Here is a 144,179-nt window from a genome sequence, read left to right as displayed (position 1 = left end):
GCGCTGCGGGCCTGGGTGCAGCAGCTGCGCTGGGTGGCCTCTGTGGCGGACGGCTCACAGGGGCAGGAGGGTCTGCCGAGGTATTGGGCTGACCTCCTCTCCAGCTGGATGGGACAGTTCTGCGTGTATCAGCCACCCGGGTAGTTGCAAAAGTCTCAGCAAGGTCTGCAGCGACAGTTGCTGAAGCCGGCTTGCGTTCTAGCACAAATTGTCGTACATCAGCAGGGCAAATGTTCAGAAATTGTTCCAGGACTATCAAGTCCTCCAGGACGCCATAAGACCCTTTGGTGAGGCCGAGTGTCCACTGGCGGAGTGTGGTGAGCAAGCTGCTGACCACATCTCGGTACGAATCAGAAGACTTTTTCTGCCAGGCCCTGAACTTTTTGCGATAGGCTTCTGGCGTCAGCTGGTACTTAGTAATGATAGCGTCTTTTATAGCATCATAATCATTATCCTTTTCCGCAGGCAATTCTGCGAAAGCATCAAGCGCTTTGTAGCGCAGCAAAGGTGTCAGATGTCTGGCCCACTGGTCTTGGGACAGACGATACTGACGGCATGCTTTTTCAAAAGACCGCAAAAACAAGTCAATGTCAGTGTCTTTTTCAATATTAGCAAATTTAAATTTTGCACTTACGGGTGCTGCAGCTCCTTCAGCAGGGAGGCTGGGCGGTGAACTCCGGCTGGCCTGTTGCACCTTTGCCATGTTGAGCTCATGCTGTCGTCTCTCCCGCGCCTCTGCGGCATCCCTCTCCGCGTGGCGTTCAGAAGCAGCAGCAGCAGCTTTGCGTTCTGCAGATTGGCGCTCCCGTTCCTCTCGTGCTTCCATGTACTGCATGTACTTGTCCAGGTCAGTCTCCATCAGCTTTTGTAATGCCTGCTGCATTACCGGGTCAGCACCCATGGACAGTCCAGTACTGGCCGGTTCCAGGTGAGTACTTTCAGAAACTCTGGGGTTGGGGTCCATACTGACAGTCTCTGGCGTAACTGTTGCAACAGGGCCCGCAGGATGCTCAACCTCTGTACGCCTAAGATCTTCAGCCTCTGGTTCCCCTTGATTGTCAGATGGGCTGGTATCCACCTCAGCGGACACTCCCGGCTCCCGCAGTTGCTGGGCATCCCATCTGGACAAGTCTGCTATCAGGTCCCGTTTTGTCTTGCGGAGGATGCCAATGCCCCTCTCTTCGCAAAGATTTTCCAGGTCTGCTAGGCACATGTTCTGGTAGTTCCCGGACATTTCCATGCCAAATAAAATAAAACTTTTGGGGAGGGGTACTGGCTACACAGTCTCTCTGTATATATAAAAAATATATTGCCTTCCAGCTACACCAACGAATTAGTTCGTTTCTCGATAGCGCTAGCGCTATCGTAGATACTTTCAGCACAACACAGGTCCCAACCGCTGCCTAACACTGTCACAGGAGCCCTTGTGGCTGACCGCACTTAGCCTTCTAAACGGTGCCAGCGCACAGATCGCGCGAACTCTGGTCGCAGTCAATGCGCAGGAACCGTTAAGAATTAGCCGCAGACAACTCAGAAGGGAGCCTGTGAGACACGGGTGATTACAACGTCACCTACTGGTTCAGAGTAAACTGCCACCACCGCGGTTACTATGGGACCGTGGGGCCCACTAACTGACTAACTAATCCTGCGAATAAAACGGTTAAACACACGATATTCTGTCTAGCCAACAACAAACAAACAGTAGCGTATCTTCAGAGACCCGGGATCATTTCTGTGTGTGCTGATAAGCAGGGTAGCGGAAAGTGAATGACTTGGAGAAAGTCGTTTATTCACGCAATATAAATAATTAATATATACAGACAATTATGACAATCAACAATTATGAAAACAGTAATAGCCAGTATGAAAAATAAAAGAAGGGAGAAAAAATACTTAGTTGCTGGAAAGATGTCCTTATTGTGGGAAGAATCATAAAGTCCTTGGTTTCAAAGTCCAGAGTTCAGAGTTCAGACCAGGTGGATGCCAGCATATCCTCAAGCTGGCATCTGATGAGTGCAAGATGTTTCAGTGTGGAGGACACAGCCCGCCTGCTGGCTCTGTGCTTTTGATGAAGCTGGTTTGGGGGTGTGGCAATGCCAGCCCCCTCTGAGCTACCAGCAAATGACAGTTCATTCCCTCTGAGAGATTTTAGAGCTAAACTTATGAATTGCTGTAACTCCTGAACCATACACGTTACATTTAGGGGGGTAACAGCTTCATACTTGGAGGAAAATACAGATTAATATGATACCTGACATGGCTAGTGCATCAGATCAGGGTCCTGAGTAGATTCATACCTGGGTGGTAGGGGCCCCGGGCCCCTCTCGACTGGTATCAAGAGATCCAGCATGACCCTACGGATCCAATGATACCGCTCTCATAACCACCCTATTTATTGTATTCTGTAAATGGGCAAAAGATTATATTGTACATTCATTTCTTCCTGCTAAGGCCGGAGTCAGCCTGACTGGAGTCCAGCTGTGTCTGCTTCTTGGCTATGAAAGGCCCTGTTGGCTCCTTCAATTAACATCTGAATGTGAAATCTGCTTAGACAACTGAGTTTACACCTCTGGCTTGATCAGCAGTCACAGGGCCAGTCTTCCTGCCAGCTGCTTGTCACCTTATACCTGATGGATGGGCCATCAGCACAGCTTGAAGCCAGGGACTCTCTGGGCCCAGGCTCATTAGCATATCAAAAGGGCCAACCAGCATTTGGAATGGTGCTCTCTTTGCTAAGAAAAGGACTGCAGACCTCCTACACAATAAATCCAGATTGTACCGATTTGAAGCGCAATCGACGCAGGAATCAAGTGCGATCGTTCTTTTCTTCACGGGCGATTCCAGGACGCGCCTGCGTCCCCGCAATCGTCCGTGACATCATCCTTAGCAACATAAGACACAAAACATTTGTATTAGGCGCCAGAGCTGCAGCCACTTAGGACATACTTCACAGGCAGCTAGGATCATTCCATCAATCCATCCAGGACTCGAACCCTGGTAAAAGGCTGAAATCGCACATCAAAGTCAAGAGCCTTAACCACTATCCGGCTGACCAATACTACATAATAAGTAGTATCTCATACGTTTACAGCATCAGGACTTACAGTACTAGAGGGACAAGTTCATAGGCTATAAAAAACACCACAGTTAAGTTCCTATAAATTGTACACTGACAACACAAAAACACAAAAAAATTATACTCACTGACAAGATTCAATAGCTTCACTAAAACAAGTTTTCCGTAGCCTTTACTTTCTGGTACTAAAGGAATGAACAGAATAAATTTACAGCAAATTTAATAAAAAGGGTAAAAAAAATAACATATCCCACATATACTTCTTGTACAAGCTGTAAACTAGACATGAACTCTATATTTTCTAAGCACTTAGAAGTTCCTCCCTTTTCCTATACAGTATGTTTTCTGCTTGTCTGCCACAAGTCACGTGCCTCTGAGTCATTCCACTGTTCAAACACACACACAACACGTAGCAGAATTGCACTTATTGGGAAATCCCACGTTTGCTCAAAAAAAAAAAAGGAAAAAAATGCTGTCCTTTAGTTCACTTTAGTTCAGTTCTGCAAAGATAACTGGGAGACACTGACAGAGGCATTATATTGAGGGGTCACTGACAGAAGTCACAAACTGGGGCACTGACAGGAGGCACCAAAATAAGGGTTAATGGTTAACCACTTCACCACTAAGCGGTTTCCCTTATTGACCAGAACAATTTTCACATTTCAGCACTCCTTCCATTAATTTGCCAATAACTTTATCACTACTTGTCACAACAAAATGATCTATATCTTGTTTTTTTCACCACCAATTAGGCTTTCTTTGGGTGGTACATTTTGCTAAGAATTATTTTATTCTAAATGCGTTTTAATGGGAATAATAAGTAAACAATCGAAAAAAAATATTATTTCTCAGTTTTCAGCAATCATAGTTTTAAAATAAAATGTGCTACTGAAACCCACACATTTTATTTGCTCATTTGTCCCGGATGTTACAGCGTTTCAAATATGTCCTTAGTACAATGTATGGCGATAATATTTAATTTGGAAATAAAGGTGTATTTTTTTCAGTGTTGCGTCCGTCACTTATTACAAGCCCTTGTTTGCAAAAATAACAGTAATATACCCTCTTGACATACAAATTAAAAAAAGTTGAGTCCCTAAGGTAACTATTTGTAAAAAAAATTTTTAATAAATACAAATTTTGGGGGGGTAACTATGGGAGAGTAATGGCAGATCACAGGCACTTTGGTCGGTCAATGGGAACTGTTTTCCCATTCACTGATCAGTGTACTTATGGGCAGTGGCGAGAATGCGAGTGAGAGCACGCGTGGCGGGAGATTGTGGCAAGGTACGTATCTCTACTCCCCTGGTGCCATTAATAACAACCAGTGAGGCATAGATATACTGCCTCCACTGCAGTAAATGGTTAATTGTGACCATAATCTGTGCATAGACACTTATGGGCATATAATAAGAAAGCACTGAAGGAAACAATGGGCCTGATGCAGAAAACTATGGTAATATTGCTGTGCAAAGACAGAGCATGACAAAAGTTGGGTAGCACTCCAGAAAAAGGACCATGGGATAATGATCACAGAGGACACCCTTGGGAGGGAGGGGGAACTGTACACAAAATGGGAAGAGGCACCCCAATGTAGTATGGAATTGGTAAAGGTGGGTAATGAAACAGTCTTCACTTAGGTAGGAGGTTGAAAGAGAATAATTTTATTGGACACAGGAAAAGATGGTGTGTTTCGCGGGACATGCCCGCTTCCTCAGGTAGGAGTCCCGATTCCAGTCCATGAGTGCAGCTACATATGACACTGTACTGTAAACCTGAGGAAGCAGGCAGCTCCCGCAAAATGTATCATTTTTCCTGTGTCCAATAAAATCATTATCTTTAAACCTCCTACCTGAGGTCACCATCATTGCGGGCAGCCAGTGGGTACATGGAGGAGGACATGGGAACGGCGAGGGACTGAGACGGCTGCGAGTGGCTGGAGGAAGCCTCAGGTGAGTAAAAATAGATTTCCTACTTGGCCTTGGAAGTCCTGTAAAGAAACACATTTCTTTGTTACAGCTGATACATATCCTGCAATAAGTCTGCAGTGGGTCCACTTACTGCTTTCATGGAAGCAGACATATTGTTAACATCCTGTGTTTACCAATTAGCTCTCTGCCATAGCAGTCAGCTAACACAGCTGAGGGATCAAATTACAACTTGTGCTTAGTCACAGATGAGGGGGAATTAGACAGACTAAACTTTCTAAATGGTGGATTTCTATATGTTTTCCTTCAGCCCTGTGCAATAGTCCAAGTCCACTTCAAGTTTCCTGTTAACTAGTTTGGTTAGGTGGTTTTTTGAAGGTCAAGCTGAGAAACCTTCTTTCTTTCTTCTAAGTATTTTTTTTGATTAAAGAGTGACCTCCTAATCGCCGCTCCCTGTCATACTATCTCTGTTACCTGTCGCACCTTTGCCGGGCACCCCAGCGCCGCTCCTCACTGCGGCTCTGCGAACACCCTCTGAACCATTGCAACTCACCACTGCAGCGCCAACACCATCAGGATCACCACTGTTCCCCGCCGAGACCTCCACTGCACTACTATATAGGGACCAGAGATGGATTAAGAAAGAAGGTGACAGGTGGGCCCCTTAACACCCACTAGGCCCCAAGCACCTGCCTAGGTTGCCTGGTGGGCGAATGTGTTCTGATAGAGACCCCAGGTAAAGCATCTTTGAATCTCCTTCCTGTGCTCCCCATTGGTCCTTTTCTATGATTTTGAGGATTATTCTAATTGGTCCACTTTGTAAACCAATGAGGAGCTTTTGAATAATTTTTTTTTTTGCCAGCACTCCTATTTTACATAATACTGAATTGCATCGGAGAGTGGCAGCTGCATTGGTGGTCCTGGTGGGTCAGCACAGCTGCAGCAGGGTGCGACGGTGCCAGGGGAGCCTGGCATAGGAGCACAGATATCAGGAGATTGTCGGGGTGTCCAGCATAGAGCAGTGGATTCTGGGAATATCTTGGGGAGCCCAACACTGTAGCAGCAGTTAGTGTGGGTCTGGAAGGGGTGTGGTAAATGCCCGGAGACTGTCGGGGTGCCTGGTACTGTAGCAGCGGATAGCGGTGCAAACCGCATCACAGCATGTACAGTGGAAAATGTCCCTAGCTGCATATTTTCTCAATTTTATTTCAATTTAGTTTTTTATTCTTCCAAATGGCTATAAGTACTGTTTTTTTGGACTATAAGACACACTTTTTCTCCCCCAAAAGTTGGGGGGGAAAGTCACTGCGTCTTATAGTCCAAATGCAGGCAGTTCCTGTCTTGTGAACTCCTGCCAATACGAAGCTCCAACCCACCACAATGTTGTGGACTCACTGTACTCTGCCCATGCAGTGGAGGACACAGGGGACAAACGGAGGGCACAGGGAGACACAAAGGGGAATAGAGGTGGGCACAAGGGGACACAAAGAGGCATAGAGGTGGACACATGGGGGACACAGGAGGACACAAAGGGCACAGAGAAGGACACAGGGAGGAGACACAAGAGGTACAAGAGGGCATGAGGTACAAAAGGGGCATAATCTACAAGATTCCCCTTCACCATGTATGCACCAGGTTTAGAGTATATGTTTTTTCCCTGGTTTTGACCTCTAAACCTAGGTGCGTCTTATGGTCAGCAGCATCTTATATTATACGGTAATAACGAATACCAAAATCAGCACCCAGAATAATTTAGTCCATTTCTACAAATGGACTGCCCTTTGAAAACCACTGCTCTACAAGGTTCACTGCTTTGTATTTTGGCGTATGTGTTAGTACGCCGCTGGTCATCTGGGGGCAGAGAGAGCCAAATCACGGCTCACCCTGCTGCCGCTGTAATTTCCGGCGGTGTAAAACACTATTGCCTCTCCAGGTTGCAGCAAAATGGAGGGGGGGGGGGGGGGGGGAGGCAGACATAATTCTGGGTCACTAATTACAGCTACATGAACTATAGCATTGCAGCTATAGCCAGGGCAACATCAGGTGCTACGCGGTGCTGTCTCGGCTCCAAAGTCACCTACCATACTTAGTCTCATGGTAGGGTTTGTTTTGCCATTCTAAGACTAATATAACCCCACTAGTCTGCAGGCTCCAAAGGATTAGCAGTAAAAAGAGGAAGAGAACAAAGAAAATGAAGAAGAAAAGCTTTACTTGTTCATAATATTTAATTAATGTCCAAAATATTATTTTTATTTTCAAGAGAGGCATATGCAAGCCAGACATTGACAGGATTACATTACACATTGCAGGGATGAGTCAGTTGTAAGTACACTTCAGCAACAGTATTCAGAAGAATCACAATGGTATTTTCAGTACTCTGAATGTCGATGGTCCATGGGCAGTGGTGTATCAATAGTGGAAGCAGAGGTTGCAACCGTGCCGGGTGCAGGGCCAGATTTAGGCCGTGGCCACCTAGGCCATGGCCTAGGGCACCACAGGAGCAAGGGCAACAAAGCAGCAGGCTGAGCTTGCAAATGCTGCCATGCAGGGAGATCAGGTGAGCGCCTGACAGCGGTACTCTGCTGCTAGCTCTCTGTGCAGCAGCCACCTTGCTCTCTGTGCGCGCGTGTGTGTGTGTGTGTGTGGGGGGGGGGGGGGGGGGGGGGAGGGGGGGTTATTACTCTACATGATTTGAGCACCAATCTATAAAGCACACTACTTTCCACTAGTTGCACTTTTATGTCACATAAATGATGAGCATTGCCTTTTCCTTGTTTTTCTAGCAATGTCCGATTCTCATGTATATAGCAAGCTTCATGGCAGTTGGTAGAAGATGTTATATCCCACTCTGAAACAGAAGAGCAGAGAGTAAAACACATGCACAGAGTAGTGATGTATTTTGACACAGCTCAAAGAACAGTGATATTCACAGGCCAGCAAATCAGTAAAACAAGATGCTTTAGCCTGCTTGAGAGAAGTACAATTGGTTGCATTTTAAACTCATTTTCTCATTACATTAAAAAGTGTAAATATCTCATGTAAATTTAGTGCATACATCTCATCTGTGAATTTAGAAAATACAACTAGCAATAATAGCAAACACATGCAGTATATACAGTTCTACTAACCCTACTAAGAAATTGCATACTTTCCCTTTTTATTGCATAAATAATAGTGATAGTATTAATAACTACTACACTATAAATCTTCAGTCATTTGCCAGTCATACTGCAGTAAGCTCTTCTAACAGCAGATAAAAGTGCGAGAAGCACAGTTCAGTAGGCTGTTACTCATTTTTTTAGGAACTCCGCAAACATAATAAGCAGGAGTGGATGCCAGGAAGAGGGTCTGCAAATCTCTATTATGAACCCTTAACCAGTTCTGGATCCCTGGATACATATATATGTATGTATGCCCCTGAAAAAAAAATAAAAAAATAAATATATATATATATATATATATATATATATATATATATATATACAGTATATACAGTATACACACAGTATATAAATTACACACACACACACACACACACACACACACACACACACACACAGTGTATGTATATACAGTGGCTTGCAACAGTATTTGGCCCCCTTGAAGTTTTCCACATTTTGTCACATTACTGCCACAAAAATGACTCAATTTTATTGGAATCCACGTGATAGACCAATACAAAGTGGTGTACACGTGAGAAGTGGAACGAAAATCATACATGATTCCAAACATTTTTTACAAATCAATAACTGCAAAGTGGGGTGTGCGTAATTATTCAGCCCCTTTGGTCTGAGTGCAGTCAGTTGCCCATAGACATTGCCTGATGGGTGCTAATGACTAAATAGAGTGCACCTGTGTGTAATCTAATATCAGTACAAATACAGCTGTTCTGTGGCGGCCTCAGAGGTTGTCTAAGAGAATATTGGGAGCAACAACACCGTGAAGTCCAAAGAACACACCAGACAGGTCAGGAATAAAGTTATTGAGAAATTTAAAGCAGGCTTAGGCTACAAAAAGATTTCCAAAGCCTTGAACATCCCACGGAGCACTGTTCAAGCAATCATTCAGAAATGAAGGGGTATGGCACAACTGTAAACCTACAAAGACAAGGCCATCCACCTAAACTCACAGGCCGAACAAGGAGAGCGCTAATCAGGAATGCAGTCAAGAGGCCCATGGTGACTCTGGACGAGCTGCAGAGATCTACAGCTAAGGTGGGGGAATCTGTCCATAGGACAACTATTAGTTGTGCACTGCACAAAGTTGGCTCTTATGGAAGAGTGACAAGAAGAAAGCCATTGTTAACAGAAAGCGTAAGAAGTCCCATTCGCAGTTTGCCACAAGCCATGTGGGGGACACAGCAAACATGTGGAAGAAGGTGCTCTGGTCAGATGAGACCAAAATGGAACTTTCTGGCCAAAATGCAAAACGCTATGTATGGCAGAAAACTAACACTGCACATCACTCTGAACACACCATCCCCACTGTCAAATATGGAGGTGGCAGCATCATGCTCTGGGGTTGCTTCACTTCAGCAGGGACAGGGAAGCTGGTCAAAGTTGATGGGAAGATGGATGGAGCCAAACATAGGGCAATCTTGGAAGAAAACCTCTTGGAGTCTGCAAAATACTTGAGACTGGGGCGGAGGTTCAACCTCCATCAGGACAACAACCCTAAACATAAAGCCAGGGCAACAATGGAATGGTTTAAAACAAAACATATCCATGTGTTAAAATGGCCCAGTCAAAGTCCAGATCTAAATCCAATCGAGAATCTGTGGCAAGATCTGAAAACTGCTGTTCACAAACACTGCCCATCTAATCTGACTGAGATGGAGCTGTTTTGGAAAGAAGAATGGGCAAGGATTTCAGTCTCTAGATGTGCAAAGCTGGTAGAGACATATCCTAAAAGACTGGCAGCTGTAATTGCAGCAAAAGGTGGTTCTACAAAGTATTGACTCAGGGGGCTGAATAATTACGCACACACCACTTTGCAGTTATTGATTTGTAAAAAATGTTTGGAATCATGTATGATTTTCGTTCCACTTGTCACGTGTACACCACTTTGTGTTGGTCTTTCATATGGAATTCCAATAAAATTGATGCATGTTTGTGGCAGTAATATGACAAGATGTGGAAAACTTCAAGGGGGCCGAATACTTTTGCAAGCCACTGTAAGGGCCCGTTTCCACTAGAGCGAATCCGCATGCGTTGTCTGCATGCGGATTCGCATAACTAATACAAGTGGATGAGACTGTTTCCACTTGTCAGTTTTTTGGTGCGTTTTTCTGTGCAGGATTTTTCTGCACGGTAGGGCCTGCAGAATTCGCCTGCGTGTGGAATGCAGGCGATTCGCAGGCAATGTATTTAATAGGGGAAATCGCACATGCGTAAAACTAATGTACATTGAGCCAGGCATTGACATGGTTAAAATCGCTGATAGCCTGCCTATGCGAAATCGCATGCGAAATCGCGGCAAAAATCGCATGCGTAATCGCATCCGCATGCGATTTTGTCAGCGGTGGAATCCCAGCGATTCGCACCGCACTAGTGGAAACGGGCCCTTATACTAACTTCTACTGCACAGCTGCGGATTTCTCTTGTGCAGTTATTGTAATTTGGAATGGTTTCTACGCCTTCACCTTTTTTTAAACAAATTTAAACAGGCCATCAAAAAACCTAAGCATATAAAACATCCCAGATGGAAATAAACTTATGAGATAAACAATTGTATTTGTCCTCCTCCTCCTAAAATATTTTTTTTAGATATCCCACAGTTTTATTTTATATTTAAATCTAGTTTTTACTGTTTCATTGTCTCTGCTCAATCACACATTTATTGAAGTATGCATGAGCTCAAGTCTATGAACTATTGACCCTTTTTTATCTCTTTCCTGCTTTCAGAAGCCAGTTACTGCCAGGAAAGAATTTTATGGCTGTAATACTTTAGCAGTGGGGGTTACGCTGTAGTCTGACCCAGTCAGAAACTGTCACTTGGATACCTGATGTTTAACTGTTTCAGGCAGAGAATGGAAAAAAGTAACACACCACAGTCATTTATGTGCTTGGCACTGCACATACACATGTCTATCTCATCATGTCACATGCCACCTCAGATGTCCTTTAAATATCTTCTCAGTTTATTGAGCATTGCTTAATTTGAAGTTAATGCAATATAATAATATCATTGTTTTCTGAAAGCGAGCGTATTTGTAAGAACAGCGGACATTTACTGTAGATTAAACTTAGCATTTTATGGTTAAATGTGTCCACATACTGCATCTTACCTTTGCATCAATAGATAGGTACATGCCTAAAAATACCAGCCCTAGTAATGAAAACAGGTGTAGCTCCATGATGCTGCAGAAGATGCGAGGAATGTCTTCAGAGATGCTAGGTTCTGTTACCTTGTCAATGACAGTATGCAACATTTCTTACTTTCCATCCACTATATAGTGTGTGGGAATGGGGTGGACTTCATGTTGCCTTCTCAGGCTAGATTCACAGTGGGACGTTGCATTTTGATGCCACGTTAAAGTCGCACTGCAAGCTTACAACGCAACGCGCCCAAAAAGTGGCAACGCAGCGTTACCGTTGCATACAGCAGATACAGTAAAAAAATACAGGCAATGAAAAGTATGCTTCCAAGTCATTACTGAGCATGTGCAAACAGTCCAATGCAGCTAATAACGTGTATAACGCACTGCATGCAGTACATTTACTTAACGTGCAGCGTTAGACACCAATGCAACGTGTGCACTGTGAACAGGGCATTGATTTTTCATTGCAGTGAGTTATTCTGCGTTAAATGTTGTTTTAACGCGCGACTTTAACGTCCCACTGTGAACTTAGCCTCAGAATCCAACTCTTGAAATAGCTTACAAGTCAACAGTCAGCATTTTCCAACTGAAAGTGATATTTGATTACTTCTCTTTTTTGTGGAATGAAATATAGAATACTGAGTTGGAATTTGAGCTGGACAAATACTGGAAATGTCCTTTTGAAGCTCATAAAAGCCACCGAGCAACAGGTCAACTATCATGTGCATGCATTCAGGGGTGTCATTTCAGGGGAGGGGCCACTGCACCTGCGGGGGATGGTGGGGCAGAGCTGTGAGGAGACCCCAACAACTACTAACCTTATTTTCCTCCAATACAGGGGACTATACTTCAGATCAGGTATTTGTGTAGCTACACATTATGGGTGTGAAGATCATGATGGCCACACATGATGGCTACGAGGTCATAAACCTTGTAAGACTGCCCCCAAGCCCAAGAAAGGCACCAAGGGGAGGCAAGGGAAGGGGTGTGAACATATTGCAAGGATTAAACACCTAATTCCTTCAGAGAATCTTCCAACCCTAGTTCATGCCTTTGTCACATCAAGGTTAGACTACTGCAACGTCCTCTACACAGGCCTGCATAAGAAAGACTTACGCCGCCTGCAATTAGTACAGAATGCCGCCGCAAAGCTGTTAACGAGCCAACCCCGCCATTGCCACATAACACCAACCCTGTGCTCACTCCACTGGCTACCGATAAAATGGAGAATTCTGTTTAAGATTGGCTGACATTCAAATCCTTGCACAATCTGGGCCCTGGATACCTGAAGGACTTGTTGCAACTGCATCACCCCCCCCCCCCCCACAATCTTAGATCAAAAGGACGTAACACCTTGGTCACCCCCAGAGTCCACCTCAAAACCTTTGGAGACAGAGCCTTTTGTCATGCTGCCCCTACACTTTGGAACTCCCTGCCACACCCAATCAGGACAGCTCCATCCCTGGAAGCACTTAAAGAGAATCTGTATTGTTAAAATCGCACTAAAGTAAACATACCAGTGCGTTAGGGGACATCTCCTATTACCCTCTGACACAATTTCGCCGATCCTCGCCGCATTAAAAGTGGTTAAAAACAGTTTTAAAAAGTTTGTTTATAAACAAACAAAATGGCCACCAAAACAGGAAGTAGGTTGATGTACAGTATGTCCACACATAGAAAATACATCCATACACAAGCAGGCTGTATACAGCCTTCCTTTTGAATCTCAAGAGATCATTTGTGTGTTTCTTTCCCCCTGTTCTCATGCACTGAAGTTTCAGGCTGCTTGTTTCTTTCTGCAAACAGCTTTGCCCTTGTCTGTAATTCCTCACTATGTGAAAGCCCAGCCAGCTCAGAGGACGATTTATCCAGCTTGTAAAAGATAACAGAGAAGCTGCTCTAATCCTAAATAACACACAGGCAGTGTGCTTACAGGGGCCTGGAAGGGGGAGTTCATAGCAGAACCACAACACTGAAGAACTTGGCAGCCTTCCAGACACAGGGCGACAAGTCTGACAGGGGAAAGATACATTGATTTATTACAGAGACAGTGATGGTATAAAGTGCTGCAGTAAGCTAGAACACATTAGAATAGCTTTTTGAACTTGTAGGATGATAAAAAACAGGATGCAATTTTTGTTACGGAGTCTCTAAGTCTAAACTGAAAACCTACCTCTTCAGTCTGGCATTCATGAACATCTGACTATCTCCTCTGTAACACAACCAAGCTTGCAACCCTGTATTAATCTGAGACACAACTATGCGCTTTGAGTCCTATGGGAGAAAAGGGCTTTACAAATGTTATTGTATTGTATTGTAGGACCCCAGTAAGTCTTGCTGGGGTAATTGCTTTGAATTGTAGCTACGCCACTGAATGCACTCATTTATGAATATACGCTGCTTCACCAGGATTGCACTTTTATTTGGGATCACTGTGTGCTACATCAGGCTCAGCCAGGGCCGGTTCTAGTAACAGTGGGGCCCTAGGGAAAAATTAGCCTGGGGGCCCCTCAACAGACACCCCCCTCTCGACCAAAAAGCATCATTAGGGGCCATTTGTTGCAGCCAAATTTCCCTCCTGGGCCCCTGAGCCGGCTGCTGACCCTCACTTCCAATCACCTCACCTCTTAACTATGCTGCCTGGGGCCTCTGCAGAGTCTTTGGCATTGTAGGGCCTCACCTGCCCGCCAGCACAGCTACTCTGCCAAAGAGGCCCCGGGAGCAACAGCTAAGAAGGGGTGGGGGAGACACCTTGGCGCCCCCTACCGGCTCTGGGACCCTGGGGCAATTGCCCCGTTTGCCTCTATGGTAGCACCAGCCCTGGGCTCAGCTCAGAGCTGAAATGTTACTGAGCTTTAAAGTGAATCAGAGACAGTGCACCCTCATGTATTTTACCATATATGTCAGTGGGAACATTAAGAGAAAACACCTACCCTGCTCTCTGTTGCATCCTTCACTGCTCAGCCTGGTTGTTATCAGCCCTGATAAAATCCCCCGACTGAGCATTCAGTCTGGCTTTGCTATAATGATTCCTGAGCATAGCCAGAAGGGGGCAGGCTTGGGCTTGAAAAGACATCAGAGAAGACCGACTCAGCTATAATGATTCCTTTGCAAAGCCAGACTGAATGTTCAGTCAGGGATTTTATCAGGGCTGATAACAAGCAGGCTGAGCAGTGAAAGATGAAACAGAGAGCAGGGTAGGTGTTTTCTGTAATGTTCCCACTGATATATATGGTAAAATACATAAGGGTGCTTCGTCTCTGGTTCACTTTAAGGACCACTTTTGCTAAAAATTGTAAAATACATGTGCATGCATACATAGAAGAGGTGCATTTATTACAGAGTAAGATGCACTATAAATTACTTTTTTCCTATACAAGTCACTTACAGTAGGTGTCAGTTCTATATGTGCAGACGTATTTTATTTCGTACATTTTTTTTTTTGGACAGTGGTTCTTAAACAAACTCAAAGTTAGTATATAGAGGAATAGTCTCAACCAGAGGCAATTGTGTAAAAGCCAAAATGCTATGTTGTAACAATTCATGTGAAGGTTGCATGACTTTGCAGACTAATCATTTTAAAATGTATAATCCAAGTTTGCGGTACTATCTGTATTTTTCACTGTTCTCCAGGCCTAGTAAATAAACACAATGGGCTTTATCAGATCAACCTACTATAAAGCCATCTACACAATTGTAATGTCTACCGTCTGGAGGGACCCTGATCCCTCCAGATTGGCCAAATGGTACAAGTGATGTAAATGTGAGACTCAAACACTGAAGTTTTTTTTTTAAATTTGCTGCAATAAGACTTACGGTATTTGTGCAGCCTGGGTTTTTTTCTCTACCTTTTTACACTGTACATGTGCTATTTTTAGTCATTTCTCAAACACAGGAATTAACCATACAACCATGGGCTATACCTTCAAGGTGTCATTTCTGATGCTTAAAATACAAGCACTGCAGCTATGTAGAGTTATAGAGAGTAGTAAAAATAACATTGCAAATAGACAATGCAAACAAGCCTGGTACAGACCTTCAATTTTGATTGGTCAGTTTTATCAGTTTTACCATGTAGTATGAGGGCCAACAGGTTTGTACCAGGCTTAACCTCTTCCCTACCGCCCATTGGCAGCGGAAAACATGCGCATGGGTGTACATACATACTCTGCGGTACCCACGGGTGTATTCCGATCTTTTCTGCAGCAAAACTTATCACTTTAAAACATCCGTTTTGCATTAACTAGTTAAGCAGTTGGCTTGGAAGACCAGAACATACGGTAACTAGTGTGTACTGCTAAAGGATGAATAAGAATCAATTCTATTTGTCCAAATGAGTTTACACTTAGCAATTTGACTTCGATTTGAAATAGACAATACGATATAAAAACAGACAGCATAGATATTACGTCAGGGGCAGTATATGAGTAAAGGCAGCATATACACATATCAAAGGATGCTTGAAATAATGGGAACCACATGTGTACATTACAAAAGTAAAATAAAAAAGTAGCTCAGCATAAATCAAAATCACAACAGTAAAATGGATGTAGATCTATCTTCTAAAATGATGATATACAGTTAGGGCTCGTTCACAGGGAGGGCGTTTTTGCCCTTTTTTCAAGCGCAGACGATTTTCAAAACCGCCCTAAAAACGCTCATGCAATGATTCCCTATGAGAGAGTTCACATCTGAGCGGTTCGTTTCCGATCCGCTCACCAAAGTGGCGCCTGTACCTTTTTTGAGGCGATTCCACCTCAATAGAAGATATACGAAAAACGCAAAATGCTCACAAAATCGCTTTGTACAGCGATTGCGTTCGCGTTTTTAAGAATAAATGCATTGTTTTCCGGGACCAAGAGTTCACTTCCTGACTTGCGCCAGGGAGTGAATCAAAAAAAGTTCTGGAAAAGCGCGTAGAAAAGCGTTTTTAACAAAAACGCACAGTCCACCCAAGCGACAGGAATCGCTTAAAAAAATTGCGTCAAAAAATGCCCAACGCGAACGCTAACATGATTGGAACGCAATGTGAACAAGGCCTAACTGTCTGCAGTACTGCTGGTGGTAAGCATGCCTAACAAAGTCACACTTGTGTGCTGCTGGGATTCAATCTGCCTCTCTGGAGAGCTGCCTAAATAGGCTAATATGAGTCCTAGCGGAAACTGATACCTCAAGCCTCCTAAAGAAGTTACCCAGTGATAAGCACACGATTATCCCGTACGCTAAACAGCCCTACCCCAAAAGGCCTGTACACACGGTTGACTAAAGTCTTCTGAGGTGCCCGATAACGACTGCCTCAGCTAATAATTAAGAGCGTGTACAATGACCCCCAACTGGCGAGCGATCTGCGATGCGCATCTATTCATCTGACGGACAGCCAATTACTTTGAAGATGCCACTCCCCCGTCCGACCTGTGACATCATACACGTGCAGCTATGTCTTCCCTCTGCATAGCAACAGTATGCATCGTCAGCCACACAGCTGGCAGGTCTGTACTGGCCGGCCCAGCAGTCACCCACAGGGTTCAGGTCCCCGACAGGCGACATATGTCATAGGTGTGTACGCACTCAAAGCCAGAGATTAGAAAATGACATGCTAAATTACCAGCTGATATATCCGGGCAGCTATTGTTTATTCTGTGTATTCTGCCCTATTACTTCACCATACATAGGCTGTAAAGCTGTCCATGCAATTACAGATTGTTCCTGACGTGGTAAAAGGATTCTAGCAGGGAATCTATTGAAATCGATCTAGCTGAAGCATTGTACTGTTCAATGCAGAGCAACGCTATGGGCCTTTGATTAACTACTGCTCCTGCCCCAATCAGCCAAGATTTTGAATTGATTTTTGGTAAACAGTGCGATCGGTCAGACTGAATCTGCAAGGAAATTTGAAATGTGTATGGACACCTTAAAGAAACACTTAAGCCAAATTAAAAAAATGAGTTGTACTCACCTGGGGCTTCTACCAGCCGCCTGCAGCTGTCCGGTGCCGACATAGACTCGCTCCGATGCGCCTGGCCCTGCCGGCAGCCACTTCCGGTTTCGGCGACAGGAGCCGACAGGCCAGGAACACGAGTGATTCTTCGCGTTCCTGGCCGTAATAGAGCCCTCTATGCTGCTATAGCATATAGCTTATATCATATAGCAGCATAGAGGGCGCTATTACGGACAGGAACGCGAAGAATCACTCGCGTTCCAGCCTGTCGGCTCCTGTCGCCGAAACCGGAAACTGGCTGCCGGTTGTGCCAGGAGCATCGGAGCGAACCCGTCGGCACCGGACAGCTGCAGGGAGCTGGTAGAAACCCCAGGTGAGTACAACTCATTTTTTTTTATTTGGCTTAAGTGTCCCTTTAAAGGACATCCGAGGTGAAAATAAGTTGATGAGAAAAACAATTATATCTATCATCCTTCTCCTAGAAATTTCTGTTTTAGATATCCCACAATTTTATTTTATATTTAAATCTAGTTTTTGAGTTTTTACTGTTGCATTGTCTCTGCTCAATGACATCTTCAATGAGTATGCTAGAGCTTAAAGAGACACTGAAGCGAGAATAAATCTCGCTTCAGTGCTTATATTCGGCTAAACGGGGGTCCCTTACCTCCCCAATCCCCTCGTGGAGTCCCGGCCATTGCTTCCGCATTGAGGCATGGCTAATGGCCGCAGCCCTGCCTCACGCGCGTCTGTCAGCGCGTATCTCCGCCTCTCCCCCGCCCCTCTCAGTCTTCCTTCGCTGAGAGGGGCGGGGGAGAGGCGGCGATGCGCCGCTGATAGACGGCGCTGAGAGGCAGGGCTGCAGCCGTTAGCCCTGCCTCAAGAGCAGCAAAATCTACAACCAAGTTGGTCGTAGATTTTGCAGGGGGGGATTTGGGGGGTAAGGGACCCCCGTTTAGCCGCGGGATAGCTGCGTTTTAGCAGGGGCACACATGCCCCTGCTGAATATAAGCACTGAAGCAAGATTTATTCTCGCTTCCGTGTCTCTTTAAATCTATGAATTATTGATCCTTTTTATCTCTTTCCTGCTCCAGGAAGCCATTTACTGACAGGAAATGTTATCGCTGTAATTACTTAGTGAGGGTTATGCTACAGTCTGACCCAGTCCCGACCCGGGCAGAAGCTGTCACTTGCATAGCTGATGTTTAACTCTTTCAGGCAGAGAAAGAAAAAAAGGAACACACACTCGTAATTTGTGTGCTTGGCACTGTACATAGAAATGTCTATCTCATCTTGTCATATGTCACCTCGGTTGCCCTTTAAAGCAATCATTTGAAGAGATTTACTGCAAGAAAACGTGCAGCTCCATTTTTTGTTGTTGTTGTTCTGAGCACCAGTGGTAGCAAATAGTTTAAGAAAGTTTTGTTCCATTTTCCTAAGTGCCTGTTTCAGTTAAGGGGAGTGCTGAAAATAAAATATTCACTTCTCCTTTCCGATATTTTCAGTCCTGCTTCTTCCAAACACCCTTGGTGGTGTTTTGTTTTTTTTTGACAATAGGTTTACTGAATTTCAATCAACCTGAACGATAAACTAGTAAGTAAAATTTAGATATGGTCCTAAAAGATGAGATTATAACACCAAAAGGTAACATTTAAGTTCTCATTTGTAGTGATGACTCCTTCATCCCAAAATGTTGCTATTGCCGGACAATCTCAGAACATATCCTTGTGAGTGCGCACACGCCGCCGGGAGCGTCCTGCTTATGTGCAGTATGCTGAAATCAGCTGGAAACGGGAGCGTGATCGAGGATGCGCGCAGCCAGGGTCACACAGGTGCAGTGGCCATTGACTGGCCAGTCAGTGGAAAACAAAACTTATCTGCTGGGGGGACGTAGGAGCATTGGGTGGCGGCGCAGGCACAGGGCGGCTGCAGGGGGCTGGTAGTAAGTGAAGCTATTTTTTACGTTTAGGTTTCCTTTAAGGTGGAAACAACCCACGGACTGAAATAGTTAAATAGTTCAGGTCATGAGTTTAAAATAGCATTTAAAACTTCTATGATGATGATGCAGAATTCACACATCTGTGATTTTCAGCGACATGGGATAAAAAGGCATTGTGACCTTGCCACATTCATAATTTACTGAAAAAATATCTTCTCTCGAAGACAAAGCACAACCCCTTCTAATTCAAACTTCCCTGCTACTCTTCATGTTTTAAAAAACCTTTAAAAATATCCAGATTTTATTTTGCTTACCTGAAGGTGTACTAGTACAATACAATAACAGGTCTATAGCGCTTTTCTCCCATAGGACTCAAAGCGCTTAGGCTCTCTCAGACTCAGTAGTTGGTAGTAGGATGTAGTATTCACACAACTAAAGTTATATTCTGCAAATGCCAAACTGAACAGGTGGGTTTTCAGTCTGGATTTAAACACGTCCAGGGATGGAGCAGTCCTGGTACTAGTCACAAGCTTCTTCCTAAGAAGGGCATCTAGTAGGTGGTTCCTTCTATTTATACCTCTCACTTTTTTTTTCAGGAACATTAATTACTGTAAAGGTTCCTTGAGAAAGACCTATAGATCCCACTGCTAAGAAAAGTGCTGTATGATGAAAAGGTGTGCTCTGACCACCATTCTTTCCAATGCCATTGGGGGAATAGTCAGTGACACCCTCAATCCAAAAACCGAAGGCAGCTGCTGCTCCTGGACAGACAATCACAATAAAGGTCTTCAAGAAAATGGTTATTGCTAGAAACAATGTTTTGTAGTTGCTTATATACACGTCTCCAATAGTTGTGCTCTGACTGCCTCTTTCCCAGAGCTGATAGATACACAATGATGTTATAGTGGAATCCTGAATCCCAGAACTGAACTCAGCTGATGCTCTTCCTGGATAGCACTCACTCACGGTTGTTTTTGCAGATCCTGTGAGTAAGTATTGGGCCAAAGGACGCATCACCAGTTCATTGTTATAATTAAAGGATAACTGAAGTATGAGGGATACGGAGGCTGCCATATTTATTTCCTTTTAAATATTGTAAATTTCCTGGCTGTCCTGCTGATCCTCTGCCACCAATACTTTTTAGCCATAGACCCTTGTTTCAGGTGGGCGATTCAAATACTACTGCAGCCACAGAAATCAGCAGGACAGCCAGGCAACTGGTATTCAATCCAAATATTGGACACGGACTCAATCTATAGAGGTAAAGATTACAGTATATCACCCAATCAGAACAGTTCAGTCTCTCAGCTTGGGCCAACAATGTAGTAGTCCTCTTCTTTACCCTCATATGACCATCATAGGACAGGTCATAAATCAGAAAGACAACATCACATAGCGTTGGAACAATATGAGGGAAGAAACCGAGAGCCCAATATAGTGCAGTAAGTATTGACAAATGGAACAAAATAGAATAACAATAAGAAATATACTCACAAGTCTGGGTTACCACATAGGCAACCACTGACGAAGCAGGTGGGGAGTATTATAACCTGACCCCACTCAGGTATAAGAAGTCGCTCTCTGTAGATAGGAGAAAATGGGGATACACCCCTCCACCAAGGGTGGACTGAATCAGCAAATAATGAGGAGTAACAGAGGCGCCAGATTAGTGTAAAAAGTTTAAAAACCGTTTAAAAAGAGGGGGGTTGGTGGTTACCACCCTCAAATAAAGAGTGACCAGCCAATGAGTCATATATAAATAAATAAATAAAATTTATTTTGTAATCTCCAAGCAAACAACGCGTTTCACGGGTCAAGCGCCCGCTTCATCAGGCAATCAATCAGGAGATACACACGACTGTGTCAGCTGCAGGAATAGCGCCTACTGTAGCATAGCGCATCACTATGGACTAGATATGCCTCCATCTACACCATGGGATAGGACTGGCGTCAATCAAACGTAACTCCTGATGGACTGAACAGTTCTTACTGAGATATGATTGGATACAAGCCAGAATGTTAAAATGTTACACCTATTTTTATGTAAAATTTTCTTCGGAATAAAATTGTTTGCCTGTCCTGTTTCTGGTAGAACTCAATATGCATTCATAGATAATGCATAATTGGTCCTGCTAGCGTAATAAACTAATAATTTGAATCTACTGTCTTATCTCTGAAGTCTGTAGGACAACTGGTATTGCGTAAAAGGAAATAAACATGGCAGCCTCCATATCCCTCTTGCTTCAGGTTCCCTTAATACGAACTTTTATGGTGGCCTGGCAAAAAGCACCCCGGCTGAGCAATACAAGGCAATCTTATTAACAACTGTGTAGTGTGAGGTTGAAACAACTGAATGTATTATTTGAGAAAGTTCACATACAACACAGATATGCAAGGTTGCCAGGGCACTTTATGGAGGGTGTTACCAGGTGTTAGTGAAGGCGGACTAAAGGGGCAACATTCTGTTAATTACCATGAGAAGCACAATATGTAAAGTATTCACAAGTCTCACTTCCAACAGAAATAAAATCAAATAACAAAAAAAATAAAATAAAAAAAACAAACATATAATACTTATCCACATCCACTGGTGCACTTCTCAGTGAGGATCTTTAACCTTTCTTCTCTACCGCTAGAGATGGCCAAAGAGATACTAATTATCCTGGTTTGCATCCAAATTTACCATATACAGTAGAATCCCTTTATAGTAAACTCCAAGGGACCGGGAAAAGTAGTTTACTAGATTAGAAGTTTAGAAGTTTACTATATCAGAATTGGGCATACATTATATATTTATACAGACACATTTTCATGGACCTCAGGACTGAGTTTACTATATCCAGAGGTTTACTATATCAGAGTTTACAATAACGAGATTGTACTGTATACTCGAGTATTTGCCCACCTGTGTGTAGGCCGACCTGGCCCCCCAATTTCCCCCACAAAAAAACCCAGATGGCCCACATATAAGCTGACCCTCCAAGCCTCCCCGTGTATAAGAAGCAGAGTGCGCATTGGATCTATACGTACCCTTCCTCGCTTATTGGAAGCCATCTTCAGTTTCCTTTACAGCTCTGCATTGGCGGCTAGAGTTCTAGGTTTCACTGTCATGTGACTGCAGTGAAGCCTGGAACTTCAGCGGTAAGTTAGAGCTGCAACCTCTGCATCCCCCTATTGCTACACCATTCTGCCCAAGTCTAAAACCTGTCCAGATTGAAAGTAAAAAAAATAAAACCTCACCTGCTAACTGGCAGGAAGGACACTTTATGCTCTGTTCCAATGGCAGAGACAGACACAAACGGCACAAAAACATTTGGACGCACCATAGGCCATAATGCGAATTACGTTTATAGAGGTGCTCAGACAGCAATTTGGGTGACATCAAAAGATAGAGCACAAACTACATAAAAACAGCGTAATTCAGCCAACGGCAATAGCGTCTTTCCGCTGCGATCATGGCAGCCTGGAAGGGGAATAGTAATGAACGCCACTGGGACTTGTGCAGGAGCAGGGTGAGCAGTTTTTCGGCTTTGCCCAAAGCCCAAATTTTTGAATGAATGGATTGCCTCAATGACCCTTGCAATACCTTGTATACAAATTATCCTTCAGTTTCCAATGACTTCTCCGCTCTGCATTAGTGTGCAGCTGTCAGGGGTCGCAGTGATGAGCCTGCTAGCAGGTGCACAAGTGAATATAGCCTCATCTCTTCTTTGTGTACCTATGAAAGCACCGCATGTAGAAATGGGAGCAAAATAACAGCAATAGAATATCAGTAATTTTACTGCTATTCTATTGGCAATTTTACAGATAGTTATATATACATACATGTAACCCTTAAGACCCTCCCCCCTCCACCAACGCCCAACCCTTAAGAGCCCCCACCTAACCCTTAAGACCCCCCCCCACAAACACCCACCCACCAAGCCCTTAAGACCCCCCCACACACACACACACACCAGACTCTTAAGACCCCCCCCCCCCCCCATCTTTCCCAGTGAGGGGTAAGCACCTGCTATTTATAGGGCGCTGTGAGCATCCACATTTTCCCTCAATGCTGATATTTTAATGGCCGCATGCCCATAACCGGTGCGCTGCCTCTACATTTGACAGTATGCGGCAGCATTGTCATTCATTGTTATTATAGCAGGTATATTACATTGGCGGCATACTGGTGCTCAAATTTCATCGCAGCTTAACTGCCGTGACTGTCTTTTCGACCCATTTCCAAAGTTCCCCAGAGATCTGCTTTATTGTACTAGTACAGCGTTAAAAACCTAAATAAATAAATCTATGCCCACGTCATGTGATAAACTTTACCTACAGTGCAAAAATCTGCACCATCATCACCACTGATGGGGAACCATTTACATGATTTTTCCTGTACATTGAAAGAGAAACTGCACATGCATGTGCCACATTATGTACATTTAAAAGTATGAGAAAAACAAAACAAAAACAGATTTACATTTCATATAAAACAGTTTACTTCCTTTTAGAAAAGAACACAAGTAGATAAGACAATTAGAGAAGACACAGCTCTAGTGTGAATGTCCTCAATGATAGCAGCACAGTCCACATATTGCTTCTCAATAAAAGCCTTCAGTCGCCGGTTGTCATACTGCATTTGGCTGTGTGTGAATGCATCCAGGACAGCAGTGCAGGGAATCATGAACGAAGAGGTCACACTCCACACAGAAGACACACTGACACACGGTGCAAATGTAAACCTGCAGCGGACATACAAGAGAGTTACTAAAAGGTGTACTTACCATGTCCTACAGCAAAACAAGCTTGATTCACTAACCGACGCTAAGTGTTAGCACCGGAGTGAAAAGCCACTTAATGTCCGAAATGTAGCTTTGCGCGCATTATTAGCAGCGCAAAGCTACATCGCGCACAGGACCACCCACATCTCGCACAGTGCGGCTGTCCGGTAATAGTGCGCGGTGCACGATAACGTCGCACCTGCTGGCCTGTAAACGGCGCATCGGGTGCCCCCGAAACGATGCATCAATGCGGCAATTCAGGGCCACCTGATGCGCCGCTTACAGGCCAGCGGGTGTGACGTTATCGCCGCACCGCGCACTTTTACCGGTCAGCTGCACTGCGTGCGATGTGGGTGGTCCTGTGGGCGCTAACCACCTAACGCTGTGGTTTGCGCCCACAAACTGTTAAGGCCTCCTAACCGGCTTGGCGCCGGTTAGTGAATCGAGGCCAATATCTTTTGGCATATAAGATGCTCCAGACTATATGACACACCTAGGTTTAGAGGGCAAAAACCAGGAAAAAATACTAAACCTGGTGCGTCCATTGTCCAGGAGCATTTTGTAGATGTTCTCCCCCAATTGTGTATTGTGTCCCCCTTGTACCTCATATGTGTCTCCCATGTATGTCCTTTTGTCCCCATGTTTGTCCTGTCTCCCTTGTGTCCCTTCTGCAGCCCCATGAGTCCCCTCCCCTCCACGTGTATAGTTACCAGCTGCAGCAGCACCAGCTCACTTGATCCATCGGCTCCAGCAGTAATCACAGAACTCTCCTCTCCCACGCTGCTCCCCTAGTGCTGGCTTCTGCTGATAACATGAGCTGGCACTAAGGGAGCAGTATGGGAGAGGAGAGGTCTGTGGGTGAGCCGGGGGTGCCGCAGCTGGTAAGTAGACACACAGAGAGGAGAGGAAAAAAGGGGCAGTGGAGGAGGACACACGGGGACAATACAGGAAGTCCCTGACATCGGCTGGTTGGCAGTTCGCATCGGCAGGCGTTCATAAGTTGGGGACTCCCTGTATTTGGCATATAAGACACAAGGGTTTTTTCGCTTCCTTTTTGGTAGAGGTGGAGGCCGTGCATCGTAGTATGAAGGATTGTAAGCTACCCTGATGGACAGTTCATGACAAGACTATACACTTTGTGAGATGCTGGGGAAGATGTCATTGCCACATAAATAGACAAAAATAATGTTCCAGTCTCCTTGTTCCAGTGACAGGGTGACCACAACAGGAAATTAGATCTCTCCAACAGGTACAAACAACAATAAAACACTACTATAGAAGTGTGAGTGGTGAGTGGTGGAAGGTCAGTGAAGTATTTTTATTGTTACTTTTGTATCTAAAATGCTTACTTGTTGATCTCTTAGTTCACCATCACAGCCTCGGCAATATCTTAAAAAAGTGATATAAAGTAAACAGCTAATTATGTCAGATAATGTAATTCTACCATAAAAACAACAGCAATTAGCAATGATAAAAACAAAAGCATACAGTAAAATTACAGAAATCTAAACCCTCTGATATTTAAAGGGAACCAGAGACGTTGGGGGAAAGCTGGTATACATACCTGGGGCTTCCTCTAGCCCCATACGCACGGATCGCTCCCACGCCGCCATTCTCAGCTGCCTGGATCCGCCGGTACCGGGTCCCGTCATTACCGCCAGTCGGCCGGCAGACGCAGCCAATTGTCCGCATCACAGGGGGCTTCCTCCATATAAGTACGCGTGAGGCTCCATACTGCGCAGCCGCATGCGTACGGGTATGGAGGGAGCCCCTGTGATGCGGACAATTGGGCGCGTCCGCCGGAAGTGACGGGACCCGGTACCGCCGATACAGGAAGCGGTGGATGGCGGCGTGGGAGCGATCCGTGCGTATGGGGCTGGAAGAAGCCCCAGGTATGTATAAAAGCTTTTTCTGTTTTTAACTAGCGTTCCTCTCTGGTTCCCTTTAAACCAGTTTCCAACTATAGTACAATATATATAAGCCCCCTAAAATGTAACTCGACCATCCAGGGCAGTAGATATACGAACTTTGATCAATGACTATACTCGAGATTGACCCAGTTTGAACACTGACTGGTGAAAGGGAACGTGTTCCCAAAGCCAATAAAAGTGCCTGATGCTTGAATCATTGAATGATCACTGCTGCAGCCAATGGCAATGTTCATTCAGTGAAAGTTTGTAACTAGATACAAGCTTTCACTTACTGTTACCTGAAAACACTGTGAATCAGGTTGTGAGGTGACAGGAGATGGTGTGTGTGGGGACATCTAGCGCATACATTTAAACTTACATAAAAAAATACATCTATACCCATAATGAGCCCATTAACCCTTTCTGTTCCTTCCCATAGTTAGTACATAGCAAGGAAATGAACAGCGCTACTTAAAAACAGGCAAGTGCCTACCTGCAAAAGAGTGCAAGCCCCACTTGTGGAGTCGAATACACACCGAGCATACACATGACCTGTCTACCACTAGAGGAGGATGTTGGTTTCCTGTAACAGCTTGCATGCAACCTATTAAGTACTCGTCCCTCCCACTGCGAAGAAGTCGATCCTCCATGGGAGGGGCCTAACACTAACTAAATCCTAACCTATGTATATGCATAGCCTGGGTGCGGCTAATCAAATAAAATCGAAAATTGAAAATTGCGCAAAAGGTGGATCATAGTTACCAAAATAAGACACTTGGAAAAAAGAACCAAAGTGACAGAATTTAAAAGACAATACATACAAGTAAATCTGTAGCGAAAATAAACTTATGAGATAATGAATTGTATGTGTAGTACGGATTATAAGTTTCATTGTTTTCCAGTACAGGAAGAGTTAAAAAAACTTGAGGAGTTCTCTATGCAAAAGAGCTAGTCTAGTAGTTTTGTTTAAAGGTTATTATGCTGTTGCATATCTTTTAACGCAGAGAGGACATTCTGAGTTCAGGTCCGCTTTAAACAGCCAAGAAGCAGTGAGAGACATAAGGTTTTACTGCAGAAAAGTTCAAAGGGTCATTAACTCTGCTTTAATTACAGTTAAAATACATCTGCATCTGTGACAGCCTGTTGCAATGTTATAAATAAAGCTATACAACTGAAAATAAAAATATTAGACTAATATCTGTGTTACTTATGTTGAATTTATTATGCGTACTACAGATACAATTCATTATCTCATAACATTCATTTTGCTACAGATGTAAGGGAGAATAAATTGTAAAGGTGAAGTGGTTAAACAGTAAAGCCTTATTCACATGCTATAGAGTCTTTTATGGGTACAGCTAACCTCATCCTTCCAACCCCCGCAACATAAACATAACACTGCTCATTGATTCATCCTGCCAAATAACTAAACAGCAAGCGACCAACAAGGGCCACTGTGTCTGTACTTACCCAAACACTGGAAGCAACTTGATTGTGTGCCACCCTGTTGTCCCACCTCCCCCTCTCCACTAACAGTATACAGGGTTCAGATTTTTGCCGCTTTCAACTCCCTGCTTAACCCCTCCCCCCCCCCCCCCCCCCCCTCCGTTTCCTCCCTCTCTGCCACAGATTTAACCACCCACTTCATCAACAAAATTGTCTCCATCTGTCAGGAAATATCCAATCTTTACCTCCCACCCCCTCCCATCCCATCCAGCTCCTCCTCCACCCTATCCTTCCCTCACCTCCTTCACTCCTACTACCACTGAGGAAGTCAACCACCTACTGCAGACTTCCCATATCACTACCTCCTCCCTTGATCCGATCCCTTCTGATTTACTCCAGCCTCACTTCATGAATTTGGCCCCAGTCCTCACAACCCTGTTTAACCTCTCCCTATCCACAGGCATCTTCCCCTCAGACTTCAAGCAGGCCACTGTACTACCCCCTGCTCAAGAAAGCCTCCCTCGACCCCTCTCTACCCTCCTACTACCGCCTTATCTCCCTCCTCCCCTTTGCCTCAAAACTCCTTAGCGCCTTTTCACTCTGGCCTACCACCCCTCACAAGTGCTCTAAACCCGCAGCCGAATTCTGGTCCCCTACCTTTCGTGTCCCTTCCCTTTGGGCAGGGTCCTCCTCCTTTTGTGTCCTATCTGATCATGCACCTCCCTTACTGTGCACCCATGCTATGGATTTGAGTGAACTCAACTTGCCTAACTTGCCATGCTCCCATCCAGTGACTGACTAAGCATTACCTTATGCTCATACTATGCTGTGTGATCTGGTTTTCTTGTATTCCTGTATTGTCCTATTGCTGAATGTCACCCCTAAATATTGTCTGTAAACTAATGTCCAGCGCTGCGTAATATGTTGGCGCTTTATAAATAAATAAATAGCCAAACAGCGTTTCTGTACAGCGCTGTCACCCTAATATCTCCCTAGCAATGCAGTAACGATCATTAAGGTTGACAAATGCAGAGAATGTGGAGGGCTTAAAGATTTGTTTACTAGAACAACAGGGATATGTGAGGGAGCGGGCTGGTGGTGTACTTTGTGTTCTGGTTGAACTCAATGGGCATATGTCTTTTTTCAACCCAACTAACTATGTAACTTTCCACAATGCAGAGCAGTGTGGCTTCCTTAAACTGCTGTAGGCAAGGCTTCTGTGTTTTCTTCAGTAGTGCTTCTACACATTAGCATGGAGTGATCAAACAGAATTTAGACTGTTGCACTTCAATGAGCAGAGACACATGAATGTGTTGAGTTATACTGAATAGGGCAGCCCTGCACTACACTGCGCCGGGCTGCACTGCAGTGTGCTGCCACTTACATTGCATAGTGTAAAAAAGCCCTAAAGTCGGCTACATACTTCAGAAGACATCTGACCAAGCACAATACAACTCTCAATAATTACTTTTATAGATGGTCAGTCGAGTCCACCTAAAACGTAAATATATTCAGTCAGATCTGGTGCAGTCACCCATTGGAAGTACAAACAACAAGAATGCCCAATAAAGATTAAGATATCTCTTCACTGCAGTGTTCAGTTATTATGTATTCCTCGTAATATTACATTTAGCAGGGAAAATAACACCATTGCTTTATGGTTTTATTTATGTAACCACCTTGTTGCTCTGGACTCTAGCCCAGCCTTTCATTTTGGAAAGGTTACATTTACTGTTGAAGCATGATATAAAAACATACTTTTCGCCTTCATATTCTTCAAGGGGAATTTCTTTGAAAGCATCCAATGGAAAAAGATGATGATATGACCTCGCCAAATGTGGAGCGGACACTAAGGTAAGGCCTAAAGGAAAAAATGAAGAACAGGGTAAAAACAATTATAAAATAGTGTGAGGCTGTACAGTAGCTCAACATAAAATGACAAATGCGGAATATTATCCCATCACAGTTGCTAGTAAATTTCACTCCTATTTCCCTGACTACAGCACAAGCAAGGCCAGTTGTTTTTACAGTCAGTTTCATTTATTTAAATTTTTTAGAGTGAATGGCTCAACAGAAGAATGATCAGGTTTTATAGCAACATTTAGCAGTGAAGTTCCATGCTTGAAAAAGGACAGTCAGTCTAAGAACTACTCTTAAAGAGTAACTGTCAGGCTGCAGAAGCTAATTTAAACCTCTATTCTCCTGTGTTAAACAGTTTAGAAGGAAGCCAAAAAGGCATTAGTGAAGATAAAAATCTCTTTTACCTTTGATGTGTGCTTATCAGAAAAGCTGTTAGACCTAATGCTGGGAATACACGTTTCGTTTTTGCCTTCGTTTTAGCCTTCGATTCGTTCAGTAAACGAATCGAGTGTTGAAAACGTATGTGAAAATAGTCATAATCTCATTATAGTTTCGATTAATAGAACCCAAAAACGAACGACTAGTGATCGAACATGTTTGATATTATCTCTCTTTATCCATCTAATCGAGCCATTGGTAGGCTTGATGGCTGTTCAGATCGATTATATGTTCGTTTATGTTAGTCCGTCCCTGTAAAAAGGGATTTTCGTTTCGTTTCTTTGCAGCCTTCGATCATTGGAAAAACAAAACCATCAGAATCGAAAAAAAAAACGAAACCGTGGGTGGTGATATTAACCGTACGTTCGATTATTTCGGGAACGAAAAGGACAAAAGGCACAATCGAAACGAAGGCTAAAACGAAGGCAAAAACGAAACGTGTATTCCCAGCATTAGAGGACGCAAGCCGCATACTATACTGCAAAGCATTCTGGGGCCCTCCCCTCGGCTGCTAATGAGACGTTACAGCAGCTTGTAATCAGTCCAGCGCGTAGCACTGATAAATCTCCGGGCAGAGTACACTGCAGGAGTCAGCTATTGTTCCTAGCCACATGGCTCATTAATATTCACTGCACACTGTGTTATTCAGTAGGAGCTTTTCTGTGATCAGGAAGCAGGCAGGACATGACGACACATTTGACAGAAAACATGGAACCTGCCATGAGCTGTCAGGAGCATCAATCTCTGCATATACTATATAAAAATTCTGTGAAGTACAAACGTGGACAGTGAAATGCATATGTAATGTAAGTACAGCCAATCTTTAGCTACTGATATATGGGTTTATTTTCTCTGAGACCTTATACCTAACAGCTCCTCTTTAAAGCTAATGGGAATCCATGATTAACCTCCTTGGCGGTTATCTCGAACTGAGTTTGAGGTAAGCCGCCGCGGAGGATTTCTCAGGCCCTGGTGCGTCGATTTGCATAATTTTTTTTTGTTACACGCAGCTAGCACTTTGCTAGCTGCGTGTACTGCCCGATCGCCGCCGATTCACCGCTACCCGCCGCACCGCCCCCAGACCCCTTGCGCAGCCTGGCCAATCACCGCCAGGCAGCGCTAAGGGGTGGATCGGGACTCCCCCAGATGCCATGACGTGGATGACGTCATCCCGATCGTTGCCAAGGCGACGGGGAAAGCCAAACAGGAAATCCAATTCTGAACGGGATTTCCTGTTTGCTCTGATCGCCGGAGGCGATCGGAAGGGGTGGGCGGATGCCGCTGCACAGTGGCTTTCATGTAGCTAGCTACATGATTTAAAAAAATAAATAAATAAATACATTTAAGTGCTGCAATCCTCCCCCTCCCCCCCAGAAGATTTTATTGTAATGCCAGGGGGGTTAAGTAAAAAAAAGTCAGATACTCACCTAAGGAGAAGGAAGGCTAGAGTCCTAATGAGCCTTCCCTCTCCTCTCCCAGTGCCCTCGGTGCTGCGCAGGATCCCACGTTAAAATCCCCTGCCGCGGGGACTTCGGAAGTCTTCGGGAGCAGAGTCCTCCCGAAGACAGGCGGCTCCATACTGCGCACGTGCGAGTGCTTCATAGAGGGCGCAGTGTAGAGCGGCCCTTCTTCGGGAGCACTCGGGCTCCCGAATCATTTCCGAAGCCTCCCTCCGGCCGGGAGTAGAGGGAAAGCTCTATGGGACCCAGAGCCTCCCTCTCCTTAGTATCTGACTTTTTTATTTATAAATGGGTTCCCATTCACTTTAACACACGGCTGATCGAGTACTAAAAACAGTACACGGTTATTTAGGCACGATTGCGGCCACAAGAAATGAGTGCTGGCATAGTCGCCCATTGAATTAGCAGCAACAGATGTAAATTGTGGAACTGAAAAGGAGAGTTCTGCAATATTGTAGCAGAACAATGTATCAACAGTGCAGAGCCTCATAGAGACTATTTTAAGCACTAAAATGTCCTGCTGATGTAGCAAAACTCTGTAGCGGATAGAAATACAGCATAGCGGTTATTTTGTCCACTCTATAGAGGCGGGGTTAGAGTTAGCTGTAGGTAGGAGGGTAGTGTTGTTCGAATCTGGGATTACTTATAAGGAAACCTGGATAACACCATCCGAAGCAGTTCAGCACCATTACAATCGGAGAGAGTCATGGAGATGTGTTCCACATCCCGCTTCATGTGACTACAATGCTATCTCTTTCCAAGCCGGCAGGAGGAAGCAACGTGGAACGCAACTCCGCAACCACCTCAGATCATAATAGTGCTGAACTGCTTAAACGGGATTATCAGAGTTTCTGAATAAGAAACCTAGATTCTAACACAACCACTATGTGGGGTTGGTGCTAGGAGTAAGTCGGGGGCAGGTTAGTGTTAGGCATAGATGAACGAAGGGGTTGAGAATAGGTTAACAAAGGGGATAGTAGAATATCAGTAAAACTTTATATATATATATCAGAAGATAGTAAAATCATGGTAATTTTAGCTATATACTTCTAACAGCAATATCTTGCACCCATTTTTAATAACGCCGTCTTTATAGCTACACCCCCCAAAAAAATGTACTCGTTAAGTTCCAAAGTGATGACCCCATGGCGACTCCCATAAAAGAAGCACTGTGTTACGTGAGTGCCATAGCTCTGTGGGTGAAGCGGGTTGTGTCTTAGACCAGCTCAACAATAGCCTGATGATGGAGGACCAGGACCAAGTGGTAAGTGTGAAAGTCATTTTGGAACCTAATTTCAAGTAGAATCAGAGACGTGTATTTTGCTAGGGTTGGAATAAATGTGAATTAATGAGTCTCCATATACTCACGACAGACTTTGCACTCCACAGGAAGTTCTGAGTATTTTGCTTTACACTGTGGACAGAAGTAACCTCCCAACGTTAGACCTGGCTCATTATTACTGTCCAGATGGCTAAGACAAAACATAAAAAAGTAAGTACATAAATAAAATAAAAAGAAACCAGTCAACAGTTATATAGCAATACACCAACGTTTTACACAAAATATTAAGAATACATTAAGGATGCCTTCAAAAAGAATGTAATGGTTAGCTTGTATCTATTAACCTCCCTGGCGGGAAGGCACCGCTCAGGCCCCCGCTGGGCCGATTTGCATAATTTTTTTTTTGCTACACGCAACTAGCACTTTGCTAGCTGCGTGTGCAATGCGATCGGCGCCGCTACCCGCCGATCCGCCGCTATTCATCGCGTCGCGGCGCCCCCCCCCAGACCCCGTGCGCTGCCTGGCCAATCAGTGCCAGGCAGCGCTGTGGGGTGGATCGGAGTCCCCTATGACGTCACGACGTACATTTTAATCCATGAGCTAGTTCACACTAGAATGCATTTTTCACATGCAGAAAAGCAATTCACAGTAATGCAAAACTGTCAGACAACTCATGAAGAAAAACTGACCCACAGAAAAACTGAGGAGTGGAGACAGGCCCTTATTTGTCTTGTCTAAGCTGATTTCAGTGACACATCTCAGTGTGTGATATGCATGGACAACAAACACTCCATAGACTGCTCTGTCTGATGGGCACACTTATTAACAGTGCAACACAGGGCTGTTCCACTCAATGTAGCTAAATGGGGTCAACTCTGGAACAAATAGCAACACAGGTGGCTGTGCGTTTCTGTAAAGTGCACGCCCACTTGCGTTACAGAGCAACATGAGTGTGCCTAGGCTTTTATAGTTATAACCAGGGCTGTGGAGTCAGAGTCGAGGAGTCGGAGCAATTTTGGGTACCCGGAGTCGGAGTTGGTGATTTCATAAAATGAGGAGTCGGAGTCAGATGATTTTGGACAAAATCCACACCCCTGGTAAGTAATAGACTAAGGAGTCGGAGTCGAAGCAATTTTGGGTACCCGGAGTCAGAGGTTTCATAAACTGAGGAGTCTGAGTTGGAAGTTTTTTGTACTGACTTCACAACCCTAGATATAACAGTAAATCTCCTGGGAAAATTGCATAGTGTTTGGGCACCTTAACAGCACGTCTGACAACAAGTGTGTGGTCTTCTCTCAAGTCTGAGCCAGATACACTGGTGAGCGTTAACTCTGTCACCACAAACGGATGTAATGGTTTCCCTTTGGAGGGCAAAGTCTCTAAAAAAGAAATTCCCATTGAAAATCTAACATGGTCAATATCTTTTGTGTCGACACATGGCCACCCTTAACAATAACAATAGCATTTCTATAGCGCTTTTCTCACATAGGACTCAAAGTGCTTAGGCTCTCTCAGATTCAGTCGTTGGTAGTAGGGTCAAGTATTCACACAACAAAAATTATATTTCTGCAAATGACAAACTGAACAGGTGGGTTTTCAGTCTCGATTTAAACACGTCCAGAGATGGAGCTGTCTTGATCTGCTGAGGTAAGGAGTTCCATAATGTGGGAGCAGCATGTCAGAGGCTGTGGGACCAAAAGTTTCCAGATGGACTCTGGGTATGACAAGATTAGTAGAACCTGTGGATCTGAGAATGCGGGGATTGCTGCGCAGCTGAAACATTTCTTTCATGTATCCTGGGCCCAGATTATGTAGTGATTTAAATGTCAGTAGGCCGATCTTGAATAGAATCCGTCATTTTATAGGTTGCCAGTGAAGCGAGTGCAGGACCAGTGTTATGTGGCAGTGACGGGGTTGGTTGGTTAAAAGTTTGGCAGCAGTATTCTGTATTAGCTGTAGGCATTACAAGTCCTTTTTGTAAGGCCGGTGTAGAAAGCAAAAACATCTTACTTGATAGGGAATCGGCCTGTGGTATACAAGCAGCCAACAGACCTTTGTCCGATCAGAGAGAGACCTATCTCTTGGTTGATCAACTGCCAAAATCGCTAGATGTAGCGGCACCTTAACCACTTCATGACCCAGCCTTTACCCCCCCTTAAGGACCAGCGCTGTTTTAGCTGATCTGTGCTGGGTGGGCTCTACAGCCCCCAGCACAGATCAAGGTGCAGGCAGAGCGACCAGATCGCCCCCCTTTTTTCCCCACTAGGGGGATGATTTGCTGGGGGGGTCTGATTGCTCCTGCCTGCCTCGGTGTTGGGGAGGGGGCACCTCAAAGCCCCCCTCCGCGGCGAGATTTTCCCCCCCTCCCTCTCCTCCCTCCCTTCCCCGGAGATCCGAGGCTGCACAGGAACGGATCTGTCCTGTGCAGCCTCTAACAGGCTCCTGCCTGTCATGTGACAGCGATCCCCGGCCGCTGATTGGCCGGGGATCGCTGATCTGGTACTACTGTTAGCAGCGTTGTACAAATGTAAACAAAGCGGATTATTTCCGCTTGTGTTTACATTTAGCCTGCGAGCCGCGATCGGCGGCCCGCAGGCTATTCACGGAGCCCCCCCGCTGTGAATTGACAGGAAGCAGCCACTCGCGCGAGCAGCTGCTTCCTGATTAATTAGCCTGCAGCCGGCGGCGCAGAACTGCGTCGCTGGTCCTGCAGCTGCCACTTTGCCAACGCGTGGTATGAGTGCGCGGTCGGCAAGTGGTTAATGGGAAAGACCAGATATCTTTTTAACAATAAACAGTGAAGCATGGGAGAGGTCTCTTCCATGTCTGGGGCAGCATTCTGCACATACAGCCTGGAATGTGGTCAGAATAAATGGTTTCCACATTGCTGGGAAAAGGAAGTAGATCAGAAGCAATACCATTCACAGAGGTATATGGAATATGAATATATTCCAAATCCATTCTGACAATAAACCCGAACATACGTGAAAGTCATATAGAACTATATTTAGTGGAAAGAAGATATAGAAGTAACAGTATGGCCCTCACAGAGCCCTGACCTCATTGGGTTCTATATAAAGAGACTGAATAAACAGACAGCCTAAATTCACAAAATACTGTTAGAGACACTGTAGTAACACATAGCAGAATGCAGAAAATTATTCAGGAGACCCAGTTTTATGGTAATTGTCCTGCTTTAGCATCAGAAACACTAGATCTATATATTGCTCTATATTGAATATAGCCCCGCCCTCCCAGTGATGTTTAGCCTAGGCTGATAACCTATGCAGAATTTTGACAGCATACAAATCCTCCCATTCCAGCACTATCCAGCTGTACCACAATTCCCTGAAAAGCTATGGTAAGGGCCTGTTTCCACTACACGTGGATTCTGGATGCAGAAAAACTCCAATGAAAGCCTATGGGCCTGTTTCCACTAAATGCGATTTTTCGGATGCAGATTTCCCATAGGCATTCATTGGATTATTATTAGATTTATATAGCGCCAACATATTACGCAGCGCTGTACAATAAATAAGGTTACAGACAATGATAACAGGGGTGACAGAACAATACAGGTAATAGACAATAGATACAATACAGGTAATAGCAAAAAGATACACAACACAATGCAGACAGTAGTACAATGCCAGATCATAAACTGGAGTGGTAGTGGTAACAAGTTCCAAATTCTGGGTAAAGTGCACACAGTCAAGTATGGAACCCCAGGGGAGAGGGCCCTGCCAAAGGCTTACAATCTAGACGGAGAGGTTGATGACACAAAAGGAGGGGGTGCAGCAAGAAGTTAGTCAGTTTTCTGTATCCAGAATCCACGTGTAGTGGAAATAGGCCCTTAGGCCCCGTTCACACTGCACGCGTTTCCAGCCGCGTTTTGGAAACGCGTGCAGGTGGCCGACACGCACGATATCAGACAGTGCATAGAGTGCACTGTCTGATGTTCACACTGCATGCGTTCCGGACCTGTGCGGTCCGGGAACGCATGCTGCACGCATTTTTTGCAAAAACGCGTGGCTGTCCCATTCACTTTTCAGTGATGGGATCAGCCACGCAACGCACACAAACGCGGATGGCGTGCGTTCGCATACGTTGCGTTCCGCATGCGTGGCCATCCGCGTTTGTGATGTGAACGGGGCCTTAAGAGTTTTTCAGGAGTTACAGAAAGCAAAACACAATTCATAAGCAAAAAGTTGTAATACATACGCCATGCTGAAAGAGGGCTTTGCGTCTTGATCAGACAGGGAGCCCACTGTATGCTGAGGGAAGCCTGGAGAGAGGATACACACAAATTGATGTTTCAAATCATTTTGGAGAATTTCCACTTTTTATAAACTTACTGCAGTGTTGCAAAAAGTTGCACTGACTTTCTATTCCAACTGACAGCTATAAATTTGCAAAACCAACAGACAAATTTCAAACCTGTAATCTGTACTCTAGAGTTCCTGAGTATTTTCCTCTCCCTGTAATTAGCTCCTCACAGCAGGAACACGTGTTACTTATTTCCACACCTGCACTAACTCATTGACCATCAGAGGCTTGTCCACTCCCATTCCAACTGTTTGCATCCTTGTGGGGTGGATGGGTAAGCAAGGTTATAACGCGTGCCATTAAAATGAACACGAGGTGAAAATAAACTGATGAGATATCAATTGACAATTGTATTTATCCTTCTACTCCTAAAACTATTTTTTTTTAGATATCCCATGGTTTTATATTTAAATATTTACAAAGTAGTTTGAATGTTTTACTGGGTAAGGTGTAGGAGGCACCCAATTGAAGAAACCAAGTAACAATGTTTATTAATTAGTAGAATAAAACATGACTCAAAAGATAAAGGGGGTTCCAATTTATTAGGTTATAGCAAGCACAGTGACAACGTGTTTCTCGGCGTAAGCTGCTTCCTTAGGTCAAATACATGCCGAAAGGGTATAGTACTGATAAGGTATTGCGAGGCGCTTCCGACTGGCACTATACCCTTTCGCCACGTATTTGACCCGATGAAGCAGCTTACGCCGAGAAACGTGTTGTCACTGTGCTTGCTATAACCTAATAAATTGGAACCCCCTTTTTATCTTAAACTCTTTTTGAGTCATGTTTTATCCTAATTATTAAACCTTGCTACTTTTTTCTTCAATTGGGCGCCTCCTGCACCTTTTCCAACTCATTTTTATGTACCCTATGGCTGTAGGACCTTCACCTCGCAGGATCTGCAGGTAAAATATTCTTTGTAACAGCGACCAAAATCCTTTCCAAAAGGCCGAGTGGGGGATGGGTTTTCCCTACATTCCCATACGAGTGGTGGCCTCAGGGAGCAACCCATCTTTAAGAGTATATTTTCACATTTACTTTATATCTGGTGATACTACACCAGATCGGGCTCCCGTGTCCGTGTGTCTTCTTTTGTCTCATCAGTACTTGAATGTTTTACGGTCTCTGCTCAAATAATCCTTATTTTACATACTGTTAAAATTAAAATAAAATATTGATATGGTGAGGTTTACAAGGAAAACGAAAAAAAAAAAGCTTTGCATAAATACACATAAAAAGAAAGTAATAGAATCGGATGAAAACTGGTGGCTCCAAAAGCATGCGCGATTGACAATGCAAACAATTTCGGGCTGAAATTGGTCGCATGTATCGATCAGGCATTTTGTAAGATGCTGGGCCGTTGTGGTCAATCGGGTACGAGGCAGTAACAGTGAGCGATATCAGGTCAAGTGACGAATGTGACTAAACCCCTGGCGCTGTTCCCCCTAGTGTATAAAATGTGCCCCCCGTGTGCATTTATACATAGCCTGTCCTATGTCGCCCACCGCACGGTGCTCATCCGGCTTCTGCTTTTTCTCTTCCAGTTGTGCTACACGCGCCGGCAGCGCGTGACACACAAATGGAGGAGCGAAAGCGGAAGATGGTTGAGCACCGCGCAGTGAGCGACATAGGACAGGTAATGTATAAATGCACACGGGCGGGGGGATTTGACACATTTATACACAGGCAGTTTTCTCGACAGGAGACCAGCTGACTTCTCTATAGGCAGTTGCCAGGACAGGAGACCAGCTGACTTCTCTATAGGCAGTTGCCTGGACAGGAGACCAGCTGACTTCTCTATAGGCAGTTGCCAGGACAGGAGACCAGCTGACTTCTCTATAGGCAGTTGCCTGGACAGGAGACCAGCTGACTTCTCTATAGGCAGTTTTCTCGACAGGAGACCAGCTGACTTCTCTATAGGCAGTTGCCTGGACAGGAGACCAGCTGACTTCTCTATAGGCAGTTGCCTCGACAGGAGACCAGCTCATTTCTCTATAGGCAGTTGCCTCGACAGGAGACCAGCTGACGTCTCTATAGGCAGTTGCCTGGACTGGAGACCAGCTGACGTCTCTATAGTCAGTTGCCTGGACAGGAGACCAGCTGACTCCTCTATAGCCAGTTGCCTGGACAGGAGACCAGCTGACTTTTCTATAGGCAGTTGCCTGGAAAGGAGACTAGCTGAATCCTCTATAGGCAGTTGCCTGCACAGGAGACCAGCTGACTCCTCTATAGGCAGTTGCCTGCACAGGAGACCAGCTGACGTCTCTATAGACAGTTGCCTGGACAGGAGACCAGCTGACTTCTCTATAGGCAGTTGCCTGCACAGGAGACCAGCTGACTTCTCTATAGGCAGTTGCCTGGACAGGTGCCAGCTGACTCCTCTATAGGCAGTTGCCTGGACAGGTGCCAGCTGACTCCTCTATAGGCAGTTGCCTGGACAGGAGACCAGCTGACTTCTCTATAGGCGGTTGCCTGGACCGGAGACCAGCTGACTCCTTTATAGGCAGTTGCCTGCACAGGAGACCAGCTGACTCCTCTATAGGCAGTTGCCTGGACAGGTGCCAGCTAACTCCTCTATAGGCAGTTGCCTGGACAGGAGACCAGCTGACTCCTCTATAGGCAGTTGCCTGGACAGGAGACCAGCTGCCTCCTCTATAGGCAGTTGCCTGGACAGGAGACCAGCTGCCTCCTCTATAGGCAGTTGCCTGGACAGGAGACCAGCCGTCTTCTCAATAGACAGTTGTCACAGGCAGATTTTTGAAGCAGATAATAGGGGTAGCTTACCCATCCGTATCAGAGAACACTCAGAGCTGTTGCTGGCTGGAGGTGGGCTGACATGGTGCATGAGAAGCTCTTTGTAGTGACTTTCATCCAAAATGACTTGATAAACACCTAAAAAAAACCCAAAAAAAACAGAACATCCTTAGATAAAGAAATAGGTAATATCGACGCAGAGGCTAAAAAGTTAGTGTGAGGGTTGGACAGAGTGTACTAAAGCTAAGTACTCATCTGGCGATGCAGGTGGAAGGGTCCAGCGCCGTCTCCCTGATGACAAGCGCTTCCCCGCTCCATCTTCCGGGCCAGCGGGTGTGCGCGACATTACACAGCAGGCGCGAATGAGACTTCAAGCAATTGTAGTACTTTGCACAGGAGTAGTCAGGAATCTTAACGATCCGATCTACCTTGACGGTCGTTATCACCGCACAACGCTAAGTGAAGTTCACATGATCATGGACCTGTACCCACGTCGCAAGATCGCGTAAACGACCACTCGTCACTCAAAAAGGTTGATAATCAGGTCAAATCTCAGTCAGAACAATCTGATCAGCATGTTTGTTCAGGATCTATGGCTAAACATATTAGAGGCAGAGGATTATCAGGACAGCCAGGCAATGTGCATTGTTTAAAAGAAAATAAATATGTCAGCCTTCATAGTTCTTTCACTTTAGGTGTGCTTTACGAGATTTCAAACTCTGAACAATCCATGACACTGCTGCCCCTGCTGGAAATGTAAGTCATTGTCCATTCCAGCAACAAAGACCCCGATACCTCATACGAAGTAGCAATTATCTGTTGGTCGTTGCCAAGATTGCAAGTGGGCAAAGGAATGGCAGCTGGCCACAAAACTACTGCTAACAAGTGGGCAAAAGAATGGAAGCTGGCCACAAAACTACTGCTAACAACTTCAACAATATGAAAGGAAACACACCAGCTCCCAGGGGCATAGCTAGAGGGGAGCAGCCCCTGCGAACGTAGGGGTGTCCACAACTGATTTGGAGCCCCAACTACTAACCTTCCATTCCACTGAGACAGGGGACTATACTTCAGATCAGGTGTTTTTGTGGCTACACTTGTTATCAGAATCATTTATTTCGCCAAGTACAACGGGGATTGTACCCAAAATTATTTTTGGCACATACAGGGTCGGTGATGGTACGGTAACAGCAGAATCATAGAAATATACAAGACAGTTGCAGAGATATATAAGCAGTCATCATATTACACGTTGCACATTACACAATACATTTGACCAGGTGGGTCTATCTGAGTGCTATGTCGAGCTGAGCTGCCACACTCTATGCGGTGCTCAACTGCTCTGCAGCAATTACAGACACCCCGCCGCATGTCTTGGAAAGTGCAGGTGGTGAAATAGAAGGAGAGAAAGAAGAAGGAGCAATAGGAGAGAGAGAAAGAGAGATAGAGAGTCCAAGGGTCCCCAGAGGTGGAGAATAACAGTCCCGGCCATGCTTGCAGAAATTTGGCCCTTAGGTTTACAGCCTGGCCCAGTGCGGATGGTGGTAAGTGACAGTCCTGGCCATGCCTCTTGCCCCGTGGCCATACATGCAAAGATTGGGCTCAGGCTTAGGCAGATGGTCAGCATTGGAGAGGCTGGCTGTAGTGCAGTGCATCCAGGGAGGGCCTCAATGGCCTTGCAGCATGCATGGGGCTTCCTTGGTGCGATCTCTGGATGTCTCCCTGCTGAGACAGCAGTGGGAGCACCTCGATTGCCCATCTGGCACAGCTGGAGCAGCAGGGGATGTGTGAAGTGTGAATGGGTGTGAAGATCATGATGGCCACACTTGTTTTATGACCCTTGTGAGATGGGCCTCAAGACTGTGAAGGGGACCATGGGAAGGCTAGGGGAGCTGTGAGAACATTGGGGGGCCTCAACAAAGTTTTGCTGAAGGGCCCCGTGAATTGCAGTTATGCCATTGCCAGCTCCTATGCCTGGATAACTAGAAAAGCAAAGCTTCTAATGGCTTCAGAAATGTTAAGATGTGTAACAGACATATCCACAAAATCCATCTCACCGCCAGTTTCCCGAGTGAGCACAGTGCAGACCCGAACCTCTGCGGACAGGCCGATGACGGACACACGGATTTTGCTTGCTTTCAGACTCTGACAAAAAAAAACAACAGAATTACAGGCTTAAAACAATTGTATGGCTAATAAAAAAACAGTTGCTCTTCATGCAGTAAGACTTTACACACATTATTGCTTACTGCAGTTTAGCGAATACACCCCATAGTAGCTGGGGTTTCACATTTAAGAGTAGATACACGGTTTCAATTTAATAATGCCAAAGCTGTTTATTGCAATAGAAGTAAGCTTGTCCATTAAAAAACAGGCTCTAGGGCTCGGCCGTGACCCCCTCTCACCCCTTTTCCCACAACCACCGCACTCCCGGGCCCACGGCTGCGACCCCCGATGCGCGCACAGCCACTGGCCACCTGCACTGGTGATCCTGCTGTCCCAGGTCGGCCTGCGTGCCGCGCATGCACGATGGCCAAAACGCACAGACACTGGGACACGGTACAGGGACTCAGGAGTTTTATTATAGTGGGTGCCAAGCTGAAATAACTCTTTTATTCAGTGTGTTACACAATTTGGGGTGATTTAGTTAAGGATATGTGAAGGCTTGTGGAATAAAGTTGTTTTCACTTAAACATCCAGTTATGTACTGTATAGGTTTTAAATAGCAATTCCCTCATATATAACTAGAGATTCAATGTATTCCCCAGATCAAAATGCTGTACATATTATTTAGTAAAGGATCCCTTCCTGTGTTGGTTGTACTTTTAGGTTTAAAGTACTTCTACTGAGCAAGACTTACACAAATTCATATTTACTACTAAAGCCTGTTTGGTTTGCACTGTACACTGCAGTTACTGCCACACAGACTTGTAAGAAATATAGTCATTTCAGTTCCTTCTTATGCAATGCATTAGGGAAAGAACTGTACACTAAACAGCATGTGATCATGCAATGCCATTACTACTATACCACTAGGGTGCTTTGTAGGTATTGGGAAAGGGCCTTGGACACCACCTTGTGGTCAGGAAACAATATGCACCTTTTCATCATGGAATTGCTGCTGCCTGCATACTGAGCAGAAAGCCCAGCCAGAGGAGGGAGCAAACAACAGCATCTCCTCCCTCTTTGCCTGTACCTGGACTGTACAAGACAACTGTGCAGAGCAGATAGCTCAGCAATCTGCCCTTGTCCTCTGACTGAAGGAGAATGACGCAGCTGATTTGAGTTAATGTGTGTATGCGCATGAGTATAAGTATGCATGCACACCAACATGTGTGTTTCTAAGTTATTTCTGAAAATGACTAACCAAAGCCCGTATATGGATTTTTTTTCTTGTAAAAGTCATGCTCCTTCTTCCCTTAATATGCCCACTAACTGCTCATCTGCTGCCACAATTCCTTGCTGAGCTACAGCAGCCAGTAGCGTTTCCTCACAAAACAGCCAGGTTTGCGTTTAACAAAAACAGACCACATATAAAAACTGAAGAGTTCCTATGAGCAATGATTTACCTTCTTATTGTGAAAATAATTCCATCAAATCATTAATTTAACAATCATTTTAGGGCCACACAGGGACTTTTGGCCAAGGCACGGTACCGAATATATACCTTGGATTTAACACTGTATGTATTCTTTTCTGCGGCTAGACAAAAATGTGGCCCCAAAGCCATCTACTACTGTGCATTGAAGATCTGTTTAATCCCCTGTGAAACATGGCTATAAAAATCAAGTAACTACATCAAGTGAATGACATCAAAAAACAGCCACAATCAGTTCTGGGTCAGTGCACAGTAGGCAAGCCAAAATTAGTCACCTTCCCTGGGATAATATTTATGTTGTAAACACCTTAAAGGGATACTGTAGGGGGGTCGGGGGAAAATGAGCTGAACTTACCCGGGGCTTCTAATGGTCCCCAGCAGACATCCTGTGCCCACGCAGCCACTCACCGATGCTCCGGCCCCGCCTCCAGTTCACTTCTGGAATTTCTGACTTTAAAGTCAGAAAACCACTGCGCCTGCGTTGCCGTGTCCTCGATCCCGCTGATGTCATCAAGAGCGCACAGCGCAGGCCCAGTATGGTCTGTGTCTGCGCAGTACACTCCTGGTGACATCAGCGGGAGCGAGGACACGGCAACGCAGGCGCAGTGGTTTTCTGACTTTAAAGTCAGAAATTCCAGAAGTGAACCGGAGGCGGAGCCGGAGCATTGGGGAGTGGCTGCGCCAACACAGGATGTCTGCGGGGGACCATTAGAAGCCCCGGGTAAGTTCAGCTCATTTTCCCCCGACCCCCCTACAGTATCCCTTTAAACCTTTGAGGACCTCGGCAATTGAAATCTACGCCGTGTTTGGGCCCTGTTAATCCTGCCATAGCAAATATTTCATTAACCGTGCTGCTCTCTCATCGCTGCAACCCACTCGCTCTTCTGAGCAGAGCTCCATAGGCCGGTCAGTAGCCGATTTAATTGGCTTCTGACCCTGCAATTACTTTGATTGGCTCACAGTGATCATAGAGTCAGGAGATAATGAAATCGGCTCCTGACCGGCTCACGGCGCTCTGCTGTCATACTGATAACGTAAGCGAAAGTGAGCGGGCTGCAGCTATAGGAGTAGTGCAAATGGCGAGAGAGACAGGGTCTATGCGGCGTGAAGTTGGTGAGCTCTGTTTTTTTTTAGCAAAAAGTCTCTGGTCCTTAAAGCACCAGAGAATACTGGTAAGGATGTGGTTAAACAAACTTAGGGAGACCCCATCTCCCTCCCCACCTTCACTCACCTTTATAATATCATATATATTGGACGGATCGCATGTTGTTAGACTGCTAAAAATCACCAGGATCTCACGACTTGTATGACCAGGCATGTGCCTATAGGAAAAATTTAGGAACATTTTTTTTTTTTGTGCCAAAAAACACATTAAAGACACACAAATACATCTTCCTGCAACTCCACTTATACTGCAAAAACATGCAGAATTATCATACCATGAAACTGACATATTTGTAGCAGAAGGACTGAAAGCCATATTAAAGTCTAAAATAAAATTAAAAAGCAGAGATAGGAGCACAGCAATGCAATCTAATTTCGGCAGTCCTAATTCCCAATCAATTCACCAAACATTACCGCATTCGGTAATGCAGAAAACAGGTGATTATACTGAACATAATGTAAAATGTCATTTCATAAAGGCTGTTACTGCATGGAAAGCTGAAATTACCGATCACTGAGGTAAATTAGCGACTTGTGCGGTAAACACCTCAACAAATGTCAGTAAATGTCAATTCGTTAAGGTGCCCATTAACGGTACAAATTTTCACTAAATGCGATATTTCAATGCGATTTGAATGATCGTAACTAATTTGAAGGCAATAATAGATTGTTCACATTTACTGAGCGATTCATTCTTCAAATTCGATTATAAAATCCAACTTTCGGATCGATTTTATCATGTTTAGCAATCGACCAAAGAATCGTTCCTTATCGTTTTTCTTCATAAACGGCAAATTTTCTATACAATACGCTCATAAAAATCATATTGAAAGATCGCATTTGGTGAAAAAATTATACCGTTAATGGGCACCTTTACAGCATGCTGAAAAACACAGTTCCATTACCGATAGTACTCTTCTGACCCGAAGGTTTCCTACCCCCCACGCAGCGAGCATTAAGATTACGGAACAAAACAGGCTTCCCCTCCGGCAGTTTCACCTCTTAAAGGGAAGGTCCAAGCAAAATAAAAAAATTAGTTTCATTTACCTGGGGCGTCTACCGGCCCCATGCAGCCATCCTGTGCCCTCGTAGTCACTCACTGCTGCTCCAGTCCCCCGCTGGCAGCTAGCCGACCTCGGGGGTCGGCGGGCTGCATTGCATACATTTTTACGCATTCCCGCCAGTGCAGGAACATTAATACATACATTTTTACGCGTTAGTGGTGCCATGCGTACATTTGTACGCGTTGCACCACTAACGTGTAAAAATGTATGTGTTAATGTTCCTGCACTAGCAGGAATGCGTAAAAATGTACGCAATGCGGCCTGCCGTCCTCCGAGGTCGGCAAGCTGCCAGCGGGGGACAGAAGCAGCAGTGAGTGACTACGAGGGCACAGGATGGCTGCATGGGGCTAGTAGAAGCCCCGGGTAAGTGAAACTCATTTTTTTATTTTGCTTGGACCTTCCCTTTAAGTTCCTGTTTGAAAATGCAGAGGAGCTAGTGGGGAAATAAGGAGCTAGTAGGGAAATAACCTAAGCAGGGCAAGTGTAAAGTCTCTTGGAGTTCATCTAAGCTGTGACAAATAAATAAAATGTTAAGAAAGACTAATGGAGCCTAGATTTAGAGCAAGCAGAGGCTTTATAACAAAAGATGTACAAAGGGATGTCAGGATGCCTCTTACTATTGTAATGCTGTCTCTGCACAGAAAACAGCATGTAACATCACAGACTCTGCTGTTACCGACAACTGGGCTTCGGTAACTTACCAAACTTCTACCACACCTGTACCGACTGTGGAGTCGGCACAAAAATCATCAGACTCCTCAGTTTATGAAACCACTGACTCAGACTGCAGGTACCCAAAATTGCTCCAACTCCGACTCCTTATTCTAATTTTTACAAAGGCTATGAATTTGGTTTAAAAATCATCCGTCTCCGACTCCTCAGTTTATTGAAACCACTGACTCCGACTCCACAGCCCTGCACAAAAGTCTAAAATACCGAATGCATAATTTTCCAACAATTTTTTTTCTTATCGAACAGCCTTTGGTGAACTAGTTGGAGTGAGAATGTGCATGCACCTGCTGGGGTCAGTGAATGGGAGCTGTAGAGCTTCATACACACGTATCAGGCATGCTGTTGGGCAGGGATCGGCACTCGATTCCTCAGATCTGTGCACGGCCCGAGGCTGCACAAGGGCATCGCTAGCCTGCAGGCGTAATGTCGTGTGGGAGCCGATCCATCAGGCGGATTGCTGGCAGAGCACCTGCTATACACACTGGTTTCTCAGCAGAGGCGGTCACTATCGGCTGCCTCGGATGAGTTTTATCTAACGTGTGTACAGGCTTAGCAGATACATCCAGCAATCTAAAAAATAAAAGTTTTACTTCCTGGGGCTTCTTTCAGCCCCTAGAAGTCTGTAAGGTCCCACGGCGCAGTTCTGCTCCGTGCCAGGCTCAGGCTCTACCCTCTTTAACATCACAACCCACGGCCAGGATCTTCTGCTCCTGTCACCGGGAGCGCTCTGCACTTGCATAGTTCAATTCTCTCTGAACAGCTCAAGAGCAGAGGGCTCCCAGCGCTGGGAGCGTGATCACGAGAGAGCCGTGCATGCGCAGAAGATCCCGACCCAGCCGTGGAGGGGAGAGGCCTGTGTCAGAGCGGAACTGCGGCGCGGGACCTAACAGACTTCTAGGGGCTGGAAGAAGCCTCAGGTGAGTGAATCTTATATTTTGTAGATTGCTGGATGTATCCTGTAACCTCTTGCCGAATCACAGGCAGTAAATCTGCACCCTGCAGGAGGACTGTTCCCGTCCCGGGCTTCCAGGCAACTAATTGCTTAAAAAGAAATAAATATGGCAGCCTCCATATCCCTCTCGTTACAGTTGTCCTTTAAAACAACACGGCCCTAATCATTAATGGAGTGTGCTTGTTTTTCTTTTAATAAACTAAAGGTGGCAATACACTGATCATTTTTGGTTTTCGATCGATCAATAATTTCTAATCATTAATTGAGTCATAAGTCAACTGAAATCTTGCAAGTCTTATTAATGCTAACAAATCAATACTTGCCATGTAAAGAAAAAAAAACATTTCATTGAGCAAGTTGGAAAAATTCCTTCATTAGTACATGAATTAGGTGCACTTCACATATATTGTGGTCAAACAAAATCTATTCAGCGCTTCTGAACACGCTTGAGAAGGGGAGGGTTGAAGTAAACCTGAGATGACTTAAAAGAAGAAATGTATTCATACCTGGGGCTTCCTCCAGCCCCGTTCAGGCTGATCTGTCTCTCACTGTCCTCCTCCGCTGCCTCAATTCTTCGCTATGGGTCCCGGTAATTGAGCCAGTCGGGGCGTGGTATGCATGCCCCCCCATGTTCCTGTCGCCGGGAGAGTTCTGCGCATGCACAATGTTCCTGGCCACAGGAGAGCAATGGGGATGGGGGGGCGTGGCCGTACTACGACGACTGATGGAATTACCAGGACCCACAGGGGAGAATCCAGGACGGCGAGGGACTGGTCAGCCTGAACGGGGCTGGAGGAAGCCCCAGGTATGTATCATTTTTTTTCTTTCAAGTCATCTCAGGGTTACTTTAACATTATGATTCACTTCCTGAATAGTTTGACAGCACATTATCAGATAGACTCTAGTGTGTGGAAGTATTTCTAAATAAAAAACAAACAAACTATGACTGGAACATCAGTCAGACATAGTTTGATCAGTGTGTGGCCGCCTTAATAGCCTTGTCAGAGCATTGAGTTGTAGCCGTTTTCCAGGGTGGGATTACTGACTTGAGTGTCTGAAGAGCGAGGCTGAGAGAATTATAGAGAGATGGCTCCCCACTGCACGTCATTTCTACAGCTTTCTTCAGGGCAGTTATGTGCTGTCTGGGATTACCTGCAGGGAAAAGACATCCAATTATCCACCATTATCCACAGAATCACATTCCTAACAAATCCATGTTTTGTTTTTTGCTATTGTAATTGTATTAAATTGTATTGTATTAAAGTGCACACATACACTCTACACTGTGCATAATTTGTATAGAGGGATGCCATAGTGTACTGATAACATATTGTGGCCTATCTGTGTTTTATAGACCGCGGTTTGGTCTGGTAGTGCTACATCAGTAATGTCCTTGTTGTGTTGTGGGGACATGCTAGAATTTCATGTGCAGAGTAATTCAACATTGGCCCATCCGGTCTAAAGTTCCATTAACCAGGTTTCAATCTATGGTACTCTGGTTAGTCCCTGAATAGTATTTCCACTAGTTTCCATTAAAGGGACCAGTTGGAAGCCCCATCTGCACATTTCAAAGACAACTGACACGACAGGGATATGGAGGCTGCCATATTTATTTCCTTTTAAGTAATACCAGTTGCCTGGCTGTCCTGCTGTTCCTCTGCCTCTAATACTTGTAGCCATAGATCAGAATCAGAATCTTTATTTTTGCCAAGCACGACTGGGTCGTGCCCAGAATTGGGCTTGGCACGTACAGGGGTACTGATACATGAAATAGTTACAGATACAGGACAGGACATGCAGTAGGAACAGAACATTATATAGCATTTATACAGAGGGAGACAATGTGGAATAAGTACCACACAAAAAAAAAAACAGCAAAATAACCAAAAAAGTACACTTGAGCTGGAGCGGAGTATATGTGCAGAGTGCCTCAGTGCGGGCATGATATTTGGGGTGGGGATGGGCATTTCCATGGAGAAAGTTCAGAAGGTTGACAGCCGAGGGAAAGAAACTGTTCTTATGTCTTGAGGTCCTGGTGACGATGGATCGGAACCGGGGCCTTCGTATCGAGGGGAGCTGACTAAAGAAGTGGTAGCCTGGGTGTGAGGGGTCGTTGGTGATCTTTAAAGCTCTGGAGTTCAGCCCAGAGTGGTGGAGGAGGTCTAGAGTGGGAAAGGATCTCCCGATGATCTTCTCCGCTGATCTAATGACCCTCTGCACTTTGAGCCTGTTGCTGGCGGAGGAGCTGGCGTACCACACCAGGATGGACGAGCATAGGACAGATTCGATTGTGGCGGAGTAGAAGTTTGTCAGAAGCTTTTGGGCCATACCGAACTTTTTCAGATGGCGGAGAAAGAAAAGCCTCTGCTGGGCTTTCCTCTGCGTTGAGGCAGTGTTGGCTTTCCACCTCAGGTCATTGGAGATAATTGTGCCCAGAAGGTGGACACTGGGGACTCTTTCTACTTCCTTGCCATCAATGCAGATTGGAGCGCGCCTCCTGAAATCAACGATCATCTCCACAGTTTTCGCTGTGTTCAGGACCAAACCGTTCTCTCTACACCAGTGGCAGATGCTATCGACCTGGTGACGGTACTCCTTCTCATCGTTTTTGGTGATGAGACAGACAATGGTCGTGTCGTCGGCAAATTTGATTACTTTTACAGAGTGACGTGGATTTGCAATGGTTCGTATACAGAGAGAATAGAAACGGCGACAGGACACAGCCTTGCGGGTCTCCTGTGTTGGTGATCCTAGGTTGTGAGGAGATAGTGCCTAACCTGACGACCTGTTGGTGATGAAGTCCGTGATCCACAGGCATTGGGTGGGATGGACTCCTAGCGCAGCGAGATTGTCTTGAAGTATTTTAGGGCTGATGGTATTGAATGCCTAGCTGAAGTCCAGTAGGACGAGCTCCAAGCAGATGTTGATGGCATCATCGGTGGACCTGTTTGCTCTGTATGCGAACTGGTGTGGGTCCAGCAGTCCCTCAGTAGAGTGCTTAAAGAGGGGAAGCACCATGCTGTCGAGAGCTTTCATGATCACGGATGTAAGTGCCACGGGCCTGAAGTAGTTGGGGACAGGGATAATGGTGGACCTCTTGAAGCACACGGGTACTTTTCCTTCCTGAAGGGACCTCGTGAAGATGGAAGAGAGGGTAGGCGCGAGCTGATGAACGCAGGTTTTTAGGCAGGCTGGTGACACTCCATCTGGACCCGGGGCTTTCCTAGCATTTAGCCTTAACAAGTGTTTCAGCATATCCGGCCTCCCTCACTGACAGTGGGTGTGAGTTAGGGTTAGGGCCCGGGGCTTCAATGGCAGATTGTGTAGGTGGCTGTGGGAGTCTTGCAGGTGCTGGCTGGTTCTCGAATCTGCAATAGAAGTCACTGAGAATCTCGGCAAGCTCAGTGCTTGGTGTGGCATGCTGGGGGGGGGCTTGTAGTTGGTGGCAGCCTTCAGCCCTTTCCACACAGCACGTGAGTCGTTTGAGGAGAGGTTCACTTGCAGCTTTACTGCGTAGCACTTCTTTGCGGACCTCAGCTCTCTCTTTAGGTCATTTCTTGCCTTCCTGCGGACTTATGTGCGGCTTCTTTGCTGCGTCGTAGTTGTCGTTGTCTTTTTGAGAACCACGGTTTATCGTTTGGATACAGCTTGAAGGTTTTTGTTGGAATACAGGAGTTTTTGCAGAAGCTAATGTACGAGGATACGTTGTCTGCCCACTCGTCCAGGTTAGGCGATTCCAGAGCCTTCCAGTCTGTGCAGTCAAAGCAGGCCTGAAGTTGTAGTTTAGTCTCACTTGACCACACTTTGGAGGACTTGGTGACTGGTTTTGAGGCTTCCAGGCGCCTTTTATAAGTAGGTATCAGGAGGATGTATCATGCTTGTTCAGGATCTGACCACAGCATCTGTGGTCAGATCCTGAACAAGCATGCAGCAGATCAGGTGTTCCTGACATTGTCAGATCTGAAAAAAATTGCGGCATGCTTGTTCCTGGTGTGATTCATACACTACTGCAGCCAAACAGAACAGCAGGGCTGCCAGGCAACTGGTATTGTTAAAAAAGGAAATAAACATGGCAGCCTCCATATTCTTCTCACTTCAGTTGTCCTTTAAAGCTACCTTGCCGGGGCTTGCTTCTTTAGTATAGCAAGCCCCCACCCGGGTACACTGCTGCCAGCACATGCTGCACCTGCCCCCCTCCCCCAGCACCCAACAACACCCACGAAACCCCCATACACATGCCAAAAACTCACAATCATGCAGTAAAACCCACCCAAACACAGGATAAATTGAGGGCTGTGACTAGAGAAAAGCACATGAACCACATGCATGAATTACTTGCAACACCGATCACAGTTTTCAGTGGGAGAGGACCCTAAGGGCAGGTTAATGAACTGTTATCATACCAGCAAGTTCTGTCAGTTTCTCAGCTCGTTTATTTCTGGTGACAATGAGGCCAATCTGTAAAAACATGACATAAAATTAAATAATGCAAAACTGTTAAAATGTATTGATAGTTTCACTGGGATTTAAGTCATTACATTTGTAAAACCAGAAGTTGGGGGGGGGGAGCTAATCGCTCCAGTGGGATCACCCCCATAGTTTACATTAGCAAAGCGTTGGTGATTCCAAAAGTGCCCAAAAGTGCTTGTACAGAGCCAAAAGGTAGCCACACACCATACAATTAAAAGATCCAATTTTTCACAAATTCGATAATTTTGATTGGTTGTCCTGAAAAATCGAGAGCTTTTCTTTGTTTTCAATCGATAAATCCGATCGAATTTCCTGTTTGGGTTTTTTTTTCAATTTTTGGATATTGGACATGTTGGAAATTTTAGACCAACTTTTCAAGAATTGTATGGTGTGTGATGGATTATCAATTGCTTAATGTACAGTTCCAATCATTTTTTTCCTGAGATTTCAATTATTTTATTCATGATTGGGGAAAAATGGAACATAGGTGTGTGGTAAAATGGTCAGATTTTTGAATTGTTACAATCAGTCACAAAAAAATAATTTCTATTTTTGAATTGCACAGATATTTTAATAAAATTGTATGGTGTGTGTGGCCACCTTTAGGGTTAGACTGTGCATTATAAGAATCCAACATATACATAATAAGGGTGATGTGGAGTTTGGCTTGTGATAAATAGTAGCACAATAATTATACGTACCTGACTTATTGGGTTTTGATCAAAGTATTCATCCACAAAATATTCCAGTAACTAAAAAAAATAAAAATAACCTAATTAAACAGTACATTAAATTAGACATGAAATATTAAGTATAGGGTATTCTCAAGTACATGCCAGGTTTGCATATATTTTACTTAAAGAGGAACTTCAGCCTAAACAAACATACTGTCATTAAGTTACATTAATTATGTTAATTAAAATAGATAGGTAATATAATCTCTTACCCACCTTGGTTTAAATGAACAGGCAAATGTTTGATTTCATGAGGGCAGCCATCTTTTTGGTTGAAAGGAGATGACAGGGAGCATGAGACACAGTTCCAACTGTCCTGTGTGCTGATCACCCCTCCCAGTTGCTAGGCAACGTGACTAACATAGGAAATCCCATCATGCTTTGCACAGCATCAGGGGAGAAAAAGCCCGGGCAGTTTTCTTTGATGGGTGGAGCTTAGCTAAAAATGCAGCTAAAAATGATACTTCAGTAAGAAGAACAAAGATCTGATGCTGTGAAACTGTTAAAGAAACACCAAGCCTTTTCAGTTCTGCTGAGTAGATTTTTACTCCGGAGGTTCACTTTAAATCCAACAGTCATTTCCAACTGCAAATAATGGTAATTATATGGTTGTGTTCCTTATGCATTTACTGACTAACAATAGTGTAAATACAAGGAGGAATGTTATGTACAGGAATCAGTATCAGCTTTAAGCCAAGGCCACATAGGCCATGGCCTAGGGCAGTGATCTGCAAACTTGGCTCTCCAGCTGTTAAGGAACTACAAGTCCCACAATGCATTTGCCTTCATGAATCACAACTGTGGCTGTCAGACTCCCGCAATGCATTGTGGGACTTGTAGTTCCTTAACAGCTGGAGAGCCAAGTTTGCAGATCACTGGCCTAGGGCACCACAGGATCAACAGCAGCAGACTATACTGGGGTGGGGGTTGTCACCTGGTTACCTATACTGGTATACAGGAGGGAGGGAGGGAGGTATCAAGGTATCTATACAGAAGGGGGATATCTGTCTTTTTATACTAGCCCATCAGGCTACCTATACTGGAGGGAGGGATCATCAGGAAAAGGAGGGTGGGAAGGGTTATCTGGCTACCTATACTAGAGATGGGGGGGGGGGGGGTCATCAGGCTGGCTATACTAGAGGGAAGTGTCAACAAGCTACCTATACTGAAGGGAGGGGGAAGGTTCATCTAGTTACCTATACTGGAGGGAGGGATCATCTGGCTACCTATACTGGAGGGAGGGATCATCTGGCTACCTATACTGAAGGGGGGCGGCTGCTGACAGTGGCAGTGTACAAATCTGGCCCTGATCAGTATAGCAAGTTCTCGCCTTAAGTGGTCTGAAACTCTGACATAACATTCAATAAAAACGTGTTTTTCTACTTTGTATTATTCATACAGTTATCATGTTTGCTTTTGTGCATAATATTGTCTGTCTACAAATTACAAGTTCCCAAAGTGTCGTTTTTCTTGCCCTGAAAGCTGCCATTGCATTTTATTCTCACTGCTTTTTATTATATATTAAAATCTTCTAATGAGTTGTTCTGGACTGTGTATGTGATCGAAGCAGAGACAGCTTCTCAGAAAGTGTTTTTTTACTTGTTACACACACCTGTATCAACATTGGAATGTAAACAAAGATACTGTTATCTCCAGTTTGGATGCGAATTTGAAGCTGAATAGCAGGACAAAGCGCTTTGTTTAACCATTTCGGTGATATTCTGCTAAAAAAATAAATTAAAAAAATGGGATAGTAGGTTTAAAGCTGTGAGGAATCTTTTAGAGCTATGTAGAAATGCTGACTTTCAGACCACTTTAGATGGGAGCATACATGTAATTCAACACGTAAATTAACAGGTACAGAGAAGCATACTTTTCATTGTCTGTATGGTTCACCGTACCTCACTGTATGCGACGTAACGTGGTCGTAACGAGTGGTTCGACTTTTATTGTCCTCTCGCCTTGTGTTCCTGAACACAACATCCCACTGTGAACGAGGCCTCAAAGTTGGCATGCATTACTCGATGGTCACCAGATCGACCATTAGACAGATTCCTCTCTCATCAGATCTGATCAGAGAGGGATCTATTACAAGCCACACATCGCACATCAATTTCCAATATATTTCAGCATAATATATATGGAAGTTACCGTCCCTGCCTCCGCCTGTTGGGCCTCCAAGTTTCTAACCGTGTAATGTGTACCCTTTGGACTGTGCAGAGTGTTGTAGGCTCACCTGTCCATTGGGGCACATTCCTCCCATGTTCCATGTCTTCCTGCATTGCTGCTAGGGGTGCCTGTATCCTGTGACGTCAGTACATGTAGCAGTCACGTGATAAAGGCTCCTGGCCGCGGTGAAGAGAAGACACGGCACACAAGAGGAGGTGTGCCGGAGGACAGGAGAGCCTACACCACTCTGCACACATTGCACATGGGGGGAGCCTAGCCAGCGGCTCCCTCAGTTAGTAAATCGAATGTCACACACCCGACCGAGTCCTTTCAAGCGAGAGCGTTCCAGCATGCTGGATCAATCATTTCACCCGATTTCAGGCAGAAATCAGATGGCCACATTGATCTGTGCTAGCTTCAATCATTATAATCGAATCTGCAGGATATCAATGCTGCAAATCGAACAATATATGAGCACCTTTACATTGATTTCACTGGTGTGAAGGAGAATCTTTTCAAAGCAAAAATAAGCCCCGCTTACCTTTAGTGTACTTGTGAGCCTGTTAGGTTTCAGGTCCTGATCTTCCATTGTTCTGGACCCATCAATGACCACATACATGTGGCGCATCTAGAAAAATAAAACATTTCTGTAGTTTATTTTGTAAATCAGCTATCAGCTAAAATCCCTTATTTTTCAAGCTAACAAAACAATTTTGCAGAGAGAGAAAGCAAATAGCCCTGGGGATGCTGACATTTTGCACTGTGTGTTTTTGTGAATTATCCTTAAAACAATTGGTAAATATAAAAACTGAATGTGTCAAGGTCATCTTTTTCCTTTCTCTCAATGGTACACAAGTGTGGGCTTTTATGTAGAGCAATATTTCCTGAGAGTGGAAAGACCACACTTACCTTCGGTAAGGTCTTTTCCAGTAGTCCAGGGGACAGCAACCCTCCTCGGAGACTTGTCTCCCCTCCCAATTCTGGACAGGAAGCTATTAAACAAACAAATTTGCATAATGGACAGCAGTACATGTATAAATACAAGCCACTTACAATGATCCTCAGTAATAACAAAGATGACCCGGACTCACCATACGATGCTTGCAAAATTTCTTCTTAATAGTTTCCCACATAGGGTGGGAAGTAGGGGTGCTGTCCCCTGGACTACTGGAAAAGACCTTACCGAAGGTAAGTGTGGTCTTTCCCAGAACGTCCCTGGGACAGCACCCCTCCTTTGAGACGATAAACAAGATTCTCATTAGGGTGGGACTACTGCCTGTAAAACTTTTCTACTAAAGGCTAGATCACCACTTGATAATAAATTTAGTCTGTAATGTTTTACAAATATGTTCTGGCTGGACCAGGTAGCCGCTCTACAAATCTACTCGATGGAAGCTCCAGCCCTCTCTGCCCATGAGGTTGCAACACTTCTTGTAGAATGAGCTTTGACAGATGTTGGAAGGACCTTACCCTGTGATTGATATGCCATTAGAATAGCTTGTCTTATCCATCTAGCAATAGTTGGCTTTGATGCACGGAGCCCCCTATTCTTTCCAGCAAACAGGATGAACAAAGCATCTGTCTTCCTCCATGATTTAGACCTCTCCAAGTATTGAAGTAGACACCCTCTGACGTCCAGACAATGAAGCTGTTTTTCTTTCTCATTAGACTGTTTCTCGCAAAATGAAGGAAGAAATATCTCCTGAGTTCTGTGAAAAGTTGAAACTACTTTTGGAAGGAAGGCAATATCTGGCCTCAAAGTAACCTTGTCTTCTGAAATAATACAGTAGGGAGGCTTAATTGACAAAGCCTGTAACTCTCCTACCCTTCTTGCCGAAGTAATCGCAAGAAGAAATGCCATCTTCAAGGATAACAGTTTTTCCGAAACTTGGTCAATTGGCTCAAAGGGAGGACCACACATAGCCTGTAAGACTATGTTTAGATCCCAAGACGGGGTTCTCGGAACCAACACTGGACGTAACCTCTTAATTGCCTGAAAAAAACGAAGAATGAACTCCTCCTGGGCTAGTCTTCTTTGTAGGAAAACACTGATTGCCGCTGTCTGAACTTTTAACGTACTAATACTCAGTCCTTTTTCAAACCCTGCCTGCAGGAATTCTAAAACTGATGTCGATGAATGAACATCCATAGATCTCTCCAAACACCAGCTATTATAGATTCGCCAGGCCTTCTGATAAATTACTCGTCACTTTCTTTCGACTTTGAATCAAGGTTTCCGAAAGACCATCTGAAAACCCCTTAGACTTTAGAATGTTCCACTCAGGTTCCATGCAGAGAGATGCATCTGCTGAAGATTTGGATGAAAAACTGGCCCCTGCTGCAATAGATCCAGACGTTGAGGCAAAAGCAACGGAGGACTGATCGATAACCTCTGTAATAGACTGAACCACGGTCTTTTCGGCCAAAACGGAACTATCAGAATTAATCGAGCCCTGTCTCGACAAATCTTGCTGAGAACCTTCGGAATTTGGGATAGAGGGGGAAAAGCATACATTAGTCTGACACTCCAATCTATCGAAAAGGCATCTATCGCCCATGGCCTGTCCTGGGGCCATAGGGAACAAAAGAGTTGACACCTTGCGTTGCTCCTCCTTGCAAATAGATCCACTTCTGGATGTGCCCATGTCATGCAGATCTCCTGGAAAACCTCCGAGTTCAGGGCCCACTCGTCCTGCTTTAGAGCCGATCTGCTTAGGTAATCCGCAAGATAATTGTTTACACCCCTCAGATGCACTGCTCTGATGGATTTTAAATTTTTCTCTGCCCACAATAGGATTTTTGAGGTCTGAGACCATAAAAGGTGACTCTTCGTCCCTCCTTGCCTGTTGATGTATGCCACTACACTGGCGTTGTCTGAACGTACTAGAACATGACAGTGGCTGATGTAATTGCGAAAGTGAAGTAGGCCCATCCATACTACCTGTAACTCTCTGCTGTTTGACGATCTTCCTTTCATCAAAGTGGACCACCGACCCTGTGCTGGTAGTGAGTCTATATGAGCCCCCCATCCCCAGGAGCTGGCGTCTGTTGTCATGATTTTTTCGACTGGAGAAAACCACGGTCGACCTTCGGACAGACGTACTGGATTCTGCCACCAGCTGAGAGCTGCCTTTACTCTGAAAGGAATTAGCAACCTTCTTTCTAAGGACGTCACCTCTCTGTTCCAATTTTTTAGGATCCAATTTTGAAGTATTCTTGAATGGAGTTGTCCCCACTGGGCTGCAGGGAAGGAGGAGGTTAGAAGGCCTAGAACCGACATAGCCCTTCTTAGCGTAATGGCACCTGTGGTCTGAAAAGAAAGAACAGTATTAAGAATAGCAGTTATCTTTCTCTGAGGCAAACACACTTTCTCATCACAAGTAGAAATAACAAAACCTAAATATTCCATAGTCTGTTTAGGTTGAATAGATGATTTAGACCAGTTAATAAGCCATCCTAGAGATTGGAGCAATTCCAGAGCTGAATTAATCTGGATTTTCAAGGAATCTACTGATTCACCCCAAAACAAAAGATCATCCAGGTAGGCCAAAACATTAATAGATCTTTTCCTCAAAACAGCTAAGACCTCGGACATGACCTTCTTGAACAACCAAGGAGCCGAGGCTAATCCAAAAGGTAAAGCGTTAAACTGGAAGTGCCTTACCTCTTCCTGAATGCTGATGGCAAACCTTAGGAACTGCTGAGACTGTAGCTCTATCGGGATGTGTAGATAGGCGTCCTTGAGATCCAATGATGCCAGGAAGCAATCCTTCTGTAACAGAATTATAACAGAGGTGATATTGTCCATCCTGAATCTTCGATATTTTACGGCTTTGTTCAACCCTTTCAGATTGAGGATGAAGCGGAACTCCCCCTGAGGCTTTTTTACAAGAAAGACCGGCGAATAATATCCCTGACCCCTCTGGCATGATGGGACCTCTCTGATAACTCTTTTTTGTAGTAACATAGTCACTTTGTTTTGTAATGCCACTGTTTGAATTTCTGTCTTAGGCCTTTGATTTACCCAGAACCTTCGCGGGGGGGGGGGGGGGGGGGGGGGGATACTGAAATTCTATGGCATACCCTTCCAACACAATTTTCTGTAACCAGAGATTTTGAGGAAGAAGGAGCCACTGCTCGTAAAAATGGGCCAGTCTTCCCCCCACCGGGATCCTGACGTCATTGTTTATTTTGCTGGGAGGTATGGGCAAAATTTGATTTGGCTTTCTGAGGCCTACTTGGACCCCATCTCTTTCTCGATGAAGTCTTGGGGTCTTGTTCTGGTTTAGAGGAACGAAAGGAGCGTTTGGGTGGAAAGGTCCTCCTTTTAACAGGAAAATTCTTTTTAGCATCAGCAGTTCTTTCCAAAGTCTGCTCTAACTTTGAGCCAAAAAGAAATTCCCCCTCACAAGGTAGACTACATAAATTTAGAGCGGGAATAGTTATCTCCCTGCCACGTCTTTACCCATATACCACGTCTAGCAGAATTTACTAAAGCCGTGGTCCTGGCTGTCAACTTCACCGTATCATCTGCTGCATCAGTGAGATAATTGGTGGAATTGAATAGTTTAGGAAAGTCCTTTAATATCTCCTCTCTAGGAACACCAGAAGCAATCTTGTCCTGTGTTTCCATCAACCAGTATTTCAGGGACCTACCCACTGCTGTTGAAGCTACTGCAGGTTTAAAAGTTAGTGATGAGGACTCCCATGCTCTTCTGAGGAGATTATCCGCTTTTTTGTCAATTGGATCCTTTAGGTTTCCAAAATTTTCGAACTGCAAATCTGTTTTCTTTGACACCCTGGAAAAAGATGGGTCAAGCTTGGGAGATGTACCCCAGAATTTCTGGTCCTCCGCACAAAATGGGTATCTACGATTTAATGAACGAGGCCAAAAGGCTCTCTTTTCAGGTTCATCCCACTCCTTCTTAATCATAATTTTTAGAGAAGAATGAACTGGGATAAAACTGGACTGGGGATCTGACAAACCTTCGTACATCTGATCCAAGGGTGTCAAAGTTCTCTGTTCAACTGTAATACCCATAGCTGTATGCATATCAGATAGTAGATTCTTCATTAGATCCGGAGAAAAAGCAAATGTCTGCCCTTTGTCTGGTCTATCAGATGTATCCTCAGCGGAAATCTCTTCAAAGGAAGATATTTCACCCTCCTCCCCAGAATTTTCTGACTCCTCTCCCCTCTTTCTCTTAGGAACAGATAGGGAAGGTATAGGGACAGTGACATCAGGAATAGCCGAAGTGCCCTCCATAGGGGAAGTGCCCTCCAAAGGGGGGATGTCCTCCCTAGGATCTGCTACAGCTGATGAGGATGATGCTATAGCAGAATCCTTAATTTCTTTTATGGCTGAAGACATCTCCGAGCGCATCCATCCCATTAAGTCTTTGAAAACTACTGGGGATTCATCCTTGACAATTTTATCTGTACAATACTGACATAATTTCTTAGATGAAGGAGCAGATGATGATATGCGATTATTGCAGATAGCACATCATCTTTCTTTGGAGGATGATGAGTGTTTACTCAGAGTGGACTGAGATGATTTATCCTTTTCCTTATCTTTGTCAGCTTTTGGAAGTTTAGGCTGAAAAATATAGATAAGAAAAAACTATCAGTCCCCTCAGTGTAACTTAAACAGCATAATCCGCAGAAACAGCGCAAACAATGTCTCACCAGAGAGGGTTCAGAGCCAGTCCCTGCAGATTGCAGTGAGGAAAGGCCTGCGGCGTCCTCCATGATCCACCAAACAGCATTGAGTCATGGACAAACAACAGATCTTTTTAAATCTGACCCTCCTCCTCCTTAATTGCCAGCAGCTGCCTCTGTTCCCAGCAGCCAATCGCCGTAATGATCACCGCCGCAGGCCTGCAATCAGGCCTGATCATGTGACCAGTCATGTGGGACGCCTGCACATGACGTCATCGCGCTTTCGCCGGAACTTCCGGTTAGCGCTCTGCCGTCCATAAAACTTCCGCACTCCAAGGAGAAGCCTCCACCACGCTGGGCGCATAGCACACTGAGTCCCCTGCTCAGCCCGTCCTTGCCTGCCCCGCACGCTGCACCTGCCACCTGACATGGGAGCACCGAGGCCCCTCCATCCGCTCCTGTCCGGGACAGGAAAAACAACTGAGGATCATTGTAAGTGGCTTGTATTTATACATGTACTGCTGTCCATTATGCAAATTTGTTTGTTTAATAGCTTCCTGTCCAGAATTGGGAGGGGAGACAAGTCTCCGAGGAGGGGTGCTGTCCCAGGGACGTTCTGGGAAAACTAAGCTCCCGTAAATGTTAAAGAGGGAGTGTGGTGCGCATAATGAATAAAAATGCTTATTTTTTACCATGTTCATTTATAGACTATTTAGTCAGTGATTGCACATTGCAAAATCTTTGCTCTCTCCGATTTACATTCAGCAATTTAACACTGGTGGTGACATTCAGTTCTCCCAGGTGGTCTGTAAGGAATGTTCATTACTGAGAGTCCTATGCACAGGGAGATCTTATCGCTTGGAAGTTGGAAAAAAGCTGTTATTCCCCACAATGCAACGAGGTTCACAGACAGCAAACTGTCAGGAGTCAGGACCATAATCATGACATCACACTGTGGGAGGGGTTTCACCACAATATCAGCCATACAGAGGCCCCTGATGATCTATTTGAGAAAAGGAAAAGATTTCTCATGGGAAAGGGGTTATCAGCTACTGATTGGGATGAAGTTCAATCCTTGGTTAAAGTCCCTCTTAAAGAGGAACTCCAGTGAAAATAATGTAATAAAAAAAGTGCTTCATTTTTACAATAATTATGTATACATGATTTAGTCAGTGTTTGCTCATTGTAAAATCTTTCCTCTCCCAGATTCACATTCTGACTTGTATTACATGGTGACATTGTTACTGTGGGCAGATTATGGAGCTGTTTCTAGCTGGTCTGGCTTTAACAGACAGCTATTTCCTGTCTGAACATTGTTACATTGTGACAGTTTGCCCAGAGTACCGTACGGTACCAGAGCCTCTTGTGGGAGGGGTTTCAGCACAAAATCAGTCATACAGCGCCCCCTGATGGTCTGTTTGTGAAAATCATTATTTTTCTCATGTAAAAGTGGGTATCAGCTACTGATTGGGATAAAGTTCAATTCTTGGTCGGAGTTTCTCTTTAAATGCGATTTTATTAAACTTTGTACAATTCATTCATTGTCAGTACAGAGGAGAGAGTGTCACTCTTCCGCAACTAACATGCATGCTTCAATGTGTTATCGCATCACAGTGCCGCACAGCGCATAAGTGAGAACGTCAGACACTGCAGTCTATGCACCTTAGATGTTCTTGCATGTTGCACACAATTTCTGTTGTCAAAATGTGCACAGCAAGGCATATAGAGTGATCGAGGCCTGACTCCAAATTAATTTTAAATACTTAGAATTAAAAGAAATCATACTTACCATACCAAGTCTAACTTGTCCTCGATGCTCAAAAACTCTGTACAATCAGGAATAAAATGACAATAAATTTCAACAATAATATTAATCGCCCTGCATCCTGGCCACTATAGCTGTGGGGTCATCAGAAACCCCATAAATACTACTGGTAAGGAACATGGGTTAAGTTGGAGAACATAAATGATCCAGAAAAGCTAAATATTTTAAGTGGACCTGAACTCTTGTACAGCACAAAAGGAAAACATAGAGAAATACACCCTGTGTGTACTTAGAGTATTCAGCTTGTCTAATTTCCCCTCATCTGTGTCTAATCACAACTTGTAATTTGATCTCTCCCGTGTCACCTGACTGCCACAGCACATAAGGCAGATCAGATCATTTGGAAGTACAGGCTGTAAACAATATGTCTGCTTAGATGAACCAGGAAGTACAAACAGTGCAAATTTATTTTAGGACTTGTATCTTTGTGTGTTTTTCTGTAAAGGTTACTATGCTGCATATTTTAGCGCAGAGAGGACGTTCTGGGTTCAGGTCCGCTTTAATGAATTGTCTAATAAAGTACAGTTCTAATTCATCCGTCGCCACTAGGGGGAGCTTCCTGGTTTTAGAATCAGACTGGAGGATCCCATCGAATGTGAAAACGACTGGCTGCGGTAAACCGGTGCGGCGGCGGGGAGGGTGGGGGAGGGGGGGTTGGTTCGGGGGCATTATAATGAACAGCGCCAGGACACACCTGAAAATAAACATGGAAATACATATATCCAGGCACATCGCCTCTAGTTAGGACATTAAATAAATTAGGGAAAGGGAGGTGCTGAAGGGGGTGTGGCTAGAAAACAGCAAAAATGTATTAACCCTTCGCACACTCACATGCAAATGTTCAAACAAATGCATTCACAGATTCACTCATCCAGGCACAACTGTTATCCCTACAGCTAAATTAAAAGCCAGGGTTTTAGTTCACAGAAGAATGCATTCTTATGCTTAGTCACCTATACTGCGCAGAAGTACCCAGGTAAACATAGGTGTCCTAACTCTGGCCCTGTAACATGCATAGTGCAGACATGCAAACACATTCATTGCATCAAACCTATCAATGGATTAGGAGCACACATCCTAACTTCCTCTCCTGGGAAAGACGGTGCATCTTACCAATCGCACAAGGGAGCTAACGTTATGTGTCCACGTGCACCATGCGCATACACCAGCATAAGCATGGTGCACGTGGACACATAACGTTAGCTCCCTTGTGCGATTGGTAAGATGCACCGTCTTTCCCAGGAGAGGAAGTTAGGATGTGTGCTCCTAATCCATTGATAGGTTTGATGCAATGAATGTGTTTGCATGTCTGCACTATGCATGTTACAGGGCCAGAGTTAGGACACCTATGTTTACCTGGGTACTTCTGCGCAGTATAGGTGACTAAGCATAAGAATGCATTCTTCTGTGAACTAAAACCCTGGCTTTTAATTTAGCTGTAGGGATAACAGTTGTGCCTGGATGAGTGAATCTGTGAATGCATTTGTTTGAACATTTGCATGTGAGTGTGCGAAGGGTTAATACATTTTTGCTGTTTTCTAGCCACACCCCCTTCAGCACCTCCCTTTCCCTAATTTATTTAATGTCCTAACTAGAGGCGATGTGCCTGGATATATGTATTTCCATTTTACTACTGACCCCTGTGGCTAGGGTCCAATTCAGTGCACTCCCTCCTTCCCCTGTATGTATTTGTCAGCATGCACACAGCTTATGCTGGTGTATGCGCATGGTGCATGTGGACACATAACGTTAGCTCCCTTGTGCGATTGGTAAGATGCACCGTCTTTCCCAGGAGAGGAAGTTAGGATGTGTGCTCCTAATCCATTGATAGGTTTGATGCAATGAATGTGTTTGCATGTCTGCACTATGCATGTTACAGGGCCAGAGTTAGGACACCTATGTTTACCTGGGTACTTCTGCGCAGTATAGGTGACTAAGCATAAGAATGCATTCTTCTGTGAACTAAAACCCTGGCTTTTAATTTAGCTGTAGGGATAACAGTTGTGCCTGGATGAGTGAATCTGTGAATGCATTTGTTTGAACATTTGCATGTGAGTGTGCGAAGGGTTAATACATTTTTGCTGAAAATAAACATGGGCTTTATTCCTTTTTTTTTTTTTTGCCCCCGGTTCAGTGGCACTTTAACCCTCCTGGCGGTTCAATTTTTCTGCCAGATAGGCAGAAATCCTTTTTTTTTTTGTTTTTTTTGTTTCATGTAAAGCTACCAGAGTGGTAGCTACATGAAACACCACTAGAGGGCGCATGTGTCCCTCTAGTGCGATCGTCGCCGGCATCAATAGCAAACAGGGGAACGCGTACATATGCGTTCCCCTGTTTGGCTTCTCCTGTCGCCATGGCGATGATCGGAATGACGTCAGACGCCTCCGATCCAGCCCATAACGCTGCACGGAACTCATTGGTCCGGGCAGCGCAGTGCTCTGGCAGGGGGGGCCCACTTGCGCCGCTGCGTGCGATCGCCGCAGAGTGGCGGCGATCAAGCTGTACGCGCGGCTAGCAAAGTGCTAAATGGGGCAAATCGCCCCACCAGGGGCTGAGATATCTTCCTGCGCGGCATAGCCTGAGCTCAGCTCGGGCTTACCGCCAGGAAGGTTAAAGGACATCTGTAGTCAGAAGAATATGTTGGCTGCCATATTTATTTCCTGTTAAACAATACCAGTTGCCTGGCATCTCTATTTGGCTGCAGTAGTGCCTGAATCACACCAGAAACAAGTATGCAGCTAATAACAGATCTGACAACAGAAACCTCTGATCTACTGCATGCTTGCTCAGGGTCTATGGCTAAAAGTATTAGAGGGAGAGGATCAGCAGGACAGCCAGGGAACTGGTATTGCTGAAAGACCAAAATTACTTACGGTAACGTCTTTTCCAGTAGTCGCGAAGACAGCACCCCTAATGAGACTTGTCTCCCTCCGAGCAACGGACAGGAAGCTGCAAAAGATTTAAAAATTTGCATAATCAGGCGGTCAATAGTATAAATAGGCATAGTCTCTCACTCTACCTTCAGTTCTATACAAACGACACGGACACCAAATGATGCTTAATGTTTTTAATATCTCTCTTTCTCCATATATATATATGCATATATATACAAATATATATATATATTATTATTATTATCTTTGTACCCAGGGTGGGTTGTAGGGGTGCTGTCTTCGCGACTACTGGAAAAGACGTTACCGTAAGTAATTTTGGTCTTTCCCAGTACGTCTGCTCAGACAGCACCCCTAATGAGACGATATACACGATACATATATATATTTAGGGAGGGACCACAGCCTGCAGAACCTTTCTGCCAAATGATAAATCAGCGTTAGCTGACACATTAAGTCTATAGTGCTTTATAAATGTATTCTGGCTGGACCAGGTAGCTGCCCTGCATATCTGTTCGATGGAGGCTCCAGCCCTCTCTGCCCATGAGGTTGAAACAGCTCGCGTCGAATGTGCTCTCACTGGTGAAGATAGCTGTCTGCCTTGAATCTGATAAGCTGTCGCTATAGCCTGTTTTATCCATCTAGCCAGAGTGGTCTTAGATGCTCCTTTTCCTTTAGATTTTCCGGAAAAGATGACAAACATTGCCTCAGTCTGTCTCCATGATTTAGTTCTTTCCAGGTAATAAAGCAGACATCTCCTTACATCTAAGAGATGCAACTCTCTTTCTTTATCATTAGCTGGATTAGCACAAAAAGAAGGAATATACAGCTCCTGAGATTTATGAAATGTCGATACAACCTTGGGAAGGAAGGCAATGTCCAACCGCAATGTAACTCGATCATCAGATATCACACAGTATGGTTCCTTGATAGAAAGAGCTTGTAATTCCCCCAGTCGTCTAGCAGTAGTGATGGCTAATAGAAATGCAGTCTTAAGGGTTACCATCTTGTCTGATGCCTGTTCTAAGGGTTCAAACGGAGCTTTGCAAAGCCCCTGAAGGACTGTATTCAAGTCCCAAGTAGGTACTCTAGACCTTATAGTAGGCTTAATCCTCTTTAAAGCTTCAAAGAAACGGATCACTAAGTGTTCCTGAGCCAGTCTCCTCTCCAAAAATACAGACAAAGCAGAAGTTTGTACTTTAAGGGTGCTTATACTGAGTCCTTTCAGGAAACCATCATGTAAAAATTCCAGCACGGATGTGACAGAGTTATTGAGCATAGATTTTTCATTGCACCATTCATTAAACACTCTCCAGGCCTTTTGATAAATCTGACGAGTCACCTTCTTTCTACTCTGGATAAGAGTTTCCGCCAATCCATCAGAGAGTCCCTTTGCCTTTAACAATTTCCACTCAGGTTCCATGCTGTAAGATGAAGTAGATGTAGATTCTGGTGAAACACAGGTCCCTGAGACAGAAGGTCCGGGAGGAGAGGAAGGGTGATTGGCTGAGATATCGTTAAAGTCTGTAGTAACGTGAACCAAGGTCTTTTTGGCCAAAATGGTGCGATCAATATCACTCGAGCCTGATCCCGTATGATCTTGTTCAAGACCTTGGGTATGAGAGGCAATGGGGGGAATGCATACATCAGATGGTGACCCCAGTTCATGGAGAAGGCATCTATCGCCCAAGGCTTGTCTCGTGGATGGAGCGAACAAAACTTCTGATACTTCGTATTTACTTTCCTGGCGAATAAATCTACCTCCGGACACCCCCATAAGTCCGTAATCTGTTGAAGGACCTCCTGCTTGAGAGTCCACTCGTTCTGGTCCAGGGTCTTTCTGCTTAAGAAGTCGGCCAGATGGTTCGATGTTCCCTTCAAATGGCTGGCGCTTAGGGAATCCAGGTTTTCCTCTGCCCAGTTTAGAATTCGAGATGACTGACGCCACAAAAGATGACTTCTTGTTCCTCCTTGGCGATTTATGTATGCCACCACACTGCTGTTGTCTGATCTTATCAAAACATGCTGGCCCTTGATGTGGCTGCTGAAAGACTGTAATGCCTGCCATACCGCTTCCAGTTCTCTGCTGTTTGACGAGCGAGACCTCAGCTTGGTTGACCAACGACCTTGGGCTGGAAGAAGATCCAGGTGGGCTCCCCATCCCCACGAACTGGCATCCGTAGTTATAATTGTCTGATTTGGATACTGCCAGAGACGCCCCCTTGAAAGATGGTCTCGAATCTGCCACCATAGCAACGATACTTTGACATCGTGCGGGATCATCACCTTCTTGTCTAGGGAAGATTGCTTCCTGTTCCAACTTCTTAACCTCCCCAGCGTTCAATTCCCCCAGGATTTCTGTGCAAACAGTGATAAAATTTATTTTTAAAACTTTTTTTTTCCTGTAACTTGCCAAAATGTGTCAAGCAAGGGTCTAGTATACAGTGCAGGAGAGTATTGATCTGTATGCATGTTTATACTGTTCACAGCATGTTTTTTTGAACGGACATTTCTGTCCATACCGCTAGGGAGGTTAAGATCCATATCTGTAAGCTTCTCGAGTGAAACTGTCCCCACTGAACCGCAGGGAACGAAGCTGTTAATAGTCCCAACATCGCCATTGCCTTTCTCAGTGAAATGCTTCTTGATGTCTGAAAAGAGAGAACAGCATTAAGTATGGAAGAGATCTTCCTATCAGGGAGAAAAACTCTTTCATTCAAAGTATCAACATTGAACCCTAGATACTCCATATTCTGGCAAGGAGATAAGGAAGACTTTTCCCAGTTTACTAGCCACCCTAACGACTGAAGGAAGGCTATGCAAGAGTCAAGATGGGAACTCACTAAGCTTGCAGATGAACCCCAAATCAGTAAATCATCCAGATAGGCTATGATATTAATTGATTGCATTCTCAAAACTGCAAGTACTTCTGCCATGACCTTAGTAAACAACCATGGTGCTGAGGCTAATCCGAAGGGGAGAGCATTAAATTGAAAGTGTCTTACCTCTCCGTCCAGCAGGACTGCAAATCTGAGGAATTGCTGCGAGGACAGGTGGATAGGAATGTGCAGGTAAGCATCTTTCAGGTCCAGGGATGCCAGGAAGCAGTCCTTCTGTAAGAGACGAATCACAGACAAAATGTTGTCCATCCTGAACCTTCTGTATGTTACTGACTTGTTTAGACCCTTCAGGTTGATAATGAAGCGGAAGTCCCCTTGAGCCTTTTTGACCAGAAATACTGGCGAATAGAACCCCTGGCCTTTCTGACATGAGGGAACCTCCCTGATTACCTTCTTGTGGAGTAGAGATTTTACCTCGTTCTGAAGAGCAAGCTGTTTTAGCCTGTTTGAAGGTAAGGGAGTGAGAAGGAATCTCTGAGGAGGCGTGACATCGAATTCTATTCTGTACCCTTCTAATACAATGTGTAGGAGCCATGGATTTGTTCTGTAGAGCTGCCATGTCTCGAAGAAGTGGGAAAGTCTTCCTCCCACTGGGAGCCTGATGTCATTGTCTATTTGACTTGGTAATCGGGGGGTTGTTGGGCTTGTTCCTCTGGTTCCTATAAGGGGCCCATCTCCTTTTTGTGTTTGCTTTATCGTTACTCTCTGGCTTTGATGGCCCACGAAAGGGCCGTTTAAACTGAAAAGATCTCTTCCTAGTGGGAAAGTTTTTCTTTGTGTCAGCTGTTCTATCTAAGGTCTCGTCCAGTTTAGAACCGAACAAAAGACCCCCTTCACAAGGAATGCCGCAGAGTTTTGACTTAGACGAGTTATCGCCTCCCCAAGTCTTAACCCAAACTCCCCTTCTGGCAGAGTTCACTAGAGCAGTGGTTCTTGCTGTTAGCTTAACAGAGTCATCAGCGGCATCAGTAAGGTAATCAGCTGCATTAAACAAGTTGGGAAAATCTTTGAGTATCTCCTCCCTAGGTACTCCTGAAGCAATCTTGGCCTGCATCTCTAAAAGCCATGTTTTCATTGATCTACCCACTGCTGTGGATGCAACTGCAGGCTTGAAGGTCAGAGAGGAAGACTCCCAGGCTCTACGTAGGATATTGTCCATCTTTTTATCGATGGGATCTTTAAGATTCCCGAAATCCTCAAATAATAGGTCAGTCTTCCTTGACACCCTAGACAATGATGGGTCAAGCTTTGGCGGAGGACCCCAAAACCCCGAATCTTCGGGACTGAAGGGATAACGTTTGGACATAGATCGCGGCCAAAAGGCCCTCTTTTCTGGCATGTCCCATTCCTTCTTAATCATAGACTTGAGAGAGGAATGGACAGGAATAAAATGTGACTGGGGGTCCGCCAAGCTCTCGTACATTTGGTCGAGGGGTGTCAAGGATTTCTGCTCAGTTTTAATACCCATGGTACTATGTAAGGCAGAAATAAAATCTCTCATCAGTTCTGGGGAGAAGGCAAATTTCTGGGATTTATCTCCTTTTTCCCCAACTTCCTCTTCTGAAAGTTGTTCAAGAGAAGAAATCTCCCCTTCTGATAAATCGGATTCAATCACATCCTCAGCAGACCTCTTCCTCTTAGCACCGATAGGGAGAGGCAAATTCACAATAGAGCCTGCTGGGGATACTGGTGGGAGAGAGGCAGGAGGTGCATCAGAGACAATACTAGCAAGTGGATTAACTAGAGGCATAGTGACAGATGAGGCAGCAGCATCGGCTGCAGAGGAGGAAGCCATAGCAGAGTCCTTTATTTCCCTAATAGCTGTAGCCATCTCCGCTCTCATCCACCCCATCAAGTCTTTAAATACAGCAGGAGACTCATTTTTCACTACTTTATCGGTACAGGACTGGCATAATTTTCTAGAGCTGGAAGATACACGGTTATTGCAAATAGCACATCTCCTTTCAACCTTGCTGTCTGAGCGTTTGTCTTGACTGGAATGTGTCCCCGACTTATCCACCTTGTCAGACTTTTTAGGCTAAAATACAAACAAACAATAAGCCTATGTTAGCTACATAATCCTCTTAGCAGAAAAAAACCACCAACAAAACTAGACAATAGCTAAGCAGTATGCCCCGCAGACTACTTGCCAGAGAGGATTCAGAGCCAGGTTCCACAGATAATGCAGTAGAGGATCCTGCAGCGTCCTCCATGATCTCAGCCGACATCTGAGATATGGGAAACAAGGTGGCTTTTCAACTATCGGCAAAGTGATTTGCATAATTACCCCCAATCACCTGATACATTTCGTTCAGCTGGCGCTGCTCCCGCCGCGGCCCCTGCCGCTAACTGCTCTGCAGCGCTTCCTGGTCACGTGGGACGCCTCTGCGTGACGACTTCCGGTTTCTCCGAGCGGAAGTTCCTGGAGCGCGCGTCTGCGCGCATAAATCTGCCGCCTTGCTGGGAGAAGCCTCCTGAATGCTGCTAGTCACATCATACCGCTCTCCCCTGGAGCGGACTATCAGGAGACCTTGCAGCAAGCCCCAGTCATCTGACCGGATGGCACCTTGAGACCTCTCCCTCCTTCACGTCCGGACAGGAAACTAGAACTGAAGGTAGAGTGAGAGACTATGCCTATTTATACTATTGACCGCCTGATTATGCAAATTTTTAAATCTTTTGCAGCTTCCTGTCCGTTGCTCGGAGGGAGACAAGTCTCATTAGGGGTGCTGTCTGAGCAGACGTACTGGGAAAAGGAAATAAATATGTCCACCTCCATATTCCTCTCACTTCAATTGTCCTTTAAGTTTCCAGTGCTCTGCTGGGTCATCTCAGGATATAGTGCAGCTTGGAATTGGGCCTATCCAAATCAACAGTAAGGGATGGTGCACACCGAGCGGGTTTTTTGGCGTTTTTGCAGCCGCTTGCAGCTGCGGATACGCTTGGTCAATGTATCTCAATGGGCTGGTGCACACCAGAGTAGGAGGCGTTTTGCTGAAACGCATAGTCCCAGGGTGATAAGTAGAAGAGATCAGCAGCACCACGTAGAACTATTCAAGCTCTTTATTGCATAAAGATAACGCCCAGGGACAGGGACAGACGCTGTTTCGGAGACAAGCTCCTTCCTCAAGCTGTATAGGCTCACTCAAAAGAGATAAACACAAAGGCATTTATATACAGTTTCAATAGGGTCACATGGACCAATCAGATAACATCACAATACAAAAAAGCATGAATATCCAATCACAGGGCAAAGCATAATGAGAGGACCTGATGGGGAACAGATATGTAAATCAGCAGCCGTTATCACAGCATGATTTAAAAAGTGTCATATCCCTAATGGCCAATCAGCACTTACCAAGTCAGGAGGACCTGATGGGAAACCACAGCACTGTCATAACGCTCCTCCCAATCTCCCAGGGGGCAATGCGAGAAGCGTACTACCGAAAAACGGAACGAATGACGTCATACAGCTTGAGGAAGGAGCTTGTCTCCAAAACAGCGTCTGTCGCTGTCCCTGGGCGTTATCTTTATGCAATAAAGAGCTTGAATACATGTGTGCAGCATGTTGCAAAGATTTTTTTCTGATGGGGAGTTCAGCTCCATAGAAAAGACTGTGAAGGTATGGCTCTCATACTACATGAAGGGTGGTAAGATTGGTCTGTGATCTTTCATTTTCCAAAGACTATAGTCTGATGTGTGTATGAGCCTTAAGTGTGTATGATTGGCCCCATTCCAAGCTGGAAACAATGTGCATGCAAGCCAGAGTAATTAGCAGCTCAGTGAGCATCTGTAATGATCTGCCTCTGCAGCTGGACATTTGTAGCTGCTTACAGCTCTTTGTATGGCATAGCCCTTACTGTGCTGCTCCCTGCAGCATAAAAACAGTGCAGCTATATTATATCACAGACGCAGATTACACAAGATCACAGAAAACCAGTGTCACCTTTTCCTTTTATCTTTAAATAGAATTTCATCTATTGTGGCTTTCAGAGATCCAGACTCGTCTTCCTTCAGAACCTCCCTAAAAAAGAAAAGAATAATTAAACTCACAGATGATAAACTAGAGCTAGAACTGGAAAATATGCCCCAATAAAAGCCCGGGCCTTACCATGTCCTCTCGTAGCCTCCTTCCCACCGCTTGGTTCTTTCCGGTTCTTCATCCATCTTTATATCTTCTGCAATTTACTTTGGATACAAATAACGTTATTTAGTACATTTAGCCAATAAAACCATATTAAATTACAAGTAGTAGTAACCAGTCTATACTAGTAATTATGGGATGCTGCATAAAGGTCAGTACACCAGATTCTTTCGTCGTTCTCAGACATGGTTTATAAGCTGGCTGAATATTCTGCTGAACAGAGGTCTTTAATTAGCATGGAAAGCACAAATAGACCAGCTATACACTGAATGCTGCTGTCAGCAGCAGGTTTGCATCAGGCCTGAACGATTTTAGGAAAAAATTGAATTGAGCGATTTCTGTCCAAAATTACGATTTCGATTCGATTCACAATTTCCTTCAAATCAAGCTTTGTTCCCCCCCCCCCCCCCCCCTTTGTGCCTGTTTGTTTCCCCTCTGTCCCCGTATTTTCTTGTGCCCCCTTTGCCTCTTCATGCCTCCTCTGGGTCTCTCTCTTGCCTCCTTTGTGTCTCTGTGCCCACTGTTTCTCTCTGTGTCTCTCTTTGTGCCCCCTCTGTGTCTCCTGTGTCCCCTCTGTCTCTCTCTGTGCCTCCTCTGTCCCCCAAGTTGCATCAGTTCTGGACATAGCTTCAAGCACGAGTCCAGCGATGCCCATCTATCCACTTTGCCTCCTGCAGGCTCTAATGCACGGTAGTGTTGTCCGGATCATGAACGATTCGGATCTTTGATCCGAATCTATTTAATGAGTCGATCATCCGAATCATCAAAATGAACGATTCGGATCGCAAAAGGGGTGGGGCCAGGAGCGACACGCCCCCTCTCAGCGGGCAGCGGGGTCCTGGAAGCAGAGCTGAGATGGATCGCTCTGTTGGATGGGAGGCAGCCTTGCAGGGAGACAGGTAAATGAGAGAGAGGGGACATGGGTGCCACTGCCAGATATGTGTAGAGCACACATACTGGCTATAACGTGCTGCCCATTATAGGCTGTCTGTTCCGTAGTGCTGCACAGTGATCACATTGGAAGCTTTTGGCTCAGCACAGCTCAGTAACTTTGCAGGCACTGTGATTGAAAGGCAATATAATCCTCCTGCACTCAGCACTAAACAGCTGCACTTATCTTCTGGGAATGCTTTCCTTCACTGTGTGACGTTTGCATGGAAAGTATACAGATGAACATATAGGTGAAATATATGTAAAGCATATGATTGCAGCATGTGGGTATTGTGTGCACAAACATTTCTGCTCTCTGCTCGTCCCTCCTCCCATCTCTGTCCACTCCCTGCCCTCTGTCCATCTTCTCCCCTTCTCTCTGTGTGTCCACCCCCCTCCCCTTCTCCTGTCCACAGCAGGGAAAGACCTGTCCTGCTGTTCATTTCACCCCCGAATGCTTCGGTAGTAAAATGATCCGAGATTCGGATCAAAGATCCGGATCTTTTCAATGATCCGATTCGAATCATCCGGATCATTGAAAAGATCCGAACTTCCCATCTCTAATGCACTGTATACTTTCGTGTATATCATGTGACATACAGGAACCCAAAGTTTTGCCAAGCACAAGAGGAAGCAGGGCGCGATTGAGGATGGAAGGTATGTCCAACGCTGCGGGCCGCACACACTGGGACTTTGGGAACGTTTGAAGGCGCTCCTTCAAACTTCCACATGTGGAAATGACGTGATCGCGATATTCGCCGCTTTGACGATTCTGAAATTGTGATCTTGGTGATCGCGATTTCGATTTAAATTCGATTTATCTTTCAGGCCTGGTTTGCATGCTCATGTCAGAAACCCACCTCGAGTTCTATTTAAAGAACAAGTGACACTCAAGCTAACCTAGACACACACACACACACACACACACACACACACACACGTTCTACTTACATAACAAATGTATTGCACAGTCCACCTTATGATTCCTGTGAGGAAAAGCAGAGAATCCTATTCTAGATAGTTTCCATCTTGGTTAACTTTGACCTCCTGACATTTCCTTCCTCGCTCTTTTTTTCCTCCTCTTGCTGATTGTGTATTTGTAACCCTCCCTCCTCCCAGAGTCTTCAGACACTCCCACTGAGGTCTATACTAGGCAGTGCACTGTTTTATGTCATTATAAGGAGGGGGAAATATATTATTGATAAAAGACCCCCAGCATGCAACTGGTTGGCAATGGCAACTAAAGGGCCAGTGCTCCTAAGGTATGTGATAACTTCAAACCATAACAGCAGAAAAGTTTTGAATGCAGGATTAGCATCTTTATCACTTAAAGAGACTCTGTAACAAAAAAAGTTCCCCTGGGGGTACTCACCTCAGGGAGGGGGAAGCCTCAGGGTCCCAATGAGGCTTCCCCCACCCCTGCAGCTGCAGGCAGTCCAGCGCTGGCTCACCCGAAGTGTCCCAGAATCCTCCCTCGACAAGTCTGACAAGTGCTGATAAACGCTGATTTATTTACCTTCCCTGGCTCCAGCGGGGGCGCTGTTGCAGAAATTAGCCGATCTCTGTCGGGTCCGCTCTACTGCGCAGGTGCAGGAGACTTGCGCCTGCGCAGTAGAGCTGCCCGACAGCGATCGGCTATTTCCGCCTATCTCTGAGGCGGAGAGCCGATACTGCGCCTGCGCTGGAGCCGGGAAAGTAAATATTTACATTCCTGCTGTTCGGGTAGCTTTATCGCCGCCATCGTGGGACCGAGGAGGACGGGGGAAGCCTCAATAGGATCCGGAGGCTTCCCCCACCCGAGGTGAGTACCCCCCAGGGGAGGTTTTTAAAGTTACAGGTTTTCTTTAATACACTTAGACCAGTTGCTGTTGAAATTTGATTTTTATGGTGACAATCCCGCTTTAAGAGTATACATTTACACACAGGAACAAAAATTGTATCCCTCGGGGATCAGGCCTTGGTCCTTCAAATAACAGTTTAGTCCTGAATGCAGTATGCGAATGCTGTGTGCAGTTGCTATGGAGAGGGAAGGAGGGATGACTGGGCAGCTCGACTTTCGGCAAGAGGTGTAAGGACAGGAAAATGCACTCAGCTGAGACAATCCAATACTCCTGATCTATCAGGAATGCATCAGGGTGGCTGTACACATGCCGGATTCCTACTAGAAACAGCGTGACAAGTCACTTTGACTAACACCACTCTAGTGCAATGATGGCTAACCTTGGCATTCCAGCTGTGGTGGAACTACAAGTCCCTTGAGGCTTTGCAATACTCTGACAGCTCTAAGCATAACTCTGGGAGGCAGCGGCATGATGGGATTTGTAGTTTTGTCACAGCTGAAGTGCCAAGGTTAGTCATCACTGCTCTAGTGTGTGTACTGGCAGAGAAGGACAGCCTTAAGGCGGATCCGAGATGAAAAACTAAATATAACAAGTGACTTGTCTATATATCTTATCTAAAGTTTAGATAGTTTACACAGCAAATCTATCTTCAAACAGCTTCAACAGTATATTAATATTTTTTCCTGTGATACAATGGGAGCAGACATGTTTTCTGCTTGTCACTATTACACAATTACACACACAGGCAAGCTTATCTGTATCTAGGCATGCTAATCTGCATATTCTGTGAAAACTCCACTCTTATCTCCTCCATTACACAGGCAACTGATCTGTATCTGCACTGCAGCTCTCAGATTGTGAAAACTCTGCCTCTGAAATCTATAGCTAGTAACACCTTTTTCACCTGCCCAGACTGAAATCCTGCAATCCCTTGCAAGCGCCAAGGCACTCTGGAGAAGCTGTGGGTGTGGCTTGTTTAGTTTATAGGAAATTAGGGTATTAAAACAAAACAAAACAAGTATTTGGCTTGAGGAATGCCCTATAAACTATATGTAAGGAACACAATTATGCAAGGAGTAAAAGTTCATCTCGGATCCACTTTAAGGTGGCCACATACCATACAATTTTATAAATATCTGTTCAATTCAAGAATCACAATCAATTTTTCTGACTGACTGTAACATTTCAAAAATGTGACCATTGTACCATACACATATGTACATTTTTCCCCCATGATGATAAAAATGATTGGAAACTGAGAAAATTGCTAGGGTATGTATATTAATAAATTGACAAACACACACTATACAATCTTTAGAAAAATTGATGAAAAATTTCCAGCATTCCTGATCGATAAAAATCGGGGGAAAAAAACGGGAAATCCGATCGGATTTTTTAGTCAAATGAAAAAAAAGCTTTCGATTTTTTGGGGAAATCCGATCCTATTCATTGAATTGCCAAAAAATTCAGATCATTTTACTGTATCGTGTATGGACAGCTTTAGACCTCTTTCAGATAGGAGGCCGGAGGCAGTGGATTCCCTACCCGTTAGCTACTCCCACTTATTTGCTGGGCACTTGCTAGCACTTGGCATAGGCAGTGTTGAGTGGACTACCACATCGAGTCATACACGAGCACCTCTATGGCTATGGTCAGATGCGAGACAATGCGTTCTTTGTTGCCAGGTAACCGTATCACATGTCAAACACTGACAAGGGTGGAGTTACAAATGCTGCCATGTGGCTGCATTAAATTGCAGCTGTAAGGCACTAAGCGGCAGACAAAAGGCTGAACTGCCTGGCAAATGCTCAGTCCAGCATGTCCTGTGAAAGAAGAGGCCTTTGAAAAGCCAGCACATACACATAATGGACAGGAGAATTTATAGCAACTTTGCTATCAGAAAAAAATATGGCTATTGTAGAAGTTGTTAACCTGTAACTCCATTTTTGTAAAAAAAAACAACAACAAGAAAAACAGTGTAAAGTCATGGATACACAATGACATCCATGGCAGAGAGGAATCTGTAGCGTTCCTAAGTGGGGCAACAACTGAGGACTCAAAACAGAAGACACATTATTATTGATGGTTGGGGATCTTTCAGACCTCATTTACACTATACACTTCCATATCCCTCTCACTTCAATTGTCCTTTAACCCCTTCCCGACCGCCTAACGCCGATAGGCGTCGGGGAGTTGGAAGCCCCAGGACCGCCTAATGCCAAAAGTTGTCAAGTCCTGGGGTGAGGTTTTGCAGGGGATCGTGCGCGCATCTCTGCTTGAATGACAGCGCTTCTCTGCTAGCAGACTGTTGGACGCCGAAACTGCCGTGTATTTACATTGTAAAGTGCTGCGATCTATGGCAGCGATGTACTGGGAACAGCAGTGTCACTCGGCTGTCCCCTAGAGAGGCTCACAGACCGATCGGCTCTCATAAGCTGATACCATTGGCTGGCGGAGGGAGGGGGTAAACAATAGATAAATAAAAAAAATAGGGGATTTTAGTTACAAAAAAAAACTTGAACACTAAAACAAACAAATAAAAAAATAAATAAACATCCCAGCCCACCAACAGAAATCTCTGTTGGTGGGCAGAAAAGGGGGGGGGATTCATTTGTGTGCTCAGTAGTATGGCTCTGTAGCAAGCTTAAAAAAGCTGCAGAGCACTAAATTGTAAAAAAAAATGCCTGGTCACTAGGGGGGTGTAAGCCTATGGTTCTCAAGTGGTTAAAGTGAACCTGAGGTGACAGTTGCGTGGAGGCTGACATTTTGATTTCCTTTTAAGCAATACCAGTTGCCTGGCTGTCCTGCTGATCCCCTGCTTCTAATACGTTCAGCATTAGCAGATCAAGTGTTTCTGACAATATTGTCATAACTGACAAGATTAGCTGCATGCTCCTTTCTGCTGTGATCCAGACACTGCTGCAGCCAAGTAGATCAGCAAGGCTGCCAGGATTGGATTTGTTTAAGGCCTCTTTTCCACAGACTGGTGATAGGCAGTGAAATCGGAGCAGTGATTTTCAGCGCTGCTAGATTTGGGTGCAGCCAGCTCCGCCATAGATCAGTCTATAGCGGCGCTCAGTGAGTAACGTCTGCGCCGTCAGAAGACGGAGCCGAAGTTGCTTAAAAAAACACAATAATTCGGCCTCCAGCAATCGCTGGAAGCCGAATTATATCATTTCCCACTATCCATGGCGGCATGGAGGGGGAATAGCAATTAAATCGGCCCGGACTTGTGCAGAAGCAGGATCAGCCATATAACAGCTGTATCCTGCGCCTAAGTCTACCGGCGCCGTTTTCATATGTATGCAGTGAAATGCCTCTCAAACTCTCACAATTGCTCATTGCTGCCTGGAAACTGCTCACTACTGCCTAGTAAATGCTTGCTGAGCACACAGCTCAACAGTCCGTGGAAAAGAGGCCTAAAAGGAAACAAATATGGCAGCTCTAACCTCGGGTTCACTTTAAGTATGGGGATCTTCTCCCTAGCCCCTAACACCCTTTCCCTTCACATGCGGGCCTACATCTTAGTTCTACCTTTGTCGCAGCTTGATGCAGGTGTGGTGATGACACGTGACCCCAGTAGCCGCAATGCATGCAGGAAGATGTAGTCCATTTAATGTGATTTACCACAGCTACCGCCGGGCCAGATTTATCAAGAGTGTGAGAGACAAAACGCTGGTAGGTTTGTAGAACTCTGTGCAGAACTGTCTCAGGCACCTTAAAGAGAATCTGTATTGTTAAAATCGCACAAAAGTAAACATACCAGTGCGTTAGGGGACATCTCCTATTACCCTCTGTCACAATTTTGCCGCTCCTCGCCGCATTAAAAGTGGTTAAAAACAGTTTTAATAAGTTTGTTTATAAACAAACAAAATGGCCACCAAAACAGGAAGTAGATTGATGTACAGTATGTCCACACATAGAAAATACATCCATACACAAGCAGGCTGTATACAGCCTTCCTTTTGAATCTCAAGAGATCATTTGTGTGTTTCTTTCCCCCTGCAGCTATCTTCCACTGAAGTGTCAGGCTGTTTCTTCCTGCAGAGTGCAGACAGCTCTGCCTGTATGTAATTCCTCTGTATCTGAAAGCCCAGCTAGCTCAGAGGAGGATTTATCCAGCTTGTAAAAGATAAGAGAGAAGAGAGAAGCTGCTCTAATCTAAATAATACACAGGCAGTGTGCAGAGAGGGGCCTGGATGGGGGAGATGCATCACAGAACCACAACACTGAAGAACTTGGCAGCCTTCCAGACACAGGCCTGACAAGTCTGACAAGAGAGAGATAAGTTGATTTATTACAGAGATGGTGATAGTAGAACGTGCTTTAGTAAGCCAGAACACATTAGAATAGCTTTTGGAACTTGTAGGATGATAAAAAACAGGATGCAATTTTTGTTACGGAGTCTCTTTAAGAAGCCACTAGATGGTGCTGTTTCCTTCCTAAACTGTTCGAAGTGAGGAGGCGCTAGAACAGTGTCTCAGACAAACAAACACAACAGTGGATGACTTGTTTGTTTATCCATCTGGGACATGAGCAGCCCAGGTTGTAATTACTCTCCTAAACTTCCATTTTCAAATAATCCTGATGTCTGCTCTGCCTTTTACACACGTTTAACATGCTCTAAACAGTCAATTCTCCACACACTCGTCTGCAATTCCCCTCCTTCTCTTAAACAAGTTTATCTCAGTAACAAATGAGTGTGGGTAGATGGCAGTAAATCAAAAAGAAAGCTATGAGGTGTCAGTGTAAACCTGCTCTGCGGGGTTAAGAAGTGATTTTAGCCACTTCTTATTCAGGGACAGCTCTGCACTGTCCTTAATCTAAAGGAAACACTCAGAACTGCCGCAATTTCCCTTCTCTTAACCTCCTTGCCGTTCCAATTCTGACGGCAAGGGGGCAGTGCAGCACTTTAAAAAAAAAATTTTTTTAAATCATGTAGCGAGCCCAGGGCTCGCTACATGATAGCCGCTGACAAGCGGAATCCCCCTACCCACTCAGGAAATCCCGTTCAGAACAGGATTTTCTGCTGGGCTTCCCCGGTCGCCATGGCACTGATTGGCCAGGCTGCGCAAGGAGTCTGGAGGGGGGGGGGGGGGGTGGGGGCAGTGCGGCGGGTGGCGGCGAGCGGCAGCGATCGGAATATGCACGCAGCTAGCAAAGTGAAAATCCAGCGGGGCCGGAGAAATCCTTCTGCGCAGGTTACCCCGAGCTGAGCTCGGGATAACCGGCAAGAAGGTTAAGTAAGCTTTGGGGAGCTTTTTACAAACGTGCAGAACACTTCCCCCTGCTGGTAAGGACGGTTTAAGAAGGAAAAACTGTCAGTAATGCTTTAATAAGTCTGGCCCGCCATGCCTTGCGGCAGTCAGGACAAACAACATCACCATTGCTGCGTCATTTGCAGCACAGATAAAAGCAAGATGGAGACCCATATGTAGATGGGCATGGGCTAATGAGCAGACCCCTATCTCCCCCCTCCCGTAAGTAAGTAAAGGCTAGCTGAAGTAAGTAATTTGAAGAACAAAGCCTTTGTTCTTCACTCATTTAAAGAGACACTGAAGCGGAAAAAAATATATGATATAGTGAATTGGTTGTGTACTATGAATAATTACTAGAAGATTAGCAGCAAAGAAAATATTCTCATACTTTTATTTTCAGGTATATAGTGTTTTTTCTAACATTGTATCATTCTATAATATATGTGCAGATTACACAACACTCAGCATGCAAAATGAGTCTTTCAGAGCAGTCTGTGAAGTAATGACCTCTCCTCTAGCAGAGAAAAAGTAAACAGTTCACTTACAGTTGAGATAATAAAAGTCAGATAACAGCCCTCTCCATGACTAACTTAAGGTGCCCATACACTCGTCAGATTGGCAGCAGATAGATAAGAAATGCATCTGATGATCTATCTGATGCGTTTTTAGAACATTTTTTACCAGGATAGAATTCCAATAGATTTCAGTTTGAAATCTATTGAAATTCGATCTGATGGCATTTTTTTGCCATCAGATTTCCATTAAGGCCAATGCAAACTGATAAGCAATCTCATCAGATCGACCTAAATTTTCCACCCTGCAAGTTCGATGGAAATCCATCGACATCGATCGAAATCGGCCGTCGATCGGTCGATTGGCCAACCGATTTGCAATCGATCTATCGATCGATCGATCGGGATCGATCGGTCGGCCAGAAAATCGGCTGAGTGTATGGGCTGCTTTAGTCGGAGAGCTTAATGGCTTGTTTGCATAGAGATAACAACTGGAGTTTCTCAATTCTTCCTGTACTGGAAACAATTACACTGATGTATCTGATCTTAATGTTTTATTTCTTAGCTGTACTACACATACAAATCATAATATCATAATTTTTTTTTCGCTTCAGTGTCTCTTTAAGCCTCAACAAGGTATAATGATCACAGTACAGTACAGTACATAGGGGATCACAATGAACACTCAGCCTGGTATAAGGAGCACAGCAAAGTACACGGGGAATAACAGTGAAGCATCAATGATCACAGCATAGTACATAGCGGCTCACAATGAACCCTCAAACATGTATAATGATTACACCACAATACATAGGGGATCACAATAAACCTTTAATCAGGCATAATGGGACAGCACAAAGAGTGGTCAGCGATCTCGCCTTGCAGCGCTGGATTCCCGGATTGAATCCCAGCCAGGGCAACATCTGCAAGGAGTTCGTATGTTCTCCCTGTGTCTGTGTGGATTTCCTCCGGGAACTCTGGTTTCCTCCCGCATCCCAAAAACATACAGATAAGTTAATTGGCTTCCCCCTAAATTGGCCGTAGACTACAATACATACACTACATGATACATACATAGGACTATGGTAGGGATTAGATTGTGAGCTCCTCTGAGGGACAGTTAAGTCACCAGAAATATACTCTGTACAGCGCTATGGAAGATGTCGGTGCTATATAAATAATGATAAAATAATGATTACAGCACAGAACCAGCACAGCACATGGGGACAATAGTGGCGCTCCCTGTATAGTAAACTCCAAGGGACCAGGAAAAGTAGTTTATTATATCAGACGGAGCAGTGCTTTTCAGCGCTGCTACCTTTGGGCGCAGCCAGCGCCGCCATAGACTGTAATGGGAATCAGTCTATAGCGGCGCTCAGTGAGGAAGGTCGGCTCCGTCAGAAGACGGAGCCGAAGTTGCTTAAAAAAACACAATAATTCGGCCTCCAGCAATCGCTGGAAGCCGAATTATTTCATTCCCCCACTATCCATGGCGGCCTGGAGGGGGAATAGTAATTAAAACGCCCCGGACTTGTGCAGAAGCAGGACCAGCCATATAACAGCTGGATCCTGCGCCCAAGTGTACCAGCGCCAAATTCACATGTACGCTATATCAGAAGTTTACTATATCAGAATTGGTCATACTTTGTATGTTTAAACAGACACATTTGTCTGACCTGAGGACTGAGTTTACTATATCCAGAGGTTTACTATAATTAGATTCTACTGTCCAGTACAACACCTGGGGGCATAATGATCACAGTACAGCACATGGGGGCAGCCTCAGGTATAATGATCACAGTACAGCACATGGGGGCAGCCTCAGGTATAATGATCACAGTACAGCACATGGGGGCAGCCTCAGGTATAATGATCACAGTACAGCACATGGGGCAGCCTCAGGTATAATGATCACAGTACAGCACATGGGGGCAGCCTCAGGTATAATGATCACAGTACAGCACATGGGGCAGCCTCAGGTATAATGATCACAGTACAGCACATGGGGGCAGCCTCAGGTAGAATGATCACAGTACAACACATGGGGGCAGCCTCAGGTATAATGATCACAGTACAGCACATGAGGGCAGCCTCAGGTATAATGATCACAGTACAGCACATGGGGGAGCCTCAGGTATAATGATCACAGTACAGCACATGGGGGCAGCCTCAGGTATGATCATTACACATGAAGGCAGTGTTCCAACGGTACAGCACAAGAGGGCAGCCTCAGGTTTCCCTTGGGGCAACAGTGAAGCCTCAGGTATAATGATCACACACAGCTGGGCACAGGAAGTCTCCTAGGCAGTATCACCACGCTGTCTCCTCTGCACCACACTGACCTAATAATAACAACACAACAGCCCCGCAGTGATATCTCCAACAACCTCACACACAGCCCATTCCAGCATTGTACCTCTCCTCCTCCTGTCACTTCCACCAGTCAGTGTGCAGCACTATAGCTTCCCCGGCAACAAACAGAACTACAAACGTTCCGCTTCCTCCCCATACAGGAGGCAGTTCCAGTTGTGGCTGATTCATGAAATAAGATACACACTTAGTTCTGCCTCTCCGGTATTATGGTATAGTAGCGCTCTGGGCACACTTTTAAGCCCCAAATCTTTGGTTTGGAGGGATAGACCCTCATCTGGACTGGAGCCAAATCCCTCTGGTCTTCTTTCTTTCTCACTGACACTGTCACTCTTTTAGGACATATGTGTACAGATTACATAGCTCCCAACTAAAAGAGGGACAGTCCCTCTTTGGGAGCCCTGTCCCTCTTTCCTCCTCATTTGTCCCTCTTTCAGGACTTTGTCCCTCTTTCTGTGTAAATATATATATTTCTCTACTAAAAAATGTGTTTGACTCTAAACTTTATTTTCATCCCTAAAATTGATATATTACTAATTTTAAAATGTAATTATGAAGTAAAATGAACCAGGATAGAAAGGAGCAGTGTGGTTTGAATTATAAAACAACATATTTTGCTTATGACATTTTTATGCTATACATGATTAGGGGTATGATGGGGGCGTGATCAGGGGTGTGGCAGGGGCAGGGCTTAAAGAGAGTCTGAAGCGAGAATAGATCTCGCTTCAGACCTCATATATAGCAGGGGCACGTGTGCCCCTGCTAAAACGCCGCTATCCCGCGGCTTAACGGGGGTCCCTGTTCCCCCAAATCCCCTCCGTAATGCGGGGGAGCGCTTCCGCATTGTGGCAGGGCTAACCGCCGCAGCCCTGCCCAACGCGCTTCTGTCAGCGCGTATCTCCGCTTCTCCTCGCCCCTCTCAGTCTTCCTTCACTGAGAGGGGCGGGGGAGAGGCGGCGATGCGCGTCTGATAGACGCGACTGGAGGCAGGGCTGCAGCCGTTAGCCCTTGCCTCCAGACAGCAAAATGTACGACCAACTTTGCGACCAACTTTTGCGGGGGTGGGTTGGGGGGTCAGCGACCATCGTTTAGCCGCGGGATAGCGGCGTTTTATGAGAGCTGAAGCGAGATTTAGTCTCGCTTCAGTGTCTCTTTAAGTATCCTTCTTTCTCATCTCAAAAAGTTGGGAGGTATGCAGATATGTGTTTATATTTGATACTAGTAGCTATCCCCAGCTCCTAAATTACTGCAGTGCCTTTTGTACATCATGTACAGAAATCAGTGATTCATTCCCTTCAGTCTGCACCGGAGAAGCTTACGCTCTAATGCCCTATCCATGGGTAAACACTATTATTTCTGTACTGTTATTATTATTACTACTATTTTTTAAAGCTGTGTAATATTCTGCAGCACTGTATAGAGATCACAGATCCATTCCTATCATTCTCTGCAACAAAGGAGCTTACACTCTAATGTCCTCTCTACTATTAAGCCTTGTACACACACTATATGGTTCTCAGCTGAGGTGTGTGGTCAGGGTCGGCTCTACCGAGAATCTAGTGTGTGTACAGAAGCTGCAGATGCCCCTTGGTGCCTCAGCGAGCGATCTGCCTGGTGGATCTACTCGGCCAAGTGCAAGATGAGGGCATTGTTCTCTTGCCCACCCTACCCACTCCATCGTGCGCCGCACTGTCGGCGCGCCTCCACAGCAACGGAACGCCTGCACCCTAGCAAAAGGTTTGTACAGCATTGGCTCTGAACTGTCACCAGAGTGTTTGAGTTCTGATCCCTGCTGGGCAACAGTCCATGTACATGTGTACAAGGCTTTACACACACTATTATTATTATACCTGCAAGAAGTATTAGGTAGGTTACGGCTCTGACATAACACAGTGCTTAAAGTAAATCTGAAGCCTAAAAAAACAGAAACTTACCTAAGGAGTGGGAAGCCTTTGGGTCCTATAGCCTTCCCGTTCCTCTCCTCGTCCTCTCGTTCCCCACAGTGCTCACATAATAATAATAATAATATATATATATATATATATATATATATATATATGCCCATAATTATTCATCCCCCTGGCAAATTTTGACTTAAAGTTACTTTTATTCAAGCAGCAAGTTTTTTTTTTAAGGGAAATTACATAGGTGTCTCCCAAAAGATAATAAGACGATGTACAAGAGGCATTATTGTGGAAAAAAATCTCAGCTTTTATTTACATTTGAGCAAAGAGTGTCCAGTCCAAAATTATTCATACCTCTCACAAACTGTCACAGTCTGTGGGAAAATGCAAGGTTCTATACCATTCCAAATAGTCCAAGCTGTTCTAAAGCATCCTTTGAGTCCTATGGGAGAAAAGCGCTTTACAAATGTTATTGTATTGTATTGTATTGTATCCTAATTACCCTGATTAATTGGGAACAGTTGTTTTAATCAACTCAACAGGTGAAAAACAGCAGCTCTCTGCAGTTGGTTTGTGGACAGTCATGGCTAAGACAAAGGAGGTCAGTGAGGACCTGTGGCAGCTCACAATGCGTGGCTGCTCACAAGTCAGGAAAGGGCTACAAGGCCATTTTTAAATGTTTTCACGTTTTAGTGGCTACAGTGTAAAGTATTATTAAAAAATACAAGATGTTCCGCACTGTGGAAAATTTCAGAGGACGTGATCGTAAGCCAAAAGGGGCACCTCTTTGCTGGCCAGTATGATTGTGAGAGAGGTGAAAAGGAATCCAAGGATCACCACCAAGGCAATCCTGTTGAATCTGGGCTCTGCTGGTGGCAATGTCTCAAGGCAGATGATCCAACGGACACTGCACACTGCTGAGTTCCACGGATGCAGACCAAGATAAGGCACACAAAAGCTTGCTTGGACTTTGCAAATGCTCATCCAGACAAATAAGAAGACTCCTGGTCTTCTGTGTTATGGTCAGATGAAACAAAAATTAAATTGTTTGGCCACAATGATGTTTCCTTCATTTGGTGTAAAAAAAGGAGAAGCCTTCAACCCAAAGAACACCATCCCCACTGTCAACCATGGTGGTGGGAACCAGGGCTGTGGAGTCGGTCCAAAAATCCACCGACTCCGACTCCTCTAATTTGCATATTACAATTTTGTTGATTAAAAGTATGTAACATGAAATTCGTCTCTTAACTGCCAACGCTTAGGAATTTTACAAGACAACTGAAGTGAGAAGGATATGCAGACTACTATATTTATTCCCTTTAGACTAAAACTAGTCCTTGGTAAGAGTACTTGTAAAAGGTACAAACCGGAACAAAGAACATCTATCAGGCCCTAGGCAATGTAAGTGTGGGTACATGTAAGAATGATGTGCAGGTACTCTGCAGGGGAATGAGAAGATTGTAAACAGACAACACCTCTGTGTTCAATGTGCACAGCATTCTCAGTGGATTCCCTGCAGCTCTGTGGGGAGTGCATATGTAGAGTATAGTACTACTGTGTAACAAAGTAAACCTGAGACAGATGAAATTAAAGTTTTATACATACCTGGGGCTTCCTCCAGCCGCCTTCAGGATAATCAGTCCCTCGTTGTCCTCCTCCACCACCTGGATCTTCTGCTATGAGTCCAGGTACATGAGCCAGTCGGGCATAGTGCGCATGCACACACTCCGCCGCCAGGAGCATACTACACCTGTGCAGCACTATTGCGTGCGCAGGTGCAGAATGTTCCTGGCTGTGGGAGCGGCATGCGGCCGGACAGCGCTGACTGGCTGAATTACCAGGACTCATAGCAGAAGATCCGGGTGGTGGAGGACAGCGAGGGACTGATTAGCCTGAAGGGGGCTGGAGGAAGCCCCAGGTATGTATAAAACTTTACTTTTCATCCGTCTCAGGTACCCTTTAATTTGTAGTCACCAAACCAAATTTTAACAACATATCAAATTATTTGATTTCATCAGCAAAGGGAGTGCATACATTTGCATAAATCAGCATCAATGCAGAATTATTTCCATCTCATTGACCATCTCTATTAGTGACACAGCTACACATCAGGCTTTATTCTTACAGCATAGATGTTATTTAGTATATATAAGATGTGTACACATCATATGTACAGTCACAATCAGATATGTATATCTGACCTTAAAAATACGGGGGCCGCTTTATTGAAGCAGCACAAGTAACTAATTTTGATTGGTTTATTTCATGTTTGTGGACCAAGCACAGCTATTACTGTATATATACATTATTTTTAATGACTATTATCTGAGAAATAGAACATTTTATCATATTTTCTATTTTAATTACAGTTACAAATTCATTAGGAGTCGGAGTCGGTGCATTTTTTCCCGACTCCGACTCCAGGCACCCAAAATTGCCCGACTCCACGACTCCGACTCCACGACTCCGACTCCACAGCCCTGGTGGGAACCTAATGCTTTGGAGGTGTTTTTCAGCCAATGGACCAGGGAACCTAATCACAGTAAATGGCACCATGAAAAAAGAGCAATACATGAGGATTCTCAATGACAACATCCGGCAGTCTGCAGAGAAACTTGGCCTTGGGCACCAGTGGACATTTCAGCGTGACAATGACCCAAAACAGACGGCAAAAGTGGTGAAGAAATGGTTAGCAGACAACCACATTAACGTTTTGGAGTGGCCCAGTCAGAGTCCTGACTTGAATCCAATTGAGAATCTGTGGAGGGAGCAAAAGGTCAGGGTGATGGCAAGAAGACCCTCCAACCTGAAAGATTTTGAGCTCATTGCTACAGATGAATGGGCAAAAATACCGGTGGAGACGTTCAAAAAACTGGTCTGCAATTATAGGAAGAGTTTGATTGCTGTAATAGCCAATAACGGTTTTTCTATTTATTATTGAGAAGGGTATGAATAATTTAGGAGTGGACACTTTTTGCTCAAATGTAAATAAAAGCTGAGAAACATTTTTTTCCACAATAATGCCTCTTGTACATCGTCTTATTATTTTTTGGGAGACACCTATGTCATTTACCGTCAAAAAATTACTTGCTAGTTGAATAAAAGTAACTTTAAGTTAAAATTTGCCAAGGGTATGAATAATTATGGGCAGCACAGTACATATAAAAATATATACAGTATATACAGTGGGATGTGAAAGTTTGGGCAACCTTGTTAATCGTCATGATTTTCCTGTATAAATCGTTGGTTGTTATGATGAAAAAAATGTCAGTTAAATATATTATATAGAAGACACACACAGTGATATTTGAGAAGTGAAATAAGTTTATTGGATTTACAGAAAGTGAGCAAGAATTGTTTAAACAAAATAGGCAGGTGCATAAATTTGGGCACCACAAAAAAGAAATGAAAGCAATATCTAGTAGATCCTCCTTTTGCAGAAATGACAGCCTCAAAACGCTTCCTGTAGGTTCCAACGAGAGTCTGGATTAGGGTTGAAGGTATTTTTGACCATTCCTCTTTACAAAACATCTCTAGTTTATTCAGGTTTGATGGCTTCCGAGCATGGACAGCTCTCTTTAACTCACACCACAGATTTTCAATTATATTCAGGTCTGGGGACTGAGATGGCCATTCCAGACCGTTGTACTTGTTCCTCTGCATGAATGCCTTAGTGGATTTTATGCAGTGTTTAGGGTCGTTGTCTTGTTGAAAGCACACACAAAAAGCGCAGCTTCAGCTTTGTCACTGATTCATGGGCATTGGTCTCCAGAATCTGCTGATACTGAGTGGAATCCATGTGTCCCTCAACGTTGACAAAATTCCCAGTCCCTGCACTGGCCACACTGCCCCACAGCATGATGGGACCACCACCATATTTTACTGCAGGCAGCAGGTGTTTTTCTTGGAATGCTGTGTTGTTTTTCCTCCATGCATAACGCCCCTTGTTATGCCCAAATAACTCAATTTTAGTTTCATCGGTCCACAGACCCTTATTTCAAAATGAAGCTGGCTTGTTCAAATGTGCTTTAGCATACCTCAAGCACCTCTGTTTGTGATGTGGGCGGAGAAAAGGCTTCCTCTGCATCACTCTTGCATACAGCATCTCCCTATGTAAAGTGCGCTGAATGGTTGAACAATGCACAGTAACTCCATCTGCTGCAAGATGATGCTGTAGGTCTTTGGTGCTGGTCTGTGGGTTGACTCTGACTGTTCTCACCATTCGTAGCTTCTGTTTATCCGAGATTTTTCTTGGTCTGCCACTTCGAGCCTTAACTTGAACTGGGCTCTTTTGATCACTGAAATCAATCTTAGACACCTCTGATAACTAGTTTCCCAGGTGAGCCTGATTAAAGAAAAAACTACTAAAAAGGGGTGTTCCACATGATTAAGCAAACCACTATTTTCAAGCAATATGAGAAAGAAAAATACTCTCCCTGCTGTCAAAAAGTGTGAAATAGTTGGATGCCTTGGACAAGGTATGAAAACCTTTATATTTCATGAAAACTTAAGCATGATCATCATACTTGTAAAAGATATGTGGCTGATTCAGAGCACACACAGGTTTGTGCAGATAAAAGCAAAATGAGGAAGGGTTCTTCCAAACAAATACATCAGATTAAGAGAGCAGCTGCTAAAATGCCATAATAAAACAGCAAACACATTGTAATGATTTGCTCAGCTGCCTGTGCAGGCAGCCAGCCTTTTGACCATTGTGTAGGTTTGCATGCTGCAGGACTCTGGAAAGAAGAGCTTCTGTCAGTTTTGCAGCTTGTGCTTGCAGAGGAATTTGCATACGTTGTCATGCAAATTGCCTGGCCACATTCATTGGAGGCGTGTACTATAAGTACTATGTCTTTCCCACAATGCTTGGCTGTTCATAAGGATTTTGTCCTGTGTAACACTCCTGCCGGGAGTGTCAGCCATGCTCTTTGTTTGAAGTTCAGCTTAGAGTAATTCCTGAATCTGCGCTAGGCAGGTTTTCCCTAGTGCAGTTAGGATTGTATTATCTGTTTGTATGTTCTGTTGCCATTGTCCTGTCCCAACGGTGGTCGAGAGGAAATGGTTCTGATCTCTGTTCTTGGAGTATAGCTGGTGCAGCGGTTGCTACCAGCTATCTCTTCTGTTCTGTCTCCTGGGATCGCGCTAGCTACTTTTCGCTAGCGCTGGGGATCCTTCTGTTCTGTCTCCTGGGATCGCGCTAGCCACTTTTCGCTAGCGCTGGGGATCCTTCTGTTCTGCAACTCTTGTCTCCTGGGATCGCGCTGGCCACTTTTCGCTAGCGCTGGGGATCCTTCTGTTCTGTCTCCTGGGATCGCGCTAGCCACTTTTCGCTAGCGCTGGGGATCCTTCTGTTCTGTCTCTTGGGATCACGCTAGCCACTTTTCGCTAGCGCTGGGGATCCTATCTCTCACTTGTCCCTGTTTTCGTGTGTCTGTCTTGTCTGCTACGCTTGCTGGAGGCTCGGTGAGGTAACCGTTAAGCAAGCGTACGCGTCCTCTGTTTCATGTTTGTCTGTCAATGGTTAGTTAGGCGTGCTTGTCTCTATTGTGCTTATCACGTGGAGACCGCGCATAACCGCGTGCACTGTTGCGAATGAGTGCGGTGTCCGCGGTTAGCTAGCGTTTGTTATTTTCCTTGTTATTCTCATTGTATTATTTGCTGTGCCTTTGCTAACCTCATATTCTGTTCTGATCTGCCTTGTGTCACGTCTGGCGATCGCACCTCTCGCGATCGCGTTCCTATTTCATATCTGCTGTTGTGTGTGCGCGGTCGCGGGGTGGCGACTAGATTGGCGCACACACATACAATCTGTCCCTTTGCTCGTTCTCATTCGCAATCGCCTCTCTTGCGATTGCGTTCTGCGTTTCGTACAAATTCCTGTCTGGCATTTGTGGAGGGACTGAGGATTGGTTCCTCTGCACTCCCCAGCGCCATCTGCCGACAGGAATTTTCCCTCTACGGGTGCGTAGCACCTTTTGTTGGGTGCCTGCAAATATACGCTTGTGGAGGATTTCCGCCGTATCAGCGCACGCGTTGTGCGCTGATCACGGAGAAAGTTCCGCAATCGTTACAGTATGAACAGCCCAACCCAAAACCCCAGTGTAGACGGAATTTCTGATTTGTACGATTTTGTCGAGTTTGGGTCCTGTGTCTTTAAGAGCTTTAAAAGGCTAAATTCAGAGACCAAGGCGGAATTTCTTTCTGAATGTGTGAGGTTTTGTCTGAATCCCACCTTTCAGATTTCTGATCCGTCCACGTCGGCTCTTCTGTTTGCCTATGTGCTCTTAAAAGACGATTTGTTCACCTGGGCATATAATCTGTTAAAAATCAATTCTTGGAATGATAATCTGTATCAGTTTCTTGCAGTGATATTCTCTCACTGGTTTAAACTGCCTGGCTTACCACCTGCTCTGATTGAGTGTGTAGCTGCTGATAAGTCAGCTGATCTTTCCCTTCCATGCAAAACTTTTCAGTATGACAATCAGTTCAATGTGTCTGTTGCCACTTTAGGTTTTAAACAGCAGACATGCAAAGTAGCGAAAAAGAGAAAAACTAAAAAAACGCAAGCATCAGAATAAAACACTTCCTATTGATGTTTGTAATGATGTTGTTCCGTCTCCGCCTTTTTTGCCCCAATCCAAAGCTTATGTGGATCCTGCTATAGGTAGGATCGCACACTACATTAAAGCAGTTAAAAAATCTGTTCTTGTTCCTGAACTCCAACCCTATGGAGATTATCTGGATACTGGCCTGTTTGAACCCCCATTTGCTTCCTGGGATGTTGGGGCCTTGCTGGAGGAATTCAATTTTGATTGGAAAGCCTTTTGCGATTTTTACATCGCAAAAAGCGAAGATGTCTTGAATGCTTGTCTTGACTCTATGTACCTTCTGATTGATTCCGATGAATGTGACAAGGATGATGTGGATCTGGTGATCTATGTATGGCAAACGATTTTGGATGAGTTGCACACACACCAACCAATTGATTCCAATAAAGAGACATCGTTGTCGGATGATTGTTCCTGCCTTTCTGGGGTAAAGCATGTGAGTCTTGACTTTGTGCAATCTGAAATGAATGAGTGTGCCGCTGTGGTTGATTCCTGTGCGAATCCTGAAGGATTCGCTCCTGACAGTGTGCAGTTTGAATCTGTGCGATCTGATGCCTGTTTCTCGGATGTTCCTGCAGATTGTGATCGGCATGAGTCTGCCGGTTTCCTCAAGGATGTGTGGGATCCTTTGTCATTTAGAAACAGATCTTTGAGATCTTCCGTCTGTGACCCTGCTATGGGGAAAAGTTCTCGACTATGCAGCGTCAAAAGTAAATTTAATATGCCTAATAAAGTTTGTCCTGTTGATGTCACTATTTCTTCTGCAGATGAGTCTCTGTCTCACCCTGTTCACACCTGTCAGGGCCCGTTGCCTGGGGACAGTTGCTCAAGCGTTTCGGTCCTAGATGCCTTGCAGTCTGCTCCGCAGTTAGCGGAGGTTTGCGCTATAGAAGTGTCAGTTTCACAACCTAAAGTGAATTTTGATTCACAGGTTTTGCGTTCTGATTCCTCGGATTCGACATTGTTAGCCGAATCTAAGAGTGAGACAGCGCTTCGGTTTTGCGAATCTGATGCTGAACCCTCTTTGCCTTATTCAGAGACGTTTTCTCTGAACCTGCCCTGTACCATGAATAACAATATGATGTCCAATCACACTGACATTTGTGAGTCCCTTTCTTGCTCTGAGGGAAGTTTTGACTCTCCACCCTGTACTCTGGATGAGTCAACATTGCCTTGTACAATATCTCCTGCCCTGCCCCTAGAGGCTCGTCTAGGTATTGCTGCTATTTTTACTTGGTTTTCTGCAGTTTTGGAGTTACAAGCTAGTTTGACTGCCACACAGAATTCTGGGTACAGTGAGAATGAAGTTAGGGAGTCAGTGTGTGTTCCAGTAAATATACCTGTACATTCCCCTCATGATGATGAGATCCAGTCTCAGGTTATGGTGGAACCATTCCTGGGACATCTGCCCTGTCCACAAAATAAAGTTCCAGTTTTGCCCTGTAACATGGATAGTTCAGAATCCTTCCTAGAAAACTTGAAAAATGATGTTCCTGAGGTCTTGTTTGATGTTCTGGAGGTCTCCGAGTTCCTCCCAAAGGGTGCAGAACTTGTAGGAGATGTCTCCTGTCCCCCAAGTCCTTCTGAGGTGTTGCCCTCTTCCGTAGGCATTGCTGCCTTGCTGGCTACCTTTTCAGCTCTGGTGGAGCTTTAGTCATGTGTAGTCAATGATGATATTGCAGTCACAGAAATTTCCGAATTTGAATCCGAGTCTTCTTTTGAAAGTCCAGTGCTTGAGACCATTGCTCGTGATGATTCTCTGCCCAGTCCTGGTTTTGGTTTCCTCGTGCCGGACTCTAAGGTTGGCAGTTCCCCGACATGTTCTGAGGTTTCTCCTGTGCTGGTGTACCCCAGTGTGCTCTGTGACCCAGAAAGCCCAAGTGTGCCTCGGTTACCAGCGTACTCAGATGCTTCCTCGGTGGAGACATGCTCTGATTTAGCCTGCTTGCTTGCATGCCCAGAAGTGGTCCCTGAAAGTCTTGATCTTGATGGGTGTCCTCGTAATTCTGAATCCGGAATTGTCATTGGTTCCATGGGGGTTCTTGGTAATTCTCCATGTGAGCCTGGTGATTGTTCTGCCCTCTTGGGATCTCTGTGGAGCTTCAAAAGGTTCTGGGAGATTCCGGGAGAAATTTTGCTTGGTCCCCTGGATAAGATCAACGGTGGCTTTTGTGTTGTAAGGGACACTTCGAACAGGTATTGTGGCAGGTTTGGTATTTTCGGACGCTCCTTGGAAGGTGGTGGGTATTGTCTGGAGGGTGTCGATGGCTTCTTCTCTGGCAGTCACAGTCCTGATGGGTGTTATACTGAGACTGGTAGTACTGATGGGCATGTTTCGGTGGCTTCTGTTTCCGATGAGGTCGGTTTCGGGTGGACTGACTCTGGAATTGGACCTTGTCGGGCTACCCCGACCTTCATGAGTCTTCAGTTTGAGTCTGTTGCTAATAGCAGTTTTGAGGGTCGTCTGGAATTCGACCCTGGAGGCAGCCAGCCTTTTGACCATTGTGTAGGTTTGCATGCTGCAGGACTCTGGAAAGAAGAGCTTCTGTCAGTTTTGCAGCTTGTGCTTGCAGAGGAATTTGCATACGTTGTCATGCAAATTGCCTGGCCACATTCATTGGAGGCGTGTACTATAAGTACTATGTCTTTCCCACAATGCTTGGCTGTTCATAAGGATTTTGTCCTGTGTAACACTCCTGCCGGGAGTGTCAGCCATGCTCTTTGTTTGAAGTTCAGCTTAGAGTAATTCCTGAATCTGCGCTAGGCAGGTTTTCCCTAGTGCAGTTAGGATTGTATTATCTGTATGTTCTGTTGCCATTGTCCTGTCCCAACGGTGGTCGAGAGGAAATGGTTCTGATCTCTGTTCTTGGAGTATAGCTGGTGCAGCGGTTGCTACCAGCTATCTCTTCTGTTCTGTCTCCTGGGATTGCGCTAGCTACTTTTCGCTAGCGCTGGGGATCCTTCTGTTCTGTCTCCTGGGATCGCGCTAGCCACTTTTCGCTAGCGCTGGGGATCCTTCTGTTCTGCAACTCTTGTCTCCTGGGATTGCGCTGGCCACTTTTCGCTAGCGCTGGGGATCCTTCTGTTCTGTCTCCTGGGATCGCGCTAGCCACTTTTCGCTAGCGCTGGGGATCCTATCTCTCGCTTGTCCCTGTTTTCGTGTGTCTGTCTTGTCTGCTACGCTTGCTGGAGGCTCGGTGAGGTAACCGTTAAGCAAGCGTACGCGTCCTCTGTTTCATGTTTGTCTGTCAATGGTTAGTTAGGCGTGCTTGTCTCTATTGTGCTTATCACGTGGAGACCGCGCATAACCGCGTGCACTGTTGCGAATGAGTGCGGTGTCCGCGGTTAGCTAGCGTTTGTTATTTTCCTTGTTATTCTCATTGTATTATTTGCTGTGCCTTTGCTAACCTCGTATTCTGTTCTGATCTGCCTTGTGTCACGTCTGGCGATCGCACCTCTCGCGATCGCGTTCCTATTTCATATCTGCTGTTGTGTGTGCGCGGTCGCGGGGTGGCGACTAGATTGGCGCACACACATACAATCTGTCCCTTTGCTCGTTCTCATTCGCAATCGCCTCTCTTGCGATTGCGTTCTGCGTTTCGTACAAATTCCTGTCTGGCATTTGTGGAGGTACAGAGGATTGGTTCCTCTGCACTCCCCAGCGCCATCTGCCGACAGGAATTTTCCCTCTACGGGTGCGTAGCACCTTTTGCTGGGTGCCTGCAAATATACGCTTGTGGAGGATTTCCGCCGTATCAGCGCACGCGTTGTGCGCTGATCACGAAGAAAGTTCCGCAATCGTTACACACATATTTGAAGCTGCTGGTGCCTCTGGAGTCCTGTGAACATCAAGGTGCAGGATCCTCCAGAGGATAGCAATTATGCATAAAACTTCTATTCAGCCTCCTCTAACCAATGCTCACAAGCAGAAATGGCTACAGTGGGCCCAGAACTACAAGAATAATCAGTCTTATTTACTGATGAGTGCCTTGCAAATCTGGATGGTCAAGATCAGGGGTCCCCAAACATTTTGGGTCGAGGGCGGGGTCAACATACTTCAGACTGCTGGGGGGCATAAAAATGATGTAGAAGTCTTTGCGGGCCAGACAGTGAAGCATACCCAGGTGACAAGCTGCAGTCCAATTGCACAGCAGTGTCACCTGATGTGGAATTTGACTGGAAACCAGCGAATTACTGCTTCCTGACTCTATTCTATATGCGGACCACCAATATTTAAAGATGTAGCTGACCACATCTATAATACATTTTGTGAGTGGGGGGCCAGAAAAAAAGCCTCAGGGGGCCACATTCGGCCCGCGGGCCTTAGTTTGAGGACCACTGGTCAAGATGGATGGAGTGGTGGATGGTTGGTGGACAGTCACCATGTCACAGCAAGGTTGGGACATCAGAAAGAAGTTGGCAGAATCATGGGAAGAAAGCTAGTCGGCCCCTTTAGAGCCCTTGAAGGTGTGAAAATGACTTCTGAGAAATATGTGGAGTTTCTGACTGTCCACTTTCTTCCATGAAAAAAGAAGACTTAAAGTGAACCTCCAGACTAAAAATCTACTCAGCAGCACTGAAAAGGCTTTGTGTTTCTTTACGTAACAGTTTCACAGCATCAGAACTTTATTTTTGTTACCCAAGTCACATTTTTAGCTGCACAGAAGAAAACTGCCTGGGCATTTTTTCCCTGATGTTGTGCAAAGCATGATTGGATTTGTGATGTTGTCGTTCTCCTTCTGCTGTTTTAATGCAATTTTTTTTTTGAACTTGAGATTTTAAGCCTAGCGTGCGCAGCTGGGAGGGGTTATCAGGACACAGGACAGTTGGAACTGTCTCATGCTCCCTGTCACCTCCTTTCAGCCAAAAAGATGACTGCCCCCATAACAAAGATGGCTGCCCCCATGAAATCACACACATTTGCCTGTTCTTTTAAAACAGAGTGGTTTAGAGATTATATTACTAATCTATTTTAATTAACATAACTAATGTAACTTAATGACAGTATGTTTGTTTAGGCTGAAATTCCCCTTTAACCACTTCACCCCCCAGTGCTAAATTTCTCCGTCCCTCTGCGCACCGCTTCACCCCCAGGGACGGAGAAAGGCGCACTTGTTTGTTTACTGGCTGGGAGTGGGCGGGGAACTCTCGCGCACACTCCAGCCAGCCCGCACAGCAGGTTACTAATTGGATGTTAGGAACAGGCGTTCCTAAATCCAATTAGCCTCGCCGATTGCGAGTAGAATGAAGACGGCTTCAAACAAATGCCGTCTTCATTCAAAACAATGCAAGGTAAACAAACTTGCAGCCCGCGATCGCGCGCCCCCGCGACCCGCGCGCGCACACACACCCCGGCTCTGCAGTACAATGATTGGTTATGGGGACTCTCCAGTCCCCAATAACTAATCATAGTACATCAGTACAGTAATGGAAGCAGCGCTGAAAGGGAAAAATCGCGCTGGTGTTTCAGGGGTAAAACCCCTCAGTTGTGAAATGGTTAAATAAGAACTGTGTTCTGTGTGTGATCTTCATGCATATCAATGCACCAGCTCATGCTGCAAGGAATACCTCTGCACCATAGGCTGCTATCAGCATAAAAGCAGAGAAACTCATAGTGTGGCCCTCATCCTCCCCTGACCTCCATCACAGTAAGAACCTTTGGAGCATACTGAAGCAAATGATATATAAGGGTGGGAGGCAGTTTACATCCAAACAGCAGCTGTGAGTGGCTATTCCGACATCCTGCAAGGAAATTCAAGCAGAAACTCTCAAAAAAACATAGAAGTTAAACGGATGCAAGAATTCTGAAGCTGCTATCAAATAAGGGGTCCTATGTTAATACATAACTTGACCTGTTACGATGTTTTTGATTGAAATTGCTTTTGATTATAGTAAATATGACCCCCTAATGCTGCAAATTCAACAAATGACCATTTTCAGATCATTACAGCTTATAAAATGTTATAAATCTCTGTTGAATAATTTGGAACAGTGTATTTTAATTCGTTTTGTTTTTGAAACAATCCCGTTATCACGAGGAGGTTTGTTTAGTAACATTTGAATTATGCTCTAATGGTTGATGACTAAAAGATGACGCTGACTGCCACTGACATCCACTATTTAGGAAAATCACAGGGAAATATAATTTGCTGAATAATTTGGAGCATGGTGTATGTATAATACAGGATGTGTGTCATCTAAAACACACATCTAAGGTACATTGCAATTAACAAATAACAAATAGACTAGGCATGCTGAGATATCAGGCACTGTTTGCAGGGCACGCTGGACTTACTGAACTGCGTAGCCCTGCATTTAAAATCAGACATGTCATTAATAAACAAAGAAGAAGAATGGAGAAGAGAGAGGGGTGAATCTATTGAGGGCAAAGATTACAAAAAAATAGCTTTCCAAACTGTGGGAGCCAAATAGCATAGAGCGCCTTTTCTGGCGCATTGATTGGACTGCGTTAGCTCGCCTGTAGACAGGGGGCATAGTGACGCCATGACGCTCGACGCCATGTGCGAGGAAGCTTGAATTGCCATACTGGATGTGGGTGCAACGGCGCCTGAGTATTAGTATAGGGACATAAGGATGTTTGGGAGGCTACCACTAGATGGCAGTAGTGAACGGTTTTCACCTAGGTGAAGCTGATCGTGTTTAATGCACTACAGCTACTGAGGGGAATGTCACTTTACAAATATGAAAAATTAATTAAGTAGCAGAGGATCTCCACTATTACATTTTCCCCCCATCATTCATTCGCTTAATAACACCCTATATACAAGTATATATACACCCTATATACCGTACATACTGTATATACAGGTAATATCTTCTCTTATTTATTTCCCCTAGCTCACATCATTCTTTGCCCCTTTAAATGGTATTCCACATCACACCTTTTTTAATATCTAATGTTTTTCCCTACCATGTGTTAATTCCTCTTTAAAGAACAAGCGACACCCATGCTAACCTAGTAATAAAAAACACATATATAAGTAGATAAATACTACTTCTACTTACATAACAGATGTATTGTGCTATCCATGTAATGATTCCTGTGAATTTTATAAAGGAAAAGCAGAAAATCCTATTCTAGGCAGTGGCCATTTTCCCAAGCTAATGCTGACATATCCTCCCTGACTCTTGGTTTTCCCCCCTCCCTTCTCTTGCTCATTGTGTATTCATTAGCTGCCCTCCTCCCGGAATCTTTTTTTTTATTTACACAATCAATCACTTAGTCACCTCAGCCTTGCTTGTAAACACAAGTGATCAGCTGGGCAGGGAAATAAATGGAAGAGGGGGAATATATTATAGATAAAAAGAACTCCCAGCATTCAAAAGAACTCCCAGCATTCAAAAGAACTCCCAGCATTCAACTTTTTGGCACTAGGGCCAGTGCTCCTAAAGTATGTGATAACTCCAAACCATAACAGCAGAAAAAGTTTTGAATGCAGGATTAGCATCTTTATCACTTAATACACTCAGACCAGTTGCTGTTGAAATTTGATTTTTATGGTGACAATACCGCTTTAACATGAACCCTATCTTTACCAGCACTTACCTACATATATATCCCTCAGCCCCTGCCCCTTTAAATACTATCCCATATCAGAATGTTTATAAAACCCCTGTCGTCCTCCACATTTGACACTACCCCTTTAAATTCCCCTCCCCCCCTTGTACCAGTATTCATTCGCACTCCCCCGCACACATTGTTAATGCCCAAACACATCCCTCGTCACAGTCGCCACATATGCCACTGTAGTGTGTTAAACACTATCAGCTTCACCTAGGTGAAAACCGTTCACTACCGCCATCTAGTGATAGTCTCACAAACATCCTTATGTCTCTATACTAATACTCAGGCACTGTTGTGCCTACATCCAATATAGGGTTTCAAGCTTCCAGGCACACGACGTCGCTACGCCCCCCTGTCTGCAGGAGAGCGTGATAATGAGCAGCCGCTAAGTTTAGCTACACAGTTTATTTATACGCAATCCAATAAATGTGCCAGGAGAGGCTCTCAATGCTATTTGGCTCCCATACTCTGGTAACCTATTTTTTTGCTATTCTTTGCCCTTAATTAATTTTGCTTTAATCCCTCCCCCAACCACTCCTCCTCCATTAACTAAGCACTATACACAGCGCCATATTTAGCATAAGGCACTGTAGACACGTACCTACAAGCACCTACTGCAAAGGGGGGTCTCTGAATGTCCCTATTTTGCAATGCAAAAGCTAGGAGTGCGATCGCTGTCACCACCACGGCCCGCCCACGATCGCGTCTCCCAGTTGCACACTGTTCAGTTGCCAGCCTGTGGTCACACCCCCAGCAATTTGATGTCCTGCATGCCATCAGGCAGATACAAGAATTGGGGTTGTGGTTGGAGGTGTGGCCTGTTGAGGGTCAGAGCTTAGGGTGCCAGAATGCCTCTGCCTACAGGCTCCTGAGTTTTAGATCCGGCCCTGACTATACGGCTTCCTTTATTTATTAATTACATCCCTGATTTTAAATGCAGGGCTATGCTGTTGAGTAAGTCCAGCATGCCCTGCAATTAGTGCCTGATATCTCAGCATGCCTAGTCTATTTGTTATTTGTTAATTGCAATGTTACTTAGATATGTGTTATGGAGATAAATTACACACATCCTGTATTATACATATGCATGTGTTTTTATATATACAGATGCAAATTGTTTAGCTGCAAACTGATTGTTAAACCATAGTAACAATAATAAATTATAATATTAAACTATTGTTTTCTTTATTGTTACTTATACACCACTTAAAAAAATAAAAGGAACACAACAATAAGACATCCTAGATCCGAATGAATGAAATATTCTTACCAAATACAGTACTTCATTAGTTACATAGTTGAATGTGCTGACAACAAAATCAAACAACAATTATCAATGGAAATCAAATTTATCAACCCATGGAGGTCTGGATTTTTGAGTCGCATTCAAAATTACAGTGGAAAAAAAGTTACAGGCTGATACAAGTTTGAGATGCAATGTCCTTAAAACAAGACAAAATGAGGCTCAGTAGTGTGTGTGGCCTCTACGTGCCTGTATGACCCTACAATGCCTGGGCATGTGCCCGCTGCCCCCCCTTCCAGCATGGGGGGCTGAGACCTGCGGCTACCTACCTAACTGGGGGGGCCCTAGGCGATCTGTGCCCGCTGCCCCCTCTTCCAAGCTGAGGGGAACTTGCATTTTGTGGCGGTATCTGCCGCCAACCTGATTGCATTTTGTGGGGGTATCTGCTACCAACCTGATTGCATTTTGTGGGGGTATCTGCCACCAACCTGATTGCATTTTGTGGGGGTATCTGCTACCAACCTGATTGCATTTTGTGGGGGTATCTGCTACCAACCTGATTGCATTTTGTGGGGGTATCTGCTACCAACCTGATTGCATTTTGTGGGGGTATCTGCCACCAACCTGATTGCATTTTGTGGGGGTATCTGCTACCAACCTGATTGCATTTTGTGGGGGTATCTGCTACCAACCTGATTGCATTTTGTGGGGGTATCTGCCGCCAACCTGATTGCATTTTGTGGGGGTATCTGCCGCCAACCTGATTGCATTTTGTGGGGGTATCTGCCACCAACCTGATTGCATTTTGTGGGGGTATCTGCCACCAACCTGATTGCATTTTGTGGTGGTATCTGCCGCCAACCTGATTGCATTTTGTGGGGGTATCTGCCACCAACCTGATTGCATTTTGTAGGGGTATCTGCCGCCAACCTGATTGCATTTTGTGGGGGTATCTGCCACCAACCTGATTGCATTTTGTGGGGGTATCTGCCGCCAACCTGATTGCATTTTGTGGGTGTATCTGCCACCAACCTGATTGCATTTTGTGGGGGTATCTGCCGCCAACCTGATTGCATTTTGTGGGGGTATCTGCCACCAACCTGTTTGCATTTTGTGGGGGTATCTGCCGCCAACCTGATTGCATTTTGTGGGGGTATCTGCCGCCAATCTTATTGCATTTTGTGGGGATGTAACGATATGTGTCAGCAAGTAACAGAGTTCTGATTATTAGGTGATCTGCAGTATCACCTATAATGCAGATATATGCCTGATTATATGGTGATCTGCAGAATCACCAATAATACAAGTATACCAGCAGCTAATGTGATAGCAAGGATAGTGCTTGGTGCAACAGCAGTACTGATAGGTTTAGCTGTACCTCACCAGAGAAGCTGGAGGGCACTAACAGTACAGAGCCCCTCACCAGAGACAAGGGCCCTCTGGTAAGAGTAGAGTGGTCAGACTAATCGAGTTGGCAAAAGACAGACACACTGGCGTATTCAGACGGGGGTTCCGGATGTATGGAACACCCCCCTGAGACTCCTGTACCTTTAAAAAAAATTCCCTGAAATCGCTGAAGCGGACAAGCTGGTAAATAACAGAGGCTTGCCTGCAGGGTCTGTGGGAAAAACTCAGCTCTTTCCCTATTGTAAAGACTGCATGTAGACAGCTACATAAGGTATGTCACAGGTGGAAAAGTTTTTGACAGTCCCTAAACTCCAGGAGGGCTGCCTGCAGCTTGTGTGAGAGGCTGACCATCCCTTACATCCTCCACACCCCTATGGACGGTATACCTATATCCTTCCCCTATTCCCCCCCCCCACCACCACCATGTTGTTAATGTTTTGTTTTTGCTTTGGCAATGCTAAATGTATTTGGTCCTGCCAATAAAGCTTTTTTGGATTTGGCTGGCAGGGACAGGAGACAAAGTACATGCAATTAGCCTCTGTGTGATGTGGGACTGCAATACAGATACGCTATCTGCTCTATCTCAGTCTCTCCACTCCACCTGGGGGGCAATCTCCTCCCAGGTCCCCTTTCATTCAGTGATTTAGGGCTGGTGTCTGGTGTATTCAGGTTTGTTGTTGTAAGGCAATGCAAGATACTAGGCTAGCTGATAAAAGTGCAATTAAAGGGCAGGCAAGCTGGTAAATATACACAGCATGATGCACAGCTTGCCTGGAGGGTCCGTGGGCAAAAATCTGTCTGGTCTCTCCCCTTATGTTATAGTGACTGCATGTGTGGATAAGGTGTTAAACAAGGTGAACATTTTTTGACAGTCCCTAGACTCCAGGAGGGCTGCTTTCTGACTTGTGTGAGAGACTGGCAGGGACAGGAGTCCTGTTACAGGCAAGTAGCCTCTGTGTGATGTGGGACTGCAATACAGATAATGCTCCATCTCAGGCTATTCTCAATTTCTCTCCACTCCTCTTCTCTCTGGGCTAGTGCACGCCAAAATCACAATAGCAATCGCTAGCAATTAGTGAGTGCGATTTTGTGAAGCGATTTTCAGAGCGATTTCTGAATGAATCGCTCAAAAAAATGCTACATGCAGTATACCTGCGATTTTGAAAAAAATCACAACGCTGATGTGAAAACACCCACATAGGGTAACATTAGCCAAGCGCTTTTCAAATCAATGTTGATTTGAAAAACGCTCAGAAGCCCTCTTGGTGTGCACCAGCCTTCTTCATCCACCTTTGTTTCCCTCTTCCCCTAGTGCTGGCTGTGTCTTCTTGTCATACAGGAAAGCTAAATAAAAGTGCAATCCTGGTGAGGCAAATTATTATTATTTAGTATTGATATAGCGCCGCCATCTTCCGCAGATGCATATATCCCTGCATCATATGGGTATCGCTTGCGCTATGTGACATATTCCACTGAATTGTCCAAACTAAGTCTATCTCCCATTCCTCTCTCGGGGAGTTGTTCCAGCGCTGTCCCCCGTTCAAATTTGCTGCTTCCAGAAGCCCTCAGAAACACTCGTGTCCTTGAGTACTTCCAAAGATAGGCAGCTCCTTAATACGCCAGCGCACTTTTGTGCATGGGCAGTATGGAGCCACCTGTATTCGGAAGCACTCGGGGACATAAGTACTTCTGGACCTTTCAGGAATCCCCCCCTTCAAAATCCTGCGTTTGCCCCTGCAAAATCAGAAGGCAAAGGCAAGAAGGTTTTAACAGGCAGAGTCGGCAGCAAGATCAGATGGGCAGAAGTACAGAATCACTGAGAGTAAGAATGGGCAAGAGTCATACACAGATAATAAACAGTATTCCGATTATAATTATAGCTATCAAACAAATCCTATCACTGTGTGAAATCCTCGGTTTCCTCCCGGATCAAAGCACACCGGATCTATCTAAGGTCTGAGCGCTAACACGAAGTGATCGCAACAGCAGACAAGTTGCGAGTGAATCAGCAAAGCTTAAAGAGACACTGAAGCGAAAAAAATATATGATATAATGAATTGGTTGTGTACTATGAATAATTACTAGAAGATTAGCAGCAAAGAAAATATTCTCATATTTTTATTTTCAGGTATATAGTGTTTTTTCTAACATTGCATCACTCTATAATATGTGCAGATTATACAACACTCAGCATTCAAAATTAGTCTTTCAGAGCAGTCTGTGAAGTAATGAACTCTCCTCTAGCAGAGGAAAAGTAAACAGTTCAATTACAGTTGAGATAATAAAAGTCAGATAACAGCCCTCTCCATGACTAAGTTAGTCGGAGAGCTTAATAGCTTTTTTGCATAGAGATAACAACTGGAGTTTCTCAACTCTTCCTGTACTGGAAACAATTAGACTGATGTATCTGATCTTAATGTTTTTTTTCTTAGCTGTGCTACACATACAAATCATAATATCATCATTTTTTTTCTCTTCAGTGTCTCTTTAAGAAGCAGAGGAGACCCCTTCGGCACGCCCACTCCCATCAACCAATGAGGAGTGGCGAGCGTCTCCTCTGACGTCAGCCGACCGGCCGGTCAGCTGACGCGCTTCCTCCCCGCATAAAGGTCCCGTCTGTGTGCGCGCACACACGACACTGCAATCCTATGTGCTGCTGACAAACCCGTCCTCGGCGTGCTAGACGCCCGAGGCCCGGATAGATCGCTAGGCAGGGAGATGGAGGCAGCTGCGGTGATATCGCTGTTCACTGCAGCTGTCTCTACCATGTTTGTTACAGGGGAAATCTGCCGCCAATCTTATTGCATTTTGTGGGGGCATATCTGCCGCCAATCTGATTGCATTTTGTCGGAAAATCGGCTGCCATTTGACTACTTGATGAATTATCATGAGGCACGTAACTACTTGAATATTTTATCTAAAATGTATCTGGTTGGACCTAATCTCTGTGAATGACACCAGTACTTATTTTGTGTTTTGTTTTTTGTTTTTTTTAAGTCTGCCCATGACTCATCATGACCACGCCGATGTTCCAGTGCGTGGTGACACCCATTTATCTTTGCATGTGGACATATTCCTTTAGGAGACTGTCCTCAGAAGTGCTCACAATCTATTCCCTACCATAGAGTCATGCAAAATGTGTAGAGTACATGTGTATGTGAGCCCAAAATGGAGGGGGGGGGGAGGAGGAGGGGGGAGGAGGAGGAGAGGGGGCGTGCCCCAGGCTGAAACTTCCTTGGTGGGCCCTTAGTGTCCCAGTCCGACGCTGTTTGCAAACACACCAGTAAATGTCTAGAAGGCAAACACTTTTATCGCGCTTTTCCCCTTGCTGACTCAAAGCACCAGAGGTGCAGCCACCAGGATGCGCTCTATAGGCAGTAGCAATGTTAGGGAGACTTGCCTAAGGTCTCCTACTGAATAGGTGCTGGCTTACTGATCAGGCAGAGCCAAGATTTGAACCCTGGTCTCAGGGGCGTAGCAATAGGGGGTGAAGAGGTAGCGACCGCATCGGGGTCCTTGGGCCAGAGGGGCCCCAAAGGGCCCTCCCTCAACTACAGTATTAGCTCTCTATTGGTCCTGTGATCATAATATTCACTTCTATAGATAATTTGCATAGTGGTAATCATTAACAAACTGTTCCCTGTCCCCTTCTTGTACCTCTAACACTGTAGTTGCCATTGGCAGGTTTTGGTGCACCGTATCAATTGTTATGTATAGAGTGCTTGGGGGGCCCCATTGTAAAACTTGCATCGGGGCCCACAGCTCCTTAGCTATGCCACTGCCTGGTCTCCTGTGTCAGAGGCAGAGCCCTTAACCATTACACTATCCAGCAACACATACAGTGGTGTGAAAAACTATTTGCCCCCTTCCTGATTTCTTATTCTTTTGCATGTTTGTCACACTTAAATGTTTCTGCTCATCAAAAACTGTTAACTATTAGACAAAGATCTCATAATTGAACACAAAATGCAGTTTTAAATGATGGTTTTTATTATTTAGTGAGAAAAAAACCTCAAAACCTACATGGCCCTGTGTGAAAAAGAAATTGCCCCCTGAACCTAATAACTGGTTGGGCCACCCTTAGCAGCAATAACTGCAATCAAGCATTTGCGATAACTTGCAACGAGTCTTTTACAGCGCTCTGGAGGAATTTTCGTCCACTCATCTTTGCAGAATTGTTGTAATTCAGCTTTATTTGAGGGTTTTCTAGCATGAACCACCTTTTTAAGGTCATGCCACAACATCTCAATAGGATTCAGGTCAAGACTTTGACTAGGCCACTCCAAAGTCTTCATTTTGTTTTTCTTCAGCCATTCAGAGGTGGATTTGCTGGTGTGTTTTGGGTCATTGTCCTGCTGCAGCACCCAAGATCGCTTCAGCTTGAGTTGACGAACAGATGGCCGGACATTCTCCTTCAGGATTTTTTGGTAGACAGTAGAATTCATGGTTCCATCTATCACAGCAAGCCTTCCAGGTCCTGAAGCAGCAAAACAACCCCAGACCATCACACTACCACCACCATATTTTACTGTTGGTATGATGTTCTTTTGCTGAAATGCTATGTTACTTCTATGCCAGATGTTACGGGACACGCACCTTCCAAAAAGTTCAACTTTTGTCTCGTCGGTCCACAAGGTATTTTCCCAAAAGTCTTGGCAATCATTGAGATGTTTTTTAGCAAAATTGAGACGAGCCTTCATGTTCTTTTTGCTTAAAAATGGATTGCACCTTGGATATCTGCCATGCAGGCCGTTTTTGCCCAGTCTCTTTCTTATGGTGGAGTCGTGAACACTGACCTTAATTGAGGCAAGTGAGGCCTGCAGTTCTTTAGATGTTGTCCTGGGGTCTTTTGTGGCCTCTCGGATGAGTTTTTTCTGCGCTCTTGGGGTAATTTTGGTCGGCCGGCCACTCCTGGGAAGGTTCATCACTGTTCCATGTTTTTGCCATTTGTGGATAATGACTCTCACTGTGGTTCGCTGGAGTCCCAAAGCTTTAGAAATGGCTTTATAACCTTTACCAGACTGATAGATCTCAATTACAGTACTTTTGTTCTCATTTGTTCCTGAATTTCTTTGGATCTTGGCATGACTAGCTTTTGAGGTGCTTTTGGTCTACTCCTCTGTGTCAGATAGCTCCTATTTAAGTGATTTCTTGATTGAAACAGGCGTGGCAGTAATCAGGCTGGGGGTGACTACGGAAATTGAACTCAGGTGTGATAAACCACAGTTAAGTTATTTTTTAACAAGGGGGGGCAATCACTTTTTCACACAGCGACATGTAGATTTGGAGTTTTTTTTCTCACTAAATAATATAAACCATCATTTAAAACTGCATTTTGTGTTCAATTATGTTATCTTTGACTAATAGTTAACGGTTTTTGATGAGCAGAAACATTTAAGTGTGACAAACATGCAGAAGAATAAGAAATCAGGAAGGGGGCAAATAGTTTTTCACACCACTGTAGATGATCACTGATGTGATGACGCGCATTGCAGAAGCCAAACACTAGAGGTGCGACAGAGAGGAGACCGGGTCTGTGATCGAGGAGAGCGGCTGGAATGGTAAGACTGCCGCTGTGCTGACACTCGGGGGGGAAGTGGACACAAGTGGGGGGTAGCGGACACTAGCGGACGGGAGGCAGACACAGGCGGGGGGTAGCAGACACAGGCAGGGGGTAGCAGACACAGGCGGGGGGTAGCTGACACTAGCGGGGGGTAGTGGACACAAGCGGGGGGAGGCAGACACAGGCGGGGGGTAGCGGACACTAGCGGGAAGGCGAGCGAGAAGAGGCGGACCACACAAGGAGCCAGGGGCACACAGGGCGGCACATTGTTACATATAAAATATACTGCAACACAAATTACTATCACTGGGAGCGGACCACACAAGCAGGTAATGCAGGATATCTCCGACGTTGCATCGGTTCGTATCGGCGGGTGTTAGTATGTTGGGGATTCCCTGCATTTGCCGTATAAGACGCAGGGACTTTTTCTCCCCATTTTGGGGAGGGAAAAGTGCGTCTTATACGGCAAAAAATACGGTAATTCATGTTTTCCCTAATCACAATTGTCAGCCTGCAGAATTTTTGTTTGGTTTTCGATTTTTATCCTTAGTACCTTTTTGGAGAGGATTGGCATGGCTGTAAGGGAGGAGGAGGCCATACTTAGGGGTATATTTACATCATTTTAAATATACCCTTGAGTTCAGCTCTGCAGGTTGCCACAATTTGTGATCTACATCACCTCTCCCAGAGCTGCAGACTTGTTGACCGCAGGGCTGCTTTCACTGAGGGGCACATAGTATGATATCATCCTCCCATGTCTGCAGGCTTCTTGACCACAGGCCTGCATGAACTGAGGGGCACACGGTATGATAACATCCTCCCAGTGCTGAAGGGTTGTTGACTGCAGGGCTGCGTTCACTGAGGGGCACACTTTATGATTTCACCCTCCCAGGACTGCCGGCTTGTTGACCACAAGGCTGGAAGAACTGAGGAGCACACGGTATGATTTCACCCTCCCAGGGCTGCAGACTTGTTGACAGTAGTGCTGCATTCACTAAGGGGCACACGGTATGATGTTAACCACAGAGCTGCATGCACTGAGGGTCACAAAGGATGCCTTTACACCTCCCAGGGCTGCGTGCACTGAGGAGCACATGGTATGATGTCATCCTCCCAGGTCGGCAGGCTTGTTGACCGCAGGCCTGCATGATATGATGGGAACACAGTATGATGTCACCCTCCCAGGGCTGCAGGCTTGTTGACCGCAGTGCTGCGTCCACTGAGGGGCACACGGTATGATGTTGACCGCATTTCTGAATGCACTGAGAGGCACAAAAAATGATGTTACTCCTCCCAGGGCTGCAGGCTTTTACACCGCAGGGCTGCATGCACTGAGAGGCACACGGTATGATGTCACCTTCCAAGGGCTGCAGGCTTGTTGAACGCAGGGATGCGTGCACTTAGGGGCACATGGTATGATAACACCCTCCCAGAGCTGCAGGCTTGTTGAACGCAGGGCTGCATGCTCTAAGGAGCACACGGAATAACGTTATCCCTCCCATGGCTGTAGGCTTGTGGACCGCAGGGCTGCGTTAACAGAGGAGCACATGGGACAACGTCACTTCTCCAATGGCTGCAGGCTTCACTGAGGTGCTTACGGGACACGTATCATGCCGTTCAGCCAATTGCAACAGCACCATGATGAACATGTAGACCGTGGTGCTGGTTTATTACTAGAGTAATTCATGTTTTTCCTAATCACAATTGTCAGCCTGCAGAATTTTTGTTTTGTTTGCAATTTTTATCCTTTGTACTTTTTTGGAGAGGATTGGTATGGCTGTAGGGGAGGAGGAGGCCATACTTAGGGGTATATTTAAATCATTTTAAATATACCCCTGAGTTCAGCTCTGCAGGTTGCCACAATTTGGGATCTACGTCACCCCTCCCAGAGCTGCAGACTTGTTGACCGCAAGGCTGCTTTCACTGAGGGGCACATGGTGTGATGTCATCCTCCCAGGTCTGCAGGCTTCTTGACCACAGGCCTGCATGAACTGAGGGGCACACGGTATGATAACATCCTCCTAGTGCTGAATGGTTGTTGACTGCAGGGCTGCGTTCACTGAGGGGCACACTTTATGATTTCACCCTCCCAGGACTGCTGGCTTGTTGACCACAATGCTGGAAGAACTGAGGAGCACACGGTATGATTTCACCCTCCCAGGGCTGCAGGCTTGTTGACAGTAGTGCTGCATTCACTAAGGGGCACACGGTATGATGTTAACCACAGAGCTGCATGCACTGAGGGTCACAAAGGATGCCGTTACACCTCCCAGGGCTGCAGGCACGTTGACCGCATGGCTGCGTGCACTGAGGAGCACATGGTATGATGTCACCCTCCCAGGGCTGCAGGCTTGTTGACCGCAGGGCTGCGTCCACTGAGGGGCACACGGTATGATTTTGACCGCATTTCTGCATGCACTGATAGGCACAAAAAATGATGTTACTCCTCCCAGGGCTGCAGGCTTTTTGACCGCAGGGCTGCATGCACTGAGAGGCACACGGTATGATGTCACCTTCCCAGGGCTGCAGGCTTGTTGAACGCAGGGATGCATGCACTTAGGGGCACATGGTATGATATCACCCTCCCAGAGCTGCAGGCTTGTTGACCGCAGCGCTGCTTTTACTGAGGGGCACATGGTATGATGTCATCCTCCCAAGTCTGCAGGCTTGTTGACCACAGGCCTGCATGAACTGAGGGGCACACGGTATGATGTCACCCTCCCAGGGCTGCAGGCTTGTTGTACGTAGGTATGCGTGCACTTAGGGGCACACGGTATGATATCACCCTACTGGTGCTGCAGGCTTGTTGACCGCAGGGCTGCATGCATTAAGGAGCACAAAGGATGACTTTACCCCTCCCATGGCTGTAGGCTTGTGGACCGAAGAGCTGCGTTCACTGAGGAGCACATGGGACAACGTCACTCCTCCAGTGGCTGCATGCACTGAGGTGCTTACGGGACGCGTATCATGCCGTTCAGCCAATTGCAACTGCACCATGATGAACTTGTAGACCGTGGTGCTGGTTTATTACTAGAGTAATTCATGTTTTCCCTAATCACAATTGTCAGCCTGCATAATTTTTGTTTGGTTTGCGATTTTTATCCTTTGTACTTTTTTGGAGAGGATTGGCATGGCTGTAGGGGAGGAGGAGGCCATACTTAGGGGTATATTTACATCATTTTAAATATACCCCTGAGTTCAGCTCAGCAGGTTGCCACAATTTGTGATCTACATCACCCCTCCCAGAGCTGCAGACTTGTTGACCGCAGGGCTGCTTTCACTGAGGGGCACATGGTATGATGTCATCCTCCCAGGTCTGCAGGCTTGTTGACCACAGGCCTGCATGAACAGAGGGGCACATGGTATGATGTCATCCTCCCATGTCTGCAGGCTTCTTGACCACTGGCCTGCATGAACTGAGGGGCACACGGTATGATAACCTCCTCCCAGTGCTGAAGGGTTGTTGACTGCAGGGCTGCGTTCACTGAGGGGCACACTTTATGATTTCACCCTCCCAGGACTGCCGGCATGTTGACCACAAGGCTGGAAGATCTGAGGAGCACACGGTATGATTTCACCCTCCCAGGGCTGCAGGCTTGTTGACAGTAGTGCTGCATTCACTAAGGGGCACACGGTATGATGTTAACCACAGAGCTGCATGCACTGAGGGTCACAAAGGATGCCGTTACACCTCCCAGGGCTGCAGGAACGTTGACCGCAGGGCTGCAGGAACGTTGACCGCAGGGCTGCGTGCACTGAGGAGCACATGGTATGATGTCATCCTCCCAGGTCGGCAGGCTTGTTGACCGCAGGCCTGCATGATATGATGGGAACACGGTATGATGTCACCCTCCCAGGGCTGCAGGCTTGTTGACCGCAGGGCTGCGTCCACTGAGGGGCACACGGTATGATGTTGACCGCATTTCTGCATGCACTGATAGGCACAAAAAATGATGTTACTCCTCCCAGGGCTGCAGGCTTTTTGACCGCAGGGCTGCATGCACTGAGAGGCACACGGTCTGATGTCACCTTCCTAGGGCTGCAGGCTTGTTGAACGCAAGGATGCATGCACTTAGGGGCACATGGTATGATATCACCCTCCCAAAGCTGCAGGCTTGTTGAACGCAGGGCTGCATGCTCTAAGGAGCACACGGGATAACGTTACCCCTCCCATGGCTGTAGGCTTGTGGACCGCAGGGCTGCGTTAACAGAGGAGCACATGGGACAACGTCACTCCTCCAATGGCTGCAGGCTTCACTGAGGTGCTTACGGGACGCGTATCATGCCGTTCAGCCAATTGCAACAGCACCATGATGAACATGTAGACCGTGGTGCTGGTTTATTACTAGAGTAATTCATGTTTTTTCTAATCACAATTGTCATCCTGCAGAATTTTTGTTTGGTTTGCGATTTTTATCCTTTGTACTTTTTTAGAGAGGATTGGCATGGCTGTAGGGGAGGAGGAGGCCATACTTAGGGGTATATTTAAATCATTTTAAATATACCCCTAAGTTCAGCTCTGCAGGTTGCCACAATTTGTGATCTACGTCACCCCTCCTAGAGCTGCAGACTTGTTGACCGCAGTGCTGTTTTCAATGAGGGGCACATGGTATAATGTCATCCTCCCATGTCTGCAGGCTTGTTGACCACAGGCCTGCATGAACTGAGGGGCACACGGTATGATGTCACCCTCCCAGGGCTGCAGGCTTGTTGTACGTAGGGATGCGTGCACTTAAGGGCACACGGTATGATATCACCCAACTGGAGCTGCAGGCTTGTTGACCGCAGGGCTGCATGCATTAAGGAGCACAAAGGATGACTTTATCCCTCCCATGGCTGTAGGCTTGTGGACCGCAGGGCTGCGTTCACTGAGGAGCACATGGGACAACGTCACTCCTCCAATGGCTGCAGGCTTGTTGACAGCAGGGCTGCATGCACTGAGGTGCTTACGGGACGCGTATTATGCTGTTCAGCCAATTGCGACAGCACCATGATGAACATGTAGACCGTGGTGCTGGTTTATTACTAGAGTAATTCATGTTTTCCCTAATCACAATTGTCAGCCTGCAGAATTTTTGTTTGGTTTGCGATTTTTATCCTTTGTACTTTTTTGGAGAGGATTGGCATGGCTGTAGGGGAGGAGGAGGCCATACTTAGGGGTATATTTACATCATTTTAAATATACCCCTGAGTTCAGCTCTGCAGGTTGCCACAATTTGTGATCTACGGCACACTTTATGATTTCACCCTCCCAGGATTGCCGGCTTGTTGACCACAAGGCTGGAAGAACTGAGGAGCACACGGTATGATTTCACCCTCCCAGGGCTGCAGGCTTATTGACAGTAATGCTGCATTCACTAAGGGGCACACGGTATGATGTTAACCACAGAGCTGCATGTACTGAGGGTCACAAAGGATGCCGTTACACCTCCCAGGGCTGCAGGCACGTTGACCACAGGGCTGCGTGCACTAAGGAGCACATGGTATGATGTCATCCTCCCAGGTCTGCAGGCTTGTTGACCGCAGGCCTGCATGATATAATCTGAACACGGTATGATGTCACCCTCCCAGGGCTGCAGGCTTGTTGACCGCAGGGCTGCGTCCACTGAGGGGCACACGGTATGATGTTGACCGCATTTGTGCATGCACTGAGAGGCACTAAAAATGATGTTACTCCTCCCAGGGCTGAAGGCTTTTTGACCGCAGGGCTGCATGCACTGAGAGGCACACGGTATGATGTCACCTTCCGAAGGGCTGCAGGCTTGTTGAACGTAGGGATGCGTGCACTTAGGGGCACATGGTATGATATCACCCTCCCAGAGCTGCAGGCTTGTTGAGCGCAGGGCTGCATGCTCTAAGGAGCACACGGGATAACCTTACCCCTCCCATGGCAGTAGGCTTGTGGACCGCAGGGCTGCGTTCACGGAGGAGCACATGGGACAACGTCACTCCTCCAATGGCTGCAGGCTTCACTGAGGTGCTTACGGGACGCGTATCATGCCGTTCAGCCAATTGCAACAGCACCATGATGAACATGTAGACCGTGGTGCTGGTTTATTAGTAGAGTAATTCATGTTTTCCCTAATCACACTTGGAGGATTGGCATGGCTGTAGGGGAGGAGGAGGCCATACTTAGGGGTATATTTAAATCATTTTAAATATACCTCTGAGTTCAGCTCTGCAGGTTGCCACAATTTGTGATCTACGTCACCCCTCCCAGAGCTGCAGACTTGTTGACCGCAGGGCTGCTTTCACTGAGGGGCACATGGTATGATGTCATCCTCCCATGTCTGCAGGCTTGTTGACCACAGGCCTGCATGAACTGAGGGGCACACGGTATGATGTCACCCTCCCAGGGCTGCAGGCTTGTTGTACGTAGGGATGCGTGCACTTAGGGGCACATGGTATGATATCACCCTACTGGTGCTGCAGGCTTGTTGACCGCAGGGCTGCATGCATTAAGGAGCACAAAGGATGACTTTACCCCTCCCATGGCTGTAGGCTTGTGGACCAAAGAGCTGCGTTCACTGAGGAGCACAAGGGACAACATCACTCCTCCAGTGGCAGCAGGCTTGTTGACAGCAGGGCTGCATGCACTGAGGTGCTTACGGGACGCGTATCATGCCGTTCAGCCAATTGCAACTGCACCATGATGAACATGTAGACCGTGGTGCTGGTTTATTACTAGAGTAATTCATGTTTTCCCTAATCACAATTGTCAGCCTGCATAATTTTTGTTTGGTTTGCGATTTTTATCCTTTGTACTTTTTTGGAGAGAATTGGCATGGCTGTAGGGGAGGAGGAGGCCATACTTAGGGGTATATTTACATTATTTTAAATATACCACTGAGTTCAGCTCTGCAGGTTGCCACAATTTGTGATCTACATCACCCCTCCCAGAGCTGCAGACTTGTTGACCGCAGGGCTGCTTTCACTGAGGGGCACATGGTATGAAGTCATCCTCCCATGTCTGCAGGCTTCTTGACCACAGGCCTGCATGAACTGAGGGGCACACAGTATGATAACATCCTCCCAGTGCTGAAGGGTTGTTGACTGCAGGGTTGCGTTCACTGAGGGGCACACTTTATGATTTCACCCTCCCAGGACTGCCGGCTTGTTGACCACAAGGCTGGAAGAACTGAGGGGCACACGGTATGATAACATCCTCCCAGTGCTGAAGGCTTGTTGACAGTAGTGCTGCATTCACTAAAGGGCACACGGTATGATGTTAACCACAGAGCTGCATGCACTGAGGGTCACAAAGGATGCCGTTACACCTCCCAGGGCTGCAGGCACGTTGACCGCAGGGCTGCGTGCACTGAGGAGCACATGGTATGATGTCATCCTCCCAGGTCGGTAGGCTTGTTGACCGCAGGCCTGCATGATATGATGGGAACACGGTATGATGTCACCCTCTCAGGGCTGCAGGCATGTTGACCGCAGGGCTGCGTCCACTGAGGGGCACACGGTATGATGTTGACCGCATTTCTGCATGCACTGAGAGGCATAAAAAAATTATGTTACTCCTCCCAGGGCTGCAGGCTTTTTGACAGCAAGGCTGCATGCACTGAGAGGCACACGGTATGATGTCACCTTCCAAGGGCTGCAGGCTTGTTGAACGCAGGGATGCGTGCACTTAGGGGCACATGGTGTAATATCACCCTCCCAGAGCTGCAGGCTTGTTGAACGCAGGGCTGCATGCTCTAAAGAGCACATGGGATAACGTTACCCCTCCCATGGCTGTAGGCTTGTGGACCGCAGGGCTGCATTCACGGAGGAGCACATGGGACAACGTCACTCCTCCAATGGCTGCAGGCTTCACTGAGGTGCTTACGGGACGCGTATCATGCCGTTCAGCCAATTGCAACAGCACCATGATGAACATGTAGACCGTGGTATGATGTCAGCAGGCACGTTGACCGCAGGGCTGCGTGCACTGAGGAGCACATGGTATGATGTCATCCTCCCAGGTCGGCAGGCTTGTTGACCGCAGGCCTGCACGATATGATGGGAACACGGTATGATGTCACCCTCCCAGGGCTGCAGGCTTGTTGACCGCAGGGCTGCGTCCACTGAGGGGCACACGGTATGATGTTGACCGCATTTCTGCATGCACTGATAGGCACAAAAAATGATGTTACTCCTCCCAGGGCTGCAGGCTTTTTGACCGCAGGGCTGCATGCACTGAGAGGCACACGGTATGATGTCACCTTCCAAGGGTTGCAGGCTTGTTGAACGCATGGATGCGTGCACTTAGGGGAACATGGTATGATATCACCCTCCCAGAGCTGCAGGCTTGTTTAACGCGGGGCTGCATGCTCTAAGGAGCACACGGGATAACGTTACCCCTCCCATGGCTGTAGGCTTGTGGACCGCAGGGCTGCGTTCACGGAGGAGCACATGGGACAACGTCACTCCTCCAATGGCTGCAGGCTTCACTGAGGTGCTTACGGGACGCGTATCATGCCATTCAGCCAATTGCAACAGCACCATGATGAACATGTAGACCGTGGTGCTGGTTTATTACTAGAGTAATTCATGTTTTTTCTAATCACAATTGTCATCCTGCAGAATTTTTGTTTGGTTTGCGATTTTTATCCTTTGTACTTTTTTAGAGAGGATTGGCATGGCTGTAGGGGAGGAGGAGGCCATACTTAGGGGTATATTTAAATCATTTTAAATATACCCCTGAGTTCAGCTCTGCAGGTTGCCACAATTTGTGATCTACGTCACCTCTCCCAGAGCTGCAGACTTGTTGACCGCAGTGCTGTTTTCAATGAGGGGCACATGGTATGATGTCATCCTCCCATGTCTGCAGGCTTCTTGACCACAGGCCTGCATGAACTGAGGGGCACACGGTATGATAACATCCTCCCAGTGCTGAAGGGTTGTTGACTGCAGGGCTGCGTTCACCGAGGGGCACACTTTATGATTTCACCCTCCCAGGACTGCCGGCTTGTTGACCACAAGGCTGGGAGAACTGAGGAGCACACGGTATGATTTCACCCTCCCAGGGCTGCAGGCTTGTTGACAGTAGTGCTGCATTCACTAAGGGGCACACGGTATGATGTTAACCACAGAGCTGCATGCACTGAGGGTCACAAAGTATGCCGTTACACCTCCCAGGGCTGCAGGCACGTGCACTGAGGAGCACATGGTATGATGTCTACTACTCACAGGGCTGCAGGCTTTTTGACCGCTGCATGCACTGGGCTGCATGCACTGAGAGGCACACGGTATGAAGTCACCTTCCAAGGGCTGCAGGCTTGTTGAACGCAGGGATGCGTGCACTTAGCGGCACATGGTATGATATCACCCTCCCAGAGCTGCAGGCTTGTTGAATGCAGGGCTGCATGCTCTAAGGAGCACACGGGATAACGTTACCCCTCCCATGGCTGTAGGCTTGTGGACCGCAGGGCTGCATTCACAGAGGAGCACATAGGACAACGTCACTCCTCCAATGGCTGCAGGCTTCACTCAGGTGCTTACGGGAAGGCGTATCATGCCGTTCAGCCAAATGCAACAGTACCATGATGAACATGTAGACCGTGGTGCTGGTTTATTACTAGAGTAATTCATGTTTTTTCTAATCACAATTGTCAGCCTGCAGAATTTTTGTTTGGTTTGCGATTTTTATCTTTTGTACTTTTTTGGAGAGGATTGGCATGGCTGTAGGGGAGGAGGAGGCCATACTTAGGGGTATATTTAAATCATTTTAAATATACCCCTGAGTTCAGCTCTGCAGGTTGCCACAATTTGTGATCTACATCACCCCTCCCAAAGCTGCAGACTTATTGACCGCAGGGCTGCTTTCACTGAGGGGCACATGGTATGATGTCATCCTCCCAGGTCTGCAGGCTTGTTGACCACAGGCCTGCATGAACTGAGGGGCACATGGTATGATGTCATCCTCCCATGTCTGCAGGCTTCTTGACCACAGGCCTGTATGAACTGAGGGGTACACGGTATGATAACATCCTTCCAGTGCTGAAGTGTTGTTGACTGCAGGGCTGCGTTCACTGAGGGGCACACTTTATGATTTCACCCTCCCATGACTGCTGGCTTGTTGACAGTAGTGCTGCATTCACTAAGGAGCACACGGTATGATGTTAACCACAGAGCTGCATGCACTGAGGGTCACAAAGGCTGCCGTTACACCTCCCAGGGCTGCAGGCTTGTTGACCGCAGGGCTGCGTGCACTGAGGAGCACGTGGTATGATGTCATCCTCCCAGGTCGGCAGGATTGTTGACCGCAGGCCTGCATGATATGATGGGAACACGGAATGATGTCACCCTCCCAGGGCTGCAGGCTTGTTGACCGCAGGGCTGCGTCCACTGAGGGGCACACGGTATGATGTTGACCGCATTTCTGCATGCACTGAGAGGCACAAAAAATGATGTTACTCCTCAGAGGGCTGCAGGATTTTTGACCGCAGGGCTGCATGCACTGAGAGGAACACGGTATGATGTCACCTACCAAGGGCTGCAGTCTTGTTGAACGCAGGGATGCGTGCACTAAGGGGCACATGGTATGATATCACACTCCCAGAGCTGCAGGCTTGTTGAACGCAGGGCTGCATGCTCTAAGGAGCACACGGGATAACGTTACCCCTCCCATGGCTGTAGGCTTGTGGACCGCAGGGCTGCGTTCACGGAGGAGCACATGGGACAATGTCACTCCTCCAATGGCTGCAGGCTTCACTGAGGTGCTTACCGGACGTGTATCATGCCGTTCAGCCAAATGCAACAGTACCATGATGAACATGTAGACCGTGGTGCTGGTTTATTACTAGAGTGATTCATGTTTATCCTAATCACAATTGTCAGCCTGCAGAATTTTTGTTTCGTTTGCAATTTTTATCCATTGTACTTTTTCGGAGAGGATTGGCATGGCTGTAGGGGAGGAGGAGGCCCTACTTAGGGGTATATTTAAATCATTTTAAATATACCCCTGAGTTCAGTTCTGCAGGTTGCCACAATTTGTGATCTACGTCACCCCTCCCAGAGCTGCAGACTTGTTGACCGCAGCACTGCTTTCACTAAGGGGCACATGGTATGATGTCATCCTCCCATGTATGCAGGCTTGTTGACCACAGGCCTGCATGAACTGAGGGGCACACGGTATGATGTCACCCTCCCAGGGCTGCAGGTTTGTTGACCGCAGAGCTGCATGCACTAAGGGGCACACGGTATGATGTCACCCTACTGGAGCTGCAGGTTTGTTGACCGCAGGGCTGCATGCATTAACCCTCCTGGCGGTTTGTAAAAATCCGCCAGGGGGCAGCAAATACGTTTTTAAAAAAAAAAAAAAAAATTTTCATGTAGCGAGACGAGGTCTCGCTACATGATAGCCGCTGCTCGGCGGCATCCCCCCAGCCCCTCCGATCGTCGCCGGCGATCGGAGATCAAGAGATCCCGTTCAAAGAACGGGATCTCTTGGAGGGCTTCCCCCGTCGCCATGGCGATGGGGCGGGATGACGTCACCGACGTCATCGACGTCGCGACGTCAAAGGGGACTCCGATCCACCCCACGGCGCTGCCTGGCACTAATTGGCCAGGCAGCGCACGGGGTCTGGGAGGGGGGGCAGCTGCGGCGACGCGTATAGCGGCGGATCGGCGGGTAGCGGCGGCGATCGGACACTGCACGCAGCTAGCAAAGTGCTAGCTGCGTGCAGCAAAAAAAAAAATTATGCAAATCGGCCCAGCGGGGCCTGAGCGGTGCCTCCCGGCGGCATAGCCCGTGCTCAGCACGGGCTTACCGCCAGGGAGGTTAAGGAGCACACGGGATAACGTTACCCCTCCCATGGCTGTAGGCTTGTGGACCGCAGGGCTGCGTTCACTGAGGAGCACATGGGACAACGTCACTCCTCCAATGGCTGCAGGCTTCACTGAGGTGCTTACGGGACGTGTATCATGCCGTTCAGCCAAATGCAACAGTACCATGATGAACATGTAGACCGTGGTGCTGGTTTATTACTAGAGTAATTCATGTTTATCCTAATCACAATTGTCAGCCTGCAGAATTTTTGTTTCGTTTGCAATTTTTATCCATTGTACTTTTTTGGAGAGGATTGGCATGGCTGTAGGGGAGGAGGAGGTCCTACTTAGGGGTCTATTTAAATCATTTTAAATATGCCCGAGTTCAGCTCTGCAGGTTGCCACAATTTGTGATCTACGTCACCCCTCCCAGAGCTGGAGACTTGTTGACCGCAGCGCTGCTTTCACTGAGGGGCACATGGTATAATGTCATCCTCCCATGTATGCAGGCTTGTTGACCACAGGCCTGCATGAACTGAGGGGCACACGGTATGATGTCACCCTCCCAGGGCTGCAGGCTTGTTGACCGCAGAGCTGCATGCACTAAGGGGCACACGGTATGATGTCACCCTCCCAGGGCTGAAGGCATGTTGTACGTAAAGATGCGTGCACTTAGGGGCACACGGTATGATATCACCCTACTGGAGCTGCATGCTTGTTGACCGCAGGGCTGCATGCATTAAGGAGCACACGGGATAACGTTACCCCTCCCATGGCTGTAGGCTTGTGGACCGCAGGGCTGCGTTCACTGAGGAGCACATGGGACAACGTCACTCCTCCAATTGCTGCAGGCTTGTTGACAGCAGGGCTGCATGCACTTAGGTGCTTACGGGACGCATATCATGCTGTTCAGCCAATTGCAACAGCACCATGATGAACATGTAGACCGTGGTGCTGGTTTATTACTAGAGTAATTCATGTTTTCCCTAATCACAATTGTCAGCCTGCAGAATTTTTGTTTGGATTGCGATTTTTTTATGATAACATCCTCCCAGTGCTGAAGGCTTGTTGACAGTAGTGCTGCATTCACTAAGGGGCACACGGTATGATGTTAACCACAGAGCTGCATGCACTGAGGGTCACAAAGGATGCCGCCTACACCTCCCAGGGCTGCAGGCACGTTGACCGCAGGGCTGCATGCACTGACGAGCACATGGTATGATATCATCCTCCCAGGTCGGCAGGCTTGTTGACCGCAGGCCTGCTTGATATGATGGGAACACGGTATGATGTCACCCTCCCAGGGCTGCAGGCTTGTTGACCGCAGGGCTGCGTCCACTGAGGGGCACACGTTATGATGTTGCCGCATTTCTGCATGCACTGAGAGGCACAAAAAATGATGTTACACCTCACAGGGCTGCAGGCTTTTTGACCGCAGGGCTGCATGCACTGTGAGGCACACGGTATGAGGTCACCTTCCCAGAGCTGCAGGCTTGTTGAACGCAGGGCTGCATGCTCTAAGGAGCACACGGGATAACGTTACCTCTCCCATGGCTGTAGGCTTGTGGACCGCAGGGCTGCATTCACGGAGGAGCACATGGGACAACGTCACTCCTCCAATGGCTGCAGGCTTCACTGAGGTGCTTACGGGACGCGTATCATGCCGTTCAGCCAATTGCAACAGCACGATGATGAACATGTAGACCATGGTGCTGGTTTATTTCTAGAGTAATTCATGTTTTTCCTAATCACAATTGTCAGCCTGCAGAATTTTTGTTTGGTTTGCAATTTTTATCCTTTGTACTTTTTTGGAGAGGATTGGCATGGCTGTAGGGGAGGAGAAGGCCATACTTAGGGGTATATTTACATCATTTTAAATATACCCCTGAGTTCAGCTCTGCAGGTTGCCACAATTTGTGATCTACATCACCCCTCCCAGAGCTGCAGACTTGTTGACCGCAGGGCTGCTTTCACTGAGGGGCACATGGTATGATGTCATCCTCCCATGTCTGCAGGCTTCTTGACCACAGGCCTGCATGAACTGAGGGGCACACAGTATGATAACATCCTCCCAGTGCTGAAGGGTTGTTGACTGCAGGGCTGCGTTCACTGAGGGGCACACTTTATGATTTCACCCTCCCAGGACTGCCGGCTTGTTGACCACAAGGCTGAAAGAACTGAGGAGCTTACGGTATGATTTCACCCTCCCAGGGCTGCAGGCTTGTTGACAGAAGTGCTGCATTCACTAAGGGGCACACGGTATGATGTTAACCACAGAGCTGCATGCACTGAGGGTCACAAAGGATGCCGTTACACCTCCCAGGGCTGCAGGCACGGGCACTGAGGAGCACATGGTATGATGTCATCCTCCCAGGTCGGCAGGCTTGTTGACCGCAGGCCTGCATGATATGATGGGAACACGGTATGATGTCACCCTCCCAGGACTGCAGGCTTGTTGACCGCAGGGCTGCGTCCACTGAGGGGCACACGGTATGATGTTGACCGCATTTCTGCATGCACTGAGAGGCACAAAAAATGATGTTACTCCTCACAGGGCTGCAGGCTTTTTGACCACTGCATGCACTGGGCTGCATGCACTGAGAGGCACACGGTATGATGTCACCTTCCAAGGGCTGCAGGCTTGTTGAACGCAGCGATGCGTGCACTTAGGGTCACATGGTATGATATCACCCTCCCAGAGCTGCAGGCTTGTTGAACGCAGGGCTGCATGTTCTAAGGAGCACACGGGATAACGTTACCCCTCCCATGGCTGTAGGCTTGTGGACCACAGGGCTGCGTTCACGGAGGAGCACATGGGACAACGTCACTCCTCCAATGGCTGCAGGCTTCACTGAGGTGCTTCCGGGACGCGTATCATGCCGTTCAGCCAATTGCAATAGCACCATGATGAACATGTAGACCGTGGTGCTGGTTGATTGCTAGAGTATTTCAAGTTTTTCCTAATGACAATTGTCAGCCTGCAGAATTTTAGTTTGGTTTGCGATTTTTATCTTTTGTACTTTTTTGGTGAGGATTGGCATGGCTGTAGGGAAGGAGAAAGCCATACTTAGGGGTATATTTAAATCATTTTAAATATACCCCTGAGTTCAGCTCTGCAGGTTGCCACAATTTGGGATCTACGTCACCCCTCCCAAAGCTGCAGACTTGTTGACCGCAGGGCTGCTTTCACTGAGGGGCACATGGTATGATGTGACGTCATCCTCCCAGGTCTGCAGGCTTGTTGACCACAGGCCTGCATGAACTGAGGGGCACACGGTATGATAACATCCTCCCAGTGCTGAAGGGTTGTTGACTGCAGGGCTGCGTTCACTGAGTGGCACACTTTATGATTTCACCCTCCCAGGACTGCCGGCTTGTAGACCACAAGGCTGGAAGAACTGAGGAGCACACGGTATGATTTCACCCTCCCAGAGCTGCAGGCTTGTTGACAGTAGTGCTGCATTCACTAAGGGGCACACGGTATGATGTTAACCACAGAGCTGCATGCACTGAGGGTCACAAAGGATGCCGTTACACCTTCCAGGGCTGCAGGCGCGTTGACCGCAGGGCTGTGTGCACTGAGGAGCACATGGTATGATGTCATCCTCCCAGGTCGGCAGGCTTGTTGACCGCAGGCCTGCATGATATGATGGGAACACGGTATGATGTCACCCTCCCAGGACTGCAGGCTTGTTGACCGCAGGGCTGCGTCCACTGAGGGGCACACGGTATGATGTTGACCGCATTTCTGCATGCACTGAGAGGCACAAAAAATGTTACTCCTCCCAGGGCTGCAGGCTTTTTGACCGCAGGGCTGCATGCACTGAGAAGCACATGGTATGATATCACCCTCCCAGAGCTGCAGGCTTGTTGAACGCAGGGCTGCATGCTCTAAGGAGCACACGGGATAACGTTACCCCTCCCATGGCTGTAGGCTTGTGGACCGCAGGGCTGCGTTCACGGAGGAGCACATGGGACAACGTCACTCCTCCAATGGCTGCAGGCTTCACTGAGGTGCTTACGGGACGCGTATCATGCCGTTTAGCCAATTGCAACAGCACCATGATGAACATGTAGACCGTGGTGCTGGTTTATTACTAGAGTAATTCATGTTTTTCCTAATCACAATTGTCAGCCTGCAGAATTTTTGTTTGGTTTGCGATTTTTATCCTTTGTACTTTTTTGGAGAGGATTGGCATGGCTGTAGGGGAGGAGGAGGCCATACTTAGGGGTATATTTAAATCATTTTAAATATACCCCTGAGTTCAGCTCTGCAGGTTGCCACAATTTTGATCTACGTCACCCCTCCCAAAGCTGCAGACTTGTTGACCACAGGGCTGCTTTCACTGAGGGGAACACGGTATGATGTCACCCTCCCAGGGCTGCAGGCTTGTTGACCGCAGGGCTGCGTCCCCCCTCTACGCCCACTGTGGACTAAAGACATGCCTTGCAAGCTATCAGACTGAGACCTTCTTCTCAGAAGGTCTCAGGTTCATCGGACGGCTGAGTGTTCATAAAAGAAAAAGTGGCAGTGAGAAGCGGTAGTAGGAGGGTTAGTGTTAGGTAAAGCTGCAGTGACATTAGTGTTAGACATAACGGTAGTAGGAGGGATAGTGTTGGGCATAGCGGCACTGGCACTGAGGTTAGTGTTAATGGCAGTGAGGTTACTATTAGTAGTAGTAAGAGAGTTACTGTTAGGTGTAGTGGCAGTGATGTTAGTATTAGGCAGGATAGTGTTATGCTGCGTACACACTGGCGACTACGGTCGTTTGAAACAGCTAATTAACGATCGTTCCGCCGACAGTCGGGGAAAAAACTTTACCCAACGATCATTAACACGAACGACAAAAGAACGACATCGGGAAGATGGAAATATCCAACCTGACGGATCGTATCTACCGTCAATCGTTACAAAACTATAGTGTGTACAGACATCGGCCGAGAACGATCGTTACTGCGTTGAATTCTGCCCAGCTTCAGTACTTCCTTTGTAGCGCAACGTAAAGATTGTTACATTGCTCATTTCAATTAAACTTTGTTTTCAAGTTAACAATCATATATTTGTATCTATTGTAACTCCATGTCAGTGTTTTTTTATCTTATTTTATATAAATATGTACGCAACATTTCCTTTTGATCGTTCTTTTCTGTGAGAACGATCGTTAAAATGTGTATGATGATCGCTGCATCCCATCGTTGCATTCTAATCTTTCCAATATCGTTTGTCTGGTAACTATCGTTCCTTGCAAACGATAGTTATCGCAAGTGTGTACGTAGCATTAGGTGTAGCGGTAGTAGGAGGGATAGTGTTAGGTGTGATGGAAGTGACGTTAGTGTAAAGGTGGCCTCTAACGATACAATTTGCTAACCGATCGTTTACGGATCATAGTTCGTATGAACGATTGTAAATGACTGTTTGGGACCACTAATGGACAAAATTCTTCTAACCAATCCAATCAGATTAATGAAATTGATCCAAAAACCAGATCGATTTAATTAATCTTATTGGAATAGTTAGAAAATTGTTGATCGTTGGTGGTCCCAAATGATCATTTATGATTAAGTTCATACGAAGAATCATTCGTAAACGATTGTTCAGTAAAGTGTATTATAAATAACTATACAGTCCCACAGCTGATCAATTGTTTCTGGTCACTGCATTAATCGATTGGAAACGATCGGTCGTACCCAATAACGGTCAATTTCTCGCTAACCAATTTCATCAGCTTGATGGGATGGATCCAAAAAACAGTTCGATCCCATTAATCTGATTGAATTGGTTAGCGGGAATTCGTATTTTAACAGGCAAAACTAATCATTTCTGATCAATTACCACGACTGATCATTTCTGATCACCACGGTAATTGATCAGAAACAATGTATTGGGATTGTATCTTTAATGGACATCTTGAGGGAGAGTTAGGTTAGTGTTAATGGCAGTGAGATTAGTTTTACTGGTAGTAGGAGGGTTAGTGTTAGAGGTTGCAGTAGTAGGATGGATATTGTTAAGGTAGCATACATCTAGCGATTTTGGTGGCCGCTCAACCAAGAGACAGATCTCTATCTGATCTGAGAGAGATCTGTTGGATGCTATAAACCGCAGGTCAGTTCCTGGTTGATTTTAGCATGAAATCTTGTGATAATTGGCCTTGTGACGCTGCCACACTGCCCTCGGCCGCTGCCCCCCTAATGTATGTCCTCCTGGTGCCCCGCGCAGTTATACTTTATCCGCTGCCATTCGCGTACTTCCACATTTACGCCAAGTGGTTGCCAGCGTTGTAGCACATGTGGCGTGTGTGTGATGTCACACACGTGCCCCACGCGCTATATGTCGGTAGTCACATGGGGTCACAATACAGAAGTATGGCAGACACAGTGGCAAAAACCATCTTCCTCTGGGAATGCTCTTAAGGTGCGTACACACATGCGACTATAGTTGTTACAAAAAACGAACCACCGACTATTAAGGCAAACGACGAACGAGCCAAATCGTTACAAAAGAAAGTTCTGTCTCGGGGGATTTTAACCAACGACGATCGTTTGCAAAAGTAGTACATCGTTGGAGAACGGTCGTTAGTACTAGGCTTGACATGCGCATTTCACTATTTCTCCATGGAACTTCTCATTTTTATGCGCAGGCGCAATAGTTGCTTTCTGTGATGTAACGTTCGTTCTAACGATCAGATCGTTACACACATTTTAAAACTACCTTTACTTAGGTCGTTCTTTCATCAATTAAAAGTTCGTTTGTCGTTCTCAACGAACGATCGTTGTCGCATGTGTGTACGTAGCATGAGCAGCAATGAGTTTCATCCAATTCAGTTATAATTATTGAATTGGATGGTCGAGTTCAGTAATCTATGGGCACCGTTAGGCGAAGTGGCAGTTAGGTTAGTAGTAGTAAAAGCAGAGCCATGACAAGGTCCTCCAGCACACAAGGCTGAGACAGCAAAGTGTGCCCCTCCATCCCTCCCACCCCAGTCATCGCTAATTGCTATGAGACTAAGAAGCGCCCCAGGTCCCCCAACACCTTAACCTCTTGAGGACTGCTGTGTTAAACCCCCCTAAAGACCAGGCACATTTTCATTAAATTGGCCACTGCAGCTTTAAGGCCAAGCTGCAGGACCGCAAAACACAGCACACAAGTGATTCCTCCCCCCTTTTCTCCCCACCAACAGAGCTCTCTGTTGGTGGGGTCTGATGCCCCCCCCCCCCAGTGTTTATTTGTGTTTGTTTGTTTTTTTTTAAATAAAAACGGTGTTTTAGCTTCCCCTCTTGTATAGCCCCCTCCCCCCGCCGGCCAATCCCTGTGATCAGCTGTCATAGGCTTCAGCCTATGACAGCCGATCACCTCCGTGGCTCAGGAGGGGACAGCCGTGTCACACGGCTGTCCCCAGTACAGCGCTGCTGCTGATCGCAGCGCTCTACGGGTAATTAGACGGCGATTACGCCATCTAACAGTCTCCCGAGCAGCAATAGCCGCTCGGAGACTGAAGAGGAGGCGGAACTCCGCCCTCCGAGAATGAGATGCGCGCGCAGCGTGCGCGCGATCTCATTCAAAACAGAGCCCAAGGACTTTATGCCAATTGGGGTTAGGCGGTCCTGGGGCTGCCGCCGCGGCCACGCCCATCGGCGTGACGCGGACGGCAAAAGGTTAATCTCTAGTTATTTGACTTGCAGTCCCTGCCATGTATCCTCTTTTCTTATTTCTCTCTGCTTCAAACACAATAGGAGAATGATAGCTGAGTGAGTTGTGCACCCCTCCTTAGTGATGATTGATCTACAATTAACTGAACTCATGTGAATTCCATAGGGCAGCAAGAAAGGCCTATTGTTGTACATTGACTATCAGGTGTTTCAGACCAGTTTCCTTAGCAGAACCCTTCTAGTACCCCTGAAATGTCCCTAGATTAGTACCCTAAAGAGCCTTCATTATTTACATAGCATTGAGCACTTGTGAGAAGTGTTCCGATCAGTGGTGCTCAGCAGAGCTCGAATATTCGAGTAGCTCGAATATTCGAGCTCTTTTTCAGCTATTCGAGCTCGGTATTCGAGCTCCGAATAGCTGTAGCTATTCGAATGGGCTATTCGAGTACACTCGAATAGCCCATTCACTATTCGAGCTATTCGAGCAAACCGGCGCTATTCGAGCTCGGTACCGAGCTCGAATAGCGTCATAGCCCAGATTGATGTCCTTAGAGCCAATCAGAGGGCTCCCAGGCCCTCTGATGGCAGCCAATCACAGAGGGGGACCCTGGCCAGCCCCTACCCTATAAATAGCGGCCGCCATGTTAGGTTTCTCCGTGCTTGCCTGAGACTTGTACAGAGAGAGAGTTGCTCCTTTGTGCTTTGGCTTAGCAAGAGCTCTACTGTGGTCATTTACCTAGCGTTTTTGCTCACATACACCTCCTATACACACCTATATTGTTGTTAGTTAGTTAGACATTGTATTTTAGTTAGTAGCTTTTGTGTTACATACTAGACAGAGACAGCTGCTGCAAGCTTACAGCTTTAGGCCTCAGGGCCTGCCTGTGTGGGCAGCTGTTCTCTCCTGTCCTCTGTTTATTTCTCTCATCTATACCAGTATTTCTGCTGTCCTTTACTACTGATTGTATTAGTATTGTAGTTTTATACTGTAACTGTACTAGGACACTCACTGTCACTGTTCATAGGCTACTAGCTGCTCCTGCGTGTGTGCACTCACTGTCTGTGTAGTGTGTACACACTACACACACTCTATTTCCTTCTGATAACTGATTGCTTATTGTAATTAGTTAGTTGTACTTACTGTTACTACTTACTGTACTAGGAGTCTAGGACACTCAGTCACTGTTCATAGGCTACTAGCTCCTGCGTGTGTGCACTCACTGTCTGTGTACACACACTACACACACTCTATTTCCTTCTGATAACTGATTGCTTATTGTAATTAGTTAGTTGTACTTACTGTTACTACTTACTCTTACTGTACTAGGAGTCTAGGACACTCAGTCACTGTTCATAGGCTACTAGCTCCTGCGTGTGTGCACTCACTGTCTGTGTACACACACTACACACACTCTATTTCCTTCTGATAACTGATTGATTATTGTAATTAGTTAGTTGTACTTACTGTTACTACTTACTCTTACTGTACTAGGAGTCTAGGACACTCAGTCACTGTTCATAGGCTACTAGCTCCTGCGTGTGTGCACTCACTGTCTGTGTACACACTACACACACTCTATTTCCTTCTGATAACTGATTGATTATTGTAATTAGTTAGTTGTACTTACTGTTACTACTTACTCTTACTGTACTAGGAGTCTAAGACACTCAGTCACTGTTCATAGGCTACTAGCTCCTGCGTGTGTGCACTCACTGTCTGTGTACACACACTACACACACTCTATTTCCTTCTGATAACTGATTGATTATTGTAATTAGTTAGTTGTACTTACTGTTACTACTTACTCTTACTGTACTAGGAGTCTAGGACACTCAGTCACTGTTCATAGGCTACTAGCTCCTGCGTGTGTGCACTCACTGCCTGTGTACACACACTACACACACTCTATTTCCGTCTGATAACTGATTGATTATTGTAATTAGTTAGTTGTACTTACTGTTACTACTTACTCTTACTGTACTAGGAGTCTAGGACACTCAGTCACTGTTCATAGGCTACTAGCTCCTGCGTGTGTGCACTCACTGTCTGTGTACACACACTACACACACTCTATTTCCTTCTGATAACTGATTGATTATTGTAATTAGTTAGTTGTACTTACTGTTACTACTTACTCTTACTGTACTAGGAGTCTAGGACACTCAGTCACTGTTCATAGGCTACTAGCTCCTGCGTGTGTGCACTCACTGTCTGTGTACACACACTACACACACTCTATTTCCTTCTGATAACTGATTGATTATTGTAATTAGTTAGTTGTACTTACTGTTACTACTTACTCTTACTGTACTAGGAGTCTAGGACACTCAGTCACTGTTCATAGGCTACTAGCTCCTGCGTGTGTGCACTCACTGTCTGTGTACACACACTACACACACTCTATTTCCTTCTGATAACTGATTGATTATTGTAATTAGTTAGTTGTACTAACTGTTACTACTTACTCTTACTGTACTAGGAGTCTAGGACACTCAGTCACTGTTCATAGGCTACTAGCTCCTGCGTGTGTGCACTCACTGTCTGTGTACACACACTACACACACTCTATTTCCTTCTGATAACTGATTGATTATTGTAATTAGTTAGTTGTACTTACTGTTACTACTTACTCTTACTGTACTAGGAGTCTAGGACACTCAGTCACTGTTCATAGGCTACTAGCTCCTGCGTGTGTGCACTCACTGTCTGTGTACACACACTACACACACTCTATTTCCTTCTGATAACTGATTGATTATTGTAATTAGTTAGTTGTACTTACTGTTACTACTTACTCTTACTGTACTAGGAGTCTAGGACACTCAGTCACTGTTCATAGGCTACTAGCTCCTGCGTGTGTGCACTCACTGTCTGTGTACACACACTACACACACTCTATTTCCTTCTGATAACTGATTGATTATTGTAATTAGTTAGTTGTACTTACTGTTACTACTTACTCTTACTGTACTAGGAGTCTAGGACACTCAGTCACTGTTCATAGGCTACTAGCTCCTGCGTGTGTGCACTCACTGTCTGTGTACACACACTACACACACTCTATTTCCTTCTGATAACTGATTGATTATTGTAATTAGTTAGTTGTACTTACTGTTACTACTTACTCTTACTGTACTAGGAGTCTAGGACACTCAGTCACTGTTCATAGGCTACTAGCTCCTGCGTGTGTGCACTCACTGTCTGTGTACACACACTACACACACTCTATTTCCTTCTGATTACTGATTGATTATTGTAATTAGTTAGTTGTACTTACTGACTGTTACTACTTACTTACTGTACTAGGGACACTCACTCAGTCACCTCACCCACCAACCCACTCCATTAAAGTACCCCACTTTTCACCCGCCCTTTTAAAAAACTTTTGTCTATACGCCCAAAACATCGAAGATGTCTGGAAGTGGCAGCCAGCGCGGTTTGGGCAAGGGGAAGGGCAGCAAGGGAATCAGGAGGAGAGGGAGCAGCATTGTGGCAGGCCGCGGCCGCGCCACCATGCACAGTTCCGCAGCAGCAGCAGCAGCGTCAGTGGCTAACATTCCTCCCATAGCCACTGGCCGTGGACGCCTTGGGCGCCGCCCAGCAGGAGCATCTGCAACTCACGCTGCAGAGACACAGCAGCAGCGTGTAGCACCTGCTCCGATTTTCCTCCAGCCGGGTCGGAAACGTCCCATTGAGGAAAAGCATGCAGACACTGTGGTGCAACTCATGACGGAGGATGAGCAGCCCGCCATCAGCTCTGCATCCGAGGCCTCCACCCTCACCACCACCACCACCACCCCTGTTCGCAGCAGCCACCCAGCAGGGTCTGGGGAGGAGGCCAGTTCACCGTCACAAGTTGGCGACCTGTCACTCAGCAGTATTTTTACCCCAGGCACCATCAGGATATTGTCTGCTGTTGTTGGCGATTTTGAGGAGGAGATGCTGATGGCCACTTTGGGGGATGAGGGATTGGACAGCAAGACTGTGGCGACAGTCAAGCAGCCCATCCATGCATCAGGAGAGGAGTTTGGGGGGTCATCATCCCAGCAGGACATGTTTCAGGAGGGGGAGGATGATGATGACCCGGTGACAGACAGAGACTGGGTGCCACCACCCCCAGGGGATGTCGTCCTCAGCAGCTCTGAGGAGGAGGAGGAGGATGCTCTTGTGGGCCTTGCAAGGAGGCGCATCATTGCAAGCATTGGCAGCAGTAGGCAGGTCCCACAGCCTGCTGGTGTCTCAGGCTCAGCAGCAGCAGCAGCAGCATCTGCCAGTACCACCACCAGCCGCACCCAAGCCCCCCCCCAACCACCACAGGGAGACAGGCAGCAGCGCTTCCATGCCGTAGGGGGATGTTTCTGTCACCAATCTGGCGATATTTCACCATGCCCACTGTGTACAGCAAGTACGCCACTTGCAACCACTGTCAGCGGAAGTTGAGCAGAGGTGCAGACCCCTTAAAGTTCAGCACCAGCTCGCTCATCAACCACCTTGCTGCGAAACATTTCCACCAGCATGAGGAGTTCCAGAGGCTGAAGGCATCTGGTGCTGGCAGTGGCACCACACCCATCACTGCACAGCCTTCAGCAGCAGCAGCAGCAGCAACAGCAGCCACCCGCCCTCCTGCTCCTCCAGCAGCACCAGCAGGAGTGCACTGCTCCTCCCCCCTCTGCAACTCCTCCCGCCGACACTGAGGCCTGTTCTGGCAGCCAGTCCTCAGTGGCCTCCTCCGCTGTGTCTGCTGATTCCCGTGCCAGCAAAAGGCCACGCCAGAGCCTTTTGAGCGAGTCCTTCCAGGGGGTGGTTAGGGCTCTGCCTCCCAGCAGCCGTCGCGTGCGGCAGCTGAACGGCTTGCTGGCACGGGCCATGTGCTCCCAACTCCTGCCGTACACGCTCGTGCAGGAGGGGAGCGACAATCGTACGCTGCTTGCTTGCGCAGCCCCAGACTGGCAGCTCCCCAGCAGACACTTTTTCTCCCGCAAGGCCATTCCTGCACTGCACCGCTTTGTGATGGCCAATGTGGAGCGAGGGCTGGAGCACGCGGTTGGTGAAAGGGTCCACGTCACCATGGACTCCTGGAGCAGCCGCTTCGGGACAGGCCGCTACCTGTCCTTCACTGTCCACTGGGTCAGCTTGGTGGAAGGGGGTGAGGATGGGAGAGCAGCAGCGGGCACAGCAGCAGCAGCAACACAGTGGGTGGTGCCACCCCGCAGGGTCAGGGGAACTGCAGCAGGTTCCTCCGATCCTCTGCCATCCTCCGGCACACCTGGCCAAACCCCCCGCCTCAGCAGCAGCGTGAAGGCCCGCCACTGCCAAGCGCTGCTGCACTTGGTCAGCCTTGGGAAGACCAAGCTGACGGCAACCCATGTGTTGGCCAAACTCCAGGAGCAGGAGAGGATTTGGCTGACCCCCAGAGGCCTCAGAGTCGGAGAGGTGGTGGCCGACAATGGGGCCAATCTGGTTGCCGCAATAGACAGGGGAAACCTGACCCACATCCCCTGTCTTGCCCACGTGCTGAACCTGGTGGTGCAGAAGTTCTTGCGCACCTACCAGGGGATGGGCGAACTGCTAGAAACGGCAAGGAACGTTGTGCGTCACTTCCGGCGCTCGGCTGCAGCCTGTGCGAGCCTGGAAGACGTGCAAAAGGAGCTGGAGCTGCCACGCCATCGGCTGATCCTTGACGTTCCGACTCGCTGGAACTCCACCCTGGCGATGTTGGAGCGTCTGGTTGAACAGAAGCACGCTGTCAACCAGTACCTTGCCCTGGCCACTGTTTCCGCCGCTCAGAGAAGGGACAAGACCAGCAACATCCCGTCCATCGTCCCCGATGATGACTGGAGGCACATGCAGCAGGTGTGCTTAGTGCTGGCTCCCTTTCTGCAGGCCACTAACATGGTGAGCAGGGACCATGCTATGGTCTGCGAGTGGGTGCCCCTGGTTTGTCTGCTGAACAGGGCCCTCGATGCTTTGCTGGAACAGGGAGCGGCAGCCTTGGACCAGCAGGAGCGGCAAGCAGCTGCACAGTCCACCTCTGAGGGGGAGGAGGAGGAGGACTTGGTGGAGGTCCCTGACCTTGCTGCTGATAAGGGGGAGCAGCACAGTGCAGCTGAGTTGGTGCGGGGGTGGAGAGAGGATGAGGCTGACGAGGCAGAGGAGGAGGAGGAGGATGAGGACAGCAGCACTGCCGTCGATGTGCCAGCAGACGTGGCCCGCCTCTTCCCAATGGCAGCGCACATGCTGAGGTGCCTGCGCAGGGACCCCAGGGTGATCCAGATGAAGCAGAGGGAGGACATCTGGATCAGCATGATGTTGGACCCACGCCTCAAGGGGAAGTTGAGCCAGTTCCTGCCGCCTGCAGGAGGAGACCCAGCGCAACAAATAAGGAGCTTGCAGCAGGCCCTTGTTGAGCGCTTGGAGGAAGCCTTCCCCCAGCCTTCCACCCCCACTGTCCAGCAGCCAGCACAGAGGCAGCAGCAGGTGCCTGCATCCAGCAGCAAGCGCCCCACAGACCTGCTGTCTCTCAGCCACGAGCTCTACAGGACTGTAGAGGCTCCGGCAGCAGTGACTAGAGAGGAGGTGCATGCAGCAGCATCCTCCTCCGGTCACAGCCAGCGCCTGACCCGCATGGTGGCTGACTACATGGGGTCCTACAGCGGGCTTGACAGCGATGCCCCTGTTGATCCCATGGAGTATTGGGTCAAGCGCCTGGAGATCTGGAGCGAGCTGGCGCAGTACGCCCTGGAAGTGCTGTCCTGCCCCCCTTCCAGCGTGCTGTCCGAGCGCTGCTTCAGTGCAGCTGGTGGCGTCGTCACCGAGAAACGCTCACGTCTGTCTCACAAGTCTGTGGACAGACTGACGTTTCTCAAGATGAACCAGGCGTGGGTGGAAGGCGAGTTCCTGGCCCCTGTTGTCGGCGAGAGGGGGACATGAACTGGCTGCCGGAACTTAGAACCATCGTTAATGTGCCTTACCACCCTTTACCACCTCCTGGCTCCTGCTCACTAAGCCAGCCTGGTTCACTTTGACTATTACGTCGCCTGCAGCCACACATTTTACACCTACAGTGGGCTGCTGTGTACTGCCCTTCTGCTGTCTGTCTGTGTTTCCCACTGCCAGGGTACACAGAATTACCTTCTGCTGCCTCTCTGCCACCAGCTATTACGTCAAACAATAGCTATATTGGTTGTAAAACCAAAACTAAAAAAACCATTAAAAAAAAAAAAAGGTTTAATTTTTCTGAGGTGCCCGGGTTGAAAACTGTGTTGTCCCAGTTGTGTATTGGACACGATGTGAGCTGCACGACCGCTGTCTGGGACCTCCTGTTGTGTTTATTTACAGCCCTGGTATCACCGCTAGGTACCAGGGCTATTATGTCACGCTGCCTACCTGCTGCCACACTCACACTGCTCCTCCTCCATTCCTCCTCCTGCTGCTGCTGCTGTCTGTCTGTGTTTCCCACTGCCAGGGTACACAGAATTACCTTCTGCTGCCACTATGCCACCAGCTATTACGTCAAACAATAGCTGCTCACATAATTACTCCTCCATTCCTCCTGCTGCTGCTGCTGTCTGTCTGTGTTTCCCACTGCCAGGGTACACAGAATTACCTTCTGCTGCCACTCTGCCACCAGCTATTACGTCAAATAATAGCTATATATGTGTAATTGGTTGTAAAACCAAAACCAAAAAACCATTAAAAAAAAAAAGGTTTAATTTTTCTGAGGTGCCCGGGTTGAAAACTGTGTTGTCCCAGTTGTGTATTGGACACGATGTGGGCTGCACGACCGCTGTCTGGGACCTCCTGTTGTGTTTATTTACAGCCCTGGTATCACCGCTAGGTACCAGGGCTATTATGTCACGCTGCCTACCTGCTGCCACACTCACACTGCTCCTCCTCCATTCCTCCTCCTGCTGCTGCTGCTGCTGCTGTCTGTCTGTGTTTCCCACTGCCAGGGTACACAGAATTACCTTCTGCTGCCACTATGCCACCAGCTATTACGTCAAACAATAGCTGCTCACATAATTACTCCTCCATTCCTCCTGCTGCTGCTGCCTGTCTGTGTTTCCCACTGCCAGGGTACACAGAATTACCTTCTGCTGCCACTCTGCCACCAGCTATTACGTCAAATAATAGCTATATCTGTGTAATTGGTTGTAAAACCAAAACCAAAAAACCATAAAAAAAAAAAAAGGTTTAATTTTTCTGAGGTGCCCGGGTTGAAAACTGTGTTGTCCCAGTTGTGTATTGGACACGATGTGGGCTGCACGACCGCTGTCTGGGACCTCCTGTTGTGTTTATTTACAGCCCTGGTATCACCGCTAGGTACCAGGGCTATTATGTCACGCTGCCTGCCTCATTGACTGCCTGCTGCCACACACTCATCCTCCTTCTCCTGCTGCTGAATTTACCTCCTGCTGTCTGTGTGTTTCCACTGCCAGGGAGCACATACAATGGCGCTTCCAACATGCGTGTGCCCACCAGCTATTTGTTACGCTCAAAAATAGCTGCATTTCTTTAAAAAAAAAATGGAAAGAGAAATAAGTGAAGAAGAAGAAGACGATATAGAAAAAGGAGAAGGAGAAGGAGAAGAAGGAGAAGAAGAAGAAGAAGGAGAAGAAGGAGAAGAAGAAGGAGAAGGAGAAGAAGAAGGAGAAGGAGAAGAAGAAGGAGAAGGAGAAGAAGAAGGAGAAGAAGAAGAAGAAGAAGAAGAAGAAGAAGAAGAAGAAGAAGAAGAAGGAGAAGGGAGAAGGGAGAAGGGAGAAGGGAGAAGGAGAAGGAGAAGGAGGAGAAGGAGAAGGAGAAGGAGAAGGAGAAGGAGAAGGAGAAGGAGAAGGAGAAGGAGAAGGAGAAGGAGAAGGAGAAGGAGAAGGAGAAGGAGAAGGAGAAGAAGAAGAAGAAGAAGATACAGTACTGAACAAAATTCTGGACACAACTTCTCTTTCCACCTTTTTTTTTTTAAAGGAACATCCCCACATAATCACTTGCTGTTGTTACTTGGAAAAAAAGATGTTTCTTGCATCATTCACCCTCAAAACAAGAGTTGGAAGCTATTTAAGGCCAATTCGAATAGTCAGCTTGAATAATGAGCTCGAATACCGACTCGAATAGTCAGCTCGAAGTCCGAGGTCGAATCGAATAGTAAAAATTATTCGACTCGAATATTCGACTGACCTCGAATAATTTACTATTCGAATTCGACCAAACTCGAATTTTAAAAAGGGGTATTTGAGCACCACTGGTTCCGATTAGCGATTCACACCCCTACCAGGTGCATCTAAGTAGGCTGCTTGCTATGGTGACCTCCAGTATACTGATGATCCTCGCTGTGCAGCTGTCATCCACCACACATACAGCATAGTGAACTTGTTTCTTGTCACTATATATATATATATATATATATATATATATATATATATATATATATATATATATATATATATCGCAGCAATGGAAACTTAGCCTTAGGGCTCTTTCACATCAGACAACGCAGGCAGGAGCCGTTCTCATGCACGCGTTGATAGCCTGCGGCGTGTCGTTGTGTATCTGCGGTGCGACACAATCAGCGGCAGTAGCTATACATTGAACCCAATGGAAAACGCCAGCTCTCGGGTGCGTCGGACCGCACCGCACAAAAACGCAGCATCGGGTGTGAAAGGTAAAATGAAAGTCTATGGACTTTCATTCTACCTTGTTAACGCAAACTTTAGCCGTTGGGTCAAAACGCAGATGGGGTTTTTGTCAGCAGCCATAAATCCACCCTGAATGTCTCACCTGTATCCCCCCTACACACACCAAGAAATCATGTCCAGGCTCAAATGTTTTCAAAGTGTCAACAATTCATATTTATTTAATCATGCTAATTGAAAAAGGGGTGTGGTCACGTGAAATAGCATGAGCTCTCCTCAGCGGCACAATAGCTAATTTGCATAACCTCTCTCAGCCCCGTGCCTCACAATAGCCACTTTTCATAACCCCTCCCGGCGTGTCACAGTAGCCACTTTGCATAACCCCTCCTTGCCCCGCGTGTCTCAATAGCCACTTTGCATAACATCCTGCCCTCATACCTACTCCACGCGGACAGATCGCCAGGAGAGGAGGAGTCGGGCGGCAGGTTTCCCAGCTCCGTACTTCCAAACTAGAAGTGAGGATGTCTCATCAGTAATTACACCCGGAGCTCACCCTTGTGGCCGGCAGTAGGAGGACCGTGTTCAGGCAGGACAGTTGCCACGGAAGAAAAATCCTGTGAGTGTAAAATACTGTATAGAGTTGTAACACTCGTCCGGGGCTGGGTAATGATTGATCTACAATTAACTGAACTCATGTTAATTCTATAGGGCAGCAAAAAAGGCCTATTGTTGTACATTGACTATCAGGTGTTTCAGACCAGTTTCCTTAGCAGAGCCCTTCTAGTACCCCTGAAATGTCCCTAGATCAGGGGCGTTTCTAGGGTCCTTGGAGATCGGGGGCACCAGGTGGGGAGGTATATGCGTTGCAGTGCGCCACAGCAAAAAATGGGCGTGGTCATGAGATGAGTGGGCGTGGCCATGGGTGGGGCCAAATGTACATGAACTTAGCAGCGGTGTAAGCTACAGATAACGGGCCTCCCCATCGAAATATTGGATGGAGCCCCCTGTCCTTTATTTAGATAATTTACAATCAGTATAGGCATAGACCAAAGATGTATACGCACATACAATTTTGATTGGTCAATCACTGACCCCCAATTTTACTAGCCCCGTGCAGTAAATGGGCCAACAGACAATGAATTTTATGAACAGAGCTAAAATTGGCTAATCAAAATTGTATGTGTGTACCAGGCTTTACAGCTAATACTGTACATACTGAAAGTAGCAGGGATCAGCATACAATATAGCTGGTTTACAATCAGTAAAGGCACAGAGTAACACCTTACACTGTACACACTGGAGGTAAATCAGCACACAGTGCAGGCAATAGAGAACAGCGTATACTGTACATACTGTAGGCAGCAGAATTCAGCACACTGCAGCTAGCGTGCCAAAAATATGAGGATCACGTTGTGCGGCGTGCTTATCGCACCGCACCGAAAAATGGGTGGGCCATGGACCAGAATATAGGTGTGGTAACGGGTGGAGACAAATTTACATGAACCTAGCAATGGTGGGACATTAGATTATGACAGTGGTGGCGAACCTTTTGGAGGCCGAGTGCCCAATCTGCAACCCAAAATTACTTATCTATCGCAAAGTGGCAACAGCAATTTAAACTAAATACTGTACAAACGTTTTAACTCATACATGAACATTATGGAAAATCCAAGTTGAAAATAAACTGTGAAGATAAACAATTTCATCCATCCTACGCCTGAAAAATGTATTCAATTTTTTAGAACCTCCCAGTTTTATTTTCTGTTTTAAAAAGCTAAAAAAGTAGGTTTAATGCTATTGTCTCATATGATAAGGATTCAGCTTTTCCCATAGTCTCGCAGTTAGCAATCATGTGACCCCCAACAAGACAAATTCAGCAATCATGAGGCCTCCAACAAATCATGAGGCCCCCAACAAGACAAATTCAGCAATCATAAGGCCTCCAACAAATCATGAGGCTCCCAACAAGACAAATTCAGCAGTCATGAGGCACATAAATAGACAGCATTTAACATAAATAGGCAGAATGCCCCCTTAATATGGTAGCCCCCCAAGTTAGGTAGTGAGTGACAGGGACCCCCACGTTAGCTAGTGAGTGACAGGCGCCTCCAGTTAGATAGTGAGTGACAGGGACCCCGATAGTGAGTGACAGGGAGCCCCTTTAGGTAGTGAGTGAGTGACAGGGAGCCCCTTTAGGCAGTGAGTGAGTGCCAGGGAGCCCCTTTAGGCAGTGAGAGAGTGCCAGGGAGCCCCTTTAGGCAGTGAGTGAGTGCCAGGGAGCCCCTTTAGGTAGTGAGTGAGTGACAGGGAGGCCCTTTAGGTAGTGAGTGAGTGACAAGGAGCCCCATTAGGGAGTGAGTGGGTGACAGGGAGTCCCTTTAGGTAGTGAGTGAGTGACAGGGAGTCCCTTTAGGTAGTGAGTGAGTCACAGGGAGCCCCTTTAGGAAGTGAATGAGTGCCAGGGAGCCCTATTAGGCAGTGAGTGTGTGCCAGGGAGGCCCTATAGGCAGTGAGTGAGTGACAGGGAGGCCAGTGGCGTAGCTATGGAACTGAGGGCCCTGAAGCAAATTTTACGTTGGGGCCCCCCTAAACACTCTATACATAGCAATTGATACGGCGCACCAAAACTTGCCAATGGCAACTACAGTGCCAAAGGTGCAAGAAGGGAATGGGGAACAGCTTGTTAATAATGACCACTATTCAAAGCATCTATAGAAGTGATTATTATGAGCACAGGACCAATAGAGAGCTAATACCGAAGTTGAGGGAAGGACCTTCAGGGCCCCTCTGGCCCAAGGGCCCTGATGCGGTCGCTACCTCTGCACCCCCTATTGCTACGCCCCTGAGGGAGGCCCTTTAGGCAGTGAGTGAGTGACAGGGAGGCCCTTAGGCAGTGAGTGAGTGACAGGGAGTCTCTTTAGGTAGTGAGTGAGTGACAGGGAGGCCCTTTAGGCAGTGAGTGAGTGACAGGGAGTCCATTTAGGTAGTGAGTGAGTGGGATCCCCTTTAGGTAGTGAGTGAGTCACAGGGAGCCCCATTAGGCAGTGAGTGAGTGACAGGGAGCCCCATTAGGTAGTGAGTGAGTGACAGGGAGCCCCTTTAGGTAGTGAGTGAGTGACAGGGAGCCCCTTTAGGGAGTGAGTGAGTGCCAGGGAGCCCCTTTAGGTAGTGAGTGAGTGACAGGGAGCCCCATTAGGGAGTGAGTGAGTGCCAGGGAGCCCCTTTAGGCAGTGAGTGAGTGCCAGGGAGCCCTTTTAGGTAGTGAGTGAGTGACAGGGAGCCCCATTAGGCAGTGAGTGAGTGGCAGGGAGCTCCATTAGGTAGTGAGTGAGTGCCAGGGAGCCCCTTTAGGTAGTGAGTGAGTGACAGGGAGCCCCATTAGGGAGTGAGTGAGTGCCAGGGAGCCCCTTTAGGCAGTGAGTGAGTGCCAGGGAGCCCCTTTAGGCAGTGAGTGAGTGCCAGGGAGCCCCTTTAGGTAGTGAGTGAGTGCCAGGGAGCCCCTTTAGGTAGTGAGTGAGTGACAGGGAGCCCATTAGGTAGTGAGTGAGTGACAGGGAGGCCCTACCTCTAGCCGCCGCCACTCCCCCCTTACCTTGCACTGCAGACAGTGCGTCACTCAGACCTCAGGATCAGCGGCGACCCGACCAGTAGTACGAGCGGGCACCGGACGCACTCGCTCTATATGCGGAAGTGATGTCACTTCCGCATATCAGTGCGGGCGCTGGGTCCTAGCGCCGCACGATTGGTCGCCAGCTCGCCGCCTGATTGAGGTCTGAGTGACGCGGCGGCGGCTGGAGGGAGCCGCTGACAGAGGGGGTGGCGGCTGGGGAAGAGATCCGTGGCACCCCAGGACAGATTGGGGGGACGTGCCCTCCCAAAATAGGGCTAGTGACGCCCCTGCCCTAGATTAGTACCCTAAAGAGCCTTCATTATTTACATAGCATTGAGCACTTGTGCGAAGTGTTCCGATTAGCGATTCACACCCCTACTAGGTGCATCTAAGTAGGCTGCTTGCTATGGTGACCTCCAGTGTGTGTGTATATATATATATATATATATATATATATATATATATATATATATATATATATATCGCAGCAATGGAAACTTAGCATTAGTGCTAGATGATCTACTTCTCCCATTTTCTTTTACTTTTTTAGAACTGTGCAGGTGCAGCCATGGTTCCCTGCAATGTGCCAGCAATGTCCTGTACACAGCACCCTAGCCTCCAATCAGAAAGCTCCCGGTAAGGGGGTGGAGTTTGGACGCCACAGCAGGCAGCCAGGACCTACAAGCAGGAGGATTGTGGTGGTTCAGGAGCTTTCACCCAATGCCCTGGACTCTGGCTGAAACTACAGCTGAGCACAGCCAGATTGCCAATCAGGACAGGTATTTACTGCTGTAGGCGGGGCTTAGCCAACTGTTTGAGGGGCGGAGCTTAGCCAGCTGCTCGAGCAGACTTTACCAGGGGATCGGGGCAGCATGAGACAAGTGTCGGCTGGTAGAATCAAATACTTCGCCCAGCACCTGTATCACTAGTGCTACTGCTACCCCACCAGCCCTGATATGTGAGCTCCCGCCCATGGAGCAGACGGAGTTTTTGCCAGCAGCCATAAATCCACCCTGAATGTCTCACCTGTATCCCTCCTACACACACCAAGAAATCATGTCCAGGCTCAAATGTTTTCAAAGTGTCAACATTTCATATTTATTTAATAATGCTACTTGAAAAAGGGGTGTGGTCACGTGCAATTTCATGGGCCCTCCTCAGCGGCTCAGCTGTGCAACTGCGGCACACTAGCTAATTTGCATAACTCCTCTCAGCCCCGTGCGTCACAATAGCCACTTTGCATAACCGCTCCCCGCCGCGCGCATCACAATAGCCACTTTGCATAACCCTTCCCTGCCCCGCGTGTCACAATAGCCACTTTGCATAACCCCTCCCCGCCGCGCGCATCACAATAGCCACTTTGCATAACATCCTTCCCTCATACCTACTCCACGCAGACGGATCGCCAGGAGAGGAGGAGTCGGGCAGCAGGTTTCCCAGCTCCGTACACTAGAAGTGAGGATGCCTCATCAGTAATTACACCCGGAGCTCCCCCTTGTGGCCGGCAGTAGGAGGACCGTGTTCAGGCAGGACAGATGCGATGGAAGAAATTCCTGTGAGTGCAAAATACTGTATAGAGTTGTAACACTCGTCCGGGGCTGGGTGATGATTCATCTACAATTAACTGAACTGAACTCGTGAATTCCACAGGGCAGCAAGAAAGGCCTATTGTTGTACATTGACTATTAGGCGTTTCAGACCAGTTTCCTTAGCAGAACCCTTCTAGTACCCCTGAAATGTCCCTAGATTAGTACCCTAAAGAGCCTTCATTATTTACATAGCATTGAGCACATGTGAGAAGTGTTCCCATTAGCGATTCACACCCCTACCAGGTGCATCTAAGTAGGCTGCTTGCTATGGTAACCTCCAGTATAGTGATGATCCTCGCAGAACTTGTTTCTCCTCACTCCACACCCATAGCTCCCAACTGGAGGGACAGTCCCTTTTTGGGAGCCCTGTCCCTCTTTCACCCTCATTTGTCCCTCTTTCAGGATTTTGTCCCTCTTTCTATATAAATATATAATATATATGTCTATACTAAAAATGTGTTTGATTGACTTTACTAACTATTACTAATTTTAAAATGTTACTATGAAGGAAATTGGATAGGATAGGAAATAGGATAGCTATAAAGGACCAGTGTGGTTTGAATTATAAAACAACATATTTTTCGTATGACATTTGTATGGTATGCGTGACTATATGCGTGGTGAGGGCGTGGCAGGGGCATGGCTTAAATGTCGCTTTTTCTCATCTCAAAAAGTTGGGAGGTATGCACACCCCCAATGCTATAATGTGTGTGTGCGCGTGCGTGTATATATATATATATATATATATATATATATATATATATATATATATATATATATATATATAATGTGTGTGTGTGTGTCACGATAGCTGATTTGCATAGCCCCTTCCCACCTCGTAACACACTATAGGTAATTTGCATAACCCCTCCCCCGCCTCGCGCGTCACACTACCCTTCTTATTGTATAAGATCCTACCCTTCTATCTCCCCCTTGCAGACGGTTCGGCGGTAGAGGAGGATACAGACGGCAGCTTTCCCAGCTCCGCAAAGCTGAACCAGGTGTGAGGCTGTGTGATCAGTAATTACACCCGGAGCTCCCCCTTGTGGCCGGTGTTCCGCAGTGGCTGAAAATGATTTCTGTGAATACAAATTACTAATAGATAGATAGATAGATAGATAGATAGATAGATAGATAGATAGATAGATAGATATAAAAACACACGATTGGTTCGCACGATGGCCAGGGGCCCCGGACCTCTCTCACTGGCCGGGGCCCCAAGGCCAATGCGCGATACCTGGAGGGGAGTGCAGGTGGGCCTGGACCTCTCACACCCAGGCTCTGGACCTCTCACATCCAGAAAACCCACGAACACTGCCTCCATACTGAATGCTAAATTCGACACACACAAGCAATAGAACACAGCAATACATGCATGCAGCTACATTTGAGTCGTCAGCAGGTGCTCGTCAGCCAATCAGGATGCACTGTCATACACCCTTTACCTGCCATACCACATCTAGCAGCCATTAGCATTCAGGTGGGAGGCTTCAGTTGGACGTAAATCGCAAGATTGCGTCGCTAGCAGGACCGCCCCGTGCAGGCATCCCTCCCACAGGGGTCCCTCCCTAACCGCTCACCTGTCCGCCATGTCCTAGAGCTGAAAAAAAACGTTTAAAAACACACGATTGGTTCGCACGATGGCCAGGGGCCCCGGACCTCTCTCACTGGCCGGGGCCCCAAGGCCAATGCGCGATACCTGGAGGGGAGTGCAGGTGGGCCTGGACCTCTCACACCCAGGCTCTGGACCTCTCACATCCAGAAAACCCACCAACACTGCCTCCATACTGAATGCTAAATTCGACACACACAAGCAATAGAACACAGCAATACATGCATGCAGCTACATTTGAGTCGTCAGCAGGTGCTCGTCAGCCAATCAGGATGCACTGTCATACACCCTTTACCTGCCATACCACATCTAGCAGCCATTAGCATTCAGGTGGGAGGCTTCAGTTGGACGCAAATCGCAAGATTGCGTCGCTAGCAGGACCTCCCTGTGCAGGCATCCCTCCCACAGGGGTCCCTCCCTAACTGCTCACCTGTCCGCCATGTCCTAGAGCTGAAAAAAACGTTTAAAAACACACGATTGGTTCGCACGATGGCCAGGGGCCCCGGACCTCTCTCACTGGCCGGGGCCCCAAGGCCAATGCGCGATACCTGGAGGGGAGTGCAGGTGGGCCTGGACCTCTCACACCCAGGCTCTGGACCTCTCACATCTCACATATTATATACATATATATATTATATATATATATATATATATATATATATATATATATATATATATATATATATACCGTATTTTTCGGACTATAAGACGCTCCGGACTATAAGACGCACCCAAGTTTAGAGCATAAAAATCATAGGAAAAAAAAATTATACTAACCCTGGTAGGTCCATGGTCCAAGAGCATCTTGTATATGCTCTGCCCCAATTATTGTCCCCCTTGTGCCTTCCTTATACACCTTGTGTCCTTATTTCCTCCTGTATCCCCCTATGTCCCCGTGTCCTTTTTTGTCCCCCTGTTCCTGCGTACTCTGTCCTCCAGTGGCTTCTCTGATAAAATGACAGAAACTGCATACTATTAACATGTCCCCTCTGGTATACACTGTCCCTCAGCTCTGGTGTCTGCTGCCCCCTGCCCATCATCCCCTCTAGTATACACTGTCCCCCACCCTCTGGTGTCTGCTGCCCCCTGCCCATCATCCCCTCTGGTATACACTGTCCCTCCCCTCTGGTGTCTGCTGCCTACTGCCCATCATCCCCTCTGGTATACACTGTCCCTCCCCTCTGGTGACTGCTGCCCCCTGCCCGTCATCCCCTCTGGTATACACTGCCCCCGCCCCTCTGGTGTCTGCTGCCCCCTACCCATCATCCCCTCTGGTGTCTGCTGCCCCCTGCCCATCATCCCCTCTGGTATACACTGTCCCCCCCCCCCTCCGTTGTCTGCTGCCCCCTGCCCATCATCCCCTCTGGTTT

The 144,179-nt window shown here is 46.4% G+C and overlaps 1 protein-coding gene across 2 annotated transcripts; it reads right to left on the bottom strand.

The window, feature by feature from the left end:
- Positions 1-23,657: 23,657 nt before the first annotated feature.
- On the bottom strand, positions 23,658-82,733 carry LOC137527572 (general transcription factor IIH subunit 2). Of its 2 annotated transcripts, none has more exons than XM_068248155.1 (16): positions 82,701-82,733; positions 71,711-71,787; positions 71,546-71,623; positions 61,773-61,809; positions 54,864-54,950; positions 52,121-52,171; positions 51,353-51,407; positions 47,996-48,101; positions 44,269-44,359; positions 41,497-41,584; positions 39,470-39,577; positions 36,581-36,644; positions 32,446-32,549; positions 29,078-29,180; positions 25,313-25,352; positions 23,658-23,924 (listed from the first exon to the last, which is right to left on the bottom strand). In XM_068248155.1, exons 2-16 carry the CDS (start codon positions 71,764-71,766, stop codon positions 23,811-23,813), a joined length of 1,182 nt encoding a protein of 393 aa, XP_068104256.1. In that variant the 5' UTR covers positions 71,767-71,787; positions 82,701-82,733; the 3' UTR covers positions 23,658-23,810. The 2 variants fall into 2 exon arrangements, with proteins under 2 accessions (XP_068104256.1, XP_068104265.1); XM_068248164.1 differs by having other exon boundaries at positions 82,627-82,703.
- Positions 82,734-144,179: the final 61,446 nt, after the last annotated feature.

Source organism: Hyperolius riggenbachi, chromosome 1 (genome assembly GCF_040937935.1).
Source record: "Hyperolius riggenbachi isolate aHypRig1 chromosome 1, aHypRig1.pri, whole genome shotgun sequence".
Classification (NCBI taxonomy): Eukaryota; Metazoa; Chordata; class Amphibia; order Anura; family Hyperoliidae; genus Hyperolius; species Hyperolius riggenbachi.
The sequence above is the reverse complement of the archived record's forward strand: the minus strand, read 5'-3'. Positions and strand labels throughout refer to the sequence as shown.

Excerpts from the sequence above, each read along its gene's own strand:
- LOC137527572 (XM_068248155.1), bottom strand. The coding sequence starts at position 71,766 with ATGGATGAAGAACCGGAAAGAACCAAGCGGTGGGAAGGAGGCTACGAG. Across the intron at positions 25,353-29,077 it reads GAAGAATATGAAGGCGAAAA|ATATTGCCGAGGCTGTGATG; the intron begins GTATGTTTTTAT and ends CACTTTTTTAAG. Across the intron at positions 23,925-25,312 it reads GTGAACTAAGAGATCAACAA|GTTTACATTTGCACCGTGTG; the intron begins GTAAGCATTTTA and ends TGTCCGCTGCAG.